The 128,126-nt window shown below is 39.3% G+C and overlaps 8 protein-coding genes, 2 long non-coding RNA genes and 1 pseudogene across 19 annotated transcripts in view; 5 read left to right on the forward strand and 6 right to left on the reverse strand.

Annotated features, from left to right (window-relative positions):
• LOC147305954 (embryonic polyadenylate-binding protein-like) overlaps positions 1-530 on the forward strand; it is a 15,181-nt gene extending 14,651 nt beyond the window's left edge. For all 5 annotated transcript variants that reach the window (XM_086277747.1, XM_086277746.1, XM_086277750.1 and 2 more), the window contains one exon: positions 357-530. The gene's annotated coding sequence lies outside the window, so the exon portion shown is untranslated. The remainder of the gene's footprint in view (positions 1-356) is intronic.
• Positions 1-2,278, reverse strand: part of ognb (osteoglycin, paralog b) — a 27,431-nt gene extending 25,153 nt beyond the window's left edge. Inside the window, exon 1 of the mRNA XM_086277752.1 lies at positions 2,003-2,278. The gene's annotated coding sequence lies outside the window, so the exon portion shown is untranslated. The remainder of the gene's footprint in view (positions 1-2,002) is intronic.
• An 8,439-nt stretch (positions 2,279-10,717) lies between these two features.
• rbm39b (RNA binding motif protein 39b) lies at positions 10,718-18,579 on the reverse strand. Of its 4 annotated transcripts, none has more exons than XM_086277156.1 (16): positions 18,451-18,579; positions 17,725-17,782; positions 17,383-17,434; positions 16,114-16,163; positions 15,819-16,010; positions 15,570-15,623; positions 14,821-14,938; positions 14,582-14,734; positions 14,108-14,245; positions 13,954-14,019; positions 13,669-13,873; positions 12,653-12,739; positions 12,466-12,562; positions 11,689-11,794; positions 11,502-11,580; positions 10,718-11,346 (listed from the first exon to the last, which is right to left on the reverse strand). In XM_086277156.1, exons 1-16 carry the CDS (start codon positions 18,539-18,541, stop codon positions 11,246-11,248), a joined length of 1,647 nt encoding a protein of 548 aa, XP_086133282.1. In that variant the 5' UTR covers positions 18,542-18,579; the 3' UTR covers positions 10,718-11,245. The 4 variants fall into 4 exon arrangements, with proteins under 4 accessions (XP_086133282.1, XP_086133283.1, XP_086133286.1 ...); XM_086277157.1 differs by having other exon boundaries at positions 18,311-18,530; XM_086277160.1 differs by lacking the exon at positions 17,383-17,434 and having other exon boundaries at positions 18,451-18,542.
• Positions 18,580-18,971: 392 nt separating this feature from the next.
• Positions 18,972-21,192, reverse strand: rh50 (Rh50-like protein). The gene has a single exon (XM_086276174.1). The coding sequence runs from the start codon at positions 20,947-20,949 to the stop codon at positions 19,519-19,521; it is 1,431 nt and encodes a 476-aa protein (XP_086132300.1). The 5' UTR covers positions 20,950-21,192; the 3' UTR covers positions 18,972-19,518.
• Positions 21,193-24,406: 3,214 nt separating this feature from the next.
• Positions 24,407-62,913, reverse strand: slc12a5b (solute carrier family 12 member 5b). Of its 2 annotated transcripts, XM_086276172.1 has the most exons (26): positions 62,577-62,912; positions 40,587-40,690; positions 40,327-40,467; positions 38,625-38,771; positions 37,067-37,121; positions 36,850-36,980; positions 34,862-35,109; positions 34,560-34,771; positions 34,289-34,456; positions 33,551-33,649; positions 33,376-33,433; positions 32,708-32,882; positions 32,189-32,307; positions 31,992-32,090; positions 31,219-31,338; positions 30,980-31,084; positions 30,739-30,907; positions 30,442-30,637; positions 30,108-30,277; positions 29,841-29,972; positions 29,584-29,691; positions 29,221-29,337; positions 28,828-29,021; positions 27,267-27,281; positions 27,043-27,176; positions 24,407-25,604 (listed from the first exon to the last, which is right to left on the reverse strand). In XM_086276172.1, exons 1-26 carry the CDS (start codon positions 62,629-62,631, stop codon positions 25,513-25,515), a joined length of 3,363 nt encoding a protein of 1,120 aa, XP_086132298.1. In that variant the 5' UTR covers positions 62,632-62,912; the 3' UTR covers positions 24,407-25,512. The 2 variants fall into 2 exon arrangements, with proteins under 2 accessions (XP_086132298.1, XP_086132299.1); XM_086276173.1 differs by lacking the exon at positions 27,267-27,281 and having other exon boundaries at positions 62,577-62,913.
• Positions 62,914-84,655: 21,742 nt separating this feature from the next.
• On the forward strand, positions 84,656-86,392 carry LOC147305958 (putative G protein-coupled receptor 139). Its single transcript, XM_086278946.1, has 2 exons — positions 84,656-84,746; positions 84,873-86,392. Exons 1-2 carry the CDS (start codon positions 84,656-84,658, stop codon positions 85,796-85,798), a joined length of 1,017 nt encoding a protein of 338 aa, XP_086135072.1. The 3' UTR covers positions 85,799-86,392.
• A 7,426-nt stretch (positions 86,393-93,818) lies between these two features.
• Positions 93,819-121,577, reverse strand: eif2d (eukaryotic translation initiation factor 2D). 2 transcript variants are annotated; one of them, XM_086276190.1, is made up of 15 exons: positions 121,352-121,577; positions 118,186-118,376; positions 118,011-118,094; positions 117,842-117,932; positions 117,657-117,764; positions 115,508-115,776; positions 114,978-115,095; positions 114,856-114,901; positions 114,666-114,772; positions 114,383-114,538; positions 111,030-111,119; positions 110,535-110,630; positions 107,971-108,091; positions 95,441-95,615; positions 93,819-95,354 (listed from the first exon to the last, which is right to left on the reverse strand). In XM_086276190.1, the coding sequence occupies exons 1-15, from the start codon at positions 121,405-121,407 to the stop codon at positions 95,284-95,286; spliced, it is 1,779 nt and encodes a 592-aa protein (XP_086132316.1). In that variant the 5' UTR covers positions 121,408-121,577; the 3' UTR covers positions 93,819-95,283. The 2 variants fall into 2 exon arrangements, 1 of the variants encoding a protein (XP_086132316.1); XR_015126543.1 differs by lacking the exons at positions 93,819-95,354; positions 95,441-95,615 and adding an exon at positions 105,161-105,843 and having other exon boundaries at positions 106,611-108,091.
• On the forward strand, positions 96,970-97,622 carry LOC147305960 (uncharacterized). Its single transcript, XR_015126544.1, has 3 exons — positions 96,970-97,299; positions 97,390-97,443; positions 97,576-97,622. It is a non-coding gene; the product is annotated as an uncharacterized LOC147305960 (long non-coding RNA).
• LOC147305961 (uncharacterized) lies at positions 97,860-98,819 on the forward strand. Its single transcript, XR_015126545.1, has 3 exons — positions 97,860-97,902; positions 98,006-98,175; positions 98,373-98,819. It is a non-coding gene; the product is annotated as an uncharacterized LOC147305961 (long non-coding RNA).
• On the forward strand, positions 98,843-101,534 carry LOC147305962 (uncharacterized). Its single transcript, XM_086276191.1, has 4 exons — positions 98,843-99,418; positions 99,573-99,728; positions 99,992-100,084; positions 100,217-101,534. The coding sequence occupies exons 1-4, from the start codon at positions 98,972-98,974 to the stop codon at positions 100,526-100,528; spliced, it is 1,008 nt and encodes a 335-aa protein (XP_086132317.1). The 5' UTR covers positions 98,843-98,971; the 3' UTR covers positions 100,529-101,534.
• Positions 105,161-106,671, reverse strand: LOC147305963 (uncharacterized; annotated as a pseudogene).
• Positions 121,578-128,126: the final 6,549 nt, after the last annotated feature.

Raw genomic sequence — 128,126 nt, forward strand, 5'->3', positions numbered from 1 at the left:
ATGATTTTGATAGTCGACGTAATCGTGACTAGTTGACTAATCATGGCAGCCGTAATTTACAACATACAGCGTTCAGGTTTACACTAGCAAGTATTTCTCTTCAGTGACAGTATAAATCTATCAGTTGATGCTGCTTTTCAGAAATGAACCTGCCATAAATTGTAGGTGTTGTTTGATGATACAAACCTATGCTAAATTCCTTGATCCCAAGTGATACGAACGCCTTCTTCAGTTTACGGAATTTCTCAAGTAAAGTTTGTGAAAGAAATGTCAGAGGCTGGCTGTGTTTTAGTGAGAATGAACTGGAGGATAAATTGTCTTGCTCACATTTTTTTTTTTTTTTTTTTTTTTTTCAGATATCAACAATTCTCTGGAGGAGGGGAAATTATAAAATGAGCACACTTTGGGGGGAAAAGGGAAAGAAAAAGTTCTATGAAGATTAAACCAATGATGTAAAGAGACAGAAGATGAAGCTGTTTTGTTGTTGCAATACTTTTGTTAGGTGATAAAGTTTCCAATATATGCATTAAATCTGTGTTGTGTCATTTGTCCTTTTAAAAAAGAGTGTATTATTATTATTATTATTATTATTATTACAATGGGATTTAAGTGTACTGAGCACCTTTGCCCTGCCTTTAACACAGTCCTGCACACTCCACAAGCGGCCTGCTCTGTAGAAGTAGCAGAGCAGCTTACAAGATAACATTTCTTAAGAATTAAGCTGCATCCACAGAAGAAGTGACGACCAGAGAACCCAGGAAGTCAATAACATTCCGCGACTTGATGGACTTATGGATGGAAAAAAAAAAGCTCTTGTGATGTGAAGTGGACAGGTCCTGAGACTACTGGGGAGAGTGCAGAATACCACCAAATGACATATAACCTGTTGGTAAATACAGTGGTGTGCGAAATTCTTGACTCACTACTCATTTCTACATATTTTGATAGGAAAATGGGAAGTATGACTTCCTGTGTGGGTGCTGCATCATAAATCTCATCTGTTGCTAGAAAGAGGAAGCTTTCCTGTTGTAGCATACCCAAAGAAGCATTGGATTCTTCAAAGTACCATTGAAAGCAAAAGGTGTGGTATGTGTCATAAGGTTGGCAAACATACACAGCAATAGTGAAATAAGCAAATGGCAAAACTACGGTGAGGCTAAATAAAAATAAGTATTTATGTATCATTAAATATGATCTCGATCTTGGGCAAGGTGTGCCAAATATATGGCTGGGGAATACATAAATTTCAGTCCTAAATGTTTGCATCACATTTTGTCTTTTTTAGTAGTAAATTGGTGGTGTAAGTAAGTTTATTTATTTATTTTTTTACTTCTGGGACCAGGTCTGAGTAACGGGCTTTTTCTGTAATTTTGTGTAAATTGAACTTATTTACACTACAATAAAAAGTGCCTAGAAGGCAATATTTTGTGGTCCATCCCACTTACGGTTTGACTGGCCATGTATGGCCCAGAGTAATGTTGCGGCTCATCATCATCATCATCGTTTATTTGTATAGCACTTTACGAACACACCAGGCAGACCAAAGTGCTGAACAACACAGATCAAAACAACAACCAAATTAAAAATACCATAAAATCATTACATACAATAAAATAAATAAGGTGTCAGTTTCCTACAGAGTTAAAAGCCAGGGAATAAAAATAGGTTTTGAATCTGGACTTAAAGTTGGTTGTTGAGCCAACGGCTCAACCAGCCAACGGCTCGACCAACCAACGGCTCGACCAACCAGCGGCCGCGGCAGGCTAAACATGAGGACACAGATGACGAACATGGACAAAATATGTCAAAGTCCAACGTGTTTACGTGTTTTGCTAGGTGCAAAGTTTTCATTTTGGGATTCTACTCGCGTTGCTTTACATAATTTAGAGTTCAGAATTACTATTGTATATTTCACTGGAGGCCTTCTACTAAGCCGCATTTTGTCCTATCCAGGTAACGTTGACGTTAACCCGGAGTTTAACGTACTGGGATGTTTTCTTACCGGGTTACAGCGCCATGGTAACGGTAACAACAGAGTCATGGATATAACTCGAGGGCTCTTGGTAACAGGTATGAAATCACCGCCTACTGACCAATCAAGGCTCCGGAAAATAGCGTCACCATTTCTGGAAGATTCTGGAAGGGCCTCTACAGGGAGAGTAGGAGGGACTAAAGGTTTACAGTTACGTCAAGTGTCTTTGCGTTTCCTTGATAATCAGTAGTAAGTACTGATTCGTAGACGCAACTGTGTTGTTTTATTCGTTTTTCTTTTATCGGCAAACAAGTACTGTACTTGTGTCAAGCCAGCCTCCAATTCGAGACTTGCAGTCAAGCCAGCCTCCAGTTGATTTTACGTTCCCTGTGTATTCAAAGTATTACGGGAATGGATGTGGAAACCGGATTTCAAAATAAAAGCCAACTTCGAGTGAATTAACAGATATGTTAAGAACATAATAACATATAATTTAGGCTTTTTTTTTTTTTTAGAAACTCTAATGTTACATCTACATGACACAGCCTTGTACCCTAATTGTGCCCTGTCACTATCAAGGCCATCTTATTTTGGATTTCAAAGTAAAAGCCCTGTGAATCTTCATTTTTGAACTACTCTTTCAATGAATTCATAATGCTCTTAAAAGCAAAAGTCGTATTTCCAAATACTATTTGAACTTTGTATCAACACTTTCCAACCGCAGTCTTTTTCACAGTAATACCATATCAAATAAATTCTTTCTGATTTTGCTTTTCATAGTAATGGCCCTTTGAAATTGCCGATATTTGACTTAATCTCCTAACGATTCAAAATGCTCTAAAATGAAAAATTCTTGTTTCCACAGCGTAATTCCACTTTAGATCAACAGTATACAACCCCGCAGTGATACCATATCAATATCAAGTCATTCTGATTTTGCTTTCAAAAATAAAAGCCTTTTCAAATTGTCCATAATTGACCTACCTTTCAGTGATTTCAAAATGCTCTAAAATGGAAAATTCCTGTTTCCACAGGGTAATTCCACTTTAGATCAACAGTATACAACCTCACGATGTTACCATATCAATATCAAGACATTCTGATTTTGCTTTCAAAAATAAAAGCCCTTTCAAATTGTCCATAATTGACCTAACTTTCAGTGATTTCAAAATGCTCTAAAATGAAAAATTCCTGTTTCCACAGGGTAATTCCACCTTAGATCAACAGTATACAACCTCACAGTGACACCATATCAATATCAAGTCATTCTGATTATGCCTTCCAAAATAAAAGACTTTTCAAATTGTCCATAGTTGACCTACCTTTCAGTGATTTCAAAATGCTCTAAAATGGAAAATTCCTGTTTCCACAGGGTAATTCCACTTTAGATCAACAGTATACAACCCCACGGTGATACCATATCAATATCAAGTCATTCTGATTTTGCTTTCAAAAATAAAAGCCTTTTCAAATTGTCCATAATTGACCTAACTTTCAGTGATTTCAAAATGCTCTTAAATAGAATTTTGCTGTTTCCACAGGGTAATTCCACTTTAGATCAACAGTATACAACCTCACAGTGATACCATATCAATATCAAGTCATTCTGATTTTGCTTTTCATAGTAATGGCCCTTTGAAATTGCCGATATTTGACTTAATCTTCTAACGATTCAAAATGCTCTAAAATGAAAAATTCTTGTTTCCACAGGGTAATTCCACCTTAGATCAACAGTATACAACCCCACAGTGACACCATATCAATATCAAGTCATTCTGATTATGCCTTCCAAAATAAAAGCCTTTTCAAATTGTCCATAATTGACCTAACTTTCAGTGATTTCAAAATGCTGTAAAATGGAAAATTCCTGTTTCCACAGGGTAATTCCACTCCAGATCAACAGTATACAACCCCACGGTGATACCATATCAATATCAAGTCATTCTGATTTTGCTTTCAAAAATAAAAGCCCTTTCAAATTGTCCACAATTGACCTAACTTTCAGTGATTTCAAAATGCTCTAAAATGGAAAATTCCTGTTTCCACAGGATAATTCCACTCTGTATTTACAGTATACAACCCCACAGTGACACCATATCAATATCAAGTCATTCTGATTATGCCTTCCAAAATAAAAGACTTTTCAAATTGTCCATAATTGACCTAACTTTCAGTGATTTCAAAATGCTCTTAAATAGAATTTTGCTGTTTCCACAGGGTAATTCCACTTTAGATCAACAGTATACAACCTCACAGTGATACCATATCAATATCAAGTCATTCTGATTTTGCTTTTCATAGTAATGGCCCTTTGAAATTGCCGATATTTGACTTAATCTTCTAACGATTCAAAATGCTCTAAAATGAAAAATTCTTGTTTCCACAGGGTAATTCCACTTTAGATCAACAGTATACAACCTCACGATGTTACCATATCAATATCAAGACATTCTGATTTTGCTTTCAAAAATAAAAGCCCTTTCAAATTGTCCATAATTGACCTAACTTTCAGTGATTTCAAAATGCTCTTAAATAGAATTTTGCTGTTTCCACAGGGTAATTCCACTTTAGATCAACAGTATACAACCTCACAGTGATACCATATCAATATCAAGTCATTCTGATTTTGCTTTCAAAAATAAAAGCCTTTTCAAATTGTCCACAATTGACCTAACTTTCAGTGATTTCAAAATGCTCTAAAATGAAAAATTCTTGTTTCCACAGGGTAATTCCACTTTAGATCAACAGTATACAACCCCACAGTGATACCATATCAATATCAAGTCATTCTGATTTTGTTTTCAAAAATAAAAGCCCTTTCAAATTGTCCACAATTGACCTAACTTTCAGTGATTTCAAAATGCTCTAAAATGGAAAATTCCTGTTTCCACAGGATAATTCCACTCTGTATTTACGGTATACAGCCCCACAGTGATACCATATCAATATCAAGTCATTCTGATTTTGTTTTCAAAAATAAAAGCATTTTCAAAATGCCCATATCTGACTTGATCCTGGAACAATTTCAAAATGCTCTAAAATGGAAAATTCCTGTTTCCACTGGGTAATTCCACCTTAGATCAACAGTATACAGCCCCACAGTGATACCATATCAATATCAAGTCATTCTGATTATGCCTTCCAAAATAAAAGACTTTTCAAATTGCCAAGATACGACCTACTCTTTTAAAGATTTCAAAATGCTCTAAAAGTGAAAATTGCTGTTTCCACAGGATAATTTCACTTTAGGTCAACAGTATACAACCTCACGATGTTACCATATCAATTTCAAGTAATTCTGATTATGCCTTCCAAAATAATGGCCTGTTGAAAATGCCCATAATTTACCTAACTTTCAGTGATTTCGGAATGCTCTAAAAAGGAAATTTTCTGTTTCCACAGAATAATTTCACTTTAAATCAACAGTATACAACCTCACGATGTTACCATGTCAATTTCAAGTCAGTCTGATTTTGCCTTTCAAAATAAAAGCTTTTTCAATTTGCCCATATATGACTTACTCTTGGAGCGAATTCAAAATGCTCTAAGATGGAAAATTGCTGTTTCCACAGCATAATTCCACTTTAGATCAATAGTATCCAACCCCACAGTGATACCATATCAATATCAAATCAGTCTGATGTTGCCTTCCAAAATAAAAGACTTTTCAAATTGCCGATATACGACCTACTCTTTTAAAGAATTCAGAACGCTCTAAAAATGAAACTTGCTCTTTCCACAGGATGAATCCATGTTAGATCAAAAGTGTACATCCACACCATGGTACTACTTCAATTTCAAGTCATTCTGATTTTGCCTTCCAAAATAATGGCCTGTTGAAAATGCCAATAACTTACCTAACTTTCAGTGATTTCGGAATGCTCTAAAAAGGAAATTTTCTGTTTCCACAGAATAATTTCACTTTAAATCAACAGTATACAACCCCACAGAGATACGATGTTAAGATCAAGTCACTCTGATTTTGCCTTCCAAAATAAAAGTATTTTCAAATTGCCCATAGACGACCTACTCGTTTAACGATTTCAAAATGCTCTTAAATTGAAAGATGCTGTTTCCACAGGATAATTCCTCTTTAGATCAACAGTATCCAACCCGACAGTAAAACCATGTAAATTTTATGTTGGTCTGATTTCGCCTTTCAAATTAATGGCCCGTCGAATTTGTCCATATGTGATATACTCTTTCAATTATTTCAGAATGTTTTAAAAATGAAAATTGCTGTTTCAACACATATTGGGTTGTCATTTTGAAAAGCAAAATCAGACTCAATTGATTATGACAGAATTGAATCATAAAGATGATGTAAAAGGAAGCTGAAATTGCCACTAGGTTGTAATTGATAGTACGTTTATATTTTAAGTCTGTGGAAAGATGTCATGGTTGGTTTGCAAGCTGTTTTGTAATTTCTTTATTTAGAATGACATCTTTCCACAGACTTAAAATATAAACGTACTATCAATTACAACCTAGTGGCAATTTCAGCTTCCTTTTACATCATCTTTATGATTCAATTCTGTCATAATCAATTGAGTCTGATTTTGCTTTTCAAAATGACAACCCAATATGTGTTGAAACAGCAATTTTCATTTTTAAAACATTCTGAAATAATTGAAAGAGTATATCACATATGGACAAATTCGACGGGCCATTAATTTGAAAGGCGAAATCAGACCAACATAAAATTTACATGGTTTTACTGTCGGGTTGGATACTGTTGATCTAAAGAGGAATTATCCTGTGGAAACAGCATCTTTCAATTTAAGAGCATTTTGAAATCGTTAAACGAGTAGGTCGTCTATGGGCAATTTGAAAATACTTTTATTTTGGAAGGCAAAATCAGAGTGACTTGATCTTAACATCGTATCTCTGTGGGGTTGTATACTGTTGATTTAAAGTGAAATTATTCTGTGGAAACAGAAAATTTCCTTTTTAGAGCATTCCGAAATCACTGAAAGTTAGGTAAGTTATTGGCATTTTCAACAGGCCATTATTTTGGAAGGCAAAATCAGAATGACTTGAAATTGAAGTAGTACCATGGTGTGGATGTACACTTTTGATCTAACATGGATTCATCCTGTGGAAAGAGCAAGTTTCATTTTTAGAGCGTTCTGAATTCTTTAAAAGAGTAGGTCGTATATCGGCAATTTGAAAAGTCTTTTATTTTGGAAGGCAACATCAGACTGATTTGATATTGATATGGTAACATCGTGAGGTTGTATACTGTTGACCTAAAGTGAAATTATCCTGTGGAAACAGCAATTTTCACTTTTAGAGCATTTTGAAATCTTTAAAAGAGTAGGTCGTATCTTGGCAATTTGAAAAGTCTTTTATTTTGGAAGGCATAATCAGAATGACTTGATATTGATATGGTATCACTGTGAGGTTGTATACTGTTGATCTAAAGTGGAATTACCCTGTGGAAACAGCAAAATTCTATTTAAGAGCATTTTGAAATCACTGAAAGTTAGGTCAATTATGGACAATTTGAAAAGTCTTTTATTTTGGAAGGCATAATCAGAATGACTTGATATTGATATGGTGTCACTGTGGGGTTGTATACTGTTGATCTAAGGTGGAATTATCCTGTGGAAACAGGAATTTTCCATTTTACAGCATTTTGAAATCACTGAAAGTTAGGTCAATTGTGGACAATTTGAAAGGGCTTTTATTTTTGAAAACAAAATCAGAATGACTTGATATTGATATGGTATCACTGTGGGGTTGTATACTGTTGATCTAAAGTGGAATTACCCTGTGGAAACAGGAATTTTCCATTTTAGAGCATTTTGAAATCACTGAAAGGTAGGTCAATTGTGGACAATTTGAAAGGGCTTTTATTTTTGAAAACAAAATCAGAATGACTTGATATTGATATGGTATCACTGTGGGGTTGTATACTGTTGATCTAAAGTGGAATTACCCTGTGGAAACAAGAATTTTTCATTTTAGAGCATTTTGAAATCACTGAAAGTTAGGTCAATTATGGACAATTTGAAAGGGCTTTTATTTTTGAAAGCAAAATCAGAATGTCTTGATATTGATATGGTAACATCGTGAGGTTGTATACTGTTGATCTAAAGTGGAATTACCCTGTGGAAACAGGAATTTTCCATTTTAGAGCATTTTGAAATCACTGAAAGGTAGGTCAATTATGGACAATTTGAAAAGGCTTTAATTTTTGAAAGCAAAATCAGAATGACTTGATATTGATATGGTATCACTGCGAGGTTGTATACTGTTGATCTAAAGTGGAATTACCCTGTGGAAACAAGAATTTTTCATTTTAGAGCATTTTGAAATCACTGAAAGTTAGGTCAATTGTGGACAATTTGAAAGGGCTTTTATTTTTGAAAACAAAATCAGAATGACTTGATATTGATATGGTATCACTGTGGGGTTGTATACTGTTGATCTAAAGTGGAATTACCCTGTGGAAACAGGAATTTTCCATTTTAGAGCATTTTGAAATCACTGAAAGGTAGGTCAATTATGGACAATTTGAAAAGGCTTTAATTTTTGAAAGCAAAATCAGAATGACTTGATATTGATATGGTATCACTGTGAGGTTGTATACTGTTGATCTAAAGTGGAATTACCCTGTGGAAACAGCAAAATTCTATTTAAGAGCATTTTGAAATCACTGAAAGTTAGGTCAATTATGGACAATTTGAAAAGTCTTTTATTTTGGAAGGCATAATCAGAATGACTTGATATTGATATGGTGTCACTGTGGGGTTGTATACTGTTGATCTAAGGTGGAATTATCCTGTGGAAACAGGAATTTTCCATTTTACAGCATTTTGAAATCACTGAAAGTTAGGTCAATTGTGGACAATTTGAAAGGGCTTTTATTTTTGAAAACAAAATCAGAATGACTTGATATTGATATGGTATCACTGTGGGGTTGTATACTGTTGATCTAAAGTGGAATTACCCTGTGGAAACAGGAATTTTCCATTTTAGAGCATTTTGAAATCACTGAAAGGTAGGTCAATTATGGACAATTTGAAAAGGCTTTAATTTTTGAAAGCAAAATCAGAATGACTTGATATTGATATGGTATCACTGTGAGGTTGTATACTGTTGATCTAAAGTGGAATTACCCTGTGGAAACAGCAAAATTCTATTTAAGAGCATTTTGAATCGTTAGGAGATTAAGTCAAATATCGGCAATTTCAAAGGGCCATTACTATGAAAAGCAAAATCAGAAAGAATTTATTTGATATGGTATTACTGTGAAAAAGACTGCGGTTGGAAAGTGTTGATACAAAGTTCAAATAGTATTTGGAAATACGACTTTTGCTTTTAAGAGCATTATGAATTCATTGAAAGAGTAGTTCAAAAATGAAGATTCACAGGGCTTTTACTTTGAAATCCAAAATAAGATGGCCTTGACAGGGCACAATTAGGGTACAAGGCTGTGTCATGTAGATGTAACATTAGAGTTTCTAAAAAAAAAAAAAAAAGCCTAAATTATATGTTATTATGTTCTTAACATATCTGTTAATTCACTCGAAGTTGGCTTTTATTTTGAAATCTGGTTTCCACATCCATTCCCGTAATACTTTGAAAACACAGGGAACGTAAAATCAACTGGAGGCTGGCTTGACTGCAAGTCTCGAATTGGAGGCTGGCTTGACACCAGTAGTACTGTGTAGTTGCTGACAAATTTGTACATAGACTAACCTTTACTCTTGAACACCTGAACAGCACAGACTCTCCGGTGTAAAAAAAAAAAAAAAACTGGAACTGTCGGGAGTAGGTTGTGTTCAGAGGTTCGGTTTAAAATCAGCTGTTTCCGCATTTTCACAGATTATTATATGTGCCTAACTAAAACCACTGAATGAAGCTCAAACTATACAGGAACTGTCACGGGAATGCGCGTGTATTCATTTGTTAATTTTGAAAATGTATAAAAATTTTCTATGGTTGATTCTCTTTACATTATTGGAATTGTAGGTTAGCTGTTAAATCAATTTTACTTTAATCTTCAGAGAATTGATCTGAAGGTCGTCTACTTTATTAGGTTGTGGGACAGTAAGATTTCATGTTTAAATAGATCCAGTTTAAAGTTAGAGAGCTCAAACTTGAAACTGCTGTGTGATGAATCACTGGATCAATAAGTTTCTGCAATTCAGTTTTATTTATTTAGTGCCAATTCATGACACTAATCACCTCAAGGCACTTTATAATTGAAAAAATACCCTGCACTTATGTGGAGAAAACCCGAACAATCAAACAACCCCCTATGAGAAGGAACTTGGCCACAGTGGGAAGAAAAAAAACCTCCCTCTTAACAGGAAGAAACCCCAGGGCAGCTACCTGTCATTGGAGGGGGTGAAGGAAGACGGGACAATTTGTCTTATTTGCAACAGTGTCGCATTTTTCTGTTCTTTATAGATTTTCAGTCATCATTTTACCATTATCTGATAATGTCTCTCAGAGTAGGTGGCAGTCATATGGATCATTTTCTGTGGAAGATTCATCATATGACCTGTGAAACACTCCATTTAGATTTGATAGTGCTAATATCACACTGGTTATCAACTTGCTAAATTAACCCAAATTCACATGACCAGTTTTCTGATTGCCCATCCAAGAGGGAATTCCCTAGGTATGTTTAATTTTGTTTAGGTGGTAGAGTGCCTTGTCTAAAGACGTATCCCTCATCCATGTGTGGGTTTTTGGGACATGTATATAGCAGGGAATGAGTAAAAACATTGGTCCAATACTGTAATTAGGACTTTAATCACAGAGGCATTAACCTGGCATTGAAAACTCCCCAAAATGGTAACAAAAAGAAAATGAACCATCAAATTTGCCAAGTTTATTGGGAGCCTTCATACAAAAATGAAATTATGGCTGTATAAAGTTACAAAGGATTATTGTCGATGTACTTTTGGCATTTAAGGCCCATCATCCCAACACTTTTTTTTTCTAACTCTGCACTTTTATTTGAAATCTAAAAGTTCTGAATTTAAACAAGCAGATATGACAGTAATATTTAAAAACATGTAGACCAATAGATATCTGCAGATTACTTCTCAGTGGTAGTTTACAACACAAGCCCACAAAAAATTTGAAAAGCAACTAAACAAAAAGAAAAAGAAAAAAAATTTCCCCCAAAATGGTGAACGTGAACTTGAGGCCACTTTTATTACACACAGCCAACTAATTTCAATGCAAATGTTTCAATGACATTTTCATGAATGCAAACAAATGTATTTACAGACTTCAGAAGCTTGTCTCTGACTATCGGCGTGACGGCATTAGAAGCTGCTTTGCTGTTACTGAATCAGGGAAAAGGTTGTGGTAGGTTGGTAAAGGAACATAGGCAGCTGTTATCATTTTACCTGTGAAAGAAAGACAAATGTAAACATTAGAACCTACAGTTTGATCGAGAATATTTAAAAAGAAAAAAAGAAAATAAATTTTACTTGAATTAGAACTAAGATATTTGCAGCTTAAAAACTAGTTAATAGCTGCCATCTTCAGCAGTGCTGCATACCTGCAAACCAGCGTCCATGAAGTGCATTTACAGTTGCCATGGCTGCTGGTATCGAGGGACACTTCACATACACATTACCCTATGTGAGCAGGAGAGATATCAACTTTACTGCTTGTGCATTTCAAAAAAAATGTTGCAAAACAAGCTCAGTGATGTTAAAACTATCTCGTTTTAATCTTCGACTTACTTGAGGAGAGTTCTTGTCGACATAAATGTGAACGATTCCACCGTGTTTGTTGCATTCCTCAATCACATCATCTTGGATTTCAGCTGCCCAGCTGGGATCATTTTCCCTGCAAAAATAATCAGCAATATTAGAAATCCAGTAAAATGTTCCGCTTGACTCAAAAAGCTTGATTTTTAACTAAATGAGTTTCACAAATTTAAAACCAGCTGAATGCACATCTTTTGTTTTCAGATTGAAACAAAATTCAGAATTAGCCTGAAAAATAACGCACAGTTGGATTTTTCCCCATTACTTTTCTGTTAAGTCATTTCAAAAGAGATTTCTTCACTGACAGGAGGAACTGAGACCACACAGACTTGTCAAGCTCGCACACTGCAGAGCTCAAGCATGTGACCAGTTTATTATTTCGTTGTTGGCTTGTTTTCGGTTCAGCACTTGCCTTGTGTATATTTTCTGTCTCAAACTTTTGAACAGAAATCGATCTACGGATAAGAGAGAGGTATTTTGAATACACGAAAGTGTTTAGAGTAGAGAAAAAATATGAATTAAAGGATTGATGACTTAAGAATCACTGGACACTGATGTTAAAAACTCAGACCTCTACTAAATTGGTTCCAACACAAATGAATTACATTAAATGCCTCATTTAAAACAGTCAGATTCTTCTTTGATAGTGAAAACTTGAACAAGCCATCTGACAATATGCTTTGCTCTCAGTCCAGGGATGCAAAGGCTTAAGACAAACTTAAAGTGAACTTATTTGAAGGATGTCCTTACGCTTGTGGGTTGAACAGGTTGGACAGCTGAAGGCAGTGTGTGGCCAGTGGCTGAGATGGGAGGTTCAAAGCTTGGCTTGGAGCTGGGGTTGGAACAGCTGGAAGAAAGAAAAAAAAAAAAAGTTGTCACTAAACCTGTGGCAAGAAAACATATCAAATACTAAATATCTTCCATCATCTAGGCTCACCTGCTGGAGCGCCAATGCCCCCAAAGGGTATGGAGCCAGTCATCTGTAGAGCCTGCTGAGCAGCAGGTGGGATCTTCAGACCAGTCCCTGTTGAGAGAAAGAAATTGTTTTGCATAGGGTTAATTTTAGACACTTAAAGGCAGCAGAAGCATGACATGTAGTGTGGCCTGATGAGGACAGAGAAACAATCACTTTCATTCACATGGTCATTTCCCTCTACCAAAGACATGTAGTTGGTGGGGGAAAAACAAACAAAAACAGGTTTCACAGCCATGTGGTGACTCAAGTTGTGTCCTTCTTTCCAGGCTTAAAGCTTGAGTTACACATCTGTAGGAAATCTACATCCTAACTGATATTGTAACTGGAAACTCCTTTTATCCCTGCACCATGCCATTCAAATCATCGTGGTATGGGCAGACCTAACAGGTAGTTACATTTCTTGGAGGTGCATGTCAGGTTACATAGAACGTTGCAGTGAAAATTGGTTCCAGTTATGGTGCGAGTTATGGCACACCATAATTCACGTGTTAAAATAAATAAATCGGACTTCTCAGTGCTAACGTTTCTGGAAAGCAAACAATGTGGAATCATGGCAGGACATTAAAATATATTTAATAATGTTTAAATAATTGTAGTTATACAGTACTTTAACATTGGGGTAGTAGAGAAAAAAGGCAAAGAAGATGAGGAGGCTAAAGCGCCCGCCTAAAATGGTCTACTAGTGCCCCCTGCTTTCTGTCCATATGCTAATACAGTAAGTAGGATTAATGTTATTTTGGAGATTTACATTTATAAAAATTGTGTTTGAAAAACCAAATTTAGGTCAGTGTAAAGTAAAAATACTTAACCACTCATTCTGGCTTATTCCAGTATAATAAATGACCCTGACACTGTTACATATTACATGTATGCCTGTGGTCTGACTCATTACTTTGCTAATAAGCGGTTCCTTCCTCTTTTATTACGACCAGAAATTTTTCCAGGTATGGATATGCCTGCCAAGTGCCATTACAAACCTTCTGCTAGTCGAGCCATCAGCTGTAGACGCCCCGTAGTCCCTAGGTCAATACCAGTCCTCTCTAGTTCGTCATTATCCAGGAACGAGCTGGCTGTTGAAGAGTCTGAGCGCTCTGTAACATGCCCCACCTTCATTGGCCGTCCGGCTAGCTCAAAGCCGTTCAGCTGCTCCAATGCCTTTTTTGCACATTCCGCATCTGCAAACTTCAGAAAGTTAAAAGGTTACAAAGTGAACCCAGCAGCAAACAAAAAGCTACCAAAGACATACAAAAGGCTTTGTTTACCGATATGAAGCCATATCCTTTGGATCGGCCAGTCTCGCTGTCCATCATAAGCTGGATTCCTTCAATCTATGAAGAAGAAACACACGTACAGATGATTATACTACATTCACTTAAATAGATTAAAACAAATTAATATTTGCAGAGTTCTCCTGACCTTTCCAAAGGGCTCAAAAATCCCTCGAAGCATTTCTTCAGTAATGTTGAAGTGCAGTGAGCCCACATACAGGCGCATCGGACCTGAACTGCCCTTCTGCAGATTATTGGCAGCAGCTGCTGCTCTATTTTTCTCTGCCTGTAATTAGAAATAGAGATGACATGATTGAAGAATTTTAGTGTAATTACATTAAGTAATGTCAAAATGATAATGGACCTTAGTGCAGAATCAGCATTTGCTTTAATGCAATCTGAATTACTTAAGTTCTGTTAATATTTTAAGTTATTTTCCACTTTCTGGTCTGTTTTTTTTTTTTAATCGATAGAAATGGGGTTTTTTTTCTTCTTTTTCCCCCTCAAAGTTCTTGGTATGGAGTTCGCAACACGGCAGCTGACTATTAATATGTCTGGTCAAAGTGAGTAGAACTAATCGACTTGTTCTATATTCAAGTCCACAAAAAGAAACGACACTAACCTGAGATGCCTGGACGATGATGGGCACTCCTAAAAGCCTCTGGCCAGTCAATCCAATTGCCAGAGGTACAGAGGAGGACTCCACAAACTCTATGTATGCAATCCCCTTCGATCTCCTGGAGTTTCTGTCAGAGATTATTCTCACATCTCTAACCTATAGCGAGAGAACAGTCACATTTTCAGAGCCAAATTCCTGGATGGCATTCATTTGGAATTTACACAAACTGAAAGTCAACTGACTTTTCCAACGGCTGAGAAGAAATCCTCCAGGTCCCGAGCTCTGATTCTTGCAGCAAGCTGCATACAGAAAACAGTGCGGGCATCTCTCTCCTCTGGTGTTAGATTGTCAATTGGTGCCCTTAGGAGGAAAAGGACAAAAACCAAATGTGCATGTTAATCACAAACCAATAACAAATGCTTAAAAATATTTCAAAACTTTAAAGCTGTGATAGTATAGAAACCTAAAACTAAAACCATAACTTGAAGATTTGGAGAACACATGTTTTTTTTGTTCTGGTACCCCTCGAGATGACAGACTGTAAAGATGACCACTTCTGGCCACTAATATTGCTGCTGCTGCTGCTGATGTGGGAAACTGATGCTGAACTGGGAGGACTTTTAACTCAAACACTCAGGGACAGGTAAGGTTTAACTTGAGCGGTATGGCAGCTTTGCTTGCTAGGCCTGTCAAGGTAGGCAACTGAAGAGCCGACAGACAATACTTATACCAATGTAAGTCACTGAAGGACCTCATAAGAGTGTTCTTTTTGGTGTTTTTAACAGTCCGTCTTTGACTATTCAAAGCCTGTCGTTAAGGAAGATGCATTTGCAGCACTGTGCTACCTGCTCCTTTGCTTGTATGCTATGCATGTCTTTCTAGCTGAGTGTAACAGTATTTTGAATTTTCAAATGTTTGGTGAGTCAAGGCCTACGAAAAATCAGGACATGTGTGCATACATAAAACCACTCACGTGACTGTTTTATCTTACCTAATGGGGCTCTTTTCTTTTTTGAAGGGGCTCCGACTTCTGGAACGTTTGCGACTAAAAAACAAATAAGAATTATTTTACATTTGGGGGGGGGGGATCATGTTCTTTTCACATAAACAAGCAACCAACTTAAAATTACAAAAATAAATTAAGTACAACAACATTAAAAGACCTAAAATCATACAATTTCAGTACCCAATAAAGTTAATGTAATATTTTTCTGACTAGCAAGCGTAAAAGGTCACATACATCGGACTCCTGCGTGCTCTGTACCGCCCAGCTCGATCTTTGCTTCGGGAGCGGCTGCGATGGCGCTCTCTGCTGCGGCTTCTTTTTCTTTCCCGGCTCTTGCTCCTCTTCTTAGTCTTCTTTCTGTCTTTGCTTTTGCTTCTGCTCCTCTTCTTTTTGGAGCCCGGGCTTCGGCTCCGACTCCTCCTTTTCCTGTAAAGTGTTACAACAGTTCTGTTGTTGTACACACACTTTAAAGCAGAACTTTGTCTGATTAAGCACTATTTAGGTAACATGATGGATAACCAAAACTTACTTCTTGCTCTGGTCATCGTGTCCATTTGCATGAGAGGACTTGTTCTCATCCTAAGCAAGGTCGATAGAAGAACATCATGAGGACGTAGATGAAACATTTCATGTCGTCAAGGTAAAGGGGATGGGGTGGGACAAGAGAAAATGCAGAATATATTCAATTAATAAAAATACAAACTTCCTACAGTCATGTCTGGACAGTGTCCTTCCACCACCCCAATAGCTTCCCATCCCACTCCATCCTTTGTTCCCCCCCCCCCCTTTTACTAAGCTGCTCAATAGTTAATGCAACAAAGCAAAGATAAGGGAGAGTTTCCAACATATTAGCTCAGTTCAGGAAGCTGACAATAGTCAGGTCATCTCCACCAATACCCTTCTAATAGGTCGTACCAATGCCACTATTTGTGCCTAAACATGTGACCACGCATGGCCCATGGCCACTAAAAGAGATCCTGTGTGGTTGGTGTCAGTCCAGAGATCTTCACCCATTTTCGTTCTTGGACTGTAAGAGCTCGATGCCACCTCTGTCACACATCTTGCCCTGAAGCAAACAGGGATTCACACTTCTTAGTAATATTGACGCCCAAGCAAATAAATAAATAAAGATTAATTCATCCACGTGTTACACTACCATCATCTTCAGTTTACAGTAATACTTACAACCTTTTGACTTAAGGAATTATTAACTACTGAAAGTAAATCATCTTATACAATAAAAGGCAGATGTAGCTATTTTACAGTTATTCTAGAAATATATCAATATCTGTGGTGTTCTGTAGCATGCAAAAATCAAGATGCTGATTCACATTACAGTTGGCTAAGGCAAAGAGGCAGTATTCATATTTACCAGCGAGAGAAAAATAACTTGTCACCGATAATTCTGCTGTAGAACTATGACAAAAATGCAATCGCTGGATTTTCAAGAATTTTGCTGCATTATAACTTCAGGAATTACGCCACTCACAGATTGACACAGACACAACTACATACAAATACAACTGCCTGAGGAAATTATACTTTAGCACAACTTTATATACTGATTCTTGCTAAAGACTAGACTTGTTAATGCTATATAACAGAAAAATAATGTTGAAATCACACACACACACACGGAGGAGATTTTTAACAATACAAAACAGTTTTCCATTTAAAAAGGCTCTTATTGAAAAAACCCTGCACATTCATAAACAGCGACAACATACAGATTGTAAATCTGAATACTGCCTCCTTTGCTGGACAAGTAAAGATGGGCTTATCAACCATTGGCATTCACCTTGTAGCAACCGAATAGGGATTGGATGTTCTGGGTTGAATCTCTTTTAGTCCTAAAGTGAACCACAGTACATCAGTATATGCGCAATAACTACCTTCCTTTTTTTCACAGTTCACAGTGGAATCAAAGATGAATTCATGGGAGTAGAGGTGAGATATCATTAGGGAAGTCTATAAAGAGAGATAGATGTGGATTTATTTATAATTCTGTATTGCGTCTTAAATACTCATTCACACCACACAACATTCAAGTTAACTTTGTCACAGTAGCAAATATAAAAGGTCTAAAAATAAAAAGGCCGAACAGCAACACAGGCCTCACTTCTCCGACTTTTAAACCCACCTTTCTGTATGGAGCCTCCAGCATGGCCTCAACGTCAAAGTCATCAGCCATATTGATCCTGCAATAAGAAAGAAAAAGGAAGAAAAACATTTCAGTGATCCGTTTGCGCACGAGAAACTGTAATACCCAGAGTAAACGCTACAAATACACACAGCGTGGTAACGATGAGTCCTAGATTTTCTTATTAGTATCACATGCTCAACATACAATCCGTTACATGATCGATTGATACGGACAACATAAGAAAAACATATTTAATTGTACCCGAAGAACAACAAAGCTTTCTAAAATCTCAACGTTGCGCACGCGTCTACCCGAAACGTAGCTAATGCTAACTAGCCACCACGGCCGTGCTTTCAAAGGCCCGCACTGAATCTATGCTGACCATTTTGATAATATGAATAATAGCAGGCTTGTAGATATGCAAACCTATAATCAACCAACCACCATTTTGACGTATTTTACACGATTCCAGATAATATTTATGGTGGAAACTAAAAAGAAACGCTTAGGTTCGAATACGGCTAAAAAGCTAACCGCGCTTCCGCGGTAGCGAGCGAGCTTCATTAGCAAACATTGACGTTACCGTGTGAAACTGAAGGAAATGTTGTGCCAAAGTGAAAATATCGCGGAAAACGTTCTGGTGTAGAGAATCCTCTTCGACGCCTTTCTCTTTGTAGATTACACAAAGCCAAGATGAAGTCACAATTTCGGAAGTTATATAACCTCGTTTAAGGAAGTCCCCGTTGCAGGTCGTGGCCTGGTACCTCGCCGATCTCCTTCCTTCTTCTTCGTGTTCTTCCTCTGCTATGGGCATTTACTGCAGCGGTAACGTTTGGTGCTGCGTTGCTGCCACCTACTGGAACCGAGAGGCCCTGTTTGAATAGTACTGTATATATAATATTTTCTACCAATTCTGTTGCTTATGTTCAGTTCTCTAAACTGAACATGTCAAAAGTCCATCCCGGTGACCAATCACGGCCCTTGGTCAGCTCTTATACAGCCTCTCGCTCCTTTGTTAAAATGTATTCTTTATGGCCTGTCATCACAAACAGAATTAATAAAGTGTTATTTTAATTTGTACCTAATAGTGGCAGCACCATGCAGTGCAGCCAATGAATGTATAAAGTTTTATACGCTCAGACAATACACAGAATAGTGAGTCTCTTTTAAATTTAGCCTGAGATACTGAAATTAAGCAGCTTCACTGAAGTTTTAGTTATTCCAGACAGCTTGATCTTCTTATTTTCTCTCCATATGTGAATGAAAAGTAGATTTATTTTGTCAAGGCTTAAACACACATGATCACAGTAATGAGAACTCTTCTGTTATTGAAAAAAGCACAATATTTATGTTTCAAAAAGGCAAGAAGAAATGTTGGCCCCCAGGTGAGTTTCTGTTAATAAATATAGACACTGCTGCTCTAAGCTGTTTATCTTGTTCCCCCGTAGACCATTAATTAGTAATATTACAAAGGTTACAAAGGTTTGTAGAAAAAACAACAATGTCTAATTTGCTCTTTAACACACAGTTTCTCAAATGTTTACATACATGGAAACGAATAACATAATGACCATCAATATAAGGCTGTGCTGGACCGTATCATCACTGTGATCACTAGTGAAATATCATTTACAATGAAATTAATATAAAAAAAGAATAAAAAATTACTATAACACATATTTCCATCATTGCAATAATTTTCTTTACTCTCAAACAATAACATAGCCTCATTTATATATATTTCCTGTATCATGCCAGTTAAATGCACTGACAGTCCTTGGCTGCTGAGCATCACACAGTAGAGTCTTCTACACTATTTGTGTTGCTGTGTTTAAGTCTGACTGGTGAATCATAGTCAGGAGGAACTTCAAAAAATGGCTTGTCATCAAAACAGAAATCGTCAGACGGAGATGCAAAATATGGCAGCCTCAAGAGAAAGCCTGTGAGTATGCCTCCCAGCGCTGACAGTCCTATGGTGGAGAATATAGCTGCAACCTGGAAGAGAGCCTGTTTTTGGGCAGTCCTCCCCAAACCTGCCTTTAAACCGGGAATCACCATCCGTAGCTCTTGTAGCTTGGGGTCCCCTTCCACTGGTGCTCTGTGGGCAAAGATCTCATAGAAACTAGGGCCGTAAACCTCCTCACTAGCTGTCAGTATGGCACATATCCCTGCAGTGCAGGATATAAGTCCGGTTAGTCCATGCAAGTTGTGAATGCCACACTGATCTTGGATCCTCAAACGTCGTGCCAAGATGGGGCTCAAATACTTGTAGCCCAACATGCATGCAATACACCCTATTACACCCAGAGCGTATGCAGCTACAGGTGATATCATCATATCCACAGATGCCCCGACTGTCACACCTCCAGCCAGGGTCACGTTCTGAATATCAGCCATGGTAAGCTTGCCATTTTTATTCAGCATAGCAGAGAGTGCAAAGGCTGTAAGTGTAGAGGCACTTAGTCCAATGAAAGTGTGGAGGATAGCCCTGTGCTGATCGTCTCCTTTCAGGACTAAAGCTGAGTTAAAGGAGGGCCAGAACACCCAGAGGAACAAGGTCCCCATTAGACACAGGATGTCAGAATGGTAACTTGTGTTCTCCTTTGCGTGGCCTTCATTTAGACTAGGCCTGTACAGCACAAAAGTGACACCCAAGCCAAAATAGCAGGCAAAGAGATGGATGAGAATGGAGCCTCCTGCATCATTGATCTTCAGATACTTAAGCACAACCCATTCTGTGACGGCAAACACAGGAACCTCCAGCAGAGCCATTACCAGTATCTGCAAAGGACTGGTCTTCCCCAGCACTGCCCCATACGATATCAGCACCACAGCACAGGCAAACTCTGCATTTATGAGATTGATCACTCCGAGGTGGATCTTACCATCATGGCTAAACTGGAAGTAGCCCTGCACCAGAATGGCCCACTGGATGGCAAAAGTAGCTGTGAGGAAGTTGAAAACCATCCCCCCAAAACCATAGAATCGGAAAAATGCCAGCAGGCACCCGAAACCCACGAATATCATGAAGTGTATGTCTATAAAGAAAGGGTAGTTCCTGTACACTGCATTGTGCATAGGGTTGGTCTGATTAGTCTGAAATTTGGCATCAGCCTCTTCATCATATGTAACAAATGCTGAATACAAGGCAACAATAATCACCTCTGCGATGAACACAAACACAGGTAACCGCACTCGAAGACCGGTCGATTGTTTCTTCATGCTGACAGCTCTTTAGAGCGAGTGACAGTCATTTGTTTTCCACCCTGGTTTAACTCTGTTTAGATAAGGAAGGTCAAAGGCACTGGTAAACCCACTGAAACACATCAATATTCTCCTCCCCGGGAAATGCCACTATGTGGACTTTGCTCATGTTATTAAGACATGCAAAGTCAGCATTCTCTTTTCTTCTGTGTGTTGAAAACCCTCTGTTTTCCCACAGCTTTCATGTACCCTGTAACAGATGAAAAAAAAAATCTATTTGAAAGTCCCATTTCTGAAAAAAAGTGAGTCTCGGTGTTACGGGTGTAACACACAGAATGTTTAACTTCTAGTCACACTCTGTAAATTAAATATTCTTTTAAGTAATTAAATTTTCATGCCCTCCAGGATTAAAGGATAATTCTGCTTGCATGATCCAGCTGATGGACAACAGCTGGTGCACGGCCAAAACGTTCCAGATGTGACTCATGTTCTGCAATTTTTTGTTCCAGGAGTCTGAGTGCATCCACATAAATTTATAGATATACATTAAATCTTGCCTTTGATATGTGCCCTCCTCATTATTAATTAAAAAGACCGAAAATAAACATTTTCAAACAATGAAAACTAAACTGAAAATGAACCGAAACTGAACTGAATTAAAAACAAAAAAGTCAAAATGCAATTGGATTAAAAACTATGTAGAAAATCCCAAATTATAAGAACTCTGGCCAAAAGGAGATGCACTAGAAAAGATGACAAATATTTCAACTGTTTTATTAAAATTACTTTAATCTTGTGCCAACATTTGATTTTGTTTTTACATACAAAATTTTTTCTTTAAACCACGATATGATTGTGCACATGGTAGATAAAACGAAGTGTCTTAAACCTATAAATCTATAAAACCTGTACTGAGACACATGACAGTTGTTATCCCTACAACTAAAATCACAGATGTGTATTACAAATGTCCCGTCATGTCGCTGTGTCACACTTCAACATGCTCTACACACAAACACAGGTGTCAAACACACACACACACAGCTACACACTCTCTCTATCCATGAAACTTCTAAAAATGTAACTCTAAATTCCTGCATACTGTAGTCACCCACAATGCCCTGCAACCGTAATATGTCTCAAAAATAATTTCCGTTTTTGTTGTTTTTGCTAGTTATTATATAGTTTTGCACTCACGCTTTTCAGTTTTGGAAACATTGAGGGCTGTACTACAGAGCCCCTGAAGCTGAAACCTTTCTTTTTTTTAAATCTTGTGTACACTAGACTAAGATGCACACAGCCACCATATAATGGAGAGAAACTAATCAAGTTTAAGTTTCACCTCAAAATATCTTCAATGAATATACTGCTGCTTTTGCACAGAGAGAGGACAGAGAGAATCAAGTTAAGTTTCAAAGATTCTCAGAAATTTAATTATTAAATGCTAAGTTATTTAGGGAGTTAAACATTATAGGTGTCAGGAAAGTTAAGCATTAATCATCCCTTGAAATTTGGATAGTTAGATATTTACTCCAAAATATCTGATGTTCAGTCTTAGTCAGCAGGAATAGAGTGCAATTTTATCCATGGTGGAAATGGAAATATGCACCCTTAGATTTTTAGCACTGCATCTTGACACAGTCAACAACAACAACAACCAATAATCAAATCACAAGCTGATTTTCATCTTAAAGGCCGATAAAAGGGCGGACTGTCTGGATCCTGTTCACTTCCAAGTTTTCGTTGAGCCAAAAAGCACTGCTATAACACAGTGAAAACAACCACTAGCTAAATCAAAGATAAATGAAAAAGTTATCATGGAGAAAATGCAGCTATTGAAGTTTAGGCTTAACCTCAGACTGGCTACAATGTATTGCTGCTCTTACAGACAGAGAGGATTGTCATCAGCAAGAATCACTGGCTGTGCAGCATGCAGTCCTCAGCAAGAATTTCCTGTTATGGTATTCCTCAGGGAAACTAAACTGAATTAGATGAGTGGTCTTCATTATGTGCTGGCTCTGGGCATGTTAAGTTGTAACTGATCAGTTGCACTAAAGTAAAACTAGGACATCACCCATTTGGTTGCTTGATGCCCAGTGATTGCATTGAATTTTTACTTTCAGCGACTGATTGCAAATAGTTGCAGTGACCAAGTGGCTGCGTATAGGTTGAACTTGCAAAACCCTCAACTTCTGGGTGGTCACTGTCACTTTTGATTACAAGATTGCACAGGCCTGTCTCTAAGCAATCACTTTCAAACTTTAATTGACTTTATTAGTGTCATACTGCATCAATATTAACCAAACAGAAAGTAATTACGAGGTTTTATGGATGTGCTACAGAATCAATAACATATTTACAATAAATCAGAGGAGAACTAAAACAACTTTTTGAAACCCTTAGGCTAATTTTCTTTATGTCTTTGTGTATAAATTTCTGTACAAAACCATTAGGTCAAGAGGAAAAACTCAACTAATATCAAATTCTCTGTGTACTGTATAGCCTACATACATACTTGGAGAAAAGAACTATCATTGCTGAAAACACTGTTTCAATACTGACATTATAAACTATGCACATTCTGGGGAAATGGCCCTATCTTACTAAAGTTTTACAAAATTGTTTGAGTTTAACAAGTCAAAAGCTCTACCAAAAACTTCATGTCTATGCCATTAAATAATTAAAATGACTAAAGCATACTCAAAGAGATTTAAATATATTTTATATACATGGCCACACACAAAATGCCCATCTTCTGATAGTCAGGATATTTAATGCCTAAGTCATACTAAAAGTTTAACATGTACCTTCTCCAATTCTTCAATATATCTTCTATTTGTCACTCTAGATTTTCTGCCTTTTTAATATAACAGCTATTTCCTTCACATTTTCATTTGGCCTGCATAAGCACAATAGCAAATTTAATTGATAAACATATGTTTAACATTTTGGGAGCTGCTCTTATTTTTTGTCTCTTGCTGAGATCTATACAAGAAGATCAATGCTGTTCTCCTGTCTGTCAGGTAATTATTAAAGCCAACAGAGAGTTAGTCTGCTGGCTTGGTTGTCTGGTAAATACTAGCAAACAGCCTTCTGTGAATGTAACAATTCTTTGTGGCATAAATGTAGCATGGCACCGGGAACGTTCCTCAAAGATTTTGAATGTTCTGCTCCAGCAAATCCCAAATGTGTTCTGAGATTTGGTGATGGTGAGGAGATTCTGAATGCAGTGAGCTCACTGTCATATTCAAGAATCCAGTTTAAGATGATCTAAACTTCCCGTTGGAAGCAGCCACCAGAGGATGGGTACCCTGTGATCATAATGGGATGGACATGGTCAGCAACAATACTCAGGTAGGCTGTGGGGTTCAATGATATTAAGGGCCCTAAATGTATAACAGCACCACCAGCTGCCTGAACCATTAAGACAAGGCAGGATGAAACCATTCCTTCTTGTTGTTTATCAGAATCAGAATCAGAATCAGAATACTTTATTGATCCCTGGGGGAAATTATTTTTTGTTACAGTGCTCCATTTTAAACCAACATTAAGACAAGACAGACAATACACTAACTAAGAATAGTACAATATATACATATATATACATACATACATACATAAGTCACTCATAAATAAATAGTTGGAAAAGAAATATGCCAAATTTTGACTCTACCACTTGAACGTTGAAACAGAAATTGAGATTCATCAGAACATGATTTTTTTTCAAGTATTGTCCAATTTTTGTGACCCTGTATAAATTGTTGCCTCAGTGTCCTATTCTTAGCTGCCAGGAGTGGTCTGCTACTGCCTTCAAGGTTTGATGTGGTGTGCATTTAGAGATGCTCTTTTTAAATATATGTCTTCTCTAAAATCTTTACATTTTCTTTAAAAATCTTTTTTCCCTCAAACACACAATGAAAAAAAACCTGAAATAAAAATGTATAAAATGTTGATTTATTTAATAATCTATTTTAGTGCTTCTAATGTCACAAAACAAAGGATAACACAGATAACACACTATTTTAGGAGTCCATACCTGTCACAAATCAATTTGATCCCACTGTTTTTTTTAAATATTTATAACCACACTAGGAACAAAAACAGAAAAAAAACAGAAAAAACACAACTTGTCATGTGAATAAATATATAAATAACATCAATACTACATGACAGAAAATAAATAGAAGTGGTAAAGCAATGACATAAAGCCAAATGGAAAGCACTTAGACTACAAAGCTGATTTTAATATTTGGCAAACTTCTACTTTATCAGGAAAACTTACAGTTGTCTCTTGTGTTTGTAATTAAAATCTCTAAAACTGTTGAACTGTTCTTGACCTGATGAGTCGAGAACAATGACCTGGGTGATAACAACTATGTACTCAAGTTAATCACTGGAGTGCACGATTCTGTGTACTATGTACTCTACAGGTTACCTGGAACCTCATTCAGCTGAGTCTACATAGTATTTCACCTGAAAACTCTGAGTACAACGTGTGGTGGCAGGTGACAGAATGGATGTGTGAGAAGGGAGGAGAGGGCAGAGTCCATGTATGTGCTGTTGTGAGCTCACGAAGGCAGTTCAAGAGTAGATGGTGATGACTTCGCGTCCACCTCCACGCACCAGGAGGACCCGATTGAGACCTTCAGTGAGCACCTCAAGAAACTCCATGTCTGGGAAACAATCGCAGTCAAGGAGTTTTTTTCTTTCCATATTCTTCTGGTCATTCGCTAACTTTATGTGACGCAAAGGTCCATTTTCATCTTAGTGAAGTGAAAGGACTACCGTACATATTTAAGGAACGTGCAGCAGCTTACATCATGCTCAGACTACATGGACTCAGACTACAATTTTCACCAATGCTGTGCAAAAACAAAATTCTTCAAGTTAACTTGATGTTTTACCCCACTTACCCTTTTACTACCCTTTTACTTCATGCTAACAGAAAAATGCTTTCTTTCCATTTTATAATTATGACAGCCTGTACAATAACTACCAGAACTTTTTCTGTAATTTTTACAGTAATATATTTATTTCTACTAGTTTGAGTCCAAAGATTCATGCTTTCGTTCGTTCTTTCGTTCATTTATTACAACATAATTTGTTTATCATGCAGATGCCTTGTCAAAGGGTCACATAGATGGGAGAAAGATGATGATTCGATGATGCGAGCAGCATGACTCCTATTTCAAGTGAGAAATAATTAAAATAAGCAGTATGTCCTCATTCCCAGGGTACCATATACTGAATTTTTGTTGCTTGAGTGTCAGAGATGCCTAAGTGTCCTTTGATACTGGGACCTCAACAGACCCTTTATCAGTACCAATCAGCATCACTGACTGGACAGACTGAGCTCCTAAGCGTCAATTCTTATAGTGCAGGGCAAAATCTTTCCTTTAATCCAAACCACGATCTTTAAAAAAATCTTGACAAGTAGTTTTAATACCAAACATTAACCAAACACTGACTGAAAGCAAACCTAAACAAAGAGCAAAACACTAAGACAAAAGCTGTGGTCTCCTGAGGGGTGCACTATGAAATGAGATTAATGGATTAGCGAGGTAATCCTAGAGCTTTCAGTGTAACAAATATGGTTCTCTTTGTACGTAGATCACAGGAAACAGAGGGCTGAAATAGGCAGAAAAGACTTTATTCAGAATACTGGAAGGGGACCTAGTTTTCCTGGGATAAACTGCCATGCAGCAAATCCCTTACTTCCAGAGTTGTAGCTTACCCGTTACTTCTTTTCCATAATGGACTTCAGACATTGTCATTTTGCCCTTACCTAGGATCATTGAAAGCTGGTATGTCCTGCTCTGAGCTTTGGCCTTCCTGATCTATAGTCTGCACCTCCTCCACCTTATCTCCTGACAGCACCAAATATTACTCTCCTTCTACAGTTCTAAGTAACGATGTTTGTGCCTCTTTCAACCCTCTGCTTAAAGAAAAGTCAACGAGTGAGCCTGAAGCAGAAAGCCCGGCCCATTATAATTTCCTTTTACTATAAAGCACTTTCTTTGAAACTGCAAGATGAATAATTTATCCTTAAGTAAAATGATGATGTGAACTGAACTAAGACATATGACGAACAGTATGTGAGATGTAGGATACAGTTTTCTTCGCCCACACGGTTCTTTGGTGGTCCCGGCATGTTGAGCAGGACAAGTTTTGCCTCCTTGGACTTCTTCGTGATGACCTCATTGAGCCTCATTGCTGTATGCATACGCCTCACGTCCGTCTGGTTCCTGAGGCAGGAAACATTGGGTCACAGCAGGTTTCATTTTTAAATCGATCGCTCAGCTCAACTCACGGTGTCTAAAAATGAAAATACTTACAAGTTCTCCCATTCCCTGGAGCATGTGTAGAAGGAAACAATATATGGTCACACAGAAGGCTACATTTATTGGTGGTTAAATCTTTTATATTGACTGAGCATCTTTAGAAGTGAACAGAAGACTGTAGTAGTTTTTAATGTCCTAATATGGATATACACTGTGATTTTGAGCATGTAACACCTATAAACACCTGTTGCAACTTTTAATATCAAGGTGACTGGATGGGATATCACATCATTTATAAATACAGACAGATTGTCAGTCTGAGTCTGTGAGATGAGCAGATGAGTGCCACTCATCTACAATATGTCCCTTTGCAATAAGGGACTCGACACAACTAGTTGCATTATGGTTATACTCTTATATGGTAAATAAATGGTAAATGGCCTGTATTTATATAGCGCTTTACTAGTCCCTAAGGACCCCAAAGCGCTTTACATATCCAGTCATCCACCCATTCACACACTGGTGATGGCAAGCTACATTGTAGCCACAGCCACCCTGGGGCGCATAAATGCAAAGTTTCTGCGTGCATGTCACTGCAGATTATAGCCACTATTTGTGGATACATTTATGTAGGCTTCCAACACAACATGCTTTCTGGACTCTGATGTAAGTAATGTGAATTTCTGTGTATGTAGCCAACATCACAGTTCATTGTTGTATTACCATAAAACATATTGCATGTATTTCCAAATTTGAACCCTGTCAACTGCAAACTGATAGCAGGCTGACTCATTCTTATTGCCGTTTTATCAGTGAGGCCCTGAAGTTACGAGTGATTGCCACATCTGGTGCTCTTCTTCAAAGCAACTGTTTCAAAGGCAACAAGATAGCAATTTCATTGTACCCTCTCACAGTAAGATTACCCCTATTTTCCCTAGTGTGACTGAGCATTGCTGAAGGAATATGCCTCACAATATAAAGCACCTTAGGCTAACGGTGATGTTGTCAACTGACACTGTATAAATTAAATTTAACTGAACTACAAATACACAAAACATGACAGTAATTTGGTGTGCAATTATGAATTAGATGAAATGAAAGAAATGCTCTCACACCACGATTGACGATCATGTGACAGAAGACGAATAAACTGCAGAACTAATTCTTTTTCATGTCACTGTTAAGTTCAAAGTTTTGTTTGCCACAGTGTTGCTTTAAGTCCTGTGACATGGGTCGATACGCACAAATATTTACAAATGACTGTGTGGGTCATTTGGATTAGCTACAACATTACAGTTACTGGTAACGTGACTCATACTGGCGTTAACTCTTCCAAACTCGATCCTATTAAACATTCAGAGGATGTGCCAGAACAAGCCTGTTGCACAGAAACACCACACCACAACCAACAAGACCCAGAGGGCCCAACATCCTGCTGCCAGACATCCCAGAGGCCACACATCCATGCCCTGATGGATCACAGCTGTTTTTCTCAGCATGTTTGCACAAGTTTAGACGGTCACTTTTAAAACTCTGGCTGATCTTACTATCCTGGGTGCGATGCCCGTTTCCTGTGCAGGATTGCTGAGCTAAATTAAGCTGACAGATCACTCACGGCTTCATGTTGAAGAAGTCTTTGCCCGCTTCCGAGGTCGCTGTTAGGAGGCTCTTCTCCTTTTCCGCACCCTTGTTGTCGGGCCAGACGACAGCACCACCTGCAGGTGCAGCAGGGGACGTGGGGCTGGTTGGTGTGGAGACATTCTTGCTGTGGCTCAGTTGTACCTGTTTTGGGTTGGAGACGGCCCCAGGCTGACAGACAAACACCATCACATGAGCGGGTGATACAGAGAAAAGAGACGCTTGTCAGAAAAGGTGGATTTTTGATCAGTGAACTGTAAGGAATAATTGAGCAGCAACTAGAAAAACTAAAACCTGGCATAAAATGCAACAGGTGTTTGAAGGAAGTGAGGACAGAAGTACTGTACATTACACACTGGATCAGCTTTACCTCCTCTTCTAGTTTTTCTGCTGCACCAGCTCCCTCCTCAGCGCTTCGCTGTGACCGCAAGGCAGATGGATTTTTACGCCGTATGGACCCACGGGATGAATCTGTAATGCTCTGGATCTGTGAGAAAAACAAACAAACAAAAAACATCATCTGATTCCTATATTCCCACTGGAGTTCATTTTTTTCTATCTGCAAATCAGTCTAAACATGTACAGACACAGATACCTCATCATGAAGCAGTTCCTTTCCCCAGAGCGGATATTTAATGCCCATAGTGATAATGAAACAGTGCTTTGGCTGTCAACGTAGCTAAAATTAAATTTGTTTTTCCGGTTACAGATAGTATGAAGGTTCCTGGCTTACCTCTCTCTCCATTTCATTCTTGGTCAGATGCATTTGTTTGAGGATCTGTGATCGCTGCTCCATTATCAGTGTCTTCTCATAGGTATAGGCTGAGATGTCACCGTCATGCTGTAAAGGAAAAACACACGTCACATGAAATCCATGTGTTACTTTGGAATAACGGCAAAAAAAGGGATCCTTCGAGAAACTGTTCTTTTAGGCCGCTCCTGGCAGGATTTGTTTGTGAGCACAGAATATGTGCCAGACAAATCTCTCACCATCTCAACCACTTCCACTACGGCGTCAATGCGCAGGTGATAGAGGAAGGTGATGAGGTCTTTCTTCATCTGGATGCTGTTGTCATCCATCTGAGCTACAGTGAAAATACGCATCTTGCACTTCCTCCACACCTATAGCAAGAAAAAAAACGATAACGACGTAACCAATGTGCCTCGAAGACAGTGTTTTTTTTTCCAAACACACTACTATCACACTTAACTTGTGCTCATTTAAGTGAAAAGAATCCACAGTTTCTTGTTCCTCACCTTATGCTGGCGCAAGAGGAAAGGCAGAAGCATTAGCATGCCTCCATCGTGGACAACCCACCACACGTCAATGTGGCCTTCAGTGAAACGCTCTCCATTGGATGGATAGCTGGAAATATTCTTAGGAACCAACAAGGCTATACTGGCTATAGTTGTCTCTCTAACCACCTCTACAGAGGAACAGGAGAAAAGTAACCCGATGGGGGGCAGAGCAAAGGATTACCTATCTTTTTTACCAAACTTTTTCAATGCCCCTGATTTGGTATTTGGTATAATATTTGATGCTGATGTTTATTAACAACTAAGAGAGCTTCTATTTCACTTGATAACTTACCAATGAAGTTCCTAAATTCCTGGTGGCACTCAGGCTGTTTCCAGTTACGGGGCCAGCTGACCATCACCGTGTTGTGCTTCAGACCTCCAAGTCCTCCAACCTGAATCAAGTGGGATGTTCCATCTCTGAGGTTGGAGGAGATGACGACCTGAGTGAAGCCCTTTACTTTCTCTGTCTCCATCAACTTACGCAACGACTGCAGGGACACAGATAGAGGGCAGGCGCAGCTGTTAGAGAAAGTGGCGATTCTTCTGTGCATGTGTCAGAAGTTTAAGTGTGTGTTAAAGAGTAACAGACCTCATCTGCCTTATGAGCTTCAGTGTAATTGTCAAGGAAGGTTCCTTGAACACAGGTGCCAACAATAGTCAGACCCTTCCCAGCTTTTAGCTGATTGGTCAGAGATAGAAGACGAGGCTGCTCGATGTTTTGCTCAGCGTCCATGCTCACTAGGACCAGGATCTGAGGCCTAATAACAAACAAAATCAGTCAGTGATAATCACAGGCAAAAGCCAACCAGCTCTATTAAAGATGAGCTGACCTCCAGTTCTTTGTGTGTGGTGGTCCCTCCTCCAGCCTCATCAGAGCAAAGCGAGCAGCGCTGAGTGAGATCCCACGTATCCCATCACCCCACTCCTTCTCAGCTCTGTCTCAAAGCACATTAAATTATTAGCTCTGGTCATACCTACAGCATCCAGATACATAAAAAATAGACTACTCTGTGACTTTTATCAAAGAATCCTTTCTCAAATGATCATTGAACAAATTATTATTTCTTACCCACAGAACTCAATGTATTTGTAGATGCAGGTGGCGATGCCCATAGCCACAATTGCATAATACCAGGAACACATGAACATGAGTGATAAGCACAAGCTCATACCCAGGAAAGACAGAGCCCTGCAGGGGACAGGACGTCATGTTTAGTCAAACCCAGAGTTCTGCCAGCTTCACACAACTGGCTGATTAATGGAAACAAGAAATTTTTAAGCTCATCGTGGAAGACAAACACACAAACTTCAGGTCTTTTTATGGAGATTCTCACAGGGGTGGTTTCTTTAGATCAAATCCAGAATCTGTCTTTAAGCAGAGCTTAAATCCTCGCACCATATGTGATGAATATCTATGATATCTTTGGGATAGTTAAAGAATTTTATGCATGTTTGAATCACATCTACTGCAAGTATAAACACATTATGTGATACACATCTCTGCCAGTGTTTTCAGTGTTAAAATGATCAACAGGCAATATCAATATGCAAAGAAAAGCAGCAATGTGTCAGCAACAGCACCGAGGAAAAAGACTGCAAACTTAAATATGACTGCAAATGATCCAGTATTTAAAATACATTTTAAAAAAGGATGTGCAAAGCTTTAAATAATAATATATTTTGATATAAATACATAAATTTATATTTGCTACACACAATGAACACCAACATGCATTTTGGTGTGGAAACTCAAAGTACATGTCAAAGTAAATGTAAATTTCAGATTATAAAACACATGCAAGAGTTTTTAGAAAGCTTTCATACTCTGACCCACAAACTCACCAGTGGTAGAACTTAAATCTGGGTCTCCAGTTTGGGGTCCTCAGCAACGTCTGCAGGGCGCAGGCGAGATTGACGAACATGTAGCACATCAAGAAGAACCTAAAGAAACAGATGAAGGGAAAGAGAGAAAACAGTAAGAACAGAAACCACAAAAAAGAATCTTTGCTTTAGTTGTTGTGTTTATCGGTGAGCAATACATGGAGAGGATTGGTGCGACTGAATCCAGAGAGGCTATGATGATGCCAATCTCACAGATGCTAGCTGTCAGTAGAAGCGCCCACGTGGGTTCCCCGTTGGCTTTACCGTGCCCAAAGATCTGCAACAACACAAGTGACATACAAATAAATAATGTCATATTTACCAATTATTAATAATTGTGTCTTCAGTTTTAGTTTGAGTTTAGTTTCTTTTAGATTAAGTCTTAGTTTTAGTTGTTATAAATTATTGTTGTATGGAGGATATGTTTCGGTTTCAATAAATATGTCTAGTTGTCAGTTTTCACAAGTTCACAAAATAGTGTCAGTTAGTTTTAATTTTTTTTATTTTAGTTAACTAAAATGTTTTTCACATCTAGTTTCAGTTTTTTGTTTAGTTTTAGTCAACTATAACAGCCTAGAGTGGGGACAAGAATATCTTCAAGTCCCCACAACATTTCTGGCTCAGTTGGAAGCTCTGAGAGGTCTGTATTTAAGACAGAGATAGATTTCTGTACTCACTCTAAGGAAGGGGATGATGCCATCCCTTGAGATGGCCTGGAGGAGACGGGGAGCTCCTGTCAGACTCTGAAGTCCCGCTCCGCAGGTGGAGAAGAAGGAGCCAAATACAATAACCCACGGGGACGGCCATGCCAGCGTACCTATTACAAGGTTGCCACTGACCCCTTCGCCAAACCTGCAGGAACATGAAGACAGAGCTCCTGCGTTAACACAGTGAATGCAAATGTTCGACCAACCTGTGCTCAGTCAGGTACAAACAGTGAACAGCTGAGTTCTGCTAACAGATGACTGAGAGCATCGTTTTAGACTCAGCTGTGATTCAGTGTTTCTGATTTTTACTGAAAATAACTCCTCAGATAAACACAACTGCAAGCAGTCTGAAGCTGTGCTAAATGTTTAATTTTGTAAAGTGTAATGTACTCACTTATTGCTGCACATAGTGAAATGCACTATTATTAAACTGAAGCTACACATTTGTTAAAATTGTTAGCAACCTGTGCAGGTCTGTATTCCCTACATTCTTCCTTTCTGACTTTTTATTGGGCCTGTCAAACATTTTGCTGTCACACATGTGCCCAGTTTACAATAATATTAAGGCACAAACCTCAAACTACAAACATTTTCGGAGTATAACGGTCCAAAATTTAATTTAATAGAAGTAGAATTACTTGTCTCTTAGGACGACTCCTTCTATACAAGCACCAAACAGCACCACACAGGACATGTCTGGGTAAAAAAAGCTGATAAGGACCACACGACCGAAAAGGTAGAAAAGGTAACAATAACTTGTGAAAAGTTATATTAATGTTTATTTTTAACCGGCCTTGGTTCACTGAAGGATACACACAGTTGACGTGGTGCTAATGGCTGCGATGGTGCCAATAGGGATTGACTTCTGAGCGTCACGCAGATCTCCGGAGCGGTTGGAGCCAGCCATGATACCTTTGAGCAGAAGGTTAAATAATCGGGAGAGTTGTGACTTGATAATATTATAATAATCAGACTCAGGTTTTCAGAGGATATAAATGATATATGTACATAAAACAGAGTATGAGAAGGGTAATTACTAACTTCCACCTTTATGGAATACTAAGCACTTTACTGACTTCAGTCATGTTAAAGGTGCTGTTTTCTTTGGCCACTGGAGGGCAGCAAAAACAAACTGTGAACTCGAGACTGACAGGTCACCAAAAAACAACAACAAACTGGCACGGAGAACTTGTAAGCAAATATTTTCCCATTTATACATCCGGCGAGCATAAAAAAAACCCCCATTAACATTTATTTGCAACCACCATCTCTCACACCTGAAAACAAAGTAAACTGTCTAAGTAGAAACTGCTGTCTGCTAAGCAGGAAAGTGGTTAAAGTGGTTAGACAAAGCCAAAACAATTTCTAACATTTCCGAGCAGGCATTAAGAGAACTGCAGGGTCTGGTGCATATTACATGCAGTTATTTGACCCGAGTTAGAGGAGTTTTCCAGACACCTATGATAAAAAAAAACACACACAAACAAACAAAACAACAAACAAAAAAACAAAGCATAATGGACCTCTTTAGTGTGCCTTCCTGGGACTAACCTGTGACAGATGGGAAATAAATTCCCACCAGCAGAGTGAAGAAGCTGGTGATATCTGCAAGAACGTAGCGGTTTGAGCTCGTTGTGGGACTGTCTGGATCCACGTCGGATACAAGTCCACGCTTTTCCAGAATCATCCCTTTCTCCAGATAGTTACCAAACAGGTTCTCTGAGAGAAAGAGAGACCAAGTTTAGGAATTTAATCTTTAATACATACTGAACTGTGGTTGGCCAAGAACCCAACAGAAGGTGGTTTACACTGAAAAATGTACCTGCCAGGATGCCACTAGTGACCCCTGGAATACCTTGTATCTCTGTAACATTGTTATTGTTGAAGTATTCGTCACAAGTGGCATTGAGGTACTCCGAATCACAAAAGCTCCTCCACAGTTTGGTGGTGACAGTCTCGTTGTCTATCTCAATGACCTTTGCGCAGACATCATATCCTTTAGAAAGAAGAGTTCGATTTCCCAGCAGACAGACGCTGCAAAGACAACCAGCCCAGGGCATACCTGTCACGTAGGATAATTCGACATCATTATGGATTTGTACCAGTGAATAAAGAGTCACTTACGGAAACACAGGGGGGTCAATGGCAGTCTTGATGACTCCAGCATAGACAGACAGAATAGAAAGTATGACACAGGCCAGGAAGACCAGTGCCAACTTATTGACATATTTGACCCCCACAAACACCACCAGTGCCATCAAGCTCAGCACAATAGTGCCGTACACTCGCATGTTGTTGAGCAATGCTGCTTCTGCCTCGGGGCCCTCCAGGCCCTCAATCTTAAAGATGGCTGCCTGGGGAACAATATAAATCTGAAAGAGACAAATTAGTGGAGGAAGACAGGGTTAGAGTGGGTGAGAAGAATAAGACAAAGTTTGCAGAAGTATTGTAGAGAATCTACATATAAATATGTTTATGCAAATTATTTTTTTGTTAATAAAAAAACAACGTCATGCGATATATAAAAACACATTTTATTATTTATCCTTTTAGTTCTAAAAAAGCAAAACATTATCATTATAATGTTATAAATACTTGATTACGTACACCTGGTGACTGTGTATTAACACGAATATGTTATCAGCCAATCACATGACAGTAGCTCAGTGCATTGAGACATGTAGGTATGGCCAAGATGGGCTGCTGAAGCTCAAACTAAGCATCGGAATGGGGACATATGGTGATTTAAGTGACTTTTGAACTGCTTCACAACAGGTGTCTCTTCTCCTCCTGTCGGCTAAGAACAGGAAACTGAAAACTTGGACAATACTGGAAAAACACTACTTGGTCTGATGAGTCTTGATTTATTCTGCAACATTGAGATCTTAGGGTCAGAATTGGGCAACATGAAAGCAACATGCAAACATCAATCCAACCTGCCCTGTATTAAAGTTCAGGCTGCTGCTGCCGCTGCTGGCGGTGCTGTAATAGTGCAAGTATTTTTTGACACACTTTAGTAAATGAATGGACCGTGTCACATCATAAATGATGATAGTGTTTCCATTTTCTGATTGCTGTGTCCAGCAGGATCTCAGAAGACTTAAATCTCAAACTGTTTGGACTCTTTGCGATGTGGTGGAACGGATTTGGATCCTGGATGTGCAGCTAAGAAATCAGCAGCAACTGTGCGATGCTGTGATATCAATATGGACCAAAATCTCAAAGAAATGTTCACAGCATCTTGTTAAATCCTTGCCATGAGGCTAGTCGGTGTTTATAGGTTTATGTTTTTTTTCCTGAGAAACCACATCATCTGTCAGTTTGGCAAAACGTCAGTCAGCTACTATGCAGAAACAGGAAAATGTCACCAAATCTCCTCAATTGCATTATTTTTTCAATAATGCAATTTACCTCGCCAAAGCACATTTGTATCATTTTCATAATAATGGAAATAAAGAAAAGAAAACACACTAAAGCAATGAGAATAAAATAAATTAACACATTAAAAAAAAGTTCACTGGGTTAAAAATTACTGTACTATGTGAATGTGAGTTATTTAGTTTAAAGTGGGAGAGTAACCTTGCTTTTCCCCCCCTGTCCCCTTCTTGCCTGCTATCCTTTCATTATCATTTATTGGAACATGCTGTACGCTAATGATTCCTGTTTTACAGCCAATGTTTGAAGACAATTTAGCCGGAAGATCACAGGTGTAAACAACCAAATAACAACATGTGGGGTACAGATAGAGTTCAGTGGGTTGAGCGGGCAGCTCATATGCTGAAACGCTTCTGCAGGGGCCCAGATTTCCCACTGAACAATTTCCTGGATGTCATTTCCTCTGTTCTCTTTCCTGCTTTACCTGTCTGCTCTCATGTCCTGTCATAAAAATAATAAAGGCCAAAATACATCTATAAAAAATAATAATGGATCTCTTTCACTTAACTAACACATTAACTACAAGACCGAACCAGTAACAGGACCCCAAAACTAACATAACTGGAATTCAGCCTTTATTATCTCCAGATGTGCTTTTCCTGTTATTATATTGAAGGCATATAAGAAAAACATGAAAAGCAATATAAACCTGTCATTTAAAAATTCAATCGACTTACCAGCAGAATTTCAATACAGCCGAGAATGTACATAGCACCCGCAAAAGTGGTGCCCAAGTAGAAGCAGATTCCGACAGCACCGCCAAACTCGGGCCCCAGAGAGCGAGAGATCATGTAATACGAACCTCCAGCTGTGAGTCGCAAACACACACAGGGCTCAGCGCACCGCTCTGTTGCACACAAACATACTAATGCATGCCCTCTGATATCCACTCACCTGGTACGACTCCATTTGTCGCAATGGCACTCATGGAGATGGCTGTGAGCATGGTCTGAAAACAGCAGCAGACAACAGGGGGGGATTACAGGATTCTGAAAGGCAGCAGGTGGGCAAGTCAAATTAAGGAAGGCTGACAGGGAGGCACTGATGAAATGAGGGGATGGTAGAGAAAACATCCAGCAGCACAAAAGTCTGACTCATCTGGTCATGTCGAACCATTCCTCACAGGAATGACTGGTTAGGCACATGCTGTCACATCAGCTACAGTCTGTTACAGCAGAGCACGGTAGTTAGATACACTTTTACGGTACTTGTCTGTAGTTTAACTCTTTAATATTTGAGTTTAACAGCATACTACTACAGCAACTAGTAGTCCGAGGTTATACTTATAAAGCCCAGACATGATCTATTAGTGATGTCAGTGTGGGTGAAATCCAGTGAAATCCAGACATGTCCTTTTAACGCCCCTGAAACTTCCAACAAAGTAATTATAGTAAGATTCCAACGGTCAGTGTCTTCCCTTACTTAAAAGACTTGTTTCCCTTTTTCTTTCTCTAATTTTTTGAAAAACATTTCATGTAATACATTTTAAGCCCCTTTGTTGATTAAGCCCACATACAGGGAGAAATATGGTGCTGAAAGCCTGTTAGTGGGTTTACTGGCAGAATGCCGTTTATCAGGATTTACTATGTCACCTTCAGCAGCTGCACCATGGAAATCACATTCACACAGCCTGTTGTACACTGATCAGAAACAATATTAAAGCCACCTGCCTAATATTTTGCTAGCTCCCCCCTGGACATAGACATGGCATCTGCTTGGTCTGCACAAGTAGCAGAATCTCCGCCTGAAAGACCAGAATCTGCAGTTCCAGTATTGGCCACTTGAGGCTGGGTCCCAGTCAGTTCTCACAGACTTACATATTAAAAAATGTTTAAAACTTTGTTTTAAACATTTAAACATTGTTTTGGGCCTCCAAACATTGTTTCCCTCCTTATAATGACTGAATTATTATATAAAATATCTGACTAGTGTGATTTTTCAGTTGTAGCCATCAACTTTTGTGGTGTTAGTGCCTTCTAGAGCTTTTTGAGTGGAACTATTTTACGGCTAATATTGCTTTCTCTTTGGTACAGACACTGCACTAAACTTTTGGTGAGTTGAATTCTGCTATTTGTAGTTTGTTACTGTTACTAATTAGCTTGGCTCCAAACAAACAGTATGATAACAACCGGCGGTGGCTGCATTCATCTTTTCTATACCATCTATAGGTCTGCCACAATGTTTAGGTAGGTTGCATGTGACAAATATCCACATGAATAGTTCCCAACAGTTGGATTCACAGTAAGGAGGTATTCGGTATTTTCCTGTCATTGATGTTAGAGTTGTGATATCTCAGTGATCAGTTGTAAATGTTTGCAAAACCACTCTTTTTCCAGATTGATAGGCTGAGTGCCTTTAGTTGACTGATTAATCTTGAACGCTGAACAGCCAGCAGTCAGATCGGCGAGGCTCAGGGCGCCCCCACAGTAGGAAATCCTGCAGTTTTACTCACTGTAGAACAACACATGAAGACGATTATAAACGAGCCAAAGACGCCTCCAATCCCAACCATCCATGTCATCCGCAGGAAGAGGATTACCCCAAAAATATTCTGGATACACGGCAAGTACACTCCCATTAGAGTGCCCAGCTGAGGTGCCTGGAAAATACACAAAACAAAATAACAAATTAAAAACTTTATGATACAAAGTGCACTAACTCCTTTTTTTCTGGCTAATAAGTCAGTTATTACTTTGTTGTTCAGTCATTCTGTTATTGCATTTATTGTAAGAAAAACAGCTTTTGAAAAAAGTAACACTCCATAATTCATCCCACACCTGTAATTATATCTACCTACAAATATTTGAACTTACACCACAATAGAGGGCAACAAGTCAGGTTTAAACAGGAAACAAATAATTATAATGTAAGTAAATTTAAGTATTGCATAAGTGATTTTAAGAAAAACAAACAATGTTTCCCTGACTTATATTGTAAGTGTACGTTTTGGCCCATATGATCTTAGGAAGAGAAGACACTCCTTTCCTGTATACTTCTTTTGAAAGTTAGGTTTAAACGGTGATTGTGAAATAAATAAATATGAACGTAGACTTCGCTACATCATTGTAATGTCACATAGACCTGCAAAGTTTAATGGCATTTATTTTTCCTTGTAAGGAGAACAGTCCTTATCAAATTTATGCAAGTACAATAAAAGGACAATCGACTAACAACTGCAGCATAATGAATATTAGATAAAGATGTAAAAAGGCAAGGTTAATCGACTCCGTAATATGGTTCTAAAAAGTGCAGCATTTTTAAAAGATGAGGAAATACTGTTTGTGTCTTTGCAAAATTGCTATGAAATTACACACTAACTAAAATGATTTATGCAGTCCGTAAATTTACTTACACCATAATTGTCAGAGTAAATCATATAGGTTTTTACTATTTCTTTTCCATATGGGTACCTTTAAACATTTGTAGGTAAACATAAATTTACTACATTATAATTTAATGTAGTAAATTTCATCTCTGGTGTTAAAAACTGTCTTTGATGCTTTCTTTTCCAATCTTCCATAAAATGATGATAAAGGTTTGGATGCAATTTAAAGCTTATTTCCTGTGTACAAACTGCAACAAAACAATACCGTTCTTTTATGAGGTGTTGAGTGACGCAACACTTGAAGCAGATTTGGAATAAATTTAAGAAAGTAGAAAAATATTGACTCTATTATGAACTTTTACTGATAATTTAAATTAATAAATTATAGTCACTTATATTTAAACATTGCTAAACATTAATAAAAATGGTTAAACTATGAGAACTCCCAATTTCATTTACCATGTGATTTCACCAGCCTGTATTTAATTCTCTAAACATTTTTATTTTTAAATTTTTTATGTTTTTACATTTTTAAATTTGGACAACCTGAAAAAACAGGTGTGGTCATAATAAAAATATCCTTTATTATGTCCTATATTATAGGATTTGGATTTTTTTAATATAAAATTATTAGATACATTTGATTTGACATATATTAATTATTTTCAAATTACATGTAGGGAGTTTGACATTATAGGTATAAATAGTAAAGAATTCCCTGTTTTATGATATTTTCTAATCATATTATATGATAGTATTTTGACAGTTTTACACCTGTTTTTGTTGTTTTGAGTGAGGTTAAATGGGTCACATATATAACATACTGTACCTTGACAGGTTTTTTAGATGGACGTGACCCCTCCTCATTATTCTCAGCCTCTTCGTGCTCTTTGCTGCCCGTTGGCAGGTTGGAGTAGTTAGCCAGAGTGCTGAGCAGAGAGGAAACCATGGGACTGGTATCCATCTCTTCCTGCAGTGCAGTACAAATATAGGCAAAGTTCAACTTAAAAGCATATACAGTCACATTTCCTTAATAATAACAATTAAGGACAGCAACCTATATTACAGGGCAGTGAAGAGTGCGCCCACCTCAAACAGAGCCATGTTATTGCCATCATACTGCTGGCTCTTATCCATGTTAGTGGCTGCACTGCTGTTGATGAAAGGACTGCTCTCTTTAGGGTTCCCATCTCCTGAAACACAGAAAAACCAACTGGCACAGTCAAAGTCGAATCTTAAGTCATGTTAATAGCACCACTGTGGGTTTTGACGTGGTGATGTTTTGAACTGAGGCCTCGGGTTAAAGCGTCAGATCCTCATTTATAAAAAAGCTTAGTTACTCTCAAGAGCATTCCCTGATGGTGTGCTTTGCTTAATTCATAAAAGATGCTACACGTAAAAATCCTTGATTAGTCAAACTGTATGTTGTAACTTATACACCTGTGACCAATAAATGTCAGATTAGTTTAAGCTGACACCACCTGCTTTGTGTTTTCTCCTTATTAATGGCAGCACAAACGTGACCACCTGCATTGATGCTAATTAGCTAAGACAGAAGGGCACAGGAAAGATAAAGAGAAAGGCTGACAACTTCATGAGAGATGGGAGTGATTTTTTTAAACAGGACCAAAGAGGCTTGAGACAGTGAAGAGAAAAAGAAAGCTAAACGACTGATAGGAAATGTGCAATTACAGCAAAATATCCAAATCTCAGCCAAATCTCCAAAAAATACAGATGCGATGCCAAGATTCACAGCAGCAGATTAAATCCCAGTTTGGCAAGGACTTATTTATTCATTTGTTTTCAATGTTTTAATGTGCAGCCAATGTTCTGCCAAACCACTAGGCAGAGTTGTACATGCAAGCCACATCGCCAAAACAAGTTTTGGTCTTAAATGTTTTATTTGGATTTCCCACACTGCCTTTGAGTTGTCACTTTCAGGGCTGTAAAACAAACACTGTGAGGCTCAGAAATATATTCAAGAATAAATTAAAAGATTCATTATTTAGGTTTTATATCTGGATTTATTTAGTTTAATCAACTGAATCACATTACTATAATTTTTGTTTTTACTTCGGTGCAGAATGTGAGCTTTATGTGGACCAACCTAAGTGTTGTAGAACATGCATTTTATATTTAATAATAATAATAATAATAATAAAATTTGTGATTCTTATCTAGAGTGGATCTCAGGAAAACTGAGTGTTACCAATGAAGTAGACTTTAGCTAGGAATAGTAATGGATCAAAAGAGCAAAAGCAAACAAAGTCCATCTCTGAAATCTCACTTTGTATCAAACCAGTTTTCCATGTCTTCCCATAATATAAGAACAGACATGGTTACTTTTTTAATAATTTTAAATAATTCCTTCAATCCTTTCTTTAATTCAGAACACATTGAATCTGGGAAGTACTTTAATTGAATCATCAAATTATAATAATGATCATGCAAAGTTCCCTTCAGGCTTGGGTGCATATGTACCCCAAACAGCAATATAATTTATAAATAGAAGGAAAATGACTTACAACATGTATAGGTTTTTCTTAATGTTATAAAAATAATTTTAAAACTCAATTTTAAATTCCCAAGCTTGAAAATTTGCAAGCAAACTGTACCAACATACCACTTCCTGAAAAGAAATTACTAAATTCTTTAAATGCGAATAAAAGAAGAAGAGATAATAAAAAAGGATGACAATGCGGTACACCTGCTCAACTGCTTGTTAATGCAAATATTTAATCAACACATCTGATGGCAGCAACTCGGTTCACTTAGGCATGCAGATGCAGCCAAGATGACCTACTGAAGTTTAAACTGGGCATCAGAAGGGTGAAGAGTGATTTTAGTGGGCTTGAGCTGTTTTCAGCTGATAGGAAGGCAACGAATAACTTTAATAACACTAACAACATCTAAGCATGAAACAGATCAAAACTTAGGCTACATTGTGTATTGTTTCACAAATTTGGAAAACAGAAGAACGGAAAAACATTATCTGGCCAAGTGAGTCTTGATATCTGCTCCAATACTTGAAATGACAGGACCAGGAAAGAATGCTGGTAGCACAGTTACAACAACCTACCTGAGTATTGTTGCTGACCGTGCCCATTTCTTTATGACCACAGTCTTCTGATGACTCTTTTCAACAGGATACATCATGTCACAAAGCTCAAATCATCTCAAACACGACAGTGACTTCACTGGACTCAAACAGCCCCAGTCACCAAATCTTAATCTAACAGAGCACCTTTTGGATGTGGTGAAGGAGGAGATTTGCATGATGGATGTGCAGCTGAGAAATCTGCACATCACTGATGCTAGTTAGCTAAGAGATTTTAGTCTATGTTTTAATATGGATCAAAATCTTAGAGGCATGTTTCCAGCTTCCAGAATTAAATCAGTTCTTGAGGCAAAAGGAGTTCCAACCGGTGTGTTTACAGCGTTTACATAATGAAGTGGCTGGCACACACACACACACACACACACACACACACACACACACACACACACACACACACACACACACACACACACACACCTCTAATATCTGCTTTTGTCCACTGAGCTCTTTGTTGGAGTCCTTGGCCTGTTTGTTTTCCACTGAGTCACAGATTTTGATGATTTGTGTCTGATCCTTGGAGTTGTTATGCTGCCGGTCATGCAGCTTCAAGGCCAGTTAATATTGTGTCATTTTGTAGCAGCGGAGATTGGCTGAGCCTGCTTTTGCCCCACGAGTCCCAGGAGAGACATTCTTCGAGTGATAGCAGAGGAACACTGACAAGTCACTTCATTACACAAGTAACACGCTAAAAAGTCATATCATTATGGGTCTTTTTTGTTATTTCTAACTCCAGCGGTTATGTTAGCATTCTGAAACAATATTAATAATGAGATGAAAAACACATCTTCCGTTCAACATGTGCACGTTGTATTTTCCACAGAAGGTTAGAAGAACACATCAACTAAAATGCCAGCAGCATGAGTGCCCTGTTAATCCCACGAGACCTCTCTACAGATGGACAGGGTTAGAGTGTACACTGATATCACAAGTCAGTACGATACATGTTTGTGCAAGTAGAAATGTAATGCATGAATGCATTCCAGCTGATATTATTAATTTTTTTATTCACAGCAGGTTAGATTTAGAAATGAATCACAATTTGGGGCAACTGTTTCCCATGACAGAAAATCCTTATTGGAACTTGCATTTAGTCATTTTTATAAAGTTGGATATAATTAGAAAAAAACCTTCCAATGCAGTGGAGACTTCATCTTATGGAGTATGATGAATGGGCAGGAAAACATTTGCATATTTGGATTCAAAAACTGCTTTGTCTATGAATGGTGCTGAGTAAGTGGTGTGCAGTATTTTTGTCTGTTGCTGTTTTTAACAGCCTTTTCATTGGAAAGAGCTTCCTGTGCCTGGAAGTAACCAGCGCTGAGCTCTGAGAATGAACCACAGAATTAAAATTGGAGGCTGTAAAAACCAAATCAAAGAGGCTATAAATTTTGGTAACACTAAGAGGAACTTCAGTGTTGGCTGTTAATTCCTTTGTGTCTGCCTATATTTGTGATTAATTTAACAATGAGTAATAGTCATCAAAAACACTATGAAAAAAACAAACTAAAAGCCCTTAAGCACGGGACTTTTAATAGTTGTTATTTCATTACCATATAATCATGGCTATAAGCCTCTGAAGGTACAGTCAGATCTTTTACAAAACCTCCCCTTGATAGTCACAAAGAAGGACATAAGTGACCTTTGGAACAAACTTAAATTTACGCTTAAATTTTGGTTTTTTGCACACGCTTTTCGCTACTCCAGAATCCCACACCTCCTGCATAACAAGTCATATGTTTCACATAATGCCTGTTGATGGCATTTTAAGGCCTGTTTCAGTCATGGAGAACCACTTGATGTGAAAGCATGCAACTGCACAGTTAAATAAGCAATACAATCAAGTCGACTCTTCCGATTCCCCAAGCTGCAACAGTATGATACACCAATCGTTAAAGCAAAGTGAAGAGTCAAATGCCAGCACATAATGCACATAATCCCTTGCACAGTGGGCCACTGTCCTAAAGACGTGTTACCTGTCACACTGGATTAGAAAACATTTTGGTTGTAAGTTGTTAAATTTTTATATGTCTTTTTCTGTGCCTAAACACAACATGTTCAAGTCCATTCTTCCTTCTGGACGTCTTTAATGTGGACTACTCCAGTAAAAAACCCCCACTGTGGTTAAACACGGAGAACTATCCCAGACTGTGCAGATGTCTAATTAAGATGACTTTGTTACCAGGTGTTATGACGTTAAGCTTCATGCTGCAATTCTGTTTATTTCCACTTATGGTTGTGGTTTATGTTTATGTTTATGTTAAATCCAACGACCTGAGTATTCTGTAATCCACCAGGATTTTTAAATCTGCATTTAAAGCTTGTTTCTGCTCTTGGCTTAGAAAAAAAAAATCTATTTAATAATGTTTTACTTAAGGCCTTTGTGTGTGTTAGAATGTGTGGGTGACGTGTTTTGCATAAATCTTTTTATACTTTTCTATTTCCTGCTGCTTTGTGTGCCATTCTGCTCTTTGCCTCATCTGGTAAACCTTAAAGAACTAAAAGTGTGTCACGTTTGAGTCACGGTCTTTGGTCTTTGTTCTGTATCATGTCCTTAAATGAACAGCTCTAAAATATTTCCAAGCTACATGTCAGAAACAGCAAGGGCACAAGGGATGGATGCCCTGACCATGGGATGAATATCCTTTACTGCATTTTTGGGCTATTAAATTTGCTTGTTTTCTTTTCATTTTGATACTCTGCTTTTTGTCTTTGCTTTTCTTTTCCAAAACTATTTTCATATATATACAGCTTAACTTCTTCCACCGTTGTAGTGCGTGACAAATCCGAAAGTCAACTAAAATACATTTGCAAGCCGCAGAAATTAAACTTTTGATATTACTGTCCTCAGATTAGTCACATTTCCCTCCAAATCCTTCCCCTGTCGTCGACCAACTGTGTCATGCATGGCTGCTAAAAAACTGATCTATAGCATGTTTTTCTGTCACAAAGTTTCTTTATTTTTGCACATGCTGCAGCTTTTTCTTTTAAGTTCTGCAAGCACTGTTATTTTACGAGAGCTGTTGAAATGCTCACAGAATAGAACATATCACAAAGGTTAAGCAGAGGACAGGTTTCTGTAGCTTTTCAAACATCTTGATTGCTTTTCTTATGGAGCACTATTGGCTGTTTTGATGATCCCTTAAATTTTCTTTCTGATACCATTCTGATGAAATTTTTAGCTACTTTGGTTAATTTAAATATTTGGAAACTAAGTCCAGGTGTGCTTGCCTTTTGTGCAATTTAGAAAATGTCAGCATGCTATCATGCTACACTAAGATGCTAACTTCAGCTCTTTAGCAAGCTAACTAGCTGCAATGGTGATTTAGCGCTGAACAGCTCTGAGTACTCACTCAGAGCTGTTCAGATGGTTCAGATTTGTTAAGCAACAGAAAGTTGTTTAATACTTCAAGGTATGCCTCTTATGCCCGAGGGTGCACATACTAGGGGATTACTATCTGTCTGCTCAGTAATCCTGCAAAGGTAGGACACTGTTCTTTACCTCTTTTGAAAAATCCTCCTACCCAAAGGACAAAGCTCCACTTTCCATATGAGGACTCAGTTGTGTAAAACGCAGAAGCAGAACTCAGACGTAATTTCACTAAATGTTTCAGACATACATTCACTGTCATTTGGTCAATGACATGTAATGCTAATACTTCAGTAATTGCAAACACTCCCTAATGGGTGATAGATACAATCAGTTGCAATGTTTATTCTGATGATAGACCAGTACTTGGTGTCTCAGTGATGGTGTGGGCTCTGTAGAAAAGCAGCTAACCCTAGCTTTTAACAAATGGTGGTAACTGACACAAATTTCTGACTCGGTAGTAGAGTTGTTGAAATTAATTTTCTTTTGATGGATTAGCTGCTTCCTAATCCATTAACAGCCATGTTTAACACCTGAGATGTTCTTGGAATTGCCGAAATAGGAGGAGAGCTCAGGGCCTCTTATGTTATGACTGGCTTAGGAACTTCCAAATGGATAGAAAGATTAAGCCTCTACTACATTGGATGTTGACCTATAGTGTAACAGGCGTTCTTCACTGAGAGATGATCACATTATTTCATTTTCATCACAGTGCCCCTTTCATCAAATATCCCTTGGAATATATCATTCATTTTCAGATTTTACTCGTGGTTCACAAAGCCTTTAATGGTACTGCAACTGCTTGCACAAAGTGTGAGCCTCACTAATCCTAAATGTCAGTGCACATCAGTTTTATTGGTGGACAATTGAGTGGCTGTAGCTCAGGAGGAGAGCAGGTCCTCTGCTAAGTGGAAGGTTGATGGTTCCATCCTTGGTTGTTCCAGTCTGCATGCCAATTGTCATTGAGCAAGGTACTAATACCAAGTATTGCTCTTCAGTTCATCCACTGGAATGTGAATGTTGGCTAGAAATCCCATAAGCATAAAAAAAGCATATTGTATAGGGTGCTCAGGTAGAGCAGGAGCAGGCTGTTAGGTACCCGGAGGCGCGTGGACAGCGGTTAGGTCAAAACCGCCAGTCCGTTTACAATCATTCAGTCTGGTAGAAATTAGTTTCAGTTCTTTAATGTTTCATTGCACGTTGTATTTCAGTGATACACGGCACAGGACAAATTTGCAGATTGCAGTTCACGTAGTCGTGATTCAGAAGAATCAGTTGTTTTCAGAAGCGACCTCAGTCAGTCAGTCTGACAACTGAGTAATCCTTTTGGTCTCGCTCTGTCTGAAGATTTTTGTTTGAGCTTGAAAATGGTTACAAGTTAAAGCTTGACACTAGGGCAGGGCAATATGGCCAAAAATATTTATCACGATATATATTTGAAAATTTGCGATAACGATATAACTGCCGATATAATTAATGCGAGACAAAATACTTTACAACTCCACAAGTTTATTAGTGCAAAAAAAACCCCATCAATGTATTTTCAGTTAAACAAGCAGCTGTTTTTTATGTGCATTAATATATAAAAATTTAACAGTGCAAATGCAAATTCCTGGCTGACAGTTCAACCAAAAGGCATTTCCAGTTGAAATTGGCCGACATATCCTCAGCATAACCATGTAAAATATCCACAAAACTTAAAAAGAGGTTATACACACACAATATGGTAATATTATATTGAACCACAGTACGTATTACGGTCGCCGTAATGCTCCGACAATTCATCAAGTGTTGTGGCTTGGTAGCTTACCGAAGTTGTACTAAAACTTATTTGACAGATTTTTGAGCACCGTGTATCATGTAAAATCAGTTCGGTAATAACGACGGCCCGCTTGCACGCTCTTGTTGTGCCTTGGTGTGTATCTGACGGGCGAAAGCCAAACCAGTTCCACACCACTTTAGTTGCGCCATTTTGTACAAACCAATTCTGGTTCATCTGTTTCATTCAACGATCCGCTTTCGTCCTTGTCACTACCCGATCCGTACCGGAAACCCAATCGGTACCCCGCATGCGCGAAAGGTGTCTACTTCCGGTCGAAGCATTTTACGATAGTTACAGGTCAGAGTATCTGTTAAGATGTTAAGAATAACAAGTATCTCTTAAAATGTTTCCGATAATGAAACATTTAATACAATGTAGACAAAAACAAAAAAATAAAAAGATAGTGACAGATCGGAACTCCCGATCCTTACTGCGCATGTGCAAAGTCGGGCTGTACAAATCGGGTCTACCCGATCCGTACCGCGCATGTGCAGGGTACGGACTGCGCTGGACTGCGCTGTGCACATTGAAGAGAACGGCAAACTCAACATCGAAGTTTACCGGAAGCCCACACACACGGACCAGTACCTCCTCTTTGACTCCCATCACCCTTTGGAACACAAACTTGGAGTAATCAGGACCCTACACCACCGGGCAGAACATGTTCCCTCTAAGCCTGAAGGGAAAAAGAAGGAACACACACATGTAAAGGAAGCACTCAAAACGTGCGGCTATCCTAAATGGGCGTTCTTAAAGTCAGCAAAGAGGCACAGAAAAGAAGATCAGACACCAGCGAGGGAGGACAGACGCAACAACATTGTCATCCCCTATGTAGCCGGCGTATCAGAGAAACTCAGGAGAGTTTTCTCCAAGCATGACATCCCAGTGTATTTCAGACCCAGCAACACGCTCAGACACAAACTGGTTCACCCGAAAGACAAAACACCAAAACACAAACTTAACAATGTGGTGTATGCTGTACAGTGCAGCGAGGAATGCTCAGACCTCTACATTGGAGAGACCAAACAGCCACTTCACAAGCGCATGGCACAACACAGAAGAGCCACCTCCACAGGACAAGACTCAGCAGTCCATCTGCATCTTAAGGATAAAGGACACTCTTTCGAGGATGCCAATGTTCACATTTTGGACAGAGAGGACAGATGGTTTGAAAGAGGAGTGAAAGAAGCCATCTATGTCCACTGTGAGCGACCATCTTTGAACAGAGGCGGGGGTTTACGACACCAACTCTCTGCCATCTATAATCCAGTTTTGAGATCCCTTCCCAGACGCCTTAACGCCCACTCACATCCTGGGCCATCTGACCTCAGGAATTCGCATGATAAGGTGGGGCCAGGTTTCACAATGAACACACCCAAAACTCTGGCTGATTGGGACCCACGCCCAGTTTCCCACCTTGGCTCAGGCGATTAGAGGATCGTCAGGGGGTCCTTTTGTCCCTCTGTGGGGGGTCGCTCCCACTGGGTTTATGTCTGGGACTCTGCACCATTTGACCTTGGAACTGAGGAAGCTTCTCGGATGAGAGGTGAAACGTCTTCAAGCAACTTAAAGAAGTCCAGACGCTTTTCTTTGCAAGCTCCTTTGACTGCAGGGGTTTTCTTCTTCTTCTGTTCGTTTAATGGCAGTTTACTCCCCAGTGTAAGAGGATACTGCCACCTGGTGACTGAGCGAATGAACCCTATTGTAAACTGAATTAGCGTCATTACAAACGTGTATTGAATTTGATTTAGTGATAGTCGAGTGTGTTTATGCTTGTCTGTGTGGAGAGGATTGTTGGAATAGTTATGATGATGTCCGCTATCACTGTCAATTGCCAGTAAACACTTCATCTGGCTGCTGAATCTTCACGTGACATATTACAAAGTCTGTATTATTAACTCTGTCATTAGGCACCATTCTTCTTATTTTATGGCGCTGTTGATCAATCGGGGGACGCTCTCTGTTGAGGAGAACAGCAAAAATTTGTTGCGGATACGGATTATCCATTGTTTAAATGTCCCGGTAGTCGAAAAGGAGGCAGAGCTGTTGAGAAATGCTAAGAGCTAACTGGGCGCTAACCGTGTCAATATATAATATATAATATATATAATATATATATAATATATTGAATGTCGCAATGTTGGCAAAGAGAGGAAGTGACGTAAGATTTGCGGGATACCGATCGGGTTTCTGGTACGGATCGGGTAGCGACAGTCCTTCTAATTCTCCGTCGTCGCCATGCTTTTTCTGCCATGTGCGTATGAAAACAAAGGCACTGCGCATGCACGTTTTACCCATATTCTATCACGATATTTCAGTCTCATGCAGAGATGACAGTCAAGACAACTCTTTATGGAAGTATGGGAATGTTCACAATAATCTTGATATTAAACAGTGATTTAGGAGTCGTGCACTCTGAGATCTCAGATGTTGACTATTCTAAAACTTTAAATTATGCAAAAGAAATGGGTGCAGCTGGCAAATGTCTATAGTTTATGAATGCAAATTAACAAGTAGAATGAGCTTGTGCTTTGCCACACTGAGGGAAAGTATCCTTTCAGAGCACAGAGGGTCACAGAGAGTCGTTATTACGTTAACTGGAGAGGTATGGTATCGGTGCGTTGGTGGTTCTTTGTGTCTGGGGGTGGGCGTCCGGGTACACACCGGCTCACTCCTTGGCGGCCGCTTATCGGGGCCTGGAGCCTGGGGCTCGCTCGGGCCACTTCGGAGGTGGGGTGCCCCCGGCCTCTCGGCCTGGGGCTCGGTCACTCAGGCACGGCTGGCTGCCGGCGGAGCTCACGGGCGCGTCACTGCAACTCCCCTTGGCTTCTGCTCAGTGGCTGCTGAGTGAGCCCTCATCTGGGACTCTCCTCAGCTCTTACTGGGACAGTGGCGCGGCTGCCCCTCTGTTGGTCTTCCTTGGTCTCTTGTGTTCTGGGGGCCTCTGGATGTCTGGAGTTTTGATCTCCTCCATACCTGCTTCATGCCCTGGGGACGGGGCTGTGGCTCCCCACACTCCCTAGCAGATCGTTACATGGAGAAACCTTTGGAATGCGAGCATGCTGATCCACACAGGTATGCACACAGGTGTACACACGGGTATTCACAGACGCGGACTACAGCTTTCTTGGCTGCTGCCTCAAAGCACATTGTGCGCTGTCTATCTTGCGTGCTGCACAATATCGTTTATTATTTAGTATCTACTGATATCTACTGCTAGCTAGTTTATTGTGATGGTGCTGTTTTTTTTATTATGTTGCTCTTTGTTGTTTGCTTTCTCTTCTGTTTTTTTTCTCCATACAGGTGACCCAGGTGTTTTGTTTGTTTGTTTGTTTGTTTTTCTTTCTTCCCCCCCTTCTCACCGTCTCTTCTCCCCTTTGGTTTTCTTTCTCTCCCTCTCTTTCTTTCATTCTTTCTCCCTGTCCTATCCCCCAGTCATGTCTGTCCCGTTTGTAGCAACTGAAAATAAAATAAATTCATAATTATAATAAAGGTCAATCAAATGGACCAATATGGCAAGGCCATGATGATCCACTTGGTAAAATAAATCCGCTTGGCATCTTTCTTGGCCTTAAGACAACAATTCTGATGGCTAAAGATCCAAATGGGACACAAAAAAAAACAAAACAAAAAAAAAAAAAAACTGGAGAGGTATGAAAGATTTCCTCTGTCCTTATTACAGGGTTGAAGAATCCCGCTAATGACATTCTGGTTGACTAGAAGGTTGTGAAAGAGGTAAGAGGTGTTGTCCAGGATGTCAAGTGATTTGTTCAACATCTTTTGCTCAGTAACTAACTGTAGGGGCTTCAGGTTAGTCCCTAGCAGCGAGCCAGCCTTCAAAATCAGTGTGTTAAGCTTCCATAGCTACAAAGAAACTTGCACCAGCAGTCTAACAACAGGTGTGAACATTTTACTGTATACATTAAATGATCTAAGCTTCATCGGGAAGTAAAATATGCTCTGTCTTTTCCTGTAGAGAGGCTCAGTGTTACACTTGTGGTGAACAGCCAGGTATCTGGTGCTCTGCCCACTGGTTCCCTGTACTTTATCTTCTTCTCACCACTGAAAAAACCAAAAAACTGTAGCATCACCTGAGAATTTAAATCAAAGTTATACTGGATGTCGCCACTGTACAGGGTAAAGAGAAAGAAATAATTACACAGCCTCCTGAGGGGCCCTGATCACTGCAGACACGCTTCCATTCTGTCCTCCATTCAGATGTTAATGCAACCAATCTATAATCATTGAGGGCAAATGGAGTCAGAATGTTTTCTATAATCCTTCTGCCTACACTTGACACACATATGATTAACCGATGAGAAATAATCTGATCAGAAAGATGACGTTGTTGGAGACGAAGATGCTTATATTTACAGAGCAGCAAGCAGAGCTGTGATGAAATTTGACCACAGTGTGCAGATGAAAGACAGTGGGTGGTGCAGATTTGTACCCTTGATGTGACATGGTTATTAAAAAATGAACAGTTTATACCGGCTTTTAAAAGCTTAATAGGACACAGGCTCAAGGGGATTATCCAGCAGCTGCTGAAGGCCAAAGAGAAAAGCAGAAATTAACTTCTGCATGTGAGAGAACTGCACCAATCAGCTGCACAGCAGCCTCACAATTACATGAGACACACACACATTCCTCCATCGTTTTCACCTCGCATGCTATAACCAAGGACTTAAAGCTAATTCCATGAAGTTATTTGTGTCATTTAACACTGTTTCCTCACCGAGAGCCTCTGTCACTGTGTTGCACATAGAATTAAATTAAATTATTTCTATTAAAAATTTATAATAGTTAAAGGTTAACCTTCCACTGTACTTTTATTTTAAACATCAGTGAACTTTTCCCTTCTTCTCCTGTCTTCTCTTGGGTGGGCACCGAATGCCATTTCATATGTACTAAGTGAGACAAGATCATTCGCCGTCTTGCCTCAGTGCTTTTAATTTGTAGTACATTGTCTGGCACACACACATATAATATAACATTCCGCTTTATTTATTTTATTATTTCTTTATTAAAGACTGCTGCCAATTTACTCCAATGGAAGTCAGTGAAATAAGATATTACAGGGACTATCAGGAGGATCTTCAGAGTGTGATTTAAACATGTGAAATGATAAGGTACATGAATTTGGCTTCTCAAAAGCAGCCAGGCATCAAAATGAATGCTTAATTTCCAATACAAGGCAAGTATGGCTCCAGTGTAGTCTGTGGGGCAGACAGCATTGGTTTCATTTCACCTCTTGACTTATATTTTGCCTGGTACAGGTTCTCATGCTTCACTGCATGTAATAACTGTGCATTTACACTTCGTTTGATAAAATATTGGCAAAACTGATAACTTTGCCTCACATCTAGAAGGTTTGAGTGCACTGGCTGGCTGGAGCCTTTCTGTGCAGCGATTGAATGCTCTCCCCATGGCTGTGTGGGATCCCTCATGGTACACTGGCTTCCTCCCACAGTTCAAAGACATGCATGTTAGGTTAACTGGCAATTCTAAAATTCCTGTAGGCGTGAATGTGACGCCTCGGTGAAAGCGAAAGTGTCGGCTCTGCAGATTGGAGACCTATCCAGGGTTTACACCACCTCTCACCACATGATCGTTGGGATAGGTTCCAGCAAATGGATGAGGCAAAACGATGGATGGATAAATGGATGGATGATTCACAAAAAGCTTGTTAAGCAGCATAGACACCAAAATAATCATCTGAGCCTATTGTAAGCTTGTATATGCAGTGAGTACTTGAACTCATAAAACCCCTCATGTGTTTACATTAAGCTCAATTGTTTGCTTGGCTTTAAATTCAGAAGCAAGAGTCCCAAGATACATATATGTAAATACACAAACTTCTATCAACTTGTCAACAGATCTTAACACTTTGACAGAAATAAGGGAGGTATAAACAGAACACTCACACCAGCTTGAGAATTTCCAGATGTAAAACTTTTTTGTGTTGAACAAACCAATCTCGTTGCATTTGAAATCCATTTACACATCTCCTCCTCCAACACATACAAGTATAACTCTGCAGCTAATGAGACCACCATGTTCATGTGGTTGTTGACACTTATGTAAGCCACCAGAGATTCGAATATGGTGAGAACGTGCACAGGAATACAGACACTACATGCTAAAGTGTTGTATTATATATGTTGTATAAATCTATCTAGCCAGCCATATACTCGTTGGATCACGATTACTGTGTTTATTAAAGCAAGTTTGCCATTTGGGGAAATGCAATTATTTGCTTTCTTGGTGATATTTTAACTTAACGTAGCACAAAGAGGGAAAAGAGGGAAACGGCATCAATGCTCTGTACAACAGGGAACAAATTCAGACACCAGCACTGTTAACCTGACTTGCCATCTTTGCAAACAATTTAAGTGTAATATCACAACCGTGTGCAGGGAGCTTGTTATCTTGTTGCCTTGTAAACAATTACTTTGAAGATGGGGCCCAGATCTGTGACTTTGTTGCATCAAGACAGCAATCGAACTGGAGTAGGACGGAGTCAGTCTGCTATCAGTCTGCTATCAGTTTGCAGTTAAATGGGGTCAAGCTGGCAATTACATACAATCTGTTTGTGATAATATGGCCATTATCTGTGATAAATCAGCAAAAACTGCAAATCTGTCGCTCTCTGCTGCAAATCTTTTGCCATCTGTAAACAAAGAGATTCAAATTTGAGACAGAATTTCAGAACCAAATAGTAACATTGTCCCTGCAAGACAGCAATTTAACTGCAAAAAGTTATAGGTGCTCTGCAGTTTGGCTTTTATATAAGGATATAGCAAATCAGCTGGAAAGCAGAAGGGTTGGAGATGCCACGCAGACGAGTTGCATTAATCGCTCTATACTGATGCAGAGTGATCTTGTTGGGAATCTGTCTGCATTTCTTTGGCAGTCTGTCTGAAAGTGATTGCAGTCAGGCTCCCATTATTTTTAAACAGGTTACATCCCACCAGACGACCTGCGCAATTGCCTTGTCATCAAAAGTGGTAACCACTGATTTTTTTTCCCAGTCACAAGGAGGTTGGTGTCCCAGTTTTACTTTCTGTCACTGTGCCATTAGTCAACTACCTCCTATAGCTGTCTATTAACTGGTTGTTTATTTACACTTAGATGTGATAGTGGTATTAATCGCCCCTCGTATTTCTTGAGAGAAACTGTAAAAAAAAGTGCATTTTGCAAAAGACGGAACTTTTAAGTTTGAGTAAAATTTTCCGATAGTTCTCAAGAAAACAGTTTGGTTTGGTTTTAGGAAGCTAGAACTGCTTCATTAATTCTGGCCATTAAGTCTGGTCATTTTATCCTTTGTGGTAAGTGACTGTGTCCCACCAGTGTGGTATTATTGGGCTGAGCCATGTTGCTGAACAGTCTTAAACCAGTTGAGACATTTAAATAAACAGTTACAGCTTTCATTCTTATAAGAACTGGTTTCTATTTCTTTATCCCAGTTCAGGTCTTTCTACCCTTAGGTTGCTTTGTCAGGGCAGGCAGTAATGACAACTGTAGCAGAAATAAAATTAACTTTGCTATTGTTTCACATTAATTTTTTGTCTATTAGAAAGGTAGAACGATGCATGTTTATATAAAGTACTGTCAAAATGTACCCTCTGATTCTCGCTCTGTCTGAGGTTTCCACCTAAGCTGGGTGCCTCATTTGTTACATATCACTCCTCTTCGCAGATCAACACACAGAAGCTGAAAGCGTGACAATGAGAACGCTGAGAAACAAAGGGTGAAAAAAATGATGTAAAGGTAGGTGGGAAAACACACATATGACCTCAGTGGAACAGGCTCTAAAGAAAAGTTTTGCTTAACTGTGCCCTCAGCTTACTAGTTTCAGAAAAAGAAAATCAAAAGCTGAACCAGAAAAGGATGACTCATCTGAACACTCAGCTAGTTTATTCTTCTCGGCAAGGGAACATCAAATGATTCATCCACAACACTTCAGTTTGTATGAAGGTTAATGAGGATGATTTTATCATATTACATGGAGGATGTCTTATTTGTTTCCCTCCCGTTTCTTTATGTCTGTTCACAGACATAAAACAGGTGTTGATAAATGAGGAGATCTAATGTGTGAGTCAGAGTGCACTTCTGCATAATTTTTTTTTATAACAAATGGAGTTGATAAGTGACAAGAACGAATAATAAAGATGAATAATTCAATCAGATTAAAGAAGAACAGGAAAGTGTTAATGAGGATAATAATCTTACAGCTGCAAGTAGCATCTCAGCCATTAGACTTTGTTCTGGACAAAGTCAAACAAAAAAGAATAGAGTTTAATTTTTATCACACTTGCACTAATATGCAAGTTGTCCAGGTGATGTACAAACGACACTCACTGTGACCTGTAGGCTGACAGAGAAATGCCACAGTGATGCACGAACACCAGTGTTACCCCCATATTCAAAATACACAGAAGGTGCAGTTGGTTTCTTTCAGAGATGCAAGGACAACAAACTCTTTTTTTTATGCATACAAGATAGTGAAAGCTCTTTGCCACTGGAAAGAAATACAGGTAATAAACGTAAAATGAGCTGCTGTCCACCCAGCTTTACTTGACATATTGTACCTTACCAAACAAAAGCAGGTGCAACAGGTATATATAACAAAACAAAGTTATAAGTTCATCAGATAACAGAACAATGATCGCTTCTCTCTTTTACTCATCTCCAAAATTTTCCTAGTAACCACTTCGACTGCTCACTTGTATCAGGGACAAAAACTCTTGATAGCTTTAGCTTCGTCCACTTTTCCTGTGTTAGCTTCTTTAAAATGTCCATGTTCAGCTCAACGACGGGTTTTAAGTGTTTGATTAGTCTTGCTGGACCACCTGCGGTTTACTTGACAAACTTTGTGTCTTCACTCACAGTGAAAAACGCTGATCATCCGCTGATTCAGATCCCGTGATGGTCAACCGGTGCACCTCTAGTTTGTAGCAATTCTAAGACACATTTTTCACTGGTATCTCATCACATATGCCATACTTTGTTAAGGCCCCCTTGTTGTTACATTTTAAAGTATCGTGTAAGTATCTTATTTGTAAGGCACCCCACCCAACAGCAGATTATTGAATATATAAAATGTAATTAACTTCTAGCAGTTTTTTTTTGTCTCAAAACCATTACAATAATATATTGTGATAGAGAGTTTGTGTAAAGGATGTTCTCAGATTCCTCCACAGACAGGGTGATTTGACTGGACTGCTGAGAGCGAGCTGTGAGAAGGAACATGATGGAGAAGAAAGGATTAGACCACTCTGTATTTCATAATCTCCAATCTAAGATGACTTGGTGGGAAAGTTGTTGTAGCTCAGTGGGAGGATTAGAAAAGAGATGTGTCACTATTGCCTCTTCGCTTTCTCCATTTCGGGCACTCTGTTTCTGGATCTCCTACTGTTGACCTCTGAGGTCGTTGTCTCAGTAAGCTTCAGTGAGTCAGTGGTTGTTGAAAGTAGGTGTCACTGAGCAGAAGGGCCTAACAATAGTGAAAATATTCTTACGACAACAGAGAACTTTGTCTTTCCAAATGCTTAAAACTAAATGAATCTATCCAGCCACGGGACACTTAAGTGGGGATGTTTCTAGGAAATCAAAATACATAATAAAAAAATTATATTATTGGAAAATCTTAAATAATAATAATAATAATATGTCTGTGAAGGTTCTCTAATAGTAATAATAACAATGTAGAAGACATTGAGAGAGATTTTCAGGCTTAATTGCAGCCTTATATCTTATTGCTGATTTATTCTGCAAAAAAACACAATTTTGTTGCATAATAGTTTTGCATAGTTGAAAAAAATTACTTATGCATGTTTTATAGTCAAAATGTAAAGTACCTAGGGCAAATATTTTCATTATGTGTCACTTTTCATAATCATGCATGTTGTATCATTGCCATAATAATATAATTCATAATAATAATGTAACTTATCTGCGAAATTATCACTAATTGTTTAGTTCCTTTTGTGTTCCCCTCTTGTGCTTCGGTCCTTCCGTTGTGTTAGTTACTACCTCACCAGATCTTGTTGTCATGTCCTGACTGTGTCTTGCCCTGTGGTCGGGTAGACCTCTAGAACTGATTTTTGGACTTTTCTGTGCTCCTTTGTTTCTTCTTCTCAGTCACAGAACAGAGCAGGACAGCATGTCAGAAAATCCCCGAGATAGCCTTTCTACCTGTTGCTCACTGTTCAGTTGTTTCATTTGTAACCACCTTGTTATTACAGCCGCTTTAATCTGCAAAGTTTGACAAGGCAAACCAAATGGCGAGATTATTTTCTGTTTATTAAAATGTAAATCAGCTGAGGACGCAGCTGTGAAATTTCAGGGAAGCAGCGACATTAAAATCCTTCATATGGCATTAAGAGGTCAGGTTTATATAATGCAGCACTATGAGATAATACCATGTATACGATTTCATAGCTGCTTGTGTCCACTATAAAGGAGGGGAGAAACAGTGCAAATGTGCCAGGTGACCAGATTGAGTCCATCAGTGCACTGTAGTGCAGATATGTAGCTAAGATTCACTCTAATGGAGCAGATCAAAATTACTTATGCCCATCTAAACATAAAAAATCGCTAGTTAACAAAGACTACCACTTACAGACATGACTGATTTGCATTAATCTTAGTGCAGGAGAACAAATATAACACATATCAAAGGAACACAATAACAATTTGGTGCTTGTCTGCCTTCTGAAAGATGCCCACTTACATGCTGATACACAGTTTCAAACAATAAGTCAGAGATGGCTTGGCAGCCCTGTGCCCCTGCTGAGATCGCCAGACTCCTAGACCACTGAGAGTACAGGGGAAATTCAAAAAAGGCTCAGCCGAATGAAAATATAATCTGATGCAATGTAAGCTGCAGCGAACACAGAGCCGATAGTGCCCGGGGTTAACTGTCAGTGGATGAAATCAGACTGATGTTTCACTCTGGTATAAAACTGTTTCAGCAAGTGCTCAAACTATGCTGCTGTGAACTCTCTCAAACAAACCCACTCATGCAGAGCCAGTTTATAATATCTTGCTCTGACTGTACATTGGCATATTTAGCAAAAATGCGAGCGCACACCTTTAAGTACAATCAACCGATTTGTGTCTTGTGTGGTTTGTTGTGTCAGCTGGTAATCAGTCACCTGAGAGAGTGACAGTGGGAGCAGCTCAGAGAAGCAATTTAGTCAGAACGACCGCGTTGGAAGTGATAAATGCCAGTAACATGCAGTGATTGATATAAGGGCCACCAGCTGGCTGCGAGACCCTTGTTTCAACCCTGGGGGTGTTGGCACTTCATCTAAGTGTTGCAGAAAAGAAGAAGATTTCTAAGATAAGTAAAGTGGGGAAAAAAATCAACAATTTCAACAACATTTAGATGCATTTTTGGCATTCTTACACATAACAAGTCCGACTGACTTTGATGCTGCCCTGATTATTTATTTCAGATGTTTTTTTTTGTTTGTTTTTTACAGATACAGCAGTTAGGGCCTTCAAATAATGAATTTTGATGTCATTCTGATGTCATAGAAGTCACCATGAGCTGATATGAACCAACAGTTCTGGTGACAGAGGCAGAGATGATTAGCAGTCTTGCTTTTATGGAAAACTTTAAAATCAATTAAACGGCTTTCAGTTAGCTAAAAACAAAAAGACAGACAAAAAGCATTCAGCTGCAATAACACACACTAAAAAGTGCCAAATAAACACTCACATCTATTCCTCAGAAGCTGAACTAAACAGTATGTCTGTGGTTGCTGGTTTTGGTGTGTTCCATCCAAAGATACAATATGGTGGCTTTACGTAGCTTTGCTTTATTTTTTAAAAGGTTTACAATCTATATTAGTTTTCGTCTATGAGTTTCATGGTAAGATGCTAACCTCTGACCTTCATTTATCTCCTGTGCCATCTGCTACAGATGATGCAAACAGCACTTTGGTGGCTGTAGCTATAAACCCTGCTGGTGCAGTAAGATTTGACTGGTTTGATAACAATTGCAGTACACACAGAATTTAACGATATGTAAGCGACACGATGATAATATAGTCGTTCTGTCATGTTACGGTTAATGTTGAGAGACAGTTGATGTCTGTTTATATTTGCTTAGACCTTCTGTGAGTTTTGCCTCGTTACGTAAGTGAATATTTTCAGTCTACTTTTATTTATTATCAGCTATAATTTAAGGAGTACATACATGTTAAAGCATCAGTGACAATAAACCTGTCATAACTATAATTCTGAATGGAGCCATATTGAGTTCCTTTAATTGAGATAATTTCATTACATTTACTTTGGAACACATTTACAGGCATTTATTTACATGAAAATTTGAGTTATGAATGTAATTTACATTTGTTACAGACAGAGCTAAAAGAGGGTTCATCAGTAATGAGCTCAAAATCTACAAATATTTCTGCACAATATAAGAAAATTAAGTATTTTTAAACCTGCAGCAGGAGCGATTCATCTAAAAATAGCTTCCTCATCTCACCTCAGCCCCCCTGGTGATCTTATTGATTAGAACGCATTAATTCTGATTGCCAGTGGTCAGTATGAGGGCTCCAGGGAGCTCATCAATCCATCCACTTGTTCTCACTTTAAACTCGCCACAACTATAATGAGATGGTATTTATTTACTTCCAGGTGATGTCCTGGCTTGGACAGTCGTTATTGTATATAGTGTGGCTCCATAAAAGTCCAGTGTGCACCCTGAATGCCACCTCATTATTTACCCCTGTGGTGCGATGGTGTCGCTCACATCATGACCTTTAAAAAGCAAAAGGTCACCGTCCCTCTAGTGCACAGGGAGTTAAAATTCTAGCAAAGGCAGGATCTGCTTTGCTTATTTGTATATATATATATATATATATATATATATATATGGATTCATGAGTCTTACAATAAGTTGAGAAAAACAAGCAATTCACAGCTCTGGGGAATATACCTTCACCTTCTACTGTCAAACTGCATTTTTATATAAGTGGATATGGCATGAATGGGTGGAATGCTGATATAAGCCTTTGCTTTTAAACAGTGAATGATGAATGAATACAGATTAAAACAGATGAAAGTAACTTTGGACAGTGTACACAGATCTTTGAAGACTAAAGCCATTTTTTGTGTGAAGCAGTTTTCGATGTAAAGGGTTTTTTTTTTTAGTTATTTTTCCAATGAAGAATATGACAGCTATGATATATATTTTTTAATTTGAAAACAAAAAATCATTTCCCCCCACTTGTTGTTGTGTTCACCTCTAATTATGTGGAAAAAATTAAGATTAATCTCAAATCTCATCATAAATATCTTCCCAGGTATTGAAAAACACACATAATAGTATTTGTATAAAACATGTAGCCAGTGAATATGGCTTAGAGATTATCTTGATGCTCAGCTCTTAGAAAATGGAGAAACAAACTGAGTTTACACTCAGTCATAGTGTATAGAGAATAGAAATAAACTGTTCTTGTAATCCAATTTTCTCCCCTAATCTTTTGAAGCAACAGGCCTTGAGTGGAGTGCCAAATCAGCCCAGATGTATAAATCAGAATGAAATCCTCATGTGGGTTATTTTCTTCCTATTACACATCAGGGTTGTTGTCTATAATAGTTTAACAAAACCCATTATGTGACTTTTAAAAGAACAAGTATATTTAAGACAAAGACTCTGAATAGGGCCATACCAAATTAAATTAACAGAATTCATCAAAATAAGGAGCCACAGTGATATTGCTCTGTATAAATGACAGGTGTCATATTTAAAGGAAATAATCAAAACACACTAAGATAATTTAGGTCTAAATGACTGAAACTCAAATGGCGCAGATACAGTCTTAACATATTGTCAAATATTTAAAAAACCCTCACATAATTAAAAAGATAATTTAATACATAATTGGTGGATGGCTCCCTGATGACGGTGCACACGTGAACACAAACACAGTGGGAGAAAATTGTTACAACCAAGGCTGCAACTTAAAATTATTTCCATGAATAATTAATGTCCAAAAATGGGGAAAAATACCAACTGTGACCAGTGGTCAGCATTCTTGTAGTGTTTGTACCGGTAACATATTTTTTTAAAAAAAGGAAATGAATCATTTCAGCAAATAGAAAATGTTAAAATAAAAACCCAGTCTGCATTTAAACACTCAGAGACATACACTTGCAAGCTTATGAAAGGCTGACATTGCCCCCTGGGTAAGATGTTCCTGATGGGAAAAGAAAGGCTGTTTTTTCTGGCTGCACTCAAGTCTTCTGGGACCATTTATTTTTTGTAGAACCTTTTGTATATATCTACAGTTGCAGGATGAATTGGACCACATTTGAGTCACATATATCACTGAGCTTCTGACTAAACCAGCCTTTTTATTTTTTTCGAAAAGCAGCAGCCAATCAGCTAAAAAGAAGCAAATTTCTGAACTATTTAAGCAGATGAAGGTTTACATATGAAATTCAGGAGGTGAAACGCATCAGAGCAAAGTGAAGGTGTAGCAGACTGATCTCAGACACCTCCACTTGGACTTAATTTAGTCCTATTCAGATTACAGTTACTATCTGAAAGGTCTCATGCAAATACAACAAATGACTCCGATTTATGCGTTTCTGCATTGACATCATTTTGTTTCTCTAACTTTCATTAACTGACATGTGCGCGATCCCTTCCAGCACCCACGCTGAGACTGATGCATCGAGGTCCACGCACTCACACACACATACACACTCCCTTCTCATCACTCGGCAGCAGGTTTCGTCACTCACCCTGGCTGTTGGGTCCCCCCTCTCCCTCCTCGCAGTCCGTCATATTGTTTAGCATCCTCTGTCCTCTTCAGGCTGAGCGCACTGAGCGGCACCGCTCTTGAGCTTGTTGCTGAGTAAAAAGCTCTGGGTGGGCAGCAGCCAAAGACAAGTTGCGCTTTACTCGTGCGTCTCGCAGCTCCTGTCCTCCTGCCTCTGGCTGCACGAGAGAAAGGAAAGCTGTGTATGTGTATTCTTTTAACTTGCGTGACTTCCTCTGTCTCTCTTTGGGAAGAGGATAGAGAGACTGAGAGCGGCCGCAGGGTAGAGCTGATGATAGTGCTCAGTGTCACTCACATGCATGCTCTCTCTGTCTCTGCACACCACTCACCCCCCCCCCCCCCCCCCCCAAGTCAGTTTAAGCCTGATGAATACATTCATCATGTATTCAGAAGGTATTATCCTTCTCTCCCTCCCTCCCTTTTCTCTCCCTCACCCACAGTCATCATCATCCATCTCATCACGAGAGAGACGGACGGAGAGGGATTGAGAGACAGAGAGGATGCACATCAGATGACAAAGTATTGCCTCCTGAGATTAAGCATTGCTTTTGATGTTCTTTTTAGACAGAAGTCAAGATTGCATTACTGTCTGTTTGTTGCTCTTTTGTTACAGTTCCCCTTGCAACGTTTTGAAATATTTACCTATGTGGTCGTAGCCCATTATTTGTATGGGAGCTACAGGCTGCACTTGCATATCTCTAAACTTAAATCTGTTTCCACACAGGCTGAACTATCCTAGGGTGCCAAAAGACTTTTTGTCTCCTAGAAAACTGTGGAAGATATACTATTGCAAAAGTTTTTCTATATATTTTGTTCTGCTGAAAATGGTCTAAGGAAATGTATGGGTAGTAATAAAAACACCCTTTTTTAAGAGGTTTATCTACTTATGTTTTAACCTCTAATAGACCATTTATGTCAATTATATTTAAATGTATTCCAACTTTACCAAGTCTGGGCCCTTCTGGTTAGGAATCACATTTCAGTTTGCTATTATCATGCTGTGGTCACTCCATGTTTCAGCGAAATGACAATTTTTTGAGGAATGCAAAATAACACGGCCGCAGACAGAAATATTTAAGAATAGAACGGCTTGGTTGTGGCAGAGGAGGAAAAAAGGATGACAGCTAATCAAGAAAATATACAAATGATAAAGTGAGTGATGTAAAGAATCACAGTGAAAATGAAGCAATTAAGGAAGACACTAACAAAAAAATGCATGATGTTGATGGTTAAAAGTAAAAAAGAAAATCCAAATCTGTGGCTTCATTGATGATATATTCTAATCTGAACTGTGTATAATATCCTGTACTGAAATTTAGAGAGCATCACTAATCCACACCACCTGCCTGGCATGGCGAAAAACACAACTGGCATTTAATGGATGAAATGAAGAGAGAAAGGCTTTTTTTTTTTTAAAGTACTCTTGACATTATGTCACTGTGAACTGTGTGTTCAACTCTGGTAAGATGATCTCTGAGGTTTGGCAGATGTTCAGAGAGACTTGATCCTGACAACAGTATCCAGAAAACAGCTACACATTACATCATGTTCACTCTGGCTCATCTGATATTTAAATGAAAAAAAAAAAAAAAAATCAAACTCCACCATGACTAAAAGATGAGAAAAAGAAAATTTGAATGTTGGAAAAATCAAGTGGTGGAGTGAATAATAATGTTGCAAGCATGAGAGAGAGCATGCTTAAAACACATGGGGTTATATTAGATTATAAACACAGAAATGATAAAAGATGGATGAAACTTTCATGTCTAAAAAATGAAACCAACATGAAAGTGCGTTGGACTTGCAGCCATCAGCAGTTGAAACTGCTGATTGCAATAAATGATCATATAGAAGTCTATGGAAAAAAAGCCCTCTGCTCTGTAAACACTTAGGCCTCAGCCACACAGGTCTTCTGGTTGCTAAGGAAAGACGTGGATCCCAGTCGGTGACTCGTTGCTGAAGGTTGCTGACTGTTGCCAGATGAAATCCTTTGCAAAACCATCTTTATGATCTCTTTTTGCTACTAACAGATTGTCGCAGGCACATTTTCAGAGAAGACACCAACTTGTCTAAAAGACTCGCTATTTAATCTGTGGTAGTAAAACCTCAAAAAGGGTTCTGCACACTGGAGACATTTACCTTCAGAGTAAAAGCTGTGCCTCACTGCTGCAACAAACATATTTCAAAAGGTGCAAGTTTTACTTTGAAGGTGAACATTCTCCAGACAAGTTGGCCATTCAAGCTACGGGTGTCCAAAGCAGTCTGCTAGAGGCCAAAGCACTTGCAAGAAGGTATTTGGTGCAGTGCTCGTTTCATGAATGCATTTAGAGAATTTGACCAGACATTGCTGTGTCTGTCAGACATGTCATGCAGTCTTCTCCTTAGAAAAAAGTCGACAATTGGACCAGGATGGTGACAACGACAACACTCAACTTGAAGATTCAAAACAGGACTTTACAATCCAAAGGGGTTGAAGCAGTATAAAGCCCAATGGCTCACAGTAGCTATATCTTGTGTCTTTTGTATATACATGTTTTATACTGTCTATTTATGCAATAGCTTTGCATAACATATTTGTGCAAAAGCATTTCAGAAAGGGGAGGTGGATAAATAAATGGTGCACTCAAACTGTGACAGCCCAGTCTGATCTCCAGTGGTTTTATGATGTCACTCCTGCTGTGCGTACTGAGAGAACAAAGCCACTCCCATCAGTAATGCAGTAAACAGTAAAACTTTCAATCAGAGATGGCAGTGAAACATCCTGGATTAAGTTACACTTTGAGCAACAAAGTAGAGTTTAGGTCCAATATTTACTTTTCTTTAAGCTCTGTTTTGGTCTCCATTGGGGTTTGAGATGATATTCGTTTTTTTCTTAGCCGTTAAATGCGTCGCTGTATTCATTAACAGCGCCTGTCTGCTGTTCGGTGCCAGGCCCTGTGAGAGTAACTGGTGTTCAGAGTGTTTTTCGTGTGGTTCTTTGAAAATGGATGCCTGCTGTGGCTGAAAATGATCAGATGAAAGCTGTGAAAATGAATCAAAGCAGTAAAGTTGTGGGGTGTAAAACCCAAGGCAAAAAAAGGCTTCTATGGAAATCATGGGATACTTTTTGTGGGTTTGTCACCTTTTGGTAGCCAGTAGGTAATTTAAACAATATTTCATATAAAATGTTTAATCTTTAATTACATTTCAAGTACAGGCATCATTCTTGAGGCATCGTACTTTGCACTTCCTGTTATATACCGTAAATATATACAAATTGTGCGTGTGACCTGTCCCGCCGTTCCCCTGACTTGTCAGTAAGAGTGGGCTGTTGGCTAGGCTTTGACTGGCAGAGAGCCTGAGAGCCATCTTCATCTGGGCCAAGCGGCTTTAGCTCTTAACCCACGGGCAGCTCTCTCCCCTCCCGTCCCTCTGCCTGCTGCTGCTGCTGCTTCACATGTGGCTCTGGATACTAGAGTTCACCAACTGTTTCACACCTATGTTGATGTGCAAAAACATGCAAGCACATTCAATTTAAACGTATGTTTTCTACAAAGAAAGTATGCACGCACACTCTCACGCAAACATACAAACACATTTCTACGCATGCAGACTTCAGCCCACTGTAGTAGTGAACTTTCTGATGCCCTAATCCTGCAGATTAAGGCCAAAGAGAGCTGGGTTGAAATCCACTTTTACTTTTTCCCTGATCAAGCACAGGGCCTGTCCTACTACTGTTAGCTTCAGTCAACTCTGTCACCCAAGTACTGAGGTGACATCTAAATCGTCTTGCACCTGAACGAGGGGGAACCTGATGGGGTTGGCATAAAAAAAACTGGAAGAAAGGAGACAAGCAACACCACCTGAGGGATTTCAGCATAGGAAATATCACCCTAATAAGTGTAGTTACCAATCATTAATGCACACAAGCTCATTACTGGCGAAGCGAGGCATGGCAGATTAAAGTTAATAATTTATTTGGCTAATTAATTTAAAAAAAACAAAAAACTACAGCATCAGAAAGATTTAAAGATTTAAGAGCCTCGCCTCTCTTTGCCCCTCTACCTTCTAAAAGAAAAACTCACAAAAAAAAACAGATAAATAAATGAAGAGAGGGCAGCTCAGTTAAAAATATAAAACACAGATGTGATGAACAACTTAAAATATTTTGTCAAGCTAAAACACAATTAAATAAGCCAAAGCAAGACAGCAGTAGGGTAGGGTCACCATTAAACAGCCAAACAACCACGGGAAATTAATGTGGTCCACAAATGGTAGGAGCACAATGCCAGAACAGACTGAACGATGGGCCATAGGTGCCACTTAAAGCAAGCTTTGATTAAGAAGCTAGGGGACAGTTCATGTTCATGCTGCGTTCACAAGATAAGATAAGATAAGATAAGATAAGATAAGATAAGGTAGAACTTTATTAATCCCTCGGGTGGGTTCCTCTGGGAAATTCAATAAGAACTGCTTATTAATTAGCTTATTTATTTATTGGAGGGATGTAGGATGTTCAGCTCATGAAGAGAGAGAAAAATTCCTTCATTGCTTGCAGGCTACCTTTGGTACTATCAGCTGCACTGGCCCTACGTTACAGATTTATGACTAATATGGTGCTCTGGGAGCAGTTTGTAGGATGGATATATGACAGAGGTGTTTTGAATTTGTCAGCAACCTGGAGCCATTCAAAGGTGGAAAATATCTTTAGACCTTTTCTTCAAACCATCTGCCTGCTATCACCTACAATTTATCACCCTAACCCTAACCCTAAAAGCACCACACAGCTTCAAGAGGCCTGCGTCAATAATATGACCTGGCTTCCTGCTCTGGGTCAATAAAACTACAGGAGTGGTGAGAGTAAAGCAAACTGGTAAAGCTGTGGGTTGGCGTTATTCTGGGGTCAAACCATATCCTGACCAGTATTTTCCTTATATGCCTGCCCTCTGTCCGATCCTATTGTATCACAACAAGCAGTTACCTTATTGTAACCTAACTAGAGATGGACCGATCCGATATTACGTATCGGTATCGGTCCGATACTGACCTAAATTACTGGATCAGATATTGGAGAAAAATAAAAAATGTAATCCGATCCATTAAATATCACGAAAGCACCTCACAAAACTTGCAACACGCCGTAACTCACCTCAGAACGTTAGCACGTTGGAGCAGTATGCATCACGTGATAGAGCGGCTGTGGCATGCGGGACCTGTGGTGGTCTGGATAGCATGTGGAGCTTCACTAGCAACCCGGCATTTCATCTCCGACAAAGTTATCCCGAGAGAAGTAAAGCAAGTGTGTAAGTCCATCTCTGAATGTTTGTAAAGCATTCCTGCGTTAAGCTTAACAAGCGACTGCCTCTTCTTGCTGCTACTTCAATCATGAAACTGCTTAACGATCAGCTGATCGGCTTTTCTGTCGCGAGTCCGTCTCTCTGGTTTGTTTTTGGCCCACTTTGCACCAGAAAGAGGAAACCAGCGGCTGAACAACAGAAGCACGTTTAAGCTTGATCAGCTGTTGTTAGAATGTATTTAATATTACTTTCTACTCGAGGATCTTTTTCTACATAGCTGACGCTGGTAACTGTGCAGGGGCGGATCTAGCAAAGTTTAGCCAGGGGGGCCGATAGGGCATTAACAGGGAAAAGGGGGCACAAAGACATACTTTTCTTTCTTACTCTCATTTAAAATGTCGAGCTTTTAATAAATAATTATCTGACACCCAAAGTTTTAATTTGATGCAAAATGAATAGAAGTCCATTACTGTATATAGTAACTATTAAGTCTAATATATATACCCTAGTAAGCTATAGTACTTTTTCCTTTGGGAAGGTACCATCTGTGCAGTCTGCAATTCTGTTGAAGAAAGATGTTGAATCTATTTAATATTTCTTGAAAAATAATTGATTTCTGTGCATTTTTTTCACACTGCATCAAATTAAGGTTGATTACGTCGATTAAGCATCATGAGGTGGAGCGTGAGGGGTGGTTCCCTATTTTTTATTTATTTATTTTTGTTGTTGCTGGGAGTTGGAACCCTATTAGTTAGGTTGCTTAATATTTATGCTAAGTACTCTTTCAAATACCAGAATAGGGAGGATGGTGTAGGTTTAAGTTTATTAGATTGATCAGTATTGCTGAACTATGAAATAATTTTTTTTGCATACAGGTATAACAGAATAGCTTTAGTGTAGTTGTTGTTTTAAACTTGAGTATGAACTTGTACAAAATGCAGCAAGATATTTAAAAAACAGTTTTGTTGATTAAAAAACACTATATCGGATTCATATCGGTATCGGCAGATAACCAAATTTATGATATCGGTATCGGTATCGGACATAAAAAAGTGGTATCGTGCCATCTCTAAACCTAACCTATGCCCTTACCTCACATAAGGCAGTTGTATAAAAACCTTTTTGAAGGGAAGAGCAGCAGGCTTGATCAAAGCTGCAAAGTTCAGTAGAAACCTGCTCCTACATATAGTAAATGCTAAATGTGGGGCGACCGTGGGTCAAGAGTTGGGAGTTCGCCTTGTAATCGGAAGGTTGCCGGTTCGACCCCCGGCTCGGACAGTCTCGGTCGTTGTGTCCTTGGGCAAGACACTTCACCTACCGCCTACTGGTGTTGGCCAGAAGAGCCGATGGCGCAATATGGCAGCCTCGCTTCTGTCAGTCTCCCCCAGGGCAGCTGTGGCTACAACTGTGGCTTGCCTCCACCAGTGTGTGAATGGGTGGATGACTGGGTGTGTAAAGCGCCTTGGGGTCCCTAGGCAGGACTAGTAAAAGCACTATACAAATACTGGCCATTTACCATATAGTAAGTGAACATGTTTTCCCTTGTTTGAAATTATTGTTATTCCTTACTGAGTAAAGGCTATCTGCTGTTGCCACTATTAGATACTACACTAATGACTGCATATGGAAATAATCTAGACCATTTCATTTCTTATCACTGTGTGTTTTTTCTATTAATGGTGGTAACTGATGACAAATTATATGCTGCCAATTTCATGATGTACTAATCGCAATTTCAACAAAGGGAGAGCAATTACTGAACATACAGCCTCTCTGGGACTGCAAAACATCCCCTTTTCTTTGTCCTTGAGAGTCTTTAATGAATCTTAATGAATGAAGGGGGATTTTGAAAATGAATTTATTCACAGTGGCTGAGGGATGAAGTGGCAAGAAAGAAGCCCAGTTGACGAATTATGCGCAAGGCCAAGCTAATAGTGTAATTGTGTATGTTCCATCTCTCCAAGGGAGGCCAAATTTCACGTGCGTCCAGAGCTGCTGCTGGCACACACTGCTGTTTAATGCAGCAGCTGTAGCACAGTACAAGCAGTTTCCCACGTTCGTTAAAATCAGGCTCTGCGATGCCACATAAGTTAGCCATTTGGTTTCAAACCTTTTTCATTTTCTTCATGCCTATGGCTATAAGCCGTATGTTTTTTTGTTTTCATGGACTTGTCCCCCAGATGACCTCAGATCCTTGCATATGGGATTCTAGAAAATATGCCTGAAGGGATTTAATAAAAAAGAGGGGTCACTATTGAACAGTATGGCTTTCACATTTTCACACAAGTATCAAGTGACTTGTAAAAGGAGTTTCTCTCTGCTGTGCTCTCTGGATGAAATGTTTGTAGAAAATGAGCTTGAGAGAAAAATCTGACAACTTCCAAGTTGCAAAAATATTTGCTCAGCTTTAATTTTACGACAACACAGGATCATGAAGCACACTGTAAGAGGAACTTGCACAATTCACACAGAACTACTATGTGGTTGATTTACAGTTGAATGGTGTCAGATGTTTGGCTGCACAGACTCTCTGCTTTTTATATTTTATCTCTGCTGTCTGGAAAAGAATGTGAAGGCATTGTTGATATGATATGATATATCACTGAAGAAAAAGTATCCTATTTCTCTTTGGTAACGCTGGTATATTGTAGATGATGCAACAATCCAATCATGATTTATCACTCCACAGGCAAAGCTAATAAGAGCTGGATGGCAAAAAACAGCTGAAGTTAGCATGGTAAATCTGGAACAGGTCAACAAATCCTTTTTTTTTTTGCATATAAATATAAATTAAAATGATGTTCAGGATATGAGTAAGGATCTCTTTTCTGCTCTCCTAATATTTTCATGAGACAGTTTTGGCTCTTAAACTAAAACTCTAGAAACATGAAAAAAAGAAATAAAAGAAAGGTGGTTGGCTGTAATAATAAGCAGCACATGGATAAATTGCCAAAATCTGTGGTTTTCCCTTAAATGTCAGTGACATTAAAATAAACGAGCATACTAAAAGGTGCTCATGTGGCCTTAAGATTGTTTACGATTCAGAACAAAAGTGACACGCTGCTTATCTTTGGTTGGCTGTATTACACAAATAAATTAGAATAAAATCCAGTGAGAAGTCAAGAGAGCTCACAAACTGTCATATTCTGGAGAAATAAATCCAGTTTGCTATCAAATTAAAGTTTTGACTTTGGGAATATAACCCAGTCATGAGACTACACGCCAGTGTATTCCTGCTGCTGACTTTCATCAGAAAGGGCAACAATGTGGATGCAAAAAGGATGATGATGATGTTTGTATGACAGACAAGGATGCTAGAGATCTGCTGTTGTAACCTCTAGAAGGATCAACTGAAAGATGAACAAGTAGAAGTAGTTCAGGAGTCTAAGGACTGCATGGTCAGCAGTAATTGCGTCAATGAAAATGTAAAAAGCATCAGCATAGCAAAGCAGTTTCATAGCACTGATTAAAATTCCGATATTAGGATAATAGTCATAGAAAGGCCCACAGCCATGCTTTCTGTATGTGGGAGTCAACCAACAGGATCAATCATCCTAACCAATATGGTTATGACCATAACTACCTAACAGGATGCAAGTGTATGTTTATTTCAAGCTATCACATCATTTTACATCTGAAATAAATATCAGTACTGTGAATCTTATGTTAATAACCTGTTTGTTGACTAGCTTGAGACATTAACACATCATAAATGAAGCTGATGGGGCTCTTTATGAGTAGAGGGGGAATGTAAACATTCTTTAAATGAACACTACAATCCAGAGAAATGCTCTGAGTGAAATCTGAGCAATAAGTATGAAAGCCTGTTTCCGCCACAAAAAAAACAAAACAAGTATCCATAACTCAAAATTTTGACTTATTAACTAGAAATTTCGAGTTACTTCTCTCAAAATTTTGAGTTAATTACTCGAAATTTCGAGTTAGCTCTGCCAATCAGTAATCTACGTGAATGAGGTCACTTTCTTGTTACCCGGAAGCATATGGCGCAGAGTAACGCTCTCTCAAAACGGGATTGCAACAAAATGGCGCTTTCGCGAGTACGTTTGCCGATAGTAACGCAATGTGATTTAGCTAATGACACGAGGATTTCATCATTTTTTCAGCTAATACTGGTAGCTTAGCTGTAGCATTTGTACCTGAGGACTTCAGCTTCTGGGTAACAAGGAACTGACGTCATTCATGTAGATTACTGATTGGCAGCGCTAACTTGAAATTTCGAGTTACCTTTCTCAAAATTTTGAGTTAATAAGTCGAAATTTCGAGAAAATAACTCGAAATTTCGAGTTATGGATCCTTTTTTTCCCTTTAGTGGTGGAAACGGGCTTCCATAAATAAAAGCAGTGATTCTTGCGTCTTGTGGAAGAATGGACGCCTTGCCAGGGTGTTAGCCCATCGGTCTTTAGCTAATAATTTCAGTGAACAAATAAACTAAATATGTTTATTTTTTGTTTGGAAATCTGCCACAGATAGAGAGCAATAACATTAACATTTGGTCTGCACAGTGTGTTGCTGCAAGAAATCTTTGTCCTCAAATAATCTTTCGTCTATTTATGATTCAGCAGCATCAATCCCACAACAACATAATCAGCCCCAAAATATCCTGAATTGATCTGCTTTCGTCATTTTTTTCTCTAATCAGTGTGGTTAAGCTTTTTTTTCCCAACCAGAAAAATGCCAAATGGTGTAATCCTAGCAGTGCAATCCTCTCAGAATGGTGACGTGTTGTGCAGATTGTCTGAGGGATCAGTGAGGAGCGGAGGCAGGCATCTCCTGAGGTCACTCTAAACTTTGCAGGCGTTATGTGACGTGCAGAACATTAATGAACAGGGATTTATCTGCATGCATTTATCTCTCTACAGGCATTTTCTACAAATTAGCTGTGGAAGTCCTGTGCTTCCATCGTATTAAGTAGTAAAGCCCAACAACCTTTATTCTTCCAGTGGTGCTACATACCTTTATAAAGCCCACAAACTTCAGCAATGCAATTAAAATAATATTTGAAAGAAGAGTTTGACTGGAAGTATAATGCTATTTTCATGCTCCAAAAAACCCCAAATATTCATCTGACCCATCTTTGCATAAATATTAAACATGCAGACATGTTGTATATCAACTGACTGTTAACACAAATATCTACTCAGTCACATGACAGCATGTGGCATGGTTGCTGTTGCCAGATGGGCTGGTCTCAGCCTTTCAGTAACTTTTGGTCTACTGGGATTTACTCAGACAGCCATCTCGAAGGTTTCGAGTGAACAGTCAAAAAAAGAAAATATCTAGTGAGCAGTAGTTCCCTGTGCCTTGTTGATGCCAGAGGTCAGTGGTCAGACTGCTTCGAGCTGACCGGAAGACGGCAAGTGTTTCCAGCCTCATATTACCAAAGCATACCTAACCTCTTCAGCCCCAAGCCTAACTGATCTCCTGCCTTTTGCCCCTGTATCAGGGGCGTTGGGGCTTAAGAGGTTAAGTGTCTTACATATCAGATTGTTCAAGGAGCTTGGAATGAAAGTGACTGGACTTCTTTAAGTTTTGCAAAGTAATATTAAAATAATAAAATAATTGAATTGAATTAAAGAGTTGTACCTTCAGAGGGCTGTTGAGCCACTACTAATCATGTGTCTCAACACATGAGCAAAGAAAAAAAAGGCATGGGTCATTATCACCAGAGGTTTCAGGTGAAACCATTGTGAGAACTTGCCTCACTTTATCATGTGACCTACTGAGATCACCTGATTTATGATGGGGATGTACAGCTGAGTTTTGTCCTATCCAGGTGTCTCATCTGTGACATGTATTTATGGAGCGGCCGTTTGGTTTCTCCTGTGTAGAGGTCTGAGCACTCCTCGCTTGGGATGAACTAGTCTTTGTCTGAGGGTGTGGCTTTGTTTTGTCATGCTTGGAGAAAAGTCCCCATGACTTTCTCTGATAAACATGCCACGTGATGGATGACAATGTTGTTCTGTTTGCCATTCTGTTTCTCCCTAGTTGGTGTCTGACCTTGTTTCCTGTGCATCTTTGCTGGTTTGATTAAAGGCCCAGTTGGGATAACCACATTTTAAGAGCTTTCTTTATTTTCCCTCCCTGCTCCTTACAATGACCTGGGTGACTGCTAAGTAACACAAATACATATCAGACTGTTTTCATTTCAGCATCTAAAATGAAAATAGATCAAGTAAAATGAAACTTTCAATGTAGTTTCATTATTTATTTTCAAGTATAGTTGTTATGCAAACAAAGCCCTGCAATAAACCTTTCAGTGTACGCCTCACAACGTGGATATCCCAGTGGTCTGAAATGTGATTTCTCTGATTCACATCCATCAGATTATTGTTGTTGGAAGCATTTCAATGCATTTCTTCCTGGGCTGGATTTTATTACACTGTTCGGGCCTGTAAAGTGTGACTCAGTCCGTCCTGCAGCTCTGTTATAGGTATTTACTGAAGCAATCCTGCTGTGCTGGCTACTGACCAACAGATGGCGACATAGACTGTGTCTGTCAGTTCTTTGACTTTTGAATTTTTACATTTTGTAATTAGAGGGGTTTATTGTGTACACGGGTATTGTGCTAAGTCCTCAGTAAGTGTGTAGGTGACAAATTTAATTCAATTTAAATTAATAAAATACGAACCCTTAATCCCTATAGCAGTGAGAACTGGTGCTGTGGCTTGGATGCACTGGTCCCCTAAAGGAAATGGGTCAGTGAAAATCAATATATAGTCAATCTAGGTGATTGTCTACATGAATCCTGTGACCTTCCCAATGGAAGTCATGCTTCAACTACAGGGATCCCGGAATGCATGTTTTTCCTGCATAAAGGATTTTGTTTCGGTGTCCTCGAAAAGTTTTAAGCCACCCCAAAAGAAAATCCAGTTATAGACCGGATTTGGTCATTCGATTGCATACGATGGAACAGAAGAGATCACTGTTTATCTAATTGGCAGAACTAACTAGAAAATGTACCAAATTGTGTCAAATAAGATAACACACACATTGTCTTTAATGTGCGAGGACCAGCCACTCTTACAGCCAGGGGTAGTCACCTCCCCAAAGGAAAGAGCCTGTATGAAAATAAAATGAATCACATGTGACAGCCTTTGCAGTCACCAGATCACTACCTAACTGGATACCTTTAGGAGATTTTGTACCAGTGCATTAGACAACAATCTCCACTTTTTCAACAAAAAACACTAAATGAAGAATTATCTTGTAAAAGCATAGACTTCCAGACGTTTGGAGAGTCTATGCTGAGGCCCGTTGAAGCTGTTCTGATGAAAAGTTGTCGCCCAACACTTAATGTTGCCTTTTGCTTTGTCACCTGCAGCAGTTGCTTCTCTTCCTGCATTTTTGTCCAACTATCCGAAAAATTGTTTTTTTTTTATCTGCTTTCTTTGAGATTCTGACTTGATGTTCTTACCGTTTCGCTCTCATTACATCTCGTCTGGGAGGATTCTTGGAATTGATATTAGCATAATGCTGTGAGAAATGTTCCTGAGAAGTATTTTATTGTTGTGCTGCTTCATGACGTACCAAAAGGGCCGATACCCACAAAGCCTTATTTCATCACCATAGGCAGTAATATTTACGATTATTAATATTATAACTAATCCGCAATGTACAGTTTTTGGTTATTTTCATGATCTGCATTAGAAAGTCAAATCCCTCAGTGGATATAAATAAACCATGATGCTGAAGAAGATCAATATTTTCTGTTGCAGCATCGTACCATTTTTGGTCTTATTTTGTCAGATGTAAACTGGAGCAGCTGTGGTGCTTGAACCTGATGCAAGCACGCAAGAAGCATTGCTGCACATGGATTACGTGATCAGCAACTCTGTTATCTAAATTGTTATCAAATGGAAGGGAGGGGAAATCAAGTTTAAAAAGAAATATTTCATAGTTAATTTATAGTGACACTATAATACTCCTGAAAGCCTGGTAAAACAAAGATCCAAAAGTACAGCATCATTTAACTCGTTTCAGAGTTGATTAATTTTAGGGACTGAAGGGAGGTCTGCGGTCTAACCATGAGTTTGGAATTAACCGCAGGCTTTCCTGTCAGACCAAAGGTGAAACGGAAATAATCCGGCACGGCAAACATCAACATTTACGAGCAGGTCCAGGGCCAACTACAGATTTCACAAATGTTTAAAAACATCTTTCCTAATGACTGGCTTAAAGCCTTATGTAACCTCGGCACCACACAGTAATCACAGTCATATTTTTTGTGCAGTGCTGTTGCCACAGCGTCGGTATACTCAGATATCTCCTCAGTGGGTGGCTGCGAGGAGGAGCAGGGACCCCTGCTGCTCGCTGAGCTAAGTAGAGCCAGATTGCTGTGAGCAGCATGGGAAGAAGACAGTACGTGTGAATTATTAGATGACCCTCCAGAACAGCCAGAGACATGAAATCCTCTCCAGATGAGCCTTCTTACTCTGCAGAGAGCAGATCACAGAACCCTGGTTTCTATGGCAACAGGGAATCGTGTCTGACACGGCAAGCAGCACACGTTTTTTGAGGTGTTTTTTTTTCTTTCTCTCTGGTTCTTCGTACTTTTTAATCTTCTGTCAGACACATGCCTCCGCTGTGATGTCCTGAGAAAGGAAGGAAAGCTTCTGCAAAAGAAAAAGCACGAAAGGAGGGAAAATAGATGAATGCCCAACAACTTTAGAGCTCACCAAACAACATGTCTAATTATCTTAATCTGTAAAGAGTGTAAAAACAAAGTGCTAAATCTCCCCAAAAGACAAATAAGACAATTTGTGGTCACGATGGCTTGCATCTGTACTTTATTTAGGCTGGTTTCAGTGGCGGAGAATATATTTCAAATGTACAGCACTGAGCTATTTCAGAAAATTTCTATTTCATTCCACTTTTTACTTCTCTATAACTGTTGACACTGCTGCATTTAGATATGGTTGTTTTCTTGAGATTGTATCAGATCAACAGCAGATAGTAGGGTGTTTAAATAAAGTTGCGATTAGACTTTATTAATCCCGAGAAGGAGATTCATAAGCCACCCACGACGATGCATCATAAAATAATTAATATTAGCCCCAACTCTTCCTGCTGCACCATTTCAGAATCAGAATCAGCTTTTTGGCCAAGCATGCATACAGGTTCATAGAATCTGACTTTCATTGCTCTAAATGTGGTGTACACATGTTCAAACAAAAAACGGATATTATGTGTCAGTGAATTTGACAGACAGTGACAAGCATCTTTTTTTATTATGGTATAGCGACGGCACACGCTGTGTTATTTGCCTGATGGGACAAATAATAGAGTCAATACTTGGCTGTAGAGTCCATATTTGTCTGATGTCTCCTAGTGAAATAAACAGGTTCCTCTTGGATTGAAGTAAATTTCATTTTAATGTTGATCCTCTTATCTAAGTGGACAGCTTTACTTCCCAACCCACTGTCATTGAGCATTTTTACACCAATGAACGAAGCCAATATCGTGTGTGTATGAACCTGAAATCAGATGAGGCAGACAATTCAATTGTTTTTAAATTTAGTACTATATTAGTCATTAAAGTGATGGAACTTGTTGAAAACAGATTAATACAGTGCATGTGTTTTATTTAAGTTTGGTATGGAGACAGCACATTAATGTTTCCTGCATGTTTTTTCCATTAGTCACAAAACATTTAAACATATTTTATTTTCATTTCAGTCTCATCAGCATCTCTACAGATGAGGCATCTGGAGAAAATGCAGTTTGACTGTGAACCTCAGTTCACTTTTCCTCAAAGGAGCGTGCAGTGTTTGTAAAACAATGCATAATGCACCCACCTGTAACAGAATGCCATTTGACATATAGGGATGTAGATTTAGGGCACACAAAGAAAATAGCAAGTAGCTGAATGTCAAATTATTTGTAAGGTAGTGATTATTTTAAATATTTTCTATGCATATACCGTGTAAAGCATAAGGCTTTCCAGTACCAAATAACATGAAATATGGGAAATGCTTTAAAGAACAGTAGCAGTGGAGGTTACTTCACAAATACCAACCTGTTATTGCAGCGCTGGTGCAGTTCAAATCCACAAACATCCAAATATACGAGTTTGATGATGGGACATCTGACTCAGAATGACTCAGTCCTGGAGCAGCGGCTACATCACTTGGATTGAATGATGAGAACAATGCTGTGTTCCAGGTTCATGCACTGAATTCTAGCCAAATTGGATAAGTCATAGTGGATTCATTCAGTGCGCTTTGTCACAAGTATGTTGTCTCATCAATAGCCTGAGTAAACCCAATAAAGTAGAAATTCAGCTAAAAAGAAGAGTCATCTGTCAGAAATGTATTTTCTTTGCCAGGTGAACTACTTTCAAACAGAAAAAACTCTTTGAACAAGCCTTAATTAATTTTTACTGCTTATGTTCTTATCCAGGCTCAAAGAATCTGTTTAAGGAGGGTAAACCTATTAGGAAAGTCATTCTGAGTCACTGAAATGGCTCATTATTTGTTATCTTCACGTTCCTGTTGTAAATGATGTTTTAATGCAGGAATGTGTCTGCATCATAAACCCAAACTGGGAGCTGGTTCCATAGTAGAGGAGGGCTCTGTCTCCCATTTTACTTTTAAAAAATCTAGGACATACAAGTAAAGTCCATTACACACCATTGCAAAAAAGCAATACAAGCTTGCGAATTTGATTTCATTGCATTTTTGTGAAGAATTCATCCCCATAAAACTCAGCGTGAAAAACTGAAGCCTATATCAAGCGATGATGAGCTGCCCCTGGTGCTTGTAAACATGAAAAATGAAGAAACTGATATTCTGGGTTCATCCAGTTATCACGAGAAGGCAGCAGCAGGGAGAATTTCATGATTTGATCCAGAAGTTGAAACTGTAACATTTGTTTCCAAATGCAGTGATCGGTAGAAAAAAGAAAAGTAATCACATGGATTTTATGTAAAATACAACAGGTTTTATGTGTCCGATGTGTAAAGTCTGCAGTCTGAGTAAGATAAGATAAGATAAGATAAGATAAGATAAGATAAGACTTTATTGATCCCACAACGGGGAAATTTTTGCGTCACCTCAGCTCAGGTACAGATATATGAAGGAAATACAAAAATACAAATAAGTACAATCAATGAAAAAAGTAAGATAATACACTATATACAATGGTAGCATACCCAGTATGTGATTATGGATATAGTTGGAAATATGGAAGACATAAACTATATAGCTTGGAAGGTCATGGAAGGTCCATTATGCATGAAGTGGTGACCGTGGATGTTCACAGTGTCCAGTGACTTATGACATCGTGATTGAGGAGTTAGAGTCTAACTGCTGTTGGGATGAATGATCTGCGAAAGCGCTCCTTCCTGCAGTGAGGGTGTTTCAGTCTCTGATTAAAGGAGCTGCTCAGCCCACTCACATACTCATGCAGTGGGTGATGTGGGTTGTTCATGATGGATGTCAGCTTTACTAACATCCTCCCCTCACCAACCACCTCCACAGACTCCAGGGGACATCCCAGCACGGAGCTAGACCTCCGCACCAGTTTGTCAATCCTGCTTCTGTCCCTGTCCGTGCATCCACTCCCCCAGCAGGCCACTGCATAGAAAAGGGCAGATGCTACCACAGTGTCATAGAATGTCCTTAACAGAGTCCTGCAGACTCCGAAGGACCTCCTCAGCAGGTGGAGTCGACTCTGGCCCTTCTTATACAGGATGTCTGTATTTGTAGTCCAGTCCAGTTTATTGTTGAGGTGAACACCCAGGTACTTATAAGAGTCCACTATCTCAATGTCTTTCCCTTGGATGTTCACCGGTGTTGTAGGGGGTGACTTCCTCCTTAAGTCTATGATCATCTCCTTTGTCTTGCCGGCGTTGATTTGAAGTACATTGGTCTCACACCAGCCAACAAAGTCACTGATGACCCCCCTGTATTCCTGATCATTCCCGTCTGATACGCATCCAATGATGGCTGTATCATCTGAGAACTTCTGTATATGGCAATCGTCCGAATTATAACAGAAGTCTGAAGTGTAAAGGCTGAACAAGAAAGGTGAGAGAACCGTGCCCTGTGGTGCCCTCGTGCTGCAGATTACCACCTCGGACACACAGTCATGGAGCCTCACATACTGTGGCCTGTTGGTAAGGTAGTCGATGGTCCATGCAGTCAGCTGTTTGCCTACTCCGGCTCCCTCCAGCTTCCCTCTCAGTAGTGCGGGTTGGATGGTGTTGAAAGCACTGGAGAAGCAGTGGAGAAGCGCTCTGTTGGGATAACATCTAAAAGTTCCCTAAAATCTGACGTCTGCTCATCCAAAATTTTATATCTGGGAAGTAGGATTATAAATTCAGTGTGTCCATCTGTCTGCATGGATGGATAGGCTGGAGCCTATCCAAGCTGTAATAGCACGGGAGGTTCACTAGTCTATTCTCACCAACCGCCAATTTAGAATCCCCAGTTAACGTAACATGAATGTCTTTGGACTTTGTGAGGAAGCATGAGTGCCTGGAGGCAACCCACACAGACACGGGACATCCAAACTACCCACAAAGGGATCAGAGTGGGTCACAACATCATTATTGTGAATTTGCATCCATTGAGGCTTTCGTAACAGCTCCATGACAGATTAATGTAGTCACATTGTTCTAAAGGTGAAGGCCCTGTGGTGGTGCTTGAAAGTGCAATAATGGTGATATATTTTGCTTATATAAATATAACAAGGAGTAAGTAGATATTAGACCTCAAAGAGATATTTCTATTTCAGTCTGTGAAGGTTCTCAGTCATCCAGGTCATCGTAGTCAAAGGAGCTTGCAAAGAAAAACATCTGGACTTCTTTAAGTTGCTTGAAGACGTTTCACCTCTCATCCGAGAAGCTTCTTCAGTTCTAAGGTCAAATGGTGGAGAGTCCCAGATATAACCTAGTGGGAGTATCCCCCCACAGAGGGACAAAAGGACCCCCTGATGATCCTCTAATCGCCTGAGCCAAGGTGTGTAACTGGGTGTGGGTCCCAATCAGCCAGAGTTTCGGGTGTGTTCATTGTGAAACCTGGCCCCACCTTATCATGCGAATTCCTGAGGTCAGATGGCCCAGGATGTGAGTGGGTGTTAAGGCGTCTGGGAAGGGATCTCAAAACTGGATTATAGATGGCAGAGAGTTGGTGTCGTAAACCCCCGCCTCTGTTCAAAGATGGTCGCTCACAGTGGACATAGATGGCTTCTTTCACTCCTCTTTCAAACCATCTGTCCTCTCTGTCCAAAATGTGAACATTGGCATCCTCGAAAGAGTGTCCTTTATCCTTAAGATGCAGATGGACTGCTGAGTCTTGTCCTGTGGAGGTGGCTCTTCTGTGTTGTGCCATGCGCTTGTGAAGTGGCTGTTTGGTCTCTCCAATGTAGAGGTCTGAGCATTCCTCGCTGCACTGTACAGCATACACCACATTGTTAAGCTTGTGTTTTGGCGTTTTGTCTTTCGGGTGAACCAGTTTCTGTCTGAGCGTGTTGCTGGGTCTGAAATACACTGGGATGTCATGCTTGGAGAAAACTCTCCTGAGTTTCTCTGATACACCGGCTACATAGGTGATGACAATGTTGTTGCGTCTGTCCTTCTTATCCTCCCTCGCTGGTGTCTGGTCTTCTTTTCTGTGCCTCTTTGCTGACTTTAAGAACGCCCATTTAGGATAGCCACACGTTTTGAGTGCTTCCTTTACATGTGTGTGTTCCTTCTTTTTTCCTTCAGGCTTAGAGGGAACATGATCTGCCCGGTGGTGTAGGGTCCTAATTACTCCAAGTTTGTGTTCCAGAGGGTGATGGGAGTCAAAGAGGAGGTACTGGTCCGTGTGTGTGGGCTTCCGGTAAACTTCGATGTTGAGTTTGCCGTTCTCTTCAATGTGCACGGCGCAGTCCAGGAAAGGCAAACTGTTGTCCTTTGTGTCCCTGGTGAACTTGATGTTTTTATCCACGGCGTTAATGTGCGCAGTGAAGGATTCCACTTCTTGTGTCTTGATTTTGACCCAGGTGTCGTCCACATATCTGTACCAGTGGCTGGGTACTCTTTCTTTGAAAGAGCCAAGAGCCTTCCTTTCCACTTCCTCCATGTAAAGGTTGGCTACAATAGGTGACACGGGGGAGCCCATGGCACAGCCATGTTTTTGTCTGTAAAAGCCTTCGTTGTATTTGAAATATGTAGTGGTGAGGCAGAGGTCTAACAGTGTGCAAATCTGATCGGGTGTGAAGTTGGTCCTGTCCTCCAAGGAGCTGTCTTCTTGTAGTCGTTTTCTGACAGTCTCCACGGCCTCCGTGGTGGGTATGCAAGTGAAGAGAGAGACTACATCAAAGGACACCATGGTTTCATCTGGATCCAGGGTAAGTTTCTGGACCTTGTCGGTGAAGTCGGTGGAGTTCTTGATGTGGTGTGGGGTGTTCCCCACGAGAGGCGCAAGGATGGTAGCAAGGTGTTTAGCAATGTTGTAAGTGGCTGAGTTTATGCTACTGACTATGGGTCTGAGTGGGACAGCTTCCTTGTGGATCTTAGGAAGTCCATAGATGCAGGGTATGGCATCCCCTGCGTAAAGGCAGTGATATGTAAGGCGGTCAATAATTTTGTCCTTTTCAAAGTCTTGAAGGCAAGCTATAACTTTCTTTTTGTAGCTGCTTGTGGGGTCTCGCTTTAGGGCTTCGTAGGTATTGTTGTCACTGAGGAGAGTAGTGATCTTTGTACGGTAATCTGTAGTGTTTAGGACCATGGTGCATTTTCCCTTATCAGCTGGTAAAACAGTGATGTTGTGGTCTTTGCTCAGGGAAGTGACGGCCTTCTTTTCCTGTATTGTGAGGTTGGATGGAGGGACTTTGGCACTGGAGAGCGTGGCTGAGACTTTCATCCTGATTTGCTCTGCTTCTGTCTGTGATAATTTATTAATCCGTATGGCAGATTCTGTGGCTGTGATGAGGTCCACTATGGGCAACTGTTGTGGAGAAATGGCAAAATTGAGTCCTTTGGCTAATACTCTCTTTTCAGGTTCAGTGAGAATCCTGTCTGAAAAGTTCTTAACCCATTTCTCCTGACTGACATCAGGTGTGTTTTCTTCTCTGGGTTGTGTAGGTTCAGGATGAGGAGTGTGTGTTTTTGAAAGCAAGGTGTGAACATGTTCCCTCTAAGCCTGAAGGAAAAAAGAAGGAACACACACATGTAAAGGAAGCACTCAAAACGTGCGGCTATCCTAAATGGGCGTTCTTAAAGTCAGCAAAGAGGCACAGAAAAGAAGACCAGACACCAGCGAGGGAGGATAAGAAGGACAGACGCAACAACATTGTCATCACCTATGTAGCCGGTGTATCAGAGAAACTCAGGAGAGTTTTCTCCAAGCATGACATCCCAGTGTATTTCAGACCCAGCAACACGCTCAGACACAAACTGGTTCACCCGAAAGACAAAACGCCAAAACACAAACTTAACAATGTGGTGTATGCTGTACAGTGCAGCGAGGAATGCTCAGACCTCTACATTGGAGAGACCAAACAGCCACTTCACAAGCGCATGGCACAACACAGAAGAGCCACCTCCACAGGACAAGACTCAGCAGTCCATCTGCATCTTAAGGATAAAGGACACTCTTTCGAGGATGCCAATGTTCACATTTTGGACAGAGAGGACAGATGGTTTGAAAGAGGAGTGAAAGAAGCCATCTATGTCCACTGTGAGCGACCATCTTTGAACAGAGGCGGGGGTTTACGACACCAACTCTCTGCCATCTATAATCCAGTTTTGAGATCCCTTCCCAGACGCCTTAACGCCCACTCACATCCTGGGCCATCTGACCTCAGGAATTCGCATGATAAGGTGGGGCCAGGTTTCACAATGAACACACCCGAAACTCTGGCTGATTGGGACCCACACCCAGTTACACACCTTGGCTCAGGCGATTAGAGGATCATCAGGGGGTCCTTTTGTCCCTCTGTGGGGGGATACTCCCACTAGGTTATATCTGGGACTCTCCACCATTTGACCTTAGAACTGAAGAAGCTTCTCGGATGAGAGGTGAAACGTCTTCAAGCAACTTAAAGAAGTCCAGACGCTTTTCTTTGCAAATTTCCTATTCAGGTTTTTCTTGTCACTTCTGGCTCCAAAAAACAAGGAGGTGAGGGCCAAACTGACTTAAGGCTTCAAAACAAACCCCCACAAACTAATGGCTGACCCAACTTTGCTACTGTACATTCACGTCTTTTATAACCCTAACATTTTCATGTCATCAGTTCAAACATGGTAATATAAGTGAGTTAAAGGCTGCTGCGTTTGGTGTGTTCACTTGGCAGTCGGTATTATGAAAAACAGCCTGAATCCATTAAGTTTTTCAGTTAAGGAGCAAAAAAAACAAAACAACAAAAAAACAAACCAAAAAAACTCCACCCAACCAAACAAACAAACATATAAAACAAATAAAAATCGTCAATCTATCTAACAGCAGGTGAGAGGTTTCAGCCTGAATCAAAGTGGTCAACTGTTATGGCCAAAGAGCAGGTTATTTTCTTGCTCTGTCTCCTCTTCCTCATCAAAACCCAGATTTAAAAAGATGATGCACTTGGGATTTGTAGCTTTTCCTGCCTGTTCCCTGCTGTTAAACCATCATAAAATGAATAATCACCACTCATCACATCACCAAGCTGTTGATACACTGCCACAATTTGTAAAGTGAGATGAGGTGGGAGTGACTACATGGTGTCCGGGCAATAACTGCGAGTTGGGTGTTTGTAGCTGCAGTTAATGACACTATCTGTGATGGGAGAGGACATGGGCTCTCAAACGAAACACTGGATGGTGACACTGCAAGAAGTTTTTTATCCTGCTCTAGCAGCTGTGGGCATCCCATGTAAGTACATTTCAAAAGATAGTGCAGCTAACTGGTTTCATATGAAAATATTTCACTATTTTAGACCATTTAGAAACTTTCCTGCTGAGTAACAAGTTACCTTAACTGACACTAACCTTTTCTCAGCCAACATTGTCACCTTTCTAATCATCTGGAAGAGGAACTGCACCCTCTCCAGATCCAGTGCCTTGTATCTGATGGCCATCTCAGTGGCAGACAACTTTGTCCTGATGTTCATTGTGATTCTCGAGCTTTCTTTGAAGTACCACCAGCAGGAGCCATTTTGGAGCTATGAGCCTTGGTGCAGCCTGAGGGACATTTTTAATTACGGTGCCTATAATGCCTCTACTTGGCTTGTGGTTCTGTTTACAGTGGAGCGTTTTATTGCCATTCACACGTGGAAAATCAAACCTAAAATCTGCAATCAGAGATGTGCAGCATGGACTATAGCAGCCACGTTTGTTTTCAGTCATCTTTTTGCCATTCCTCACTACTGGTCTAATATCTCAGTCCATGATAATAATCAGACCAGGTGTATTTACAACCCAGAGGCACCGACTCGGTTCATTCATGCCCTGGTCTGGATTCAAACACTGCAAGCCTACATGTTCCCCTTTCTCATCATCCTCACAGTTAACGGGTTGACCTTACAACTGATTTCTCTCAGTAGCCGGGTTCACATCCCTGCAGGATTGGCTCCTGGGGTTTGCAAAGTCAGGCCCCTTCTTCGCTCCCGGAGAAGAAAATCAGTGGTTCTTTTAGTGACCGTATCCATGAGTTTTGTGCTGCTGTCTGTCACGCGTGCTATAACTCAGATCATCCTTCGCACAACTGAGTTGTACACTTTGGATCGTAATGATTATAATCACCAAATAAATATAGCAGCTGATGCTGGGACCATGCTCTGCCTGAGCAATGCTGCTGCAAACATGTACCTGTATGTATGCACCCAGTCCAGGTTTCGCCAGGAGTTCTCGGCTTGTATTTATCAGGCATCCTTCTATTGCAAAACAAAACTACAGAAAGTCAAAGAAAATTCTCGGTGTGATTAGAAAACACAATCATGGAGATATTATCCTCAGCAAAGCTTTTACAGGTGCAAGCGTTCTTAGGGCAGCCATAACAAGTTAATGACTTTGTTTTTCTCAAAAGGCCACAAACCATTTAACTGAACTAAGACTCCATAAAATACAATTTAATTTTCTTTATTACTTTGCTTTACTCTTTATGTCACCCATCCCATTAAACAAAATATATGGATTTCCTGCCAAATTAACGATCTTGACACACAGCTCCATTGTTTGACTTGCACTTTAAAATAATGAATTAATTTCCTGCGTTTCCAAACCTGGACAATCAAAGCTGGCAAACAAACAAGGAGAGTCACGCTCCAGCAATCAGTTCAGTCAGATAACCATCATGATTTAGGTGTGCTGAATAGCTTTTATGGGTTTTTTTTAATGACAAAACAAACATGTCACATAAAAGTTTCGTTTAATTTAAATTCACTCTGTGTAAAGAAATGATGTTTAAATATTACTGAACTGTTACTCCTGTCATTTGGAATCTTTATTTTAAATTATGCTGCAGAAACATGGATCTGTTTGTTTTCTTTCAAACTTTCTGGTCTTTAATTACAAGTCTGCAATAATAGATGCACAGCAGTGTAACTGCGTGCAAATATGTCATTAGGTTTTGACCTAAAATATTATGCTTTAGGTCAAAGCTAATGGTTGCCACAATCCAGTCTTTAAGTGATGATGTGATGAATCCTGCTTCCGGGCCCAAACTACTCTGCGTTTAATAAGGCTTTTGTGTTTCTTACTTGTTTTAATGCTTTGTATCTTGTTCTATTTAATCTCAACAAGCCCCTAAAACAGTCAGTGATCACTGTCGGCCTCTCTTGGTTTTTATTACTGCTAATCATTTTAAAGCTCAGTTTTTAAAACCTTACAATGTCACTACAGCTCAGCCCATGCAGCAGTATATTGATAATTAACCTCATATTGTGGATGGATTATCTCAGTTGTTCTCCTGGCTGAAGTTCAGTCCGTTTACAGCATCCTGCCATGCGATTGCATTTGTCCCGAACCATCGGGAACCCTCACGTTAACTTTTACAGAGTAGAAAAAAGTTAGCGTTCATCCTCCAGCTTCACTGTTTATATTATGCTAACATAGCTGTGTCGCTAGCGATCATGTAGCACATCATTGTATACCAGCTAGCCAAACTTCAGTAACCCTACAAACGTCCCTGCTGTTTACTTTCCTGTCTTCATGTATGTCAGAAATGATAGCAGAGCTGTACGTCTTAATTTGTTTCATAAATCCCTCAGTCAGAACATGGTATATTATGACTAGTGAGCTAACTTCCTGCTAACTTCTAACTCTGTTAAATTTCATAAATTTGGTTTTCGTGAATGCATGGATGTTAAACTTAATTGTTAAACCAGGTAGAGCAGCAGCACTGATCATTTTATTACAGATGAAGGGATTTAGACAGTTTTTAACTCTCAGTGATGTCGCAGTAATCGTTTGACTTTGGGACCTGCAGCAGAGTTAGGCACGGCTAATGATGTCAGACCGTATAGATGTAACAACTCTGTTGTAGACTCCAGGGCAGGTAATTTTGGGGCCCTTACCACCACTTCATACCTGAGCAAGTCCACTATTTACCAATTTTACACACACTGTAAATGCAAAAGAAATATCAGGTTTTGATCATCATGGACTACTACCACCATCAGTGAATATGTACAAAAATAGAATTTTGGGTTAAAATTCAGTTAAAAAAACACTGGACTGCATTAATAAAGTTATATTTTGTTCAGAAAATGGAACCACAACGTAAACATATAATAGAACTTTTTCATATCTGTCCAACTTTAACGAAATAAATAATTTAAGCTGTGCATGCTGTGTGAGATGTGAAAAGGGGCACTTTTCTGCTGGAGATTTGGTTCACAGATCTTCTCAAACTTTTTATGAATACATGGTGGTACCTTCAGGCTTTCTCTACAATAAAACAAAAATGAACTTTTTTGACATGTTATTATTTATTGACTTTTTCTTATTACTTACAAACTCACGTTCACTGACTGTTTATGTTAAAATTCATGTTCACGTTTCAAACTACAAAAGAACTCAAAGGCATTAAGAGTATGCCATTATTACAAGTGGGAGAGTGCCAAGAGAAAGTTGTAAAACCTGACAGAGACATGACCCCACATACTGAGGGGAAAATCAGACCCCTTGGGTCCTGGATGTGGAAGAAACTATGAATAAATCTTGATCGTCTACAGGGAAACAACAAATTGGAACAATTTGATTGCTGTACTACAGCAGAATCTTAAAGAAAACATTACAAGCATGATAATGACTTGTAGAGTAAATTTCCCAGTGCTAAACTGATCTCACCACAGAGACCTGACCTCAACATAACTGGGGCTGTGTAATTGGACACAGCTTCAGTTATCACTTAATAAACCCAACGCCAATTGAATCTGATGAATTTTTTTTTTCAGAAATTCTGAAAGGAGCTTCTGTTTTTTTTAAACTGTGGAAACATACATTTTCCTTTGGTGTGGGAAATTCACTGAAGTGAAATACAGCTACGGTCTTGAATTCACCACAAAAATACCAACTTAATTGAAAGTTATTGTATCCATATTCATTTTTGTTTCCTTGAGAGTTTCACACAAAGTACAAAAAGGGGGAAAACCAGCAAAGAAGACTTAGAATCATGAAAATGTGCTGTTCCAGTGTTCAGTTCAAAAGATTTATGACTTAAAAGCGCCTGATATAACCAGCAGGGAGGAATATTTGCCCCAGCCTTATAAGCAAAGCTCTGGATTGTTTTGCAAAATCCTTAACAACAGCGTGTCTGTGGATAAATCATCGCTAAGATGTTATTTTGCAACTTCCAGGCAGGCACCCTCAAACATGGATTAAAGCAGTTTGCACATGTCAATCTCAATATCTATCCGCCTTATAGTCTCTCTCCCCTTCCCTCGTGTACGAATGATTAATAATAATAATAATAATAATGGATTGCATTTATATAGCGCTTTTCGAGACCCTCAAAGAGCTTTACAATTCCACTATTCATTCACTCTCACATTCACACACTGGTGGAGGCAAGCTACAGTTGTAGCCACAGCTGCCCTGGGGCAGACTGACAGAAGCGAGGCTGCCATATCGCGCCATCGGCCCCTCTGGCCAAAACCAGTAGGCGGTAGGTGAAGTGTCTTGCCCAAGGACACATGTTAAGAAAAAAATATTAGGTAATTTTGGATTTGTTTACACATCTGATCACCTGGGAACTGAGGAAGAAAAAATGTTGTCCTATTTTTCTTTTCCTAATGTAAACATTTACATCTTTCCAGGATGGAAATGTTTACATTCTGTTACTTTGTGTCCCTGGTGCAGGAAGGTGATCAGTAAGCGTAGATCATGTAATGTCCTGGTGCTGTTGCTTGGTGTTGGTCTTGAGTGATACCTCTTTCTCCTGGATGTACTTCCAGTATTCCTCTTTGGGTAGGTATGCCCTTGTTCTATTCTGTCTTTGAAGCTGGATCTTTGGAGAACAGGCCATTTATTCTCTTGGCCTCTGCCAGGGGCGATTCTAGGATCAGAGCTTTGGGGGTGCTGAGCACCCAGAGAGCTGCCCAGCCAGGCAAGATAAACTTTACTTGTCACGATGAGACTTCTTCCCTGTCTCTGTCAGTCCCTCCATCCCTAATTCCTCTATATTTCACCTTTAAAAACTATTTACTTTGCCTTGTTTGGTATCATCCTTTTTCTGAATTTACAGTTACAGTGGCTTGCAAAAGTATTCGGCCCCCTTGAACTTTCCCACATTTTGTCACATTACAGCCACAAACATGAATCAGTTTTATTGGAATTCCACGTGAAAGACCAATACAAAGTGGTGTACACGTGAGAAGTGGAACGAAAATCATACATGATTCCAAACATTTTTTTACAAATAAATAACTGAAAAGTGGAGTTATTGATATGAAACCCAAGGTACTATAGTACCTTGGGTTTCATATCGGCACACATGCACATATGACAAAATAACCAGCTTCAAATGTTGTCGGAAAACACGTTTTCAAAACTGCAGGTTACCTGGTGTAATGTTTTTCAGCTAAAAAGAAACATGGTCTGACTCCTACCTAACTATATAAAGAGTAACTGAAGGTTAAATGCAGCTAACATGTCCTGTTTTAAGCCAGGCACTCACACCTCCGCTCTGCTGCGTCTAGGCCACCATCGCTCTGGCAGAAAGGGCGCTAGAGTAGGGGAGCGGCGAGCTGGAACAGACCATTTTTGGTGGGGGGGGGCTATACTTTTGTTGTTAAAATATTACTCCAACCAAGTGCTGTAAGGTTTTTATATCTTTAGTAGTGTGTCACACAAACAGCAAATATTGTCAAAAAAGTATGAAATCTTTGGGGGTGCTTTGATTCATTTTGAACACCCCCAGAATGGTGAAGTGCCCCCAAAATGGTCTAAAAGCGCCCCTGGCCTCTGCTTTTTTGATATATCTCTTCAGCACAGTGGCCAGAGCCGTGAGCTTTTGTTTGGCAGTTTCTAGACTCTCATACAGACATCTGGTTCTACCTCTTTTTCGTCTTTTTTCGAGCTGTCTCTCATGATGCCCTTTTGCACCCCACTTAACCGACTAACATCATTCCAGGCTTCCAGCCTTCTTCTCCAAGGGAGGCAACAGATGTTGAATTGGCTTCGCTGCTGGATATGTATTATATACATATAAATCCAGCAGAGGAATCAATTGAACATCTGTTGGGCAGGAAATGTTAGAGTAATACAAAGGAAAAGCACAGGGCTACTCGGTGTGAAGATGAGTGGGTTGCAAGTTTGAATTTCTATCAAGAATTTCCTCCACAGTGCTCGCCACACCCTTACCCTAAGTGAGTTCATTCACCTGCACACACAACATTCATACTGACGGAGTTCTACATTTTTTATTACAACGTTTTAAATGTCACAATTTGGACAAAAACATACATTTCTATAGCAAGACTTTCCTCAGTATCAATTTTAATGTGAACTGTATTGTACCAGCAGGAAAACATGTGGTTGTGGAGAAACTGACTCATCAGTAGAGGGAGCTCTGACTCTGACAGGTGAAATCAGGGCATGACTTGGATTTTTTTACGTTTTTTTCTTGGCATTAAAAAAAGGTATTCCACAGTTGGATTAATAGAAAAAAACCCATATGGTCACACAAAACCCCAGCAAAGACATCGAGCCTGCCTTGAAACCATTTCTTGGTAATTGCAACTATTAAACTTGAATTAGGGATAATGGTATTTATGAGGTTTTGGCAAGATATTATTACAGTTTTTTCTGAATGCTTAAACCCTAACTGTGATTCCTGTAGCACAATCTCTAAAACTATTCAGACTTATAGCAAAACCACTCACTGAGTTTGCAAAACTAAAAGCACAAAAACTGCTTTGCACTCAGTTTGCAATTTTGTAACACACACTTTGCAAAACTGTAGGCACAATTCACTGCACAACACTCAATTACCAAATTTCCAACACACTCCTAGCAAAAGTATACACATGTATGGCTATCATTAACACTAATTTGCCAACTGTCTGGCACACTTTCACATGTGAAAACTTTTTTAGATAATTAGTTCGCTTTGCAATCAGCCTAAGCACTATAATACAGGTAAGCTGTGTGTGCGGAGTACAATGGAGGGATCAGAAAGAGTGAGAAGTAGAGGAGGCCGAGGAAGAGGACGTGGAGGTGAAGAAGTAGGATGAAGAGGACGACAAGGACAAGGAGGAGCAAGAGGAAGACGAGGAGGGGGGAGAGGAAGATGAGGAGGGGGGAGAGGAAGGGTAGGAAGAGTAAGAAATAGAATTGCTGATGACATCAGAGCTACAATAGTGGACCATGTAATCAACCGTGGAATGACCCTGAGGGTAGCTGGCCAACGGGTCCAGCCTAACTCGAGCCGCTACACTGTAGCAAGTACCATAAGGACATCTTGAAATGAGAATCGGTTAGTACAGTCACTTCGCACAAAGATTTGTAGCACTGCCATATGCCAATGAGAAACACACCAGTACCATTGATGTAAAAATACTGAAATTGTTACTTTACAGAATTGCTAGATGACCAGATGCTGGGGGCAGAGGAAGCATGTTCACTGCAGACCAAGTAACCCATATAGTCATTATGGCGATTGCAAATAATCCTATACTTGGAAATAAACACTTGTGTTTGTTTTGATGTGTTTGAATAAACACCAGTACTTGAAGTTTGGATCCCTCTATGCTTATGGATCTATGACAGAAGTATGAGCTCAAACTGACATAGCCTACCTTGTGCACAGAGAAAGCAAAGGCCAGATGTGTTTTGTATTCATACCATCAGTGTGCAGTTGGCGCATTGTGTGCTTAGGAGATGATGGCTTGTGTGTACTGTTTGATACGGAAACACCATTTTTACGAAGGTGTGAAGAGTTAATCTAGCTGTGTTTGCTTTTGCAAGAGAACTACAATGTTTTGATTATTGGGTGACAGGTTTTCTTATTTGTGTGAAGAGTTTTGCAAAATTAGCCAATAGTTACAAAAAATGCACTTAAGCAATCAGAAAAAACTGTAAAAGCAGATTCAGAATAACTTTGGTGGAAAGTAATTTAATGCTATATCTACAACTTCATTTTTATTAATTACACTTCTGATCCTTGTACTTACCAGTGAGCGTTGTTGATAAGCATGTCCATCTGTTTATAACCACAGTGTATCCCCCTTCTAATGGCTGCCTCCAACAGGATGACTCTGTGTCCTGAAGCCAGACTTGTAAACATTTAAAAAGGTCTTGAGCAATAGTTCTGAAACTTTTTGAAGTTTTTATTTGGAAATTCAATTCTTCTTTTTTCTTTCACTAAATTGGTCTTCTACCTGATCATTTTCATAATAAACTTTTTTTTCTTTTGTTAAGCCACTTAACCTTGACCTGTGAATCATTCAAACATAAAAAGATACCTAACTTCACAGGTGCAGGGACGAACCAGTGTTGTGCCTTTACATAACAGAGAGCTTAGGCTACGTTCACACTGCAGGTCTTAATGCTCAATTCCGATTTTTTGATCAAATCCGATTTTTTTGTCTCCTCGTTCACACTACAAATAAAATGCGACAGCAAACGCGCTCTAGTGTGAACGCTCAAAGCGGCCCGCATGCGCAAAAGAAGATGTCACACACAACGCGCTCTGTTTAGACCAAGAACAAACAGTATTGTTTGACTGATGGCCGTTAATATAAAGACTTCGGACTTTACGTTTCCCAATTTTTGCTTTAAGTTATTTTGTTATTTACATAATAATGTTATTTACATAATAATGTAAATAACCTAATAATGATCCTTATTGCTGTTTAAGAGAGGAGCGGTGCTTCAAAGGATAGCTGCAGATTTCTGTCAGAATCTGCAGATTATACAGTACAAATAAAATGTTTACGTTGTCTTCCCAACAGTTTCACTGACATCTACACTGGATGGCTAGGAAGCGTTCGCGATGTCTTCTCGGGCGCTGATAATTGGCTTCAGTCTTGTGTCGGTGACGTAAAAGGCGGATTTAATGCGACTTGACCGTTCAAACAGCAGTCGCTTTCTAAAACATCGGATATGTATCGGATTCAGTACCACATACGAAAGTGACCCAGATCGGATTTGAAAATATCGGATTTGCGCCGTTCACACTGTCATAGCATGATCGGATATGGGTCGCATAGGGTCAAAAAAATCGGATTTGATGCGCTTTCGCCTGCAGTGTGAACGTAGCCTTAGAGACAAACCCTTTTTAAATTGCATCTGTAGGTACTGTTTCATAATAGCCTGTCATAAAAACACATCATTTGTTCCCATTTCTTTAGTTCATTCCATAAAAATAATGATATAAAATAATATTGTTAGCCAAAAACTTAAAAGCATTTCTCAGCATGGCACATCGTACAAAGAAAACAAAACCAAAAATTGAGAAGTGGAAGGAAAGCCTAAACAGGAGAAGGAGAAAAAATTAGTGGCAACTGGACTTATGGGGTAAATTTTTAATTCAAATCATCGTCAGTGGTGTTGGAGAGCTTGTCAAAATTAATGGAATTATGAATGCAGAAAAGCACAGTCAGAATTTGATCCACCATACAAAACCATCTGGGGAAGTATATCTGATTGGCAACAGCTTTATTTTTCAGTATGACAATGATCCCAAACACACTGAAAGTTCAGTAAAAGCATGCCTGGATAGAAAAAACAGATAGTGACAGTCCCCAGAGCCTTGACCTCAATATTACTAAAGCAGTGTGCGATCATCTTGACTGAGAATGGAACAAATGGCAGCCAACATCAAAAGAAAAGCTTTGAATCTTATTCAGGAATCCTGGGGAAATATTCCTGAAGGCTTCCTAAGAAATTACAAGAAATCTTGAGAGCTCAGACTGTGTTTAAGAATAAAGGTAGTCATACCAAATATTGACTGTCAAGCGTGTTAGAATTCTTCATTCTTTGTTTTTGCTTTAAATGTTGTAGAGTATTTCTATCTATTCTTGCACCTATTCCCCATTTGCACAATCCTGCATACGTAAGTCCTTGGCCACCTGCTTAACAGCTTCAAGGTTATTTCTTGAAACAGCTATGTTGATGATTCACAGCTGTACTTTCCCGTTAAGCCACAACCACAAGAGCCTCTACGATTCTACTCAGCTAGTACAATTCAATATAAAATTCTTTGCTTCAAATGATGGTGTTACTTTTGATCAAGATCTCCAAAGTCATCCAGCGTTGCTCTTTTCATCTAACAAAGAAAATCAAACACATCTCTCTTAGTCTGCCATCGATTAGTCCAGAAAGCAGCAGCAGGGATTTAAATAAAGGTGTTTAACTAGTTTAACCTACTTTATTAGTGTGTTTAATTCCAATGCCTGTATGCACAAGATTAAAAAAGCGACTGAGTCTCGCGCAGATTACTTTAATAAACAAAAACCTTGACTATGGCAAGAATAATCACTGTTGATGCTGTGCTTTTAAGTTTGGGTGATATTAAATTACAAATAAACTAGAAATAAATCAGTTTAAAGCAGGTGTTTTTTGTTTCCTTTTGTACAGTCCAGCTGAATATATGACACTTTAATGGTGTGCCTGCTGACAAAACTGCATACAGTCAGCTGTTAGGACACATTTGCAGACAGAGATGTTTCTCAGTACGTCTAAAGCTAAGGAAATTGTTTCCTCTCAATGTTCTTTGTTGCCATCAGAATCCAATTACCTTCAAGTGAAAAACATATTGGTCGTTTTGTCCGACCCCATCATCAACTTTAACCTGAAATACATTTGGGAGCCACAGCAGAACAATAATGAGAACTTCATTCATCCACCTTTAGCATTTGACACCAGATCAGCTTTATTTAAAGGACAGTGAAGAGTTTATTGTAATTCTGTTTACACACAATAAAACAGTTAAACACTTCAAAGTGCTGGTACAATTTGTTGAAATACTATTTTTTCTTGCCACCCTTTGGAGCTTTTTCTAATCCTTGAATGTATTTCCGAGGAATTTGATAATGATCTGAAAGGAGAATAATAGACAAAATGACTTTATTTGTGCAGATGAAGGAATTATGATAAAATACTGAATTCCCTAAAGGTCCATACCCAGCAGCAATTTGCCAACTTGTTGAATCTGGTTTCCTTGGATCTGGACCAAGACTTTGTCCTTGGCTCCGGGGACAGGCTGCAAGACAGAGCTGGCCTGAACTCTATGCTGCAAAACACTGGCGACAACTGCAGGATCCAACCCGTACACTTCCAGGTTCTTCATCAAAGTCACCTACAGGTTGCATATATAAAACAACTAATTAAAATATTTAATCATTCATGTTAACTAGTGAGGTCATTACTATATACAATCTGTATAAATGGAGGGCACTGACAAGTTTATTTTTCAAAACGTAAGATGCACCTATAATATATCATTCATTACTAGATTAAAAAACAAAAACATATACATGATGTGTCTCCAATGACAGCGATCTTGGCTGGGGTGTGGGGATACCACTTTTTTTAAGAATGAAATATCTATTAGCTGGATTGACTGGAAGTTTTGCACAAAGATTTATAGCTCCCATTTTGCTCATTGTTAGGAAAAGAAGGATTACAAAGTTTAGAAAAATTAAGAGACACCTATGGTTTGGAAAACCAAGATTTTTTCAGATATCTCCAAGTCAGGTCCTATTTCAATAGTAATATAAAAACTACAGAAGAACATAGTGAAGGCCTAGTCCCCGTTATAAAAGAAGCTTATAAAGGTCAGATTAAAAATAAATTGATTGCTAAACTCTATCGGAACCTACAATCACTTAAGGATCAATCAACCAATTATATTAAAATTAAATGGGAGACGGAGGCTAAAATCAACATATCAGAGGACAGTTGGTTAAATATATGTAGAACACAGATGGAAACTACTAGTTCAGGTTATTGGAGGGAATTCACATGTAAAATTTTAGGTTTAGGTTTATTAGGTTTTTTATAACACCCAAAATAAAATACAAACAAAAAGGTAAACTGACAGATGGACAATGCTGGAGAAACTGTGGGGAAAACATGGCAGATCATTTTCATATATTTTGGAAATGCCCAATAATCCAACCATACTGGAGTGAAGTGGTCGAATCAATTTACTTGGTGACTGGTCTCAAATTAAATTTGGATTTCTGTACTGTGTATTTGGGCGATATCCCATCAGCAGCCTCCTTAAGGGACAAAGCGCTTAACAGGAGGTGGCTGGAGAAAGAGCCCCCAACAAAGAAAGATTGGATAGGAATAATGGAGGACATATATAGAATGGAAAAACTTACTTTTTTAACCTCAAAATGGACCAATTTCATAAAAATTGGAGGAAGTGGGAGAGATTTGTTGAAGGTGGTAATGTGGGAAGTAGTAATATACCTGTATATTCACACCTAGCCACACTCTGTAACAGTTAGACAGAGGCGGTTGCAGTTAGCCTCCCAACAGTCTGCAAAAGAAGTCATGAAGCAAACAAAAGAGGCTCCCTTATCAAGAGTATCCCAGCCCAAAGGTGTTTCTTCACAAACAGTTAATTCCATTATCTTATCTCATCATGTATCTACCAGTCTGCAACAGTTAGACTCGATGATTACACATAGATGATTTAACTACATTAGGGGCCAACTGTAGTTCCATACTTTCCACATTTTTTAATTACAAACAAACAAACAGTTAATTCCATTATCTTATCCTATCATGTCAGAGGCCATGTCCAACAGAGTCTCCAAAGACTTTCCACCTTTCTTCCTTACATCCTGCTCTTTTTTCTCTACATCTCATAGGTCAACTGAAAGTAGCCCCGCCTATATAAAAACACCCTAATCAGACACCCTGCATTCTTCCACACTACTTCACAACGGGCCCTTGAGAGCATAACACTTCGTTCATCAGCGCGGTCAGCAAACCTAACAGCGTTCTTTTTAACATGGACAACATATATGGTAAGTAAAACAAGACTATTAATGGATTCTTAAATGTATACCCCAGTATATCATAAAATATTCAAACTGTTTTCTTTTTCTAAACAAAAGCCTGATTTTTAGGAGATTGGCACAACGGGGCACCACACGTGTCACTTACAGAAGGTCTGTGTTTCTTCTTTTTTAAAAACAGTCATCAGTTCACACAAAACGGTCTGTGCCTCATTGTTTTAGAAGCAATCTTACCTGTTTCTCACATAGTAACATTTAAATGTATATTTCTCTTTGTTTCTACAGGATCACAAAGCTATATTGGGCAAACTACACCTCTAAAAAACACAAGGTAAATACGGTGTTACACATGTTTTAAATATATGCGTGTTTGTTTAAACCTTGTATTAACTGGGCTTATCCCCTGGGCACAGGGTCAATAAGTTGTCCAGAAAAACCTACAGAAGCGGGTGCAATAAGACCAAGCCATACGCTAGGTATGTATACAAGTCTCTATACATGACACTCAATTTAAAGGAAGAAAGGTTTTAAATATTTACAAATGTTCTAATACACCAGGCCTGAGACAGAGTGTCAAGAACCGGGGCCATCCGGAATAACGCAGAACAATGTGTGAGTATAGGCAAAAATAAATCAAAAGAGCCAAACACATCCTGTTTTTGAAATGATACACCATGTATATATATTTGTTTCTAACACCCTTCTATCTCCACAGTGATCACACAACCCCTTACCACTATGAACCCCATGAAGACCCCTTGATGTTTTTGGAATATTTACGCGATATCGAACTCCCAGAACAACAACAACCAGAAAACCCACAACCTTTGGGCAACAACAGTGACTCGGAAGCAATCTTCATCACAGGACCACACATACCAGTGAGTGAGTGTCTGCCTAGTGATTTCAGCAATGTTTTTGAGTACAGTCTATCAGATTTTAATATAAATGACATACCCACCATTTTTGTATATCTGACCTTTTATAACTGACTGATATGTATGGGTAACTGTATGAAGACTAAACTGAAGTTATTCTTTCTGGGTGTCTGATGTATTGTTGTTGTTGTTTTTCGTCTACAGAATAGCTGCTTGAAATGGGGACCCCTGTGATCCTAAAGATCATCTTGACTGATGGAACCTGTCAAAGGCTCACTCTCTCCAATGGACCACCTGAATCAATTGAGGATCTCATTGTTGAAGTCAAGAGACAGTGTGGTCTTCAGGGCGATTTCAGACTTCAGTTTATGGATTCCTTGTTTGGGAATGAGTTCCTTAATCTTACCTCAGTTTCAGAAGTGGCAGACAGAGGGACTCTTAAAGTTATTGACATGTCAAGACCCACCACTATGCAGCATGAGGATTATATCATTCTTGATCCTGTCCAGGACTCCGAAGCCCTCAGCTGTTCCTCTGTTAACGATTCTTCGTACCTGTCTGGTGGATCTGTGGACACGGATGTGTTGTCATCAAGTGAGTCAACAAGCTCACGATCTTCTTGGCCTGCTGTCTTTTATGTGCCCAAGTTTTCGTATGATGCTGAATTACAACTTCAGCGGGCAAAAATTGCGTACAATCAGAATGGAACTGCACTTATTCCAGATCCCAAGTTGAAGTCAGCCATCCTTGAAGGTTTGGTGCAGGAAATTGTGAAGTATAAAGTGTATGTCAGTGATAAAGAAATGGATCAAGTAGCTCAGAGTCTGATCAAGAAGCATCCCTGTCTAACTGAGACAGGCTCCAACACTGGATTTGGAGGATGGAAGACCAGTTTAAAATATAAACTCTCAAACTATCGCACCCAGCTACGAAAACTGGGCTGCCCAGAGGTGACTGTAAACTCTCTAAAGAACAAACCTGTTGGAAGATGCAGTGCAGCCTTTGGTGTCAAAAAAGCAAAGAGGGCAGAAGTTAACTTTTGCCCAACATACCCACCAGAAGAAACTGAGGAGAGCCTGGAGGCAATGCGGAAAACTTTACTCTTGGACATAAAGAAGAAGAACAACAGAGAGTTGGTGAAATTCAAGATGGAAAAGACTTTTGCCTACAGAAGACATGAAGTTGTTCGTGATGCACCAATGGTAGAGGCTTTCATGGCAAGATGGCCTGCTCTATTTGATGTCCATGAGGTAAAGTTTGACTCACACCGGGAGTTCTTGGAAGAGGTGTTAAGCTAAAATACTTTAGGCACATTTAACAGCCAATTTCTTCAGCATTGGTGATTGTGGCCTTCTTCCTGGTGTTAAACATTTGAAGCTCACTCTTTTGTGCTGATGTTTTCAGATCAATGCTGAGTTTAAAAGAATTACCACAATCCCCCTTCAATCAAAGTTCCTGTCTCAGATGGATCTCCACTTAGACAACCTGGTGAAGCTGTTCAAAAGAAGAGGAGGACAGCTTGGACAAAGACTGAAAAAAGTTGTGGCACAAATGGATAATGTAAGTGATAAAGCCTTAACACAACTATGACCCCCTTTGGACAAAACTTTTAATTGGTTAAAAATTGTAAATGTTTTTCCAATGATAAATGCTGTCATCTTGTACTACTTTTACATCTGCTTGTTTTTGTTTTACTCTACTTAGTCAACTTTATTAGTATGTGTGCCTTTACTTTGAAAGCATTCATGTAAAGTACAGTACTAAAACCTAAAATCAATGAGAAGGGCTGACTGAAGATACTAATCACACAAATTTCATTTCAGTGTGAAGATGTTGATGCTGGACGTGAGTGTGTCATTAAGGGAGTGTGTATCTACATGGGTGAAGATCCTGACAACCTTATCCGGGAGTATGTGGTAAGTACTTGGGGTATTTTATTTTATTTTTTGGGGGGGTGGGGGGTGACTTTCACCAGTACATCATATTGCTCACTTGCCATGGATTGAGTAACATGACTTTTATTTTATTTATTTATGTATTTTTTACAGGACATGGATGAAGACGCCATCAATGAGGCCATTGAAGACACCACTGTTGGAATTTATCTTCTTAAAGAACAAGCTTCAGCAGATGAACAAGAAGACATTGGAGTTGTCCTTGAAGGCATCAGGGTGGTGAAGAATTTGGATAATGTAGCATTTGCTGTGGTAATGCTATTTGGACTCATGTATGCACTAAACCTTGCCTACCCTGCTGACCTCCGCTACACCTTTGAGGTTTTCCAGAAGGTTTTCATGGAACTGGATGGAGCTAAACTCTCCAACAAAGTTCTTGCTCTCAAAAACCGTCTGTTTCACTGAAGGGTCAAAGACTGCACTTCAGTAATTCTTTACTGAACACAAAACAAAGAACTGCAATGTTATACTGCTGATACTGTTTGTTTGGGTTTTTTTTGTTGTTGTTGTTGTTTTTTCTCATGTGACTGCACTTCGAGGTGACACTTTTTTTTTCTTTTCTTCCTTTTGGTGGTATTGTATTGCGAGAAATGTTTACAGAGGTTTTTTAGCAATGTGCTCTGGGTCAACCTTTACATCCTGCTTATATGTTCAAAAGGAAGATTCCTTTAGGTGTTTGGTATTATGTGACGGTGTCATTTAAGCTTCAATTTAGTAAAAAAATTCTGTACAGCTAAATACAAAATGTGACATGTATGAAGATATATCTTATCCTTAATAGCAGCTTGCTGCCTCTTTGAGTTTTGGAAGACCAATTTAAGCTGAAATTGTTCTATATATGTACAGACTTGATCATTCAAAGCAGCTTGCTGGTTTCTGTCTCTTAAACTCCAGGTAACAGGAGTTGTAGAAATGTTAAATGCAAAAAAAAGTTATATTTGTGTAAGCCTGTTTGTTCATGGATGCTTTTTGATTCTTTTTCCAAGTAGGCTTAATTTAGTTTCAAACTTTTAATTGTGAAATTAAATACAAATATGTGTAAGATGACAGGATCATTAATAAGCACTTATTTGTAGCTTTCTTGTATTGCTGCTAAGGTCAGTTTTGAGGGGAAATATTTACAAATGTTTTAAATCTTTCTTTCAGTTATATCTGCAGGCAATCGCTAAAACTGTGTAACAAGTTTATATGCTTGCTGTTTTCACTGCTGTTAAAATAAAGGTGAACTTTTCAGCACTCACATTTTTTTTTTTGCCTTTTTTGTCAATAACATTTAGTTTATATTTACATTATTATATTGTACATAGGCAAGAAACCAAGGACTGAATTTTTATGAAGTTGACTTAAAATAATTAAGTAGGATTTAAAGCCATAATTTGTGTTGCAGGAACATAATTATAATGCCTTTATGTTACACAATTTCATTAAGTACCACTGACAATCAAAAATACGTTGGTGTTAAACTTTAAAATATATCAACATTATGTAATACATTGATATTTTGGTAACAGATAAACAGTATGTACATCGAACATGATTTTTTTAAGTAATCTAATGTGAATGAAATACTTTGGCTTTACAAGTAATTATTACTTGTTGGAAAGTGGAAAATTAAGTCAGTCATACTTATTCATATTATGTGGGACCGATGTACACAATAAAATCAAGTAAATTGAAAGAACTTTTTTTTTCAGTGTGGTAATACTAAATATTTTATAGAAGCGTTTAATGATGCCACATCAACAACATATGGGTATCTTTTAATAGACTATGTAGCGGCAGCCTTCGGTCCTTCTTTGCCGCTTCTGCAGAACGTAAAGTTTCTGACTCGTGCTCTTGTTCAGTCGCTTGGATGCCTTCCGGTAGCAAAAAAAACGAGGCGAAGGAGAAAAGGGGCAAAACATTTATTTTCCAAACAAATCGAAAGGTACAAAACAAATGCCTCTGGTGGGCGCTCCGTTTATATTTCCTTTATGTTACAACCAAAAAATAACATTAAAACGGCGACGGTCAGAACGGCGACGGTCAGAAAACTGTTGCTCCACGTCCTGCTTGCTTACCTAACCTTTTTTACCCACACCCCTCCGCATGCGGGCCAAATACACACCCCTTTACGACATCTACCAACACTTTACAACAACAACAGACTAATAAAGCAGGATTAATTTATGGAGCACAGCATATTACATTATAACATAAAATGATCAAGATTATAATGGAAACTTAAAGATCATGACAAATACTTAAATATGGCATGATGTAACTGAGTGAAATTATTGGCCTGGACTTGGCTCCAACAGACTATAAAGCCAAGACCCCGGACTATTTAAGACTCAGAACAAATTTACTGTCAGACCGTCCGGTTGTTTATATCCCAAAACAAAAAACAGTGAAGAGGTGAAAGGATTTCATCACGCATGCGGAGGAATCTGTCTCTGTTGGAGTTGATATATAAGTCTCCACCGGCTCTACGCAGAGTTATTATTAGCAATGCAGGCTTGGATTTCATCAATGCATTGTGTGAGATAGCCTTTAACGTATTGCAAGGTAACATTCCACTGACCAATCAGCAGTACAAACAGCTAAAAAAGAAAAAATCTCTAATCAGACTGATTGCTGACAAAAAGATAAACACTTTGAAAAAGAGAAAGACAATCAACCAATCTGGAGGGTTTTTACTACCCTTATTAGGGGCTGCAATCCCTTTCATAACCAGTCTGATAGCAAACAGGTGAAAATGGAGCATGTGCAAAAGATGTTTTTGGTGCCTCAACATCAGCTGGACTTATTGAAACAACCGCAACAGTACACAGGCAACATTAGACAACAGGCTCAGAATGACTTGGACAAGGAGATGCTTCATGTGTTACATGAATCAGACATAGATGTATATGAGAAAGCTAAAAAATATGGCAATATTCTCCAAAGATTCCAAACACTTGTGAGACAAGGGGACCGTGAAAAGAGTGTATTGTCTTTATCCCTACTGGAACAGCTTAACACAGATGTGCAAACCCCTCCTGCGGACACACCTCCTGTTTATAGCGATGCTGGGGTGAAGGATTTTATTGCAGAGTGTTTTGACACACATGCCTAAGAGGAGTAGGAGGAATGCAGAACTCATTCTATCAGCTCTGAACCGTTCGCCAAACACGGTTTCTTACAACGACAAAGGCGAAATTGTTGTTGATAAACACACGATACCGGGTTCACACATTTATGATCTGATTAAAGCAGTCACAACCACACACACACACCTTCTGAAGGTTTCAGACCTATAGGCTGGACAGAGTTTTTAAAAGCTGTTTCAGATTTAAACATACCGTTATCGGCCATATCTAATACCGGCGTATGTAAGACCATTGCCTTGTATAAAACCGATCACACACTGACTGAAGACTCTGGTTTTTTAAAACACACGCCTAAAAAGAACACACCGGGCATTTCACTGCGTGATAGTACATTAAAGAAAAAAATAAAGAATAAAAAAAATAAATTAAAGGGTGGTCCTATCGAGTGGTTAGATTTCCGATTACAAGGCGTTCGCCTTGTAATCGGAAGGTTGCCGGTTCGAGCCCCGGCTTGGACAGTCTCGGTCGTTGTGTTTGTTCGTATCCTTTTTAGGTTTGTTCGTATCCTTTTCGAAACACTCCTCTCAGTTTTGATATTCGTACGGTGTCGCCAACATTAAATTTAAAATGCACTTTCTTCTGAGGCTTGGTTTTGTACAGGGTGTTATAAGGACCAGCTTCTCATTATCCTTATTTACCTCTGCCAGAGCCATTTGGATAGACCTGTGATAAGCATTGTTACATGCCTGTGTGAGCTCAGGGATGACTTGTACATATCTCCTTGAGTTGACGGATGTTAAATACTTCCACATTCTACCCTTGAAGCTGCGGTTGAATCTTTCAACAATACTAGATTTAACCTCACTAGCTGTTGAGAAATGTTTGATGTTATATCGCTTCATTAGCTGTTTAAAGGGTGTATTATAAAATTCTTTGCCTTCATCTGTTTGTAGTTTCATGGGGATCCTGCCCTCGGTAAGTATATCCTCAAATGCGGCTGTTATGGCCGGGCCCGTCTTGGTTGTGAGACATCTAACCCATGCATATTTTGAGAATACATCTATACATGTTAGCAGGTATCTGACACTGTCATTATCTGCCATGTATTCAGACATATCAACCAGATCGGCTTGAAACTGTTTGTCGATTCCATTAACCAATACTCTGTTTCTGGGAAAGTGGATCCTAGCTGGTTTATGGAGTGTGTAAGTGTCATCTTGTTCTAAATAATGTTTGACCTGTGATAATGAGGGTTTTACCCCTGTTGCCTCGGCGGTAGCTAAACGGAGCTTATTTAAACTGGCCAAGCCAGCAGGATGGGCCGGATCATGATAAATTTTATACAAGGTGTTTTCCATGATGTATGCAAGACACAAATGACTAAAATGTTGGTGTTAACACGTCTTTTTATTTCATTCACACAGACAAGGAATACTGAACAGTATACATTAAACCAGGTGTCTCCCAGCCCAGTAGTTACCAATCATGCAAAGCATGGCTGGTTTAACAAGCTGGGCATAACGACTTGATTCTAACAGCAGCCCAATGTTGTCGTTAATTGCGCATGCTATATGTTGTGATGATCTCAGTTCAGTCATGGTGTGTGTTACGTGTCTGCAGGCTGCATGTTTTCTTTCCCTCCCCTTTTGTTTGCCATTCCCTTAGGTCGCAGACTGCAGGCTGATGTCAATCTGTGTGACGTCCAACTAATTAGAGGAGGGAGGCCCTGATTGGACAACCCAGGAGTGAAACCCTTGATAAGGAGACTCACCTGTGGCTGGGCGCGGCTCTCTTCCCTCCTTGAATTGTTTGACACATGTGCGACGTTTTCCTGCTGTCTTTCTTTTGTTTGATGATTGTGGTGGGAGTAAAGTGGACTAGGTAAGTTTGGGGACCCCATACACTTACTCACGTAGAGTCTTTGTGTTAGAAACACTAGGTAAGTAGGTTGGTGCCACCCATGTAATTTTGAGCTTGTTTTAAGTTGAGGTTTGGGTCTATCTCTCCTGTTTGTTGCTTTTCTAGGATAGTAGCTCAGCTCAGCTAAGTTTTGGTTTTGTCTTTTTGGTGTTTTTTTTTTTTGGCACAACCTAACTGTCCCTTTTCCCCCCACATTTGTTGTTTGAGTCTGGGTTGTTTATTTTGTGAGAGCGCTGCCATTAAACCTTCTTTTCATAACACCTGTACTGAGTTTCCGGAGTTGTTGTGTTATCCCCTCCTGCCCTCGGGGAGATGTAACAGTGTGTTCTGCAATCCTGCTGAATTGTGTTCCAGTCCCAACGACTGTGTATGCGCGTACAAACAGTCGAATGGCAGGGATGAATCGGTCTGTCATAAGCCTTATCATCACATCGTCATAGTAGGTGTCAAAGAAATACTCGGACAATTCGTGCAAGCAGCTGTGTTGCACCTGACTGGGATGAGCTGTTTGACATCTGTAGCATGTATCCTGTAGAAAGTCATTTAGCGCCAACATCAGCAAGTGGTGGGTTGCAAGCTTGATGTCGATAATGGTTTCCTGACACAGACCCGATCCTGTAGGGTCCTGCGGCAGCAATTGTGGAGAGGGGGGTGGAGTTGGTGGGGTCTGGATTAGCAATGCTGGTGGAGGTGGGGAGTCTGTGAGGTCCCATGCTTGCATGTCTCCCTCTGAAAAATGAGAACGATAAAAAGATGTTATATTTTGTTGCATAGATACGCGCGCACACACACAAACTAAACCTACCATTTTGTTTATTTAGTTGTCAGACGGCCTTATGATTTTAGGTTTGCACAGGGTAGAAGGCAAACCAGTCTTCGGACAAGTCGCAAAATCATCAAAAACAAGGCGTTTTCTAATACCCTCGTACGCAGTGTTGAGACTACCCTCTTGATGGTGTCGTCAATCTGGCTAAACAGACGCAGCATAGGTCTCCAGTCGCACCACTGTATAAAAAAAAACATGTCCTTAAACCATGTAGCGTGCTCTTCTATGCTCAGAGGGTAAGGATTTAACCTCCAGTTTTCAACCCCTCTGACAGCAATAAGACTTTCCCTGTCATCACATACACTGAGAAAAATAAAGTCATCGGGGCTACGGTTGAAGCGATCAGCCTCGACCCTGTAAAGTTCAGGGCCTGTTGGACTGTTCCACTGGGAAACATACAGCATCTCTGGGAATCCCACACTGTCCAAGTCCGCACAAACAACTGTGCGAAAGACTTTCCAGTTTCTAGTAGACATGCGTTGTGTCTCCCCCCAAAACACTCCCTCACCACAATCTACACGAAGTATAACTGCTCCGTTGGTATATTTAACGGTATACACATACCCATTACTGCCTCTATATTCTAGCTTAAATTCAGTCCCATCTACGGCGTTTTCACAGCGCTGCTTTTTGCGATGAGGGCCCCTGGGGCATGTGCCTGTAGACGTACCTAGTATGGCTGTGGCTTGGGCGATGTCCTGACTGCTCGTCATGGTTGATACAGATGTCATCCTGCACTCCTTAGTTAGAGGTGTCTGCGTTCCTTAAGTCGCTCTGTTGATGCTCCAAATGGTGAAGGAGTCCGTTTTATATGTACATGTGTTAGACTAGCCCAGTAGGTGTCATTACCCCCCTCTATTTAAAACTATTGGCCTGTGAAACTTTTAGAAAAGTGAAATGCCCCTAAAGTAGTTAAATCATCTATGTGTAATCATCGAGTCTAACTGTTGCAGACTAGTAGATAATTATAAGACTAGTTGCATTAAAGCCACATTGGGGTTGATACAGCGCTAGTGTGAATATGTACTTTTAGAAGTATCACAGTTTATTTCTAAAGGGATACATGTTGTTTGTGGTGCTCTATTTTAAAACTATTAGCCTGTGAAACTATTAGAAAAGTGAAATCTTCCTAAACTAGCTAAATTAAATGCTGTGTGGGAATACACGGTTTTTAGAAGTATCACTGTTTATTTCTAAGAAATAAATAGGGTAGTCTTTATTTCTAAGACTACCCTATTTATTTCTAAAGGGATAGCTGTTATTTGCGGCCCTCTGTTTGAAAACTATTTGCTCCTAAATAGCACTAAAGAAAAAGCAAAATGCTCCTAACTAGTTAAAATACCCCTAAAGTAGTTAAATTAAATCATCTATGTCTAAATAACAGAACTCTGAGACCTATACAATCCTTTAAAAAGAGTTTAATTAAAACACATAATGGTTTCATTAAATAATACGCTATTAAACACATGTAAACTCATATGACCCCCAAACCCACATGCACGTGCAAAAAGTCAGTTCTCGTGCACACGCACATGGACGCGGAGGGGGGGAGCGGAGGGAAGGGGGGGGGTGGCAAAAAAAGTACAGGTATATTACTACTGTGGGATGATGGGTGGTGGGTTATATAACCAGAGCTTAACTAAGTATTTTCACACAACTACTGGAAGAAGGAAGGCCTGCTAAGGATGTGGTCACTGTTTTTTTTTTTTTTTTTTTTAGAAGGCAGCTCATAAAAGAGACTGGAAATACTATTATTAATACTATACTAATATTGTCAGTGTGTATTATGTTTTTTTTTTTTTGCTGTTTTTTTTTTTTTTTTCCATGTGTGGATGACTGTACCATGAAACTCATGCCCATAATGAGCGCATGTAAGCTTTTTACCACACTATCTGTATGATAAGTGTTAAATATTTTAGTGTATGGGATATGCTTAAGAATTCATAAAAAGCACCAAGGTCATTAATCTATATCAGTACAAACAAACAAATTCATCCAGAAATAGCCAAACTGGAGAAAGAAATTGGCACCTTCTTATTCGACCCTCGAGAAGCCACAGTAATGTCAATGGGTTCAATATGGCCTTTCTTTACTATAGGTGGTTGCCCTGGAAACACAGCTTGATAGCACTCCTGCATTCTTCCCAGTGTTCTGTGGAAAACAAGGTTAACTTTTAGCATTAGCAAAATGGAAAAAACAAAACAAAACATAGTGTGGATACTATAAAAGTACAATCTGCAAAGATTGCAATGAAGAATTTACTTTCCAAAATTCCCAGTAGTTGTTCTTTTAATTTCACTGCACACAATGCACTATTTGTGCAAACCTTTCAGGCTATGACAGGAAAAACCCCACTGAGAGCAGACTGGGCAGCCACCCATCACAATCCGCCCCTCTTAATGATGCTGGTGACTTGTCCAATCTTTGGTCTGCGGCAACATTGTTTCGTGGATTTGAATCAATTGCTGATCTCTTGTAAACCTAGTGGAGCTTTTGATAACTTTAATTATTTCAAGCAGTTCTACAAATGTGGATAGATGAACAAAATCTTGCTTTTTTGGTTTTGCCTTTTCGTCTAATGTTTTGAAATTTTAAAAACATAAAAAGTCACCTTTAAAATGAGGAAAACATTGCCCTATCCATTCAATTAACCTTTTCTTAAATCAAATACCTGAGATCTAAGCCAATCATAACCTAGCAAAAAACAAACAAACAACCCCCAAATTACTTTAACTGCATTGCAAACTATGTCAGCAGCAGTGATGCGTTAAAGATTTACAGATCAGACCAGGATTAAATGATGCATTAGTACGATTATTTAATCTTTCTGATGGGCAAGGTTGGCCCACTTTAGTAATTAGAGGCAATTTAAATGTGGATTTGCATTGGCTACTTTAACCAGTTAATCTGTCTAATTTACTAAAATACTGATGTATTATATACAATTTACATGCAGTTTCCGTTATTGAATACTACAGAAATAGGGCTGTTCGATATAACGATATATATCGGATGCCGATATGAAAAAGTCAATTGTTCTATAGTTTGTTTCGTGATGTCACAGAATAAACTTTTTATGGTGATATTTTTTCATCGTTTTGATGGTCACTGTAGAATTTCTTATGTTTCTCTTATATTTAATAGAACCACACTACAGACGGACAAGCGACTGTTTTTATGCGTTTATGTTAGCAACAACTACGGTAAAACCATCCCGTGTCCGCTTGTTTATTTTCCACATAAACCTTTCACAATAAAGCTAAAGATCCTGTTGAGACTTTTCAAAATAAACTGAATCACATGAAAGAGTACGCAGAGCGTTTACGGATGAGAAGCAAAAAAGTGCTGTCAGGTAGGGCTGCACGATTTTGCATAAAATGAGAATCACGATTTTTTGGCTTAGAATTGAGATCACGATTCTCTCACGATTTTCTTTTCCAGTATAAATATTTATTGCACTTATTAACTGCACATCAACTTCGTAACAGTTGAGACTGAACATAAAAACAATAAATAAACATAAAAACAACAAATGTCTCACGTTTTGTTGTTGCCGCAAAATGTTGTACTGCTTGAAATTCCGTCTCCACCGTTGCTCGACACTGCGTGTATAGAGCAGGTAGTGCTACAATAGAAAAATAGTTGCGGGACAGCACTGTGTAGCGTTTGTCTAGGGTGTTGATCATTTTCCTAAATCCCTCATTTTGCACAGTGTTGATGGGAGCCATATCTTTGGTCAGGTGATAAGTGATAGCCTCCGTAATTTCTTTGTGCCTGCGGAAGTTCGACGGGTATAGGGAAGCGCTGTATAAGGTTCCCGTTATTGATGTTTGGGTGGTTGTCCGGGACGGATTTTCTCCTGTCACTTTCTCGTCATCCCTGACGTGCTCTTCGTTGTTTTTTTCCCTGCTAATTTTAGCATCACATGGCACAGCTTCTGTATCACGTGGTATAAGGCTCCGCCCTTGTCATTTGTTGAGCAGGAAGAGTGAGCGCTTGTTTTCATGCAGATTATGTCCCGGATCAAAATGCGGTACAATCGTCGTTGTCTTTTTTTTTTTTTTTTTTTCTTTAAATCGTTGTCATTTGGAAATGAGATCGCACATAAGTATGAATCGAGATCGCGATTTTCTAACGATTAATCGTGCAGCCCTACTGTCAGGTGCCAAAAAAATAAACCTTAGAATCAAACATTAAAATACTAACAAAGAAAATGTCTAAAAATGTATAGTTTCATGCATCGGTTAAAACACTCGACTCCAGGTACACGACCGGCTAAGAAGAAGACCCCCCCCCCCCCCCCCCCCAAAAAAAAAAAAAAACAACCCTTTACCCAAATCAAGTTGCCTGACATTCGCGGAATTTACAGAAATTGTAACATTTTTGTGATATATACCGTTGTTGGGTTGTTGGGAGGATAGATGTCTTATATCGGGATATGAAATTTGGTCACATCACACAGCCCTATACAGAAATGCAAACTATTTTTGTCTATTTCTAGTACAGCTGTTTTTAAGTGTGGGTGGTGTACAGTACTTCAAAAAGCAACATGTTCAATGTTGTACACAGCGCTTTAAAAAAAGTTTGTCTTTACCTGCTAAAGAGGTCATCCCATTTGAGAGAGACTACCTCCTGATACTCTGATTTCTCCAGTAAGCAGTCACACAGAGTTGGGTTGATGGTCACGTAACTAGTAAGGAGGACAAAAATAGTGAGGCTTGAGGGATGGCACTAAACAGGGAGCATGCTGCACTGTTAAGCCATGCCAGCTTTGTGGCAGATAGTTTATTTTCTCCCATAAATCACTGCTAGTTTGTTTCACATCAGATGAGGAACAAATTATTAGAAAAGGAAACATGAGATGTTTTTTGGAGTCTCAGAGTCACATTTAAACATTTTAGCTCATTATAATGTTATTAAGGTCAGTTCTGTATTTAATAGTCAGTGAGTCTGCTGTTCACCACCATGCCCGGTTCAACTCAGCAGCGTGGTCTCCAGGTTTTCAATGTTTAGTTGTTCTGTGTTCTTCTGTCTGTGGTTTTTCAAATATCCACTCTGAATCACAGTAGAGTTTTGAACAGCCTCTTACTTCTTATTATTTTCATCCACCAGCTCATTGTCCTTCACATACTCCGTGACAATACTTCTTACTTCAGCAGGATGCAGTGTAGCTCCTTTCCTAAAGAGGCAACAAAGCACACATTAGTATCACCGATCAATACAAATGAGAAAAACTTATAAAGGCTACCTAAGCTTTAATAAAAATATCTACTTTCTTTTGATGAGTTTATTTCCTAATAGACTAATCTATATAAAGCAACACAGCTAGAAAAAAACTGCAGATTTAAAGTTGAATCAGCAGTTTTACTCATCCATCCATCCATCCATCTTCATCCGCTTTATCCGGGGCCGGGTCGCGGGGGCAGCAGCCTAAGCAGAGAAGCCCAGACCTCCCTCTCCCCAGGAGGCATCCTTGTCAGATGCCCGAACCACCTCAGCTGGCTCCTTCCGATGCGGAGGAGCAGCGGCTCTACTCTGAGCCCCTCCTGGATGGCCGAACTTCTCACCCTATCTCTAAGGGAGAGGCCAGCCACCCTTCGGAGGAAGCTCATTTCTGCTGCTTGTATCCACGATCTCGTTCTTTCGGTCACTACCCACAGTTCGTGGCCATAGGTGAGGGTAGGGACGTAGATCGACTGGTAAATAGAGAGCTTCGCTTTTACACTCAGCTCTCTCTTCACAACGACGGACAGGTGCAGCGTCCGCATCACTGCGGCCGCAGCACCAACCCGTCTGTCAATCTCCGGCTCCCTTCTCCCATCACTCGCGAACAAGACGAACAAGGGCGATCGTGGCTCAAGAGTTGGGTGTTCGTCTTGTAATCGGAAGGTTGCTGGTTCGAGCCCCGGCTCGGACAGTCTCTGTCATTGTGTCCTTGGGCAATACACTTCACCTACCGCCTACTGGTGATGGCCAGAGGGGCCGATGGCGCGATATGGCAGCCTCGCTTCTGTCAGTCTGCCCCAGGGCAGCTGTGGCTACAACTGTAGCTGCTTTCACCAGTGTATGAATGTGAGAGTGAATGAATAGTGGCATTGTAAAGCGCTTTGAAGGATCCTGAAAAGCGCTATATAGATGCAATCCATTATTATTATTATTATTATTAAGACCCCGAGATACTTGAGCTCCTCCACTTGGGGCAGGAACTCGTCCTCTCCGTGAATCGCTACCTTATCGTGGTGGAGGGGTTTGTGTGTCCCAGGGATCCCAGGGGCTATGTTGTCTGGGGGCTTTTGCCCCCTGGTAGGGTCTCCCATGGCAAATTGGTCCTGGGTGAGGGACCAGACAAAGAGCGATTCAGAAGACCCTTATGAAGAAAACATCAGGGGAACAGTTTACCCTGCCCGGGATAGGGTTACCGGGGCCCCGCCCTGGAGCCAAGCCTGGGGAGGGTGCCCGAGGTCGAGCACAGCCCGAAGAGGAGACATGGGCCCACCACCCGCAGGAGGCGCCATAGGGGTCGGGTGCATTGTGTGCCAGGCGACAGCCAGGAGCGGAGGGCCCTGGCGGACCGATCCCCAGCTGCCAAGACAGTTTTACTCAAAGTATTTAAATTAAGGCTAAGAGATTTAAAGCTCAGGAAAACAGATGCAGGGTTGTTGATTATTTGAGGTACTTGAGCATTTTACCCAAACAAATGCTCCTGACCGCCTGTGGCTAACTGAGCTGTTTTGGTAGACCTACACTGGTGGTTTTAATGTTCTGGCTAATTAGTATATAAACAAACGGTCCTTGGAGTAATAGTGTGGGTTCTCCACAGAAGCTTCTGAAGCTAATTTAAATTTATTTAAAAAAATCTCAGTCCAAGATTGTTTCAGTATATAGTCATTTCATTGGATATTTCAAGGGATTGTTTTATATGAATTACACTGCCCTCCAAGAATTCAGACAATAACCCTTTTCAGAATCAGTATAAACATTTCACCTGTCACAACAGGTCACGCACCGTACTAGAAGCTCCTGGATATTAAAACCTAAGCTGGGAACGCCTACAATTCCCACGATGAGTGGTCACCATACAAAGCACACTAGGAGGAAGATCAAACCAAGTTATTCAGCAGGGGGCAGTTCTTTTTAGAAAGCATTGTCATGCGTTTTGCTTTATTCGTGTTAACTTGCCATCTCCACTTTAGAAGACAGATGTGTGGTAAGAGGCTGAATGAGTTGCAATTTTTTTACAATGTGGCAGCTGGGCAACAATTACAGAGATGCACCCATCCACTGAGCTAGGGAGCAGAGTCAGGACAATTTTCTGTGTTCTTGACCTGGACTGGTGACCAGCTGGTCAGCCTGATGTATGTTCGATTATGAGCCTCTCTATTTCATGCATGTGCAACATGTGCAACATGCACATGGCGTCGCAGGCTAATAGTTGCTCACAATCTTACAGCCACATGTTATTAGTGTGAGGCTGTGGCCCATAGCGTGATGAAGACACAAAGTAAACCTAACGCGACCCTTCAATCACCCTCACCCAGCTGCACGGACATTTTAAAGAACCTAACACAGACAAAGTGGCTAAAAGCTAAAGCTATCCAGAGCCACAAGCCAGCAGCTTTGACAAAAACCTCGGTATGGAGGAACAAAGAACTGAGGAAAATCATTTAGATGAGTGAAAAAGAGAAAAGGGTCAATGTCCTGGTATTTGTTGATTTGATAAACATGCTAAAAAAATGATGTTACACATATAAAAATGATGCTGCACCTGCTATTGTTTGGCTTTATTTTCAGAGTTGTTTCAGTGAGAGAAGATCCTTGAACTTATAGCAGTTTGAAGGGAAATTGTAAAGTTTAACAAATTAATTTTATTATGAAAATAATATATTGCATGACAGAAAGGCTGCTTGTAGTTCTTAGAAAGAACATGACAACTGGCAGTTCACTGAATCTTCCAAGAAAACTACTATTTCTGTTTTAGCGCAATTTGCTACGTTTGATCTAAGAAAACTCTACAGTACTGATGATGTACTATTAGTAACACATGGCTTTTCATAGATGGGAAAAAAGCAAATGAAAAGCCTTCTGTCAAAAACCCCAATTTACAATGGAAACCATTTTTCCATTCCAGAATTTATGGGTCCCTATGGGGAAAACTACTTGAAAACTATAGATGGAGCAATAAATTAGCAATCAAACGTGTGATTTCAGACGCAGCTAAAGACCAGGAATTCTTCAGCTTGTGTAAGACAAATATTGCCCTATCAGTTCACAGGTTGGTCAGAGGGTGAGGCCAATTATCAGCAGCTCTCCCGGAGTTGCTTGGGATTCAGTGTCTCTTTTAAAGAAACACAAGCTCCAACTCTCCCTGCTATGTCCCCCTGCTGTCCGACCCATGCGAACAGGAGGAAGTATGAAGAGGCAGGGTTAGGAAAATATACAGACCTCTTGTTTGCATTCAGAAAGAGAGGCTCCAGCCGAGCAGACACAGAGTATAGAGTTGTGATCTCTGGAGGATGATACGGAATTTCTCCTTCCTCTCCATCCGGCAGTGGAGTCGATTCAACATCTGTGTCCTCGGGAAAGCTGAAGGAACGCAGTCTACAAAAAAAACAAGGCAACAGTAATACAAAGTACAAACACAGAGCTAGCCTTGCTGAATGTGGGTGGGTTGCAAGTTTCAATCCCTATGAAGAATTTCTTTATTTTGAAAAAGCCCTCGACTCACTCTGGATTCTTCCAGTCCACCTCCACAATACTCTCCACACCCTTGGTGAGTTCCTTTACTCGCACGATGTTATACCGTTGCTCCATTGTCTGTAGAAACTTGGAGAGCTGTTAGAAAAGACACACATACTGATGAGGTTATGCATTTCATACTAAAATGTGTTCAATGTCACAAGCTGGACACATGATACCTTCTTATAGCTCGACTTCTTGATATCAAGTTGCTTTCCACTTGGGCTGAAAAATACAAGGTGTTTTCAGCAATAATTTTTCTTTCCCCTTAAAACTTCTACAAAGGTGATTTATACATTACCAGCAAGAAAACATATGGTTGCGGAGAAATGTACTCGTCAGTAGGGGGAGCTCTGACTTCTTCACCTTGCTCTTTAAGGCATGAAGAAAGCACTGCAACAGCATGGCGTCCATTACCTCTGTGAAAACAAGGCATGACCTGTATTACATACTTTTCTCTGAGCATGCAAAAAAAAAAAAAGTATTCCACAGCTGAATTAACATAACAAAACCACATGTTCACAAAAAAAACCCAACAAAGTCATCGAGCCTGCCCTGCAACCATTTAGTAGTCATTACGTCAATCAGATTTAAATTGGGGATTAAAGTATTTATGAGGTTTTGGCGAAGTATTATTAAAAGCAGATTCAGAACAACTTTGGTGGGAAGTAATTTAATGGTAAATCTATAACTTCATTTTTATTAATAACACTTCTGATCCTTGCACTTGCATCATCCTGTTACATCAAGGAAAATATGTGAGAGAATTTGATTACATCTATTCAAAAGTCACCTCAAGCCTCAAGGCGACTTTTGTTGTACATCTGGTACCTTGTGGTGTTTTCTGCTCATCCTGGGTCTCCTCCTCCTCCTCATTGTTCTTTTCGCCCTTCTCTTCATCCTGTTCAACTAAGCTCAGCTCCTCAAAACAAGACTGGGCTTGATCTGTGACCGTTTCCTCTGGACTGTGCTGCTCCTCCACACACTTATCAACTTCCTCCTCCTCTTTGTCACTGATTTCACATTCCTCACCGTTCTCCCCATGTGCTTCACTTTCTGCATCTGGTAAAGAAGGAGGACCTGACTTATCTCCAAAAGCCCTGAAAAGGATATGAAACTGGCATTAGAGCATTTTGACTTTTTGCCTCCACCAGCCAATCAACTTGCAGTTTAAACGAATGCTTGTTCAAACTCAAATCGGACAAACTCACCACAAACAAAATACAGTCCTTTTTACCTGCATCAGTACTTTTATTTTAAACAGTTCTAATGAGTAGCCACTTTACTGGATACAGTTATTCAGCTATTCAGTAACACAAAATGCCTTCTTTATTACAGAGGTCAGAGGAGAAAGGCCAGACTCCTTTGATGAAGAGAACACTTCAAATCAAATAATCACTTATAATGCAGAAGAGCATCTCTAAATGCACAACACGTCAAACCTTGAAGCAGATGTGCTACAGCAGCAGGAGACCACAAAAAGTGAGACTCATGTCAGCTAAGAACAGGAAACTGAATTCACATGGGCTCGCCCAGATTGGACGGAAAAGTGTCACCTGGTCTGGAGACTCTCCATTTCTGCTGCAACATTCAAATGTAAGGTCAGAGTTTGGCATAAACAACATGAAAGCATGGATAACTTTTGCCTTGGTTCAGGCTGCTGGTGATGGAAATGCCACAGCTTATCTGGCTATTGATGGTGACCATGCCTGCCTATTTATCACCACAGGGTATCCACCTTTTTACGTCTGCTGCCAGGAAAATAAATGTCAAAAAGCTCAAATCATCTCAAACTGTGCTCTTGAACAGTTTACTGTTCTCAGTTGGCCTCCAGTCACCAGATCTCAATCCAATAAAGCACCTCTGGAATGTGCTGGAACAGTAGATTTGTATCATGGATGTGCTGCCAACAAATTAATATGGACCAAAATCTCTGAGGAATGTTTCCACAACCTGGTTGAGTCCTTGCTATAAAGAATTGAGGCAGTTCTGAAGGCAAAACAGGGGGTTCAAATCAGTACTAGCAAGGTGTACCTAATGAAGTGTCCTGTGAGTGCACTGTGTGTAATGAAGATTAAATTAAACTAATAGATGGGCACTAAATATAAGCATCACTAATGCAATATCTAATCAAATGTGAAATGTCATTATTTCAGAATGTCATTTTATTTGCGGGAATTTTTTCCCAATTTACCAAACTCTAATTTGTTGATGTTTGAGTCCAAATAAATATTCATGCCAAATCTGAAGTTCACCAAGCGTTCCTGATATAGTCACAGGAATGGGATGGACATGAGGTCAAAAGGACCTTTTATAGCCAAAATGTCATGAGTTCATTTCCGAAAAAGCCTTGATAAATTTCAAAGCCACTGCGTTTAGGAGAGTGGGACGGGCAGACATGATGTGCAAAAACATAATGTGCATCACTAACAAACAATGATCAAATGTTATCAGTTTCATCTTCACTGTTTTTGGAATATCCTCATAAGGAAAAGAAGACAGGTGGTCCTTGTTGTGTAAGTGCTTCATTTTTTTTTCATCACTTTTTTTTTTTTTCCATTTTTGCATCACTTTTTGCATCATCTGTCAAACCAATGGCAAATTTAGAATCACCAATAAACTAAATAACCAAGCTGTGAACTGTGGGAAGTAGCCTACATGGGCAGAGGGAGAACATGCCTGGAGAAAGCCTGAGAAGCAGGTTTGAACCAACACCCAGCTGTCAGAGGTGCAAGCCAGGATACACCCAGCACAGGTCACCAATTTGGCCAACACTGAGAGACACGCAACTTCAAACATTCACTGCCCTAGTTATTGAGAAAAAACACACCAAAAATTCTCCACCTGCTAGAGTCTTCATGCTAAGCTAAGGAGCTGCCAACTGTAGCCTTCAATTTAATGGAGTGAAACGACACTAATCAATAATGCCACTAAACTTAAATTCAAAACAATTCAATGCTTTAAGGTGAAAGCGACTCACCAGAGATAATCCATGTACGTGTGAAGAATGCAGACTCCTCTTCCTTTCATACCCAAACAGTGCATCTGTTCAGTGGACACAGCAGCTGTCCCAACTGCAACAGGTGCTCTAGGAACAACCCGAAGGACACAGTCACACTTACATTTTTTAGGAAAGGTCTTCCAAAAGTGTTTAATATAACATACCTGTTGTTCACTAATGTAACAGCACAGCTGTCTCCCTGTTTCACATCTGGGAGACCACATGAAGGCACCACCACACCTGGGAGCATGAGATCTTTGGAAAAGCACAATATTCTCTCATAACTTTGCACACGATTCACTGATCCCCCACCTCAAAAAAAAAAAAGCATACCTGCCCCTCCAGTCAATTTCTGAAGAACAGGAGGCCATGTCTTGAAGGCTGGGAGGAGAGCGGGGTATCGCCAAAGAACATACACTAATAAATATGACAAAAAAAAAAGTTACTTAAGAGCAGATCAGTCATCCCATTGTATCCCATATTAGTGCGTTCATTGCAGTTTAATTACCGGTAGGAAAAAGTTTTTTATCCACTTCAAAGAACACTGGATTTTTATGAAGAACATAAACTGTCACAGCATCTCCCTTGTGTGCATAACTCTTGAGAACATTTAGTTCCTCTTTATTGGGGACCAGTTCAGACAGTTCATCAGCAGACAGCAAAGGAAAGGCCGCGGATAAGTCAGCTTTGAGCTTTCTCCTAAAGGCAACAACACAGAAATAGATAAAATACACACGAACAGATGTTTTAAAAATATACCATTTCAATTTATCTGATAATATCTTAACAGATTACCCTGTTTATGCTTGGCTTAACTGCACCATGACCCACACTATTTTTATGCTCAACTCAAGGAAATTGATCCATTTATTTGTTAAAATATTTTTTTTTTTAGAATCCAAATTTATATTTTATTTATTTGGTTTTTTTCAGCTATCAGCTATAATAGCTTGTCAAAACTATACTTTTCCTCTAAAACATTAGTTTCATTTGTCACCTTGCCAAAAAATAGTCATCTGCTCCTTTCAGCGGGTTATTATTTACTGCCACTTAGGAGCCAAGTTCAATAAACTGAGTGGATTAAGGTCCTCTTTGCTTGGCTCATAAATGGAAATAAATGTTATCTCAGATACATGTTCTCTCTGAGATAATCATGTGTGATTAGTAAATGAAAGTCATCATCAGGAGAGGATGAGTGTCAGTGCGCACCATGATGATAGAGAAAAGGGGATGGGGGAGTTATTTTAACCAGCTTGGTCTAATTGGCCATCAAATGCATGCATAAAATATATAAATCTTTTATACTGGCTATGGTTACGATGTGTCTGATGAAGTTAATTCAATAAGGATGGGATGCATGCGACTGCGACATCTACATTTGATATCTTCCCTAATTTCCTTCGGGATTAATAAAGTATTCTGATTAAAGTGACACTGAGAAAACGCAGGGAACAGAAACTGAATACAAAAGGTAGGTAACTGCTTTAGCCTAAATTCTCTAGAAAATGTGTCATGGTGCAGAATTTGAACTTTATTTATTTTTTTACCTGTCCCGTCATCAGAAGTGTTGTCTGAGAGCCCAACAGATTCAGAATGTGAACTTTCAAACATTATACTTTTTAAAATATTGCTCAACATAATTTAATGGCTATATTTCAACATATGGATTTATTTCAACATGAAATTCAGTCAGACTGTCTGCAGCCTGCTTTTAAAAGCCCACTTTAAACTACATTTGGCTCTGTTTTATCATCTCAAAGTTATCTCTGTCTCATCTTTATTCAAATATTCACAAAGTTCAAGATCTTAACAGTGTCAGACATTTTTTCCGACTACAACCTCATAAATGATTGTGTGTTTACGTGTGCAAAGCTTTATTTAAACAGTTATTGTTGGCTGATGGTGTGACAGCTGCATTACCCTCCACAGAGTCATTGTGAAAGATGTAGTGTACAGATTTTATTCTGAGCTGGAAATAAATCGGCAGTGTAATCGCTGCGTCTGTCCTCACATTGATGACTGAGGACTCCGCTAAGTACAAAAAATAAAGACTGACCTTGAATTCTGGTGTTTGGAAAAACATAAACTTCATATTAAATCACTCCACTGCATGATTTGATAGGGACCTCATGAGGGAGGAAATTAATCTAAATGCTTGTCAGTTGATTCAGGAGCAGCAGAAGGAGTCCGAGAGAAACTAGGAGTTCATTGAAGAAGAAAACCAGACAGCAAGCATGATAGGTACACAGATTCAGAGTTTATGTTAGCATTCTTTCTGTAACAGAAACCTCAGAGTACCCTCAACTCAGGATTAAGAAACTCAGTTTTTCCTAGGGCCCAAGTTACAACCTGCATGCAGGAGGGAAATATGATTCAAGAGCTCCAAACTCCAAAATGTCCCAAAGGTACTATTCATCTCATAACAGCAATCTTATAAAAGAGATGACATACAGCTCTGGGTCAGAGAAAAATCCACGTTTTAGCCAACCTCTTCAACTGTCTAATTCTGTAACTGATGAAATAAAAAAATGTCATCATTGGTTCAGAAAAGCTGCATCCAAGCATCAAGTTCTCTCCTTGGTTCTTTATCCATTCATGTAACATCTGCTGTCCGAGACCTGAGTGTGATATTCAAATCTAATCACAGTTGTGAGAAACATAAACAAGATTTCCCAGTCCTGCTACTATCACCTAAGGAATTTTGTAAAGATACGATCAGTACTTTACAAAAATGATTCAGTGTCAGACTATCATTCATACTTTAATTTCCACTGGGTTGGATTATTTTAATAATAATTACACAGGTATCAGAAAGCACTAAATCACAAAATACAACAGGTAGACCTTTTAAAAGAACCAAGAAAACTGAACATATTCCACGAGTCTTAATGCCTCTACACAGGCTCCCCATTTCTTTTAGAACTGACAGTATATTTAAAGCCCAGCCCAAGAATATATATATAAACATAACCTAACTAAGAGACAAACATCAACAGTTGGAGTGGAAGAGAGAGGCTGAGCAGTTCGTCCAGGCCTGCTTTTATAGTCTTGAAGAGACAGACGATCTGATTGGCTGACGATCCTCCCACACGTGCCAATTATTAATATCAGGACTTTTTCTGACAGTGGGAGGGAAATGACCTGCCTGAGGAAATCCAGCTGGTGTTTACTTTAAAATCACTGCTAAATATTTATTTACGTTGAAAACCTTTAAAAAAACATTTAGCATACATTTTAGATATATATATTTTTTACATTCATAGATTAGCTTCACCTTATTCTTTCAACTTTGATAAACGTGATAAATGATATACAAATAAGCGTTATTATTATTGTTATTATTATAAGAGTAAAATAATTATTATTTGTCCTTGTTAAATATTGATCGATATTGACAGTGCCAGCTAATAATGAGCTTTCAGCTCAAATACGAAGATATACGGAAAAACTGATATATCGCCGCTATTTAAATCTATTCATTCACTGACCAGAAGCTTCACTGTAAGCTGAAGAGAAGAACTACTCCGTTTTGATTTATTCCAGTTATATGAGGAGGACAGCGTCTGATACTTGGACAGTTTAAAAAAATGTTTAGAGTCCTCCACCACATATAATAAATGTGAATATGTAGAAGAAGCAAGCGTCAGCTAAAGATGTGAGCAGCAGTGACTCACCTGTCTGATCCTTTGATTGCGGTGTTGGATTTGACACGAAATGGTTTGGCAAACATATTTTCATAAAACGTTAGTCAGAAGAATTCAGCATGACCACTTCTGATTGTACGCCTTTTCAGTACATCAGCACAGAGCATCTAAAACGACTCATCTACAACACATAAACTGATTCTACAATGCTTTTCAGTAGTCAGCTGCTCCTCGTTTGGTGGGATGGTCCGACACATATTTATGACCGATGTGAAACTGCACAGGCAACTTTTGTTCCGCATGATAAACTAAGCACGTAGGTGTCAGTACGGTAATATTTTTTTCTGCGGAGTCCAACGTGTGTGTATATCGAATCTCCGTTACCATCGACAGAATAGGCAGTAATTGTAAAACTTCTTGTAGGCTAAACCAAGCAACTGTTTAATGTTGACTCACATGAACAGTGCTCCATGTAAAATAATGACTTGTTAAAAGTGTCGACAATTAAGCATTTCAACTAGTGAGAAAAATTTATTGTCGTTGCAAAGAAAGACAGTTTTATTCTGTCTTTGCTGTGTAATAATAATAATAATAATAATACTTCTGAAACAAACAATGAAACTAATAAAAAAAAACTATACATTTCCTTTATAAAGTAAATTTTAGCTCTGAAAATATTTACTCAGGCATTTTACTCTCCACTGATTAAAATAGGTACCTTTTCTGGAAAGCTTTGATAGGTAGAGGGGCATGCTGGGAGATATATGACTTGAACTTCCTGACCTTGTCTCTTGTAGTTTTATTCAAAATGCTCATGAAGCTGTTGACGTCAGCTATGCAATAATCAGTTTTTAGGCAAGTGAGGAAGAGAACTGTTTGTGTTTTTGTAAAGGATTGAATCCACGTATGGACTCCTACCGTGTACAATACATCCAGAAAGTGCTCAATTGGTAAGGATTGTTGAATGAGGAATTCCATAAGTGAGTTGGATGCTATACAGTGATTCATCCAGTCAGTCTGTGAGGACCTGTAGTTAATGGCTTATCTTCTTTGCTCCATGCTTATAGACAGAGAGAATGTGAGATGGTGTGCTTGGTCCGGTAAAATGTGGCAGTAAGCGTCTAAAACAGTGTCTGACCCAGGGCTTATCACAGAGTTGTTACACTCGTAGCACCAACTGTCCATGTGCCCCACAACGCAGATTCCAAAGAAGTAGAGTGGGAACGACTACTCGGTTTTCAGGTCTCCAGCTGGCTGTGTCTCTGTCTGCAGTGGAGTATAATGTCAAGTTCAGACAAATGCAAAGATGTTGATATGGCAACATGACACGTGGGCCTCTCTTATGGTTTCCAGATGTATGTAGGGTGCAGAAAAATTTATGTATGAAACCCAGACACATGTGAATGGCTTAAGTTGTCGCCGCCCAGCTTCATTTACATCTCAATGACCATAATCTCTATGAACAATTTCAATCTGGTTTCCACCCCAATCATAAAACAGAAACTGCTCTGTTAAGGATTACCACTGACCTTCTGATGGCAGCTTATTCTTGTCTCCTATCCATCCTCATCCTTCTTGATCTTAGTGCGGCGTTTGATACCATTTCTCACAATATTCTCCTGAACCGGTTAGCTTCCATTGGTATTAATCATACCCCACTTACCTGGTTTACCTCCTATCTCTCAGACCGCACTCAGTTTATCCAATTTAAATCCCATTCTTCATATCCTGTTTCTGCTGGTGTGCCCCAAGGTTCAGTATTAGGGCCTCTTTTATTCATTACTTACATGCTCACTCTTGGTCATATATTCTGAAAATATAATATCAATTTTCACTGTTATGCCGATGACACCCAGCTCTGCATTTCTTCTAAACCCAATTCATCCCTCCCACCTACCTCCCTCTCAAACTGTCTTATTGAGATTAGATCCTGGTTCTCCTCCAATTTTCTCAAACTTAACAGTAATAAAGCTGAAGTTTTACTTGTTGGTACACCATCTATTATAACCAAATCCCACGGTTTTTCCATTAACATTGAAAATTCTCCCACTCTTCCCTCCCCTCAGGTTAAGAGTTTGGGTGTCATACTTGATAATACTCTTTCATTCCAGTCTCACATTAATTACATAACCCGGTCCGCTTACTTCCACTTACGTAATATTAACCGACTCCGTCCCTTCCTTACTCCCCATGCTTCTGCCATCCTTGTCCATAGTCTTATTACGTCCCGTATTGATTACTGCAATTCCCTCCTATTTGGTCTCCCTAAAAGGTCCCTTCATAAACTCCAACTTCTTCAAAATTCTGCAGCTCGGGTCATAACTTGCACTCCATCAAGAGCTCATATTACCCCAGTTCTTCAGCAGCTTCACTGGTTGCCCGTAGAAGCCAGGATAAATTTTAAAAGCTTACTTCTTACATACAAGTGTATCCATAAATCTGCTCCTTCATATTTGTGTGACCTGCTCCATATCACCACTGTTTCCCGCCTTCTCAGATCATCATCTGCTATTCATCTTACTGTTCCGTCCTCACACCTTATTACTATAGGGAACAGAGCTTTCAGTCGCTCTGCTCCTCAGCTCTGGAACTCTCTTCCTCCTGCACTAAGAAATATTGACTCCCTTTCCGTATTTAACCTTCCTGCCTTCTTGGGACCTTTTTGTGCCACTGCTATGTGTTAAATGGCTGCCATTTCCACTGTGTTCAGTGGAATATAACCAAACTTGCCACAGGATAGTTTTTACCTGTCAATGTTAATATTCCAGTGTGAATTCCTTAAATCAGCCTAAAATGGCTGAGCAGCAGAAATCCCCACACCCATCACCCTGGGGACCATTTTCTGCCCATTGACTTCCATTATAAACGCTATTTTTCAACCCCAAATTATCATCATATGATTTTATTTTTTCTTCTTTTCTTGGATGTCAATGAAGACTCAGGGCCTTGAAGTTTTAATTTTTAAATTGCAAAAAAAATGCAAAAAAAATAATGGCAGGTCAAAATGTATGTTGGTGCCAATCTTTGGTCCATCTAAAGGCCTACTTATAATGACAATTACATATTACTTCAACTGTTTTTTTGTGGAAATATTTAGTTTCGTTTTTTGGTTTTTGGGGCTTATAACACAGGGCGCTCATGTAATAACACTGGGATTTGAAGGGTTAAAACAACGAAAATATAATTAAAACTTTACATGAATATTTCAGGGAGAAGTAGTTTTACAAGGTTGGCTAATTTAAAGTGGAATAAAATATGGATATATGGTCTTTTTATGGCGTGGCTGAGAATGGTCCCTAGGGTGATGGGTGTGAGTTTTTTAAAGGATGGCAGGAGGGTTAAGACACAGCTCAAAACACATCTGTTTAAACTGGTGTATTCGCTTTAATGCTGATTTTATCTGTTGTCAAGCTCTGTTTTGTAAGTTTAACTTATTTTGTGTATGTTATGACTACTGTTCCTTTTATTAATTTTGTTTTTTGTAAGGTGACCTTGGGTTTCTGAAAGGTGCCCTCAAATAAAATGCATTATTATTATTATTATTAAAGCAACATATAGGGTCTTTGCTAATATTTACATAAATGACATTAATATATTTAATAAATCCCAATTGTTATTCTAGATCTTACCTCAATTTCTTTCCAGAGCTCATCAGCAAAAATGTGCCCAAAGGTTCTTTACAGTCTGCTGTTTTTACTTAGATTTAGATAAGAAGTTAGCTAGTTTTCTCCAATTTTTAGAGAGTCCAAAAATCTCTATTATCTTTAATTTTGACCAAATAACGGGGCTTCTTTTACAAATGTTTTTATTGATAGTAGCTAGTAAGTAGTAAGAGTAAATCAGAGTAAATCGTTTTGGGTAGCGCTTTTCATGGATGTTAGTGTGGTTGAAAATACTTCAGGCTGGATAAAATAAATGTCATTCAAAAGCAGAATAACATAAAATGAACCATTTTTTAACAACACATAGAAAAGTACACACAAAATCAAAAACTAAAATTGTCAGGTTATGGTTTTAAAATTGAACAGATTAAATTTTGTGCTGATTTCAGATGATTTTAGGGGTTATAGATGTTAAAAAAAAAACTAGAACCGCTAGACTTTTAAACACATCAAAGGCAATAAAGGAACCTTGAACCTTGATACAGTAAAGTAAGTAAATCAAAGTGAATAATGTCTGAGTACAGTTTTTTTTTAAACATTTTTTAAATTTAGCTGCTGTATACCACCACAATAATAGACCATTATAGTGTAAAAACTCAGGTGTTCACCATGGAAATAAATGGCAAAGTGCTAGAAATTTTCCACAGTGACGTTCAATAAAAGAGAAGCTTCTAGTTAAGCAAAAGATTTTGATTATAATATCTTGTATGCATTGCTATTCTTATCTGTTGTAACAGTAGATGCTAGGGTAATGAGGCAACAGCTGTGTTTTATTCATTGTGGCCATAGAAAAACCAACACCTCTGTAAGATCTCAATAACACCGGTATCCCCTCCATGTGTTCCTTTACCACATTCTTCGGGAACTGATTAGTCACTCATAAGGCACTTAACTACAGAGTATCTGTTGTAATCTGTAGTCTTAGGATGACAGGTAGCATTTCATGTTAGAGGTGAGAAAGGCCAGAGTTCAAAAAGTTGGCCAACTGTTGACATCAGAAGAGATTTATATATTTTTGTAACTTGTGATTTTCTGGTTTCTGGGAGCTTATACTCACTACACTGCTTTCTCAAAGGCTCAGACTCAGTTCTGTTATCCAGGAGGTCCAGCCTCTGTTGTATCATGTTCAAGGATTTGTTTTGAAAGAAGAGCACTGACCCATCTTATTCACTAGGTTGTCTTATGTTTTATGTGCTTCCTCATCTTAAAACAGTGTTTAACCTTGTAACACCAAGCGATTTGATATTAGATACATGAGCTTTAGAGACCTCTACATCATCAGTGTAATAGTTTTCCTCAAAAACCTGATGCATACAGCCAGACACATGCAATGCTTCCGTGAGCAATAAATTGCACAGAAATGTAGCAAAGATTTTACCTTTTTTTTTTTTTTAAATTGGAGCTAAAGATGATGTTTTGTTGTAAACAAGTATTTGGACATTTGGACAGTTATAGAGTTTTTTTTTAAATTTTGCCATCATATACTAGCAGATGATAAGTAAAGTAATTACAAAAACTAACACAATTTAAGGTGATTTAATCCTCTCAAGGCAGGCGTTGCCGATTTGCAACAGTTAAAAACTAACAACCTGATTACCCCACATACATATTTTATGAGGTTTTTTTTACTCAGAAGTACAACTGCAGGACTTGGTTGTGCATTAGCAACAAAAAGTTTAATTTGAGCCTGAGAGGGTTAAAGCTTTTATTGTAGCAAGTTTCAGCTCCTGTCTGTTTGTGGGTGTTTCTGTCTTCAGTTTTAGCTCAAGTAACTGAAAACATGCTATACTGAGTTGAGATCAGGTGACATAATTTCTGTGATTATCCTGTTTAAGTGTCTTCTATGGTTTTCCAGGCTCTTTGGTGTTGCTGAGCTGGCCTCTGCACAAAAGACTGTTGATTTGGGCAAACCTAAAGTTTTTGTTTTTTCTCTGATGGCTAGGGATGGGTATTGATAAGAGTTTCACGATTCCGATTCCATTTTCGATTCTGTTTAACGATTCGATTCTCTTATCAATTCTTTTTTTTAAAAAAAGGAGAACGCTAAGGTCGATTAGCTTAGAACTTTGTTTTATATCTTCTCTTTGAACAAGGTAGAAATTTTGGAGTAACATGGCCTTACAAACCCAACAGTGAGATCTTAAGAGATCCACAGCCTACGGCTCTTCAATGGGGTGTCACAGGGTCCCCAGGAAAAAAAATTGTAAATGTAAAATAATAAAATTAATATTCTTCTGTAGCAATAACAAAGTATAACATAAATTGTTCTGTGGCAATTACACAAGAATATCCAGTAATGTCCCTTCCTACAATTAAACACATTCACTTACCGAAAATCGGGGGCATCTGCTGCGGCAGCCTTTTACCACAAACTTGGTCACTGCTCGGTGACATTCGTCTATCCATGCCTGAAAGGAGATGCTACCGGTAGACTGCAGCGAGAACTGCCAGCATCTGAGCTAGACTCTGTCTGTCTCTCTCATCATGGTCACTAAACGCACAGTAATGGCAGGTTTTGTAATAAGGCAGATTGCGCTAACATAATATGCACTGTTAGTTGATTATTTACCTGCCGCATTAACGGGAGAGGACGCGCAAACGTTACCGCTGCTGTTGGGTTGAGATTCACGAGTCCGGAGCGGAATTAAAAACACGACATTTAAGGTTATCGTGTGTTTTGTGAGCAAATGCTTTTGCATATTCGTAGTGTTTCCTCCCTTAAATGAAATATCTACTTTGCAAGTATTGCAAGTTGCCCTGTTGTCATCCGTTCTCGATGGAGTTTAATCTGCTTGACGTTTATTCAGCTGTGTAAAAACTAACTTTAATCTCAGCCAAACCGATTTAATCAGGAACCAATAAAATACTAAAAAAAAGGCAAACAATAACATTTTTAAGTTATCTAAGTGACTTATATTTATATATCATGTTTAACCTGAGTAGCGGAAGACGGCGGTGGGTTTGAAAACAATTTGCCGGGAGTCCGGTGTTCTCACCGGCTCTTGTGAGCCTTGACCACGGCTAGCTATCGAGCTAGCGGTGGGTATCAGACATCTCCGAAAACGTCGGAGCGCTTTTGAAAATATGTGGTGTCTTGATGAATTCTGGGACACAGTTTCTTCTTCTTCAGGGTTTAAGGGCAG

Source organism: Aulonocara sp. 'chitande type north' Nkhata Bay, linkage group LG20, assembly GCF_057382095.1.
Source record: "Aulonocara sp. 'chitande type north' Nkhata Bay isolate Kocher_YH1m ecotype deep benthic linkage group LG20, A_spYH_male_GT1.1, whole genome shotgun sequence".
Classification (NCBI taxonomy): domain Eukaryota; kingdom Metazoa; phylum Chordata; class Actinopteri; order Cichliformes; family Cichlidae; genus Aulonocara; species Aulonocara sp. 'chitande type north' Nkhata Bay.

What these genes read in the sequence shown, in the direction of transcription:
- rh50 (XM_086276174.1), bottom strand. Translation starts at nt 20,949, where the DNA reads ATGAAGAAACAATCGACCGGTCTTCGAGTGCGGTTACCTGTGTTTGTG.
- slc12a5b (XM_086276172.1), bottom strand. Translation starts at nt 62,631, where the DNA reads ATGCTAAACAATATGACGGACTGCGAGGAGGGAGAGGGGGGACCCAAC. An exon ending in TTATTTCCCATCTGTCACAG is followed by an intron (nt 33,650 to 34,288) that starts GTTAGTCCCAGG and finishes TTCTGCTCAAAG; the next exon opens with GTATCATGGCTGGCTCCAAC. An exon ending in CAGAAAAACTAGAAGAGGAG is followed by an intron (nt 29,022 to 29,220) that starts GTAAAGCTGATC and finishes TTTGTCTGTCAG; the next exon opens with CCTGGGGCCGTCTCCAACCC.
- rbm39b (XM_086277156.1), bottom strand. Translation starts at nt 18,541, where the DNA reads ATGCCCATAGCAGAGGAAGAACACGAAGAAGAAGGAAGGAGATCGGCG. An exon ending in CGGGGACTTCCTTAAACGAG is followed by an intron (nt 17,783 to 18,450) that starts GTTATATAACTT and finishes TTCTTATTGCAG; the next exon opens with GATCAATATGGCTGATGACT. An exon ending in CCCTATTCGGTTGCTACAAG is followed by an intron (nt 16,164 to 17,382) that starts GTGAATGCCAAT and finishes GACCTTGCTTAG; the next exon opens with GATGAGAACAAGTCCTCTCA.
- eif2d (XM_086276190.1), bottom strand. Translation starts at nt 121,407, where the DNA reads ATGTTTGCCAAACCATTTCGTGTCAAATCCAACACCGCAATCAAAGGA. An exon ending in GTTACATTAGTGAACAACAG is followed by an intron (nt 117,765 to 117,841) that starts GTATGTTATATT and finishes GGTTGTTCCTAG; the next exon opens with AGCACCTGTTGCAGTTGGGA. An exon ending in AACCATATGTTTTCTTGCTG is followed by an intron (nt 114,902 to 114,977) that starts GTAATGTATAAA and finishes TGTATTTTTCAG; the next exon opens with CCCAAGTGGAAAGCAACTTG.
- LOC147305962 (XM_086276191.1), top strand. Translation starts at nt 98,972, where the DNA reads ATGGATCAAGTAGCTCAGAGTCTGATCAAGAAGCATCCCTGTCTAACT. An exon ending in CTCTATTTGATGTCCATGAG is followed by an intron (nt 99,419 to 99,572) that starts GTAAAGTTTGAC and finishes TGATGTTTTCAG; the next exon opens with ATCAATGCTGAGTTTAAAAG. An exon ending in ACCTTATCCGGGAGTATGTG is followed by an intron (nt 100,085 to 100,216) that starts GTAAGTACTTGG and finishes TATTTTTTACAG; the next exon opens with GACATGGATGAAGACGCCAT.
- LOC147305958 (XM_086278946.1), top strand. Translation starts at nt 84,656, where the DNA reads ATGGGAGAGGACATGGGCTCTCAAACGAAACACTGGATGGTGACACTG. An exon ending in AGCAGCTGTGGGCATCCCAT is followed by an intron (nt 84,747 to 84,872) that starts GTAAGTACATTT and finishes ACCTTTTCTCAG; the next exon opens with CCAACATTGTCACCTTTCTA.